General features: G+C 46.9%; 1 protein-coding gene across 1 annotated transcript; it reads left to right on the top strand.

The window, feature by feature from the left end:
• Window positions 1-23694: 23694 nt before the first annotated feature.
• RBM19 (RNA binding motif protein 19) lies at window positions 23695-125793 on the top strand. Its single transcript, XM_035098192.3, has 25 exons — window positions 23695-23913; window positions 25025-25207; window positions 25667-25798; window positions 25953-25994; window positions 27515-27731; window positions 31500-31798; window positions 33257-33337; window positions 34023-34101; window positions 34482-34553; window positions 34854-35054; window positions 35347-35477; window positions 35907-36028; window positions 40954-41050; window positions 42425-42535; window positions 42950-43150; window positions 44041-44158; window positions 49672-49817; window positions 50541-50601; window positions 53095-53174; window positions 53663-53718; window positions 55296-55412; window positions 95716-95821; window positions 100677-100797; window positions 112771-112886; window positions 125493-125793. Exons 1-24 carry the CDS (start codon window positions 23878-23880, stop codon window positions 112860-112862), a joined length of 2901 nt encoding a protein of 966 aa, XP_034954083.3. The 5' UTR covers window positions 23695-23877; the 3' UTR covers window positions 112863-112886; window positions 125493-125793.
• The last annotated feature ends 18386 nt before the right edge of the window (window positions 125794-144179 follow it).

Genomic DNA, 144179 nt, shown 5'->3' with positions numbered 1-144179 from the left:
TCTCCTTGGCTCAGCGGTCACATAACTCCAATAATCATAGCTGTCAAGTTCTCCCTTTTTTTAAAGGGAAATTCCCTTATGCTGAATAGGCTTCCTCGCGAGAAAAGGGAAAACTTGACAGCTACGCCAAGAATTCTCCAATGGAAATAGGGACGTCCTAAGGAGAAGCGGGGCATTCCGGGATCAAATCAGAAACCGGGACAGCTTCTGTAAATCCTGGACTGTCTCCCCAAAATAAGGATACTTGGAGGGTTTGCAGTGCAGAGAAAGCGGAATGCTGCTGAAACATGGCCCAGGTGAAACAGTTGTAGGAATAACCCTTAAGCCCCACAAATTTTAAAGGAATCTGTTTCCAAATGCCTGAAGTTGTAGCTGAACACTCATCGGGGAAAAACTTTAATTAATGCACCCAGACTCTGTTTCGGAACCCTTTGCTTCATGCCACAGCCTAGCCCTGTTGGCATTTGCCTGCCCCATCACTCAAACTAACTTGAGCCACAATATATAATGCATGGAAGGTTGCCAACTCAGCTATCATTAAAGCTCAGGGCTCTGGCGAGAACATAAACTCCTCAGGCTTCACTCCTGTGGTTTACTGTGATGTCACTAGAAGCCGCTCAAGATATTTATTTAAGGGGAATATATTCTCAGGAACCCCGGACTACAAAGCCATAAATCCATCAGTGCGGTGGTATCCTAACAAATGAGATGAAAATTGGTCCTTGATGTCGTCACACTCCTGAAATACGTTTGATGGTCCTAGGCAACAGTTTTCATCGTGTATAACGCCTTTTGTTTTTTGTTTCTTTAAAAACAAGATGCACTTATTCAGCTCATTCTACATTGTCCTGGGTTCTTCCTCTTCTGAAAGTTCAGTTTTTAATCAGGATAAGCAGAGAAGAAAGTTTTGGGTGTTTTTTGTTATATAGAGAGAATTTATTAGAGGGTTTTAAAAAAAAACATATTAAGCAATAAAATCCAAACTCTTTTATAGAAAGATAATAAAAGGCAATATGTCAAAAGAAAAGAAAAATATAGAAAAAGAAAATATAAAATGCAATGTTCATGATCCTCATAAAACACAGTTATATATCTATGTATAGCTCTCTATATTTTATCTCCATCTTCTTGGGATAAACAGAGAAGGAAGTTTTGGAAGGAAGTGTGATGGCTCCATTTTGCCCTTCTGGAATGGAGCAGATTCAGCTATCCAGTGTGAGAAAGAGACTGAGTATGAAGAGCCGGCCCTATCATTAGGCAGAGTGAGGTGTTCCATCTGACCATGGAAGGTGGGCATGGAAGGCCAGCCGTATGTATTGATTCCTTTACAGAGAGAGAGAGAGGAAGAGGGAGATGCCTGCTCGACAGTGTGCTATATGGAATTATTTTATCACTGAATGGAAGCTGACTTTGAAAGAGAAGCCATTCTCCACCCCATTGCCCTGAGGCATACACCCTGCATTCATGAAAATCAAGGACACTCCCAGAGCTAGTTCCAGAGGGTGGTAAACTTGGGCATTTGACAGGGCTCCAAGACCATCAAAAGCCCTGCTGCTCTGAAACAGCCAGCAACTTTGAACCAAGTCTCTGGAAAGACCAGATGCAGCCCAAGAGAATTTTCAATTTGCATTGCATACCCTCCAACATTTCACTGATGAAAATAGGGACGTCCTAGACCTATTCCATAAGAATCATCATAATCATTTTATTATTTATACCCCGCCCATCCGACTGGGTTGCCCCAGCCACTCTGGTTGGCTTTCAACATAGATAAAGGTATAGGGACCCCTGACCGTTAGGTCCAGTCGTGACTGACTCTGGGGTTGTGGCGCTCATCTCGCTTTACTGGCCGAGGGAGCCGGCGTACAGCATCCTGGTCATGTGGCCAGCATGACTAAGCCACTTCTGGCGAACCAGAGCAGCGCACGGGAATGCAGTTTACTTTCCCCCCAGAGCGGTACCTATTTATCTACTTGCACTTTGATGTGCTTTTGAACTGCTAGGTGGGCAGGAGCTGGGACCGAGCAACAGGAGCTCACCCCGTCATGGGGATTCGAACCGCCGACCTTCAGATCGGCAAGCCCTAGGCTCTGTGGTTTAGACCACAGTGCCACCCATTCCAACATAGATAAAAACCTAATAAAGCATTAAACATTTTTTTAAAAAACCTTCTGTATACAGGGCTGCCTTCAGATGTCTTCTGAAGGTTGAATAACTAGTTAACTCCGTTTCTCCCATGAAAATAGGGACCTCCTCAGGGAAAGCGGGGCATTCCAGGATCAAATCAGAAACCGGGATGGCTTCTGTAAATCTGGGACTGTCCCTGGAAAATAGGGACCCTTGGTGGGTCTGGCTTCGCCCAACACTTCTAGGTTTTTTGTGGGGATGGGACCCCACTGAAATTGTTGCACTGCAGCTCCCACTGATTTCTGGAGGTGGCATGGACATTCCAGAAGGGTAGTCAATATGAATGAAGAGCTTAGTCTGGCAACCCCCACCTCCACCCCCCAAAAGAGACTTCATTGCCACAGACGGTTTGCTGATCCTCCCTGGACTTCTGGATAAATAAATAAACAAGTAAGATGAGTAGTTTTTAGCAAAAGATTTGAAAGTCAAAGGAGGTTGTAGAAGGGTGTTAGTTAAGTTTATTTGGTATTAAGATTTAGTTAAGTGCCATTATTGTATAGAATTTTGAGATTTCCTAGTATAGAATTGTATTTGAAGACAAGTATAAGAGATGTATAGGGACCCAGGTGGCGCTGTGGTTAAACCACTGAGCCTAGGGCTTGCTGATCAGAAGGTCGGCGGTTCGAATCCCCACAACGGGGTGAGCTCCTGTTGCTTGGTCCCAGCTCCTGCCAAACTAGCAGTTCGGAAGCACGTCAAAATGCAAGTAGATAAATAGGAACCGCTACAGCGGGAAGGTAAACGGCGTTTCCATGTGCTGCTCTGGTTTGCCATAAGCGGCTTTGTCATGCTGGCCACATGACCTGGGAGCTATACGCCGGCTCCCTCGGCCAATAATGTGAGATGAGCGCGCAACCCCAGAGTCGGTCACGACTGGACCTAATGGTCAGGGGTCCCTTTACCTTTACCTATAAGAGATGTATAGTATTGATAAGTCATTAAGAGTGATAATAAGATTGTAAATGAAGATTTGGGGAAGTATTAAGGACGTAAGATAATGAAGCGTAGTTGGGAGGGAATGGAGGAAGTCAACTAAGGTTGGGTATATAAGATTGATTTGATATTTTCTTTTATTGTAATGTTGGTGTTCTGTTTTGTTATGTATATTCTGTGTTTCTTTTTCTGTTTTTTATGATATGTGTTTATTAAATCAATAAACATATATAATAAATAAATAAACAAACAAACAAAAAACCCACCGGCCGAGGGTGGGGCTGGGGCTGTTGGAAAGACTGGTAGCTCACTCATAATGAGCCAGAATGATAAAACACTTCGGGAGGAGATAAGCAACGGATGGTTATAATGCCATCCTCTCCATCCATCTTTAAATAACCCAAACCAGTTTGGGAGGATTTAAAAAAAAACCACAGCAGCATTGAGGTTAGACGCAAATTCCTCAAAGGCGATGGCTCCGCAGAAGAGAGAAGAGACAGATTGTCTCGCGAGAGATATGGTCATAGCCTGGACCTTTGAACCTCCCTTTGTGCAGAACTTTGATCAGTGATTGAAAGTGGGTCTCCTTGTTTTGGTCCTCCGGATCAATTTATTAAAGCTACAGGCGAAACAGAGGGGCAAGGACTGCACTGACGGTTCTGGCCTCCAGGAAGCCAAAAGGAAAGTAGGGAAACCAACACATTTGATGCAGATGGGCTCTGTTTGCATAGAGGTTCCCTGTCTGCGCTGCTGAAACAGATGCCGCCAATCGTCACAGCCCTTCACCTGAGATTTCTCCTGCTCAAACTTCCTGTTTGAAAGCTTAGAAAGCTACTGTCGGTCAGTCTGTGGGGAAACCTGAGCCCCGAGAGCCTAATGCGGCCCTCTGTCCTCCTCCATCTGGCCCTTAGGACTTTCCCCAGGCCACACACCCTTTCTACCACACACCCCTCGCTCAACCTCCCCTGTGTGTTTTTGCCCAGTTGAAATGGGTCTTTGAATTCCGATCATAGCTGTGGATAAACCATATGTTTAATATGCACCCACTCGACCAAATCCTGGGAACTGTAGTGCATTAAGGGTGCTGGGAATTGTAGTTCTGTGGGGGAAAAGGTAAACTACAGTTCCCAGGAGTCTTTTTCTTTTAAAGGTGAGGTGTGTGTTAAATGTGTAGTGTTTATGTAGCCAAAAATGGAATGGCAGGGAATGCAAGAGCACACCCAGAAATAAAGGTTAAAATTTACATGTGTTGAGTTAGCAGGTCTAACAAGGAGAATAAGAGAGCAAGAAGAACAGAGGTGCGGAATATTTTTGTCGAGTATATTGAAAAACAATGTAAGTTGAAAACGCTGGCAGTATTAAAGTAAATTCAATATTATAATACACATGCAACTGATGTAAGATAGGAAAATAGAATTAGATGGATATATCAAAATATGCAGGAATGGTGGATAAGTTAAATGAACCTTGGAAGGGGAGGGAGGGAAGTCAACAAATGTATGGTATAATAAAAGATGTCTAATTTGAAATGTAAAATTTTGAAGATTTAATAATAATTATATACAGTGGTACCTCGGTTTACGAACTTAATCCGTTTCAAAAGTCCGTTCTTAAACCGAAACCGTTCTTAAACCGAGGCGCGCTTTCCTTAATGAGGCCCTTCCGCCGTTCGGATTCCGTTCTTAGACCGAGGTAAAATTTGCAAACCGGGACACTACTTGCGGTTTTGTGAAGTTTGTAAACCGAATACCGTATAAGACGACTGGGCGTATAAGAAGACCCCCAACTTTTCAGTTAAAATATAGAGTTTGGGATATACTCGCTGTATAAGAAATACGACCCAGCGTATAAGACCACCCCCGACTTTTGAGAAGATTTTCCTGGGTTAAAAAGTAGTCTTATACGCAGGAATATACAGTACTTCGTAAACAGGGCTGTTACCACTGTATATATAATTTACGTGCGTTGCTCCACCCACTTTTGCCTCTGGCTCCACCCACCTCCATATCCTCCAACATTTCTCCAATGAAAATAGGGACATCCCATCCCATAATGATTATTTTACTATTTATACCCCACACATCTTAGTGGGTTGACCCAGCCACTCTGGGAAGCTTCCAACATACAGTCATACCTCGGTTTAAGTACACTTTGGTTTGAGTACTATTGGTTTAAGTACTCCACGGGCCCGTCTGGAACGGATTAATCCACTTTCCATTACAGTACAGTTGTACCTCGGGTTACGAACCGCTCGGGTTGCGAACAGTTCGGGTTACGAACTCCGCAAACCCGGAAGAGTTTTCGTCGCACGCGCATTCCGCGCATGCACAGAAGCGGTGCGCGCGCTTTGCGCATGCGCAAAAATGGTGCTCGGTTTGCGACCTTTTCGGATTACGAACAGCGACCCGGAACGGATCGTGTTCGTAACCCGAGGTACGACTGTACTTTCAATGGGAAAGTTCGCTTCAGGTTAAGTACGCTTCAGGTTGAGTACTCTGCGGACCTGTCTGGAACGGATTAATCCACTTTCCATTACCTTCAATGGGAAAGTTCGCTTCAGGTTAAGTCATACCTGCCAAGTTCCTCTCTGAAAAATAAGGGACCGAACTGAAAGTAGCATACCAGAAGTAACGCGGTGGCCATTTTGGAACTGGGCGGAGCATGCTCAGAAGTGACTTTTGATGCTGCTGTGCCCAGTTCCAAAATGGCCACCACACCAGAATAAACCGAGGGGAAACAAAAAAATGTGTTTTTTCGGCTGGGGACAGCTGGGAAAACGGGGGTTTCCTGGGGAAAACGGGAGACTTGGCAGCTATGGGTTAAGTACGCTTCAGGTTAAGTACAGAGTTCCGGAACCAATTGTGTACTTAAACCAAGGTACCACTGTATATAAAAACATAATTAGACATTAAACATTAAAAAAAACCTTCCCTATACAGGATTGCCTTCAGATGTCTCAGGGGTTGGATAACTCCATACCATCCAACATTTATTCAATGAAAATAGGGACCTCTTAAGGAAAAGCAGGACATTCCGGGATAAAATCAGAAACCGGGACGGCTTCTCTATATCAGGGATGTCCCTGGAAAATAGGAGCACTTGGAGTGTCTGCCCACCACTGGCACGTGGGCCATGGCAGGTTTCCCAGAAGGGAATGTGGCCCTCAGGCTGGAGAACACCCAGCATTCTTGGTGGAGACAATGCAGAGTTATATGGACCAATGGTCCTGCTAAATATAATAAGCTTAGTATTATGTTCCTAGACTGGGTACCAGTCTCTGAGGGAGACCAGCAGCAGAGATTCATCGCTCTCTTGTCCTACTTGTGGGATTCCCAGTGTGAAAAAAGGGGTGCTCAAGGATTTTGTCCCATGGTTTGTGCTTTCGTTTTCAACTCAGAAAAGCAGGAATAACAATGGAAACAGAGCCCAGCTGAAATCCCCCAGCCTGGCTACAATGAGGGTGATCAACATGGGAGAGTAATGTGAATTTCACCTTTGTACTGTAGGCTACATTTCAGCTGTGCACAAGCCAGACATTTCTGCGCTCGCTTGCTTGCTTGCGTGCGTGCGCGCATGCGTGCACACACACACACAGTTTCTACTTAGTACCGGTAATAGGCAAATTTGTCAATTTTGTTTTCTCCCAATTTCTCCTTTCCCAAACTCAAGTTCAACTTTTCACATTTCTTCATCAGCTTGTTTTTCTTTTTAAAAAAAGTCCTCCAGAAAATTCACCAGCTTTGTAGTGCAGATTTCCCCTAAGATAGGCATTTTTTAAACATGAAATATTCCATAAAACATTCCTTTTTGCGCTAACATAACGCATCTTTCTATGTTATTTTCAGTATTATTATTTTTTTGAAAAAAGAATGTTCTCATGAAAATTGATTTGAATTTTAGGGTGAATTTCTCCTAATATCCACAGTTCTCTTGCAATTATGCCTGTTACAACACATTTTTAAATGTTATTTTCATTCAGAGATGTATTTTGTAGCCAACTTTTATCCTGGGCTTTGCATTCTTTGGTAGTACATTCCTTGGCCAGAGAACCACATTGCAAAAAAGTGCAGATTTCAAAGGGTGTGTGTGTGTGTGTGTGTGTGTGTGTGTGTGTGTGTGTATTTTGGTTCCCTCATTGTTTTGGAAAAGGAGAATATGGTAAATTAAAGGCAAATGGGATTGAATTTATCTCCCTTCCGTACCTCTATCCTCCAACTACAGTCGCAAGAGGCATCACTTTCCATGCAGGCAAAGTCTACTTAATGGTAGGATTGTTTAAGTAAAAAATGGGTTGTCTTTGGACATTATTTAGGTCTGCCATACATCTGGAAATTCCCAGACATAGATGGAATATGGCAGTCATCCGGGTGGAAATTGCTGAAATATCTGGAAAAATCCGGACATATGGCAACCCATACCGGAAGTCTAGATTTTGGCAAATTTCCTTAAAAATAGCTCGAACTTTTTTGGGGGAGGAGATTTTCCCCCCACCCCCAAGCTCTACAACTTTGCCAAAAGAAGCTCAACAACTTTTGTGTCTGGATTTTCACTTTTTTTTTTACAATATGTCAACCCTATGAAAATCAAGTCCTATTAACTAGCCAAATTCCACCACTCTTTCCTCCAAGGGCGTACCCACCATGGGGCAAGTTAGGGCAGCTGCCCTACTCTAGAAGCAGGGCTGGTGGGCAGAGGCGGAGCACAGCCCGGCGGAGCGCGAGTTCGCCATTCCCACCGCGCCGCGCCGCACCCTCCCTCCAGCTCCCCGGCGCGCCCTCAGGCAAGGCCAAGCGCGGCGGGGAACCAGGGAGCGCGGCACAGTGGGCGGGAACTCCGAACTCGCGCTCCGCTGGGCTGGGCTCCGCCTCCGCCCACCAGCCCTGCTTCTAGGGAGGGGCACAGCCCGGCGGAGCGCGAGTTCACTGTTCCCGCCCACTTTGTGGCCCCTCCCCTTCCGTGCCTTGGCCCCTCCCCTTGCCCCCCCCTAGTTTTAATCCTGGGTACGCCCATGCTTTCCTCCCTTTTAAAAATTGACCTGCCAGTTTACCAGTGAAATTGGCGTACCCCAATATACCCACTCAAAAGCTTCAAACTGCAGAACTGTAAAAAAAAACACCCAAAACCCAGGTGCTGTATGACATTCATTCTGCATTTGTTAGAAAACAATCTTTTATTGTGGCATCTCCCACACTTTGGAACTCCCTGCCACTTGACCTCAGGCTGGTGCATTTGGTGTGCAGTTTCTGGCACCTGCTAAAAACATGCAGGCCTACCCAGATATGAAGTAAGTTGACAGGTGTTTTAATCTGCTTTTGGTTCATTGCTGCTTTTGATCATTTTTTGAACATTTTAAACCAGGCATATGCAACCTTGGCTCTCCAGATGTTTTGGTGATCCCTGACCACTGGCCCAGTTAGCTAGGGATCATGGGAGTTGTAGTTCCAAAATATCTGGAGAGCCAAGGTTGCCTATGCCTGTTTTAAATAGTGGGTTTAAACTATTTTGGGGATGTTAGTGGTGCTATGGTCCTCTTGAGTTTGCTGATCATCATAAGGTTTGAATCCATGCGTCAGATTGAGCTCCCGTTGCTTTGTCCCAGCTCCTGCCACCATCCTAGCAGTTCAAAAGCATACCAACATGAGTAGATAAATAGGTACCACTGCGGTGGGAAGGTAAACGGCGTTTCCGTGCACTCTGGTTTCTGTCACGGTGTCTTGTTGTGCCAAAAGCTGTTTAGTCATGCTGGCCACATGGCCCGGAAAGCTGTCTGTGGACAAATGCCGGCTCCTTTGGCCTGAAAGTGGAGATGAGGTCCGCACCCCTAAGTCGAATTTGACTGGACTTAACCACCCTAGGGTCTTTACCTTAACTACTTTTATGGATCATTTTGTTGTTTTCTTCTTTTTGGAAACTGCTTTGAGGGTCAAGCAGTATATACATTTCATGAAATAAATAAATAAATAAAATCCCAGATTGCAACAGAGCCCATAATTGATTAAGGCTCAGGAAGGGGGGGGGGAGAATAGAAACTGATTGGATTGTATATCCAATAAGGTCCTTCTCAGAGTAGGCCAATTGAAATTAATGTAACTCAGTTGGTCATGGGATGCAACCCAATGTCTTTGCAGGCCAATTTGAGGTAAGGAAATCAACTGAACAATTTCCTCATTTCAGCTTTATTATTATTATTATTAATTGGAGACAGAGAGAGAGGGAGGGAGGGAGGGAGGGAGGGAGGGAGAGAGAGAGAGAGAGAGAGAGAGAGAGAGAGAGAGAGAGAGAGACTAGCCACGAAAATGCTATACTGTACATCTGTCGACTCAGAAAGAAGTCCAAATGCATTGAGTAGCATTTACTCTCAAGTAAGCATGCATAGGGCGGCAGCCAAAAGGCATTGATAGAAAATGAATGAGAAATGATAATCCCATCCCATTTCCTTAACACTGCTGTCAACAACCACCTCGTATCAGGGGCCATCGCTAAGGCTGAAATCCTATATATGCTTACTTGGAAGTAAATTCTACCAAACTCTGTGGGACTTTGAGTTACGTGTGCGGGATCAGGCTGTTACGAACTCTGCCAAAATACGAATCTTCCCATTTCAAGGACTTTCACTGGAGCCCCGACTCCTCAGCTTCCGAAAACATGATCTTGCCTCCGAATGTTATATATATCCCTGGAAGGTCCCTTAAGATGGCTGCGTCTTAGACAACGCCATTGTTTCGAGAAAGTGGCCTCTGAACTTTTGTCCTGACATTGTTTTGATTCCCCCCCCTCCGCTCCCGCTGGCCAAAGATTTGGAATTCGCCATAAGAAAAAAATGGAAGCCAAATCTCAAGCTGGGTTTTGAAAGAGCCAGTTGTTTTGCTTCTCCTGGGCGCCGTGACCTGACCTGCTAATCTCTTTTTCTTCCCTTAAAGTTGTCTTCTAAATCTGAACATTAAAGGTGATTAGATACTGAAGGGACTTCTCATGCCATTAGTTAATGCTTCAAGAGTTTGCCCGGGTTCCAGGAAAGGAGCAGCCTAGTGGCAAGGTCAATACATCACCCTCCTCGACTACGCCTGCACATTCTCTAGATGATACGAGCCACCGTGGTCTGCCTCGGACCGGCTCGGAGATCGGAGGGGGTCTGGAGACGAGCTTAATTTAAAGATGAGCCGCCCTTGGGCAGCCAAAGGAAATGGCGTGTCAGCTACGTCAAAAATAGATACTGTTGCGCAGATATATGGAGGGAGAGATGGACGCTGCCAGGGTCATTAATTACCTAGATTGCCTTTAAATGTCAGAGCAAATCCTCACCCATTCCTTCTTCAAAACTTAAATCACCAAGAGAGACAAGGTCAGCCCAAGTAGGCTGGAAGCCTGTAAAAAACAAAAACAAAAAAGGAGCCAAAAAGCAAAAAAAAAGCCGTGATGTTGTGTATATGTGCAAATGCCCAGGGCTTGCACAGGGCTGGAACGAATTTGAGAACCTGAGAATTCTCCCTTGGGAATTTTGGAGTTTCGATATTCTCCTACTGTTCTCAGAAGAACTGACTAGGGTATCACCAAAAGGCCTTACACATTTAGGAGATATCCTGGTGAAGGGGAAGGGCTGTAGTGTGTGGTGGTTGGAGCGCATGCTTTTGTACGCAAAGGGCCCAGGTTAACTCCTAGGTGGGGCTAGGAAATATGGTCAAAATGGTCAATGGGCAGGAATGATGGGAGCTGCGATCTGACAATAGCCGGAGGGCCAGATTCCCCCACCCCACCCCCATTTCTGGTGCTGATAATTATGGGCTACGTGGATCATGGTAGGAAGCTGCCTTATTCTGAGACAAAACACTGGTCCTGTTTGTTCTACAGATTCCATATTTGAAAGAATGGGATAGCTGTATTACAATGGCATTTCAGATCTGAAAGTATTTGACGGCTGGCACATGTAGTAGCATGACTTTTTGATTGCATAGCTGGCATGCAATGGTGCTAGTATTTGGAAGCTGACATGAAATGGTGCTGAGTATCTGTCAGCATATGGCTGATGTCATGCAATGGTGCTTCACTGTCTCGGAAGTTTTGCATTAAGGATTCTTACTATTTGACTTGTGTAAGAGCTGGTATGTAATGACCTTTTGTATTTGATTGCAGACAGCTGGTAAGATTTCAAACAGAGATTTCAAATTCCTCTAGAGCAGGCATCCCCAAACTGCGGCCCTCCAGATGTTTTGGCCTACAACTCCCATGACCCCTAGCTAACAGGACCAGTGGTCAGGGATGATGGGAATTGTAGTCCAAAACATCTGGAGGGCCGAAGTTTGGGGATGCCTGCTCTAGAGTCACATTTAAATGCTGACCGAGGTACAATTTCACGTTTCAGTTTTCACATTCAAAACCTGAGTGCTAAAATGGGACATTGTGACGCCCGAAAGATATTTACAAAAATCTAAGAAATAACGATATCAATGAATTAACAATAATGTTGATTTCCTGTCCTTTAAGGGGGCTCCTTCCTAATTCACACCAGCAGTTTAAGGGATACAAAGATTATTTGTACATTTCTGATTAAAAATTCGAATGCTGTTTAATTTAATTCTAATTAAAAACATTTCAGCCACTTGAAGGTCTTCTCATTTCTCCAGCCAATTCATCTCTCCACCTTTCTGCAACAAAACCTACTTTAAAAAAAATCCTTATGAAAATCCACCAACATTTTAGTGCAAATTTATCCTAAAAAGAGGGTTTTTTTGTATGCAATTTGGACTAATGTACACATTTTTGTGCCAGCAATTTCCCCATACAGTATACAATTTGTTTGTTATTTTCACTAATATCTGATTTGTATACATATTTTCCCTAATTGAGTATATGCATTTTTGTAGATGTAGATTAGGGAACTGCATCACAATGTTTCAATAAGTGTGGATTTTGTAGGATGGTCACGTTTTGGTTCCCTATCGTTTCAGATAGTGTGAATTTGATAGATTCGGTACTGAATGCAAACAGAATAGAATTTCTCCCGCACCCCTGGTAAGAATACAATTTGCAGGTGGAAGGGCTTGTATGCTGCACTGGAGCCTCAGCTTCAGGATCTGTCCTTCCAGTGAGCACTCAGAGCTGGTTTCCTTAAGAATGGATAGGTTCCATCTTCTTGCAGTCCATGGGACTCTCAAGAGTCTCCTCCGGCACCATAATTCAAAAGCATCAATTCTTCGGCGATCAGCCTTCTTTATGGTCCAGCTCTCACTTCCTTACGTCACTACCGGAAAAATTGTAGCTATAACTATAAGGACCTTTGTTGGCAAGGTGATGTCTCTGCTTTTTAAGATGCTAGTTACAGGTAGGCAGCCGTGCTGGTCTGCCGTAGTCAAAACAAAAAATAAAATAAAAAAATCCCTTCCAGTAGCTTAGAGACCAACTGAGATGGTTGGACAGTGTTCTCAAAGCTATGAACATGAGTCTCACCAAACTGCGGGAGGCAGTGGAAGACAGGAGTGCCTGGCTTGCTCTGATCCATGGGGTCACGAAGAGTTGGACACGACTAAACAACTAAACAACAACAACAAAGTTTGTCATTGGTATGAGCTTTCGTGTGCATGCACACGAAAGCTCATACCAATGACAAACTTAGTTGGTCTCTAAGGTGCTACTGCAAGGAATTTTTTTATTTTTTAAGATGCTGTCTAGGTTTGTCATTGCTTTTCAGAATTGATAGGTTTGATCTTCTTGCAGTCCATGGGACTCTCAAGAGTCTCCTCCAGCACCATAATTCAAAAGCATCAATTCTTCGGCAATCAGCCTTCTTTATGGTCCAGCTCTCACTTCTGGGAAAACCATAGCTTTAACTGTACGGACCTTTGTAGGCAAGGTGATGTCTCTGCTTTTTAAGATGCTGTCTAGGTTTGTCATTGCTTTTCTCCCAAGAAGCAGGCGTCTTTTAATTTTGTGACTGCTGTCACCATCTGCAGTGATCATGGAACCCAAGAAAGTAAAATCTCTCACTGCCTCCATTTCTTCCCCTTCTATTTGCCAGGAGGTGATGGGACTTACAATCTGAAATTGACAACAGAATAAAATAGGGGAGGAGAGAAGAATGGGGAGGGGAATTGCTGATCTATGCACTTAATGCTTGGTTACAGTGAAGAATGAGGATTAAGAGGATAAGCAATTTAAAAAAAAAAAAACAGACGACATTTTAAATCCTCACCCTGAAAGTGAAACCCTGGAAGATTCAGGACAGATAAAGGAAATGCTCTTGTGCTCAGATCCTGCTTGCAGTTGGCCACTCTGAGAACAGGATGCTGGACTCAATGTTTGGGGCAGGGATTGCCTGATACCAGTAGGGATCTTATGTAAAATTTCTCAACCACGTGGCAGTGAAACTCACAGAGTGCACTACGAGATTGAACTCAGACAATAACACCAGTAGCTCATACCTAGCAAGGAACAACAATTGCACTGCTTTGTGTTGTTTTTTTTTTTATAAAAAAAACATTATCCACCTTAAAACCCAATTCAATTATTATGACTTCCGGTTTTGACCGCGGATCGCGATCGGGCTAAAAACGGGAGCTCCGCGGCCCCGATTTTTTCGCTGGAGAAACGGGGGGCTTGCAAGGCAAAGCAGCACCCCCAAGAAGGACTGGAAGGTGATTCCCGTCTGAGGTGTCGGTGGTTCCTAAAAGTTTCTCCCGAAAACCTTCACAGACTGTAGAAGGAGGGGAGAGAAGCTGGGCACTGCGACAGCGTGAGACCAGAGACCATAACCAGCAAGAGCCGCAACCCGACGCGATCGTGCACGGTAAAATTCCTTTTAATTAACCCTTTTAACAAAACACCCCCCGGGCGTGAGAGAGAGAGGCAACAAGGTGATTTAAAGAAATCTGAGAAGAGTCCCCCCCACTGAATTGGACTTAAAACCCGAGAAGATAAAGAGATAAGTGGGGTGTGGGAAGGATTACGATAAGACGGAGAGCGCAATGCAGAAGACGCCGCCGGGGTTTTAACTTATAATTGTCATACTGGGGACAAACTAAATTATAAAGAAGCAAGGAGCCGGCTGAACTCTGATTTGATTTGAAGTACATACACTACAGATAGAACGTGACTTTTTATTGTTGTAAGAACTGAGTTTGGAGGGGGTGAAAGAAAGATTTGTTTTGACTTCCTTTTGAGTGGCTGCCTCCTGGAAAACCTTTTATAAGCTACTTTTTAGAAGCAGTTGCAACTCTCTATATTAAAGAAACTTGAAATAAAATGGCGACGATCCTCTAAACAAGACCATGACTAAGCAGACAAGGACATAAAGAAATCAGAAGTGACGTAACCTGAGTGAGAAGACTTTAGAGAACACGCTGACCTGTGGAAATTTATAATAGACTATATCATAGTGACCTCTAGTGGTGACATAAATTTCAACTGACAAAATACTCACTTAAAAAAGACATTAAGCAAAGACACCACCGTGTGGATAAGAGAAACATAGCAGGACAATTTAATAAAATGGAAAATTTAGGAGGACAACATAATAAATTGGACAAGCCAACATGTAAGTCACCCAAACTGGATAAGCAAAAGAGGACAAACATAGGAAGCTCTAACCAGAGAAGGACCTCAACAGCAGACCACGAGCTGGATCTTAAAGAACTGATTCTAAGCCTTAAAAATGATATAGGAGAAATCAAACAAGACCTCAAAAACGATATAGGGAAGATCAGACAAGATTTAATAGAAATCAAAAAGGAAATGGGTGAAAGGATCAAGAATATGGAAGACAAAATGGAAAATTTGGAAGGAAAAATGGAGATTAATGAAAAGGACAAACAAGAGATTAAAGAACAAACAAATAGGACAGAAGAAAACACGAAGAAAGCAATGGAGCTGATCCAGGAGATACAAGACAAGAACCAAACAATGGAATCATCATTGAAAAATATATCGAAAGAAAGGAGAGAGGGGAAGAAAGAGACTGAAAAATTAAAGAAAGACCTGGAAGATCAGAAAGCAGCATTGGAAGCGTCACAAGATGCTCTCGCGATGATGCAGATGAAAATGAAGGAGAAGACTCTCAGATTTAGAAATATCCCAGAAACACCCAATGAAGAAATTGAAAAACAAATTGTAAGCGCGCTAGCAAAATGGTTAGACCTCGAAGAATTGGATGTCGAAACGCGAATAGAGGAAGCGTTTAGAGTTAATTCAAAAAAAGCGAAAGCAAATAATTGGCCAGGAGACTGTCTTGTGACGTTTACAAATATGTGGCTGAGAAATAAAATTTTAAAAATGAAAGGAAAAAAGAAATTAATTATGAATGAAACCGAGATATACATCATGAAAGAAATTCCACCTCGGCTGATCCACAAGAGGAAGAAATACCAGTTTCTAGCCAAACATCTAAAAGCAAAAAAAATAGCCTTCAAATGGGAATATCCAGAAGGAATAGCTTTTTCCTTTAAAGGAAGGTGGAGAAGATTTGACACTCAAGAAGCAGCGGATAGATTTTTTAGAACTTATTCTCAGGAACTGGGAGGAGATAAAGCAAAGATAATCAAAGATAAGATCCCCTTAAATGAAGAAAATTTGGAAGACTCCAGTGCAGATGAATTTGATGGTGAAATAGAAGACGGAGAGGTAGATGAAGAAGGAGAAGAAAATCAAGTGGAAACATGATTGACAATTGCAAATAAAACCTGATCTAGACTGCTAATGCTGTAAACTTCAACTGAGAGCCTGACCAGACAAGTCACTTCAAGAGAAATATTGATTAATGACTTTCCTTGAGCCTGCTTAGTCTAAATATTTGGTTGTTCTTCATTTTTTTTCCCTTTTTCTCTTTTTTTTCTCCTTCATTCCCCCCCTTCTCCTTTTTTTTCTCTTTTCTTATTTTTTTTTCTTTTTCCTTTCCCCTTTCCCCTTCCCCTCCCTTCCTTTTCCCTCCCTCATCCCTCCTTTCCCCTTTCCCTTATCCCTCCTTTCCCCCCTTTTTTCCTCCCCCCCTCTTTTTCTTTCTTTTTTTTCTTTTTTTTCTTTTTTTTTTCTCTCTAAATTTTATTTTAAGTCTAAATTGATTTATAATATCTAATAAATATGAATTTAAGAACAATTTCATGGAATGTAAATGGCCTGAATAATAAAAGGAAAAGGAACAGGGTGGGACACATATTAAGAAAACAGAATTGGGATGTGGTTTGTCTCCAAGAGACGCATATCAACAAAAAACATGTGAGAATTTTGAAAACGAGAAATTAGGATTAGAATTTGTTGCGGCAGACACAAAAAAGAAGAGAGGAGTCGTGATGTATATTAAAAATAAATGGAGTCCGGAATTAATCTGGACAGATAGAGAGGGAAGGAGTGTTATGGTCAAAACAACGATTGAAGGAGAACAATGGTTTTGGGTGGGGATTTATGCCCCCAACGGGAGCAAAACGGCCTTCTTGAAAAGTTTGGAGACCCAGTTAATGAATTACATGAGTGAAAAAATAATAGTAATGGGAGATATGAATGGAGTCGTTGATGTAGAATTAGATAAAAACGGAAGTTATAAAGGAAACAAGACAAAATTACCAAAAAAGTTTATGGATATTATGGAAAATTTAAACCTATTAGATGCATGGAGACACAAAAATCCCATCAAAAAAGAATACACACACATTTCGGCGCGCCACCAAACAGCTAGTAGATTAGATACCATATGGATTCCTAAAGAATTGGCATTAAAAATACATAAAGTAGAAATAAGACCCCAGACCCTCTCGGACCATAATCCAGTGACCCTCTCGTTAAAAAATGAACAAACACAAAAAAACTGGAGGCTTAACGTCTTCATGTTAAATAATAATAAGAACATTCAGGGGGCCAAGAAAGTTCTAAAGGATTACTTTGAGTTAAATCATAAGGATGAGGTGGACCCCCTAACGATATGGGACGCGGGCAAAGCCGTGATACGTGGCTATTTTATTTCATTAAGTGCAAAATTAAGGAAAGATAGAGAACAAAAAAAAGAAAAACTCCTACAGGAAATAAAATATAAAGAAAAAATATTTTATAAAAACCATAACAAGTCAGTGGAACAAGATCTTAAATTATTGAGATTGGAATTCGAAAAATTAATTGATACAGAAATGGAACAACAGATACAATTCTGGAGATACAAAAACTTCGAATGGGCCAATAAACCTAGTAAACTGCTGACGTGGCAAATTAAAAAAAGAAAAAATGAAAAAATGATTAATAGAATTCGATCGGAAGGAAAATATTATTATAAAACGGAGGAAATTATGAAAGTTTTTCAAAAGTTCTATGGAACACTATATCAAAAGGAAGAAATACCCACAGAACAGATTGATGAATTTTTAACAAAATACCATCTACCAAAGATCCCAACGGAAAAATTAAAAATATTAAATAAAGAAATAACGCCCCCAGAAGTTTTAGATGTAATTAAAAACATGAAGAAAGGGAAGGCCCCGGGCCCCGATGGGCTACCAACAGAATTCTATAGAGAATTACAGGATGAACTCGTAGCCCCTCTCACTGATTTAATGAACATAATTCTAAAAAAGGGAAGGACACCCCAAACCTGGAATGAAGCCCAGATAATATTAATTCCTAAAGCACAAGCAGAGACAGACAATCCAGGCAGCTACAGGCCAATCTCGCTATTAAATAGCGACTACAAAATTTTTGCAAAAATCCTGGCCAAAAGATTAAGCAACATCTTAGAGGATATAATACACAGAGACCAGGCGGGATTTATAAAAGGCAGATATGCAAAGGACAACATAAGGACCATCGTAAATATCCTGGAATGCCTCGAGAATCGAAGAGATAAACGAGCAGCTCTTCTCTCCATCGACGCTGAGAAGGCCTTCGACAGGGTCTCCTGGCCTTTTATGATTAAAACATTGGAAAATTTAAATTTAGGGGAGAAATTGGCGAATGCAATCAAAGCAATTTATAATATCCAAGAAGCAAAAATTTTAATAAATGGGAAAATATCAAGTAAAATAGATATTACGAGAGGCACCAGACAGGGGTGCCCCCTATCCCCCATTCTTTTCATAATCACGTTAGAAATTTTATTAAAAAATATTAGGGAAGAAGAAAATATTAAAGGAATATTAATTGGCAATAAAAAATTCAAAATTAAAGCATTCGCTGACGACATAATAATAATGACAGAGGACCCTGTCGAAGGCATTCCGGTCGCAATCGAAAAGATAAAAGAGTATGGACATTTAGCTGGCTTGAAAATTAATTACGAGAAGACCAGCATGCTAGTTAAAAATTTAGAAATGGATGAGAGAACAGCCCTCCAGGAAAATACAGGCCTGAAAATTGTTAAAAAGATCAAGTATCTGGGCATTCAAACTACTATAAAGGGGATTGACCTAATACAAGAAAATTATAAGACAATCTGGAAAAAAATTAAAAAAGATTTAGAAATTTGGGATAAATTAAAATTATCAATATTGGGGAGAATTTCTTTAGTGAAAATGTGCGTACTCTCGAGGATGAACCACTTATTTCAAAATCTTCCGTTATTAGGGCAAGGAAAAATTTTCAAAGAATGGAAAAAAGACCTCACTAAATTCATATGGAATGGGAAGCGCCCCAGAGTCAAATATAAGGTTATGATAGATCAGAGACAAAGGGGAGGATTTGGGATGCCAGATCTTGAAGCTTATCACGATGCGGCAGCGCTCTGGTGGATAAAAGAATGGATGGCTTTGAAAGATACCGATTTATTAGATCTAGAGGGATATGGGATGGCATTTGGGTGGCACCATTACTTGATGAAGGAGAAATTAGAAAAAAGGAGTACCTTCTTGTTAAATATCATTCGGAAATCCTTATATGCAGTTTGGCAAAAATATAAAAGATATTTTGAGCCCAAAATACCCTGGTGGATCTCTCCTCTAGAGATAGTTGCGGTCAAAAGGAAAAATATGGAAGTAAATTGGCCAACATATAAACATTTATTAGAAAATAAAAACGGAATTTGGCAATTAAAAGAATATACGGCAGTAAAAGGATATTTTAATACATGGCTACAATATTTTCAAGTGAATCAGAGATTTCAAATCGATAAAAAAATTGGCTTTGATAAAGAAATATCTAAATTAGAGGAGATTCTGTTGGTAAATAAAGACAAATATATAAAAAATCTGTATCAAATTATATTACAATGGAAAACCGAGGAAGAATTAACAAAAGATTATATGATTAAATGGAGCCAGGATTTAGGCAAGCCCATCTTAATGAAAGAATGGGAAAATCTGTGGAGGAGAGATTCAAATTTTTCGCCAAACTATGATATAAAAGAAAATATAATGAAAATGCAAAACAGATGGCACTTAACACCAGCTAAATTGGCTAAAATTTACCCAGAATCGAGTAACACCTGTTGGAGATGTAATCAGGAAATTGGAACCCACATACATATGTGGTGGAGTTGTAAACCAATTAAGGCTTTCTGGGAAATAATCTATAAGGAATTAAAGAAAATCTTGAGGTATCCAATTAAGAAGTGCCCCAAACTGCTCCTGTTAGGAATGGTGCCCGAAGATGTCAATCCCAGAGATAGATGCTGTATAAGCTATGCTGTAACTGCCGCAAGAGTGTTAATTGCAAAAAATTGGAAAACTGCTTCCGTCCCAACAAAAGAAGATTGGCAAAAGAAACTCTATAATTATTATATTCTGGCCACAAAACATGAAGAAGTTAAAGGAACGAAAGAGGATGTTTCAAAAAATAATTGGAAAGCATTTATAGATTATATCCAAACCAAGGTAGATAATTCAAGGCCTACCTCCATTGTTTAAAGGTTCTATTTTTTTCTCTCTCTCTTTTTAGAAATATGATGTGCTAATTGGAGCAGGATAAGAGAGTTTGAGTTAAGAAATTTGATAGATGAGAAGACATGAATTTATTGTAAATATTGAAATAAGGTATGTATATTAGAATAAAAAGGAAGACAAAGGGGATAAGTTCAGGCCAGGTTGTGAAGTCGCTGGGGAGGGGGTGGAAGTGGGAGGGGTGGTGGGTGGGAAAATAAGACAATTGCAACATTGTTATGCTTGTAATTTGTTTTTATTTTGTTGCTGATCTTGATTGATTGTATTTTGTTGTGATATAAAATAAAGTTTGTTTTATTTTATTTTTTTAAAAAAAAACCCAATTCAATTATAAGCCCTCTGGTTACTTTTTTTTTTTTTAAGTGTTTTCCCTGCTGTGTAAATATTAGTGCAATACAGTGGTACCTTGGTTCTCGAATGGCTTAGTTGTCGAACAAATTGGCTCCCGAACGCCACAAACTCGGAAGTAAGTTTGTGAACATTTTTTGGAAGTCGAACATCTGTTTTGGCTATTGGCATTGTTTCCGGGGCCAATCAGTCAATCAGAAGCCGCGCCTTGGTTTTTGAACGGTTTCGGGAGTCGAACGAACTTCCGGAACGGATTAAGTTTGAGAACCAAGGTACCACTGTACAGTATATCCTGTGTGTCCATGAGTTCCACTGTCAAACACGCCCTCTTTGAAAGAGATCATGCAGGAGGCTGTTGAGAGTTTTACGGTCTTGTGGTTTTGGGTCTTCCATCCTTGCATCCTTCTGCAGCTGTTATCAGCAACTTAGCCACAACCAATGTCCTGCAGCAATCAATTAGTGCCTTTAATCATCAGGGTTTGGAGGGAAGGGGGGAAACAGCTTCCTGTTCAATTTGACTGAATCAATATGTTCACCTTCAAAGCTTGGCAGAACATGAGGTTTTAAAACCAGAATACTGCCACCACCTGGAGACTGTGTGGAACAACAGCTTGCCAAAACCACCACAGGTTTATTGCTTCATCAACGGTGTCTCCGAAATTTTTTACACATCACTTGGGAAGACAGGCGAACTAATACCAGTGTACTGGAAGAAGCAAAGATCACCAGTGTTGAAGCAATGAATCTTCAACATCAACTTCGTTGGACTGGTCATGTTGTGTGGATGCCTGATGATCGTCTTCCAAAGCAACTACTCTATTCCGAACTTAAAAATGGAAAATGTAATGCTGGTAGTCAACAAAAGAGGTTTAAAGACTGTCTCAAGGCAAATCTAAAAAATGTAGTATAAACAGCAACAATTGGGAAACACTGGCCTGCGAGCGCTCCAATTGGAGAACAGCCTTTACCAAAAGTGTCATGGGCTTTGAAGACACTCAAACTCAGGACGCAAGGGAGAAACGTGCTAAGAGGAAGGCACGCTTGGCAAATCCACACCGTGATCAACTCCCGCCTGGAAACCAATGTCCCCACTGTGGAAGGACGTGTGGATCCAAAATTGGCCTCCACAGTCACTTATGGACTCATTGTTAAAACCGTGTTTATGGAAGACAATCTTACTTGGCTACGAGTGATTGCCAAAGAAGAAGAAGAAGAATGATTTGTTTATTGCTTTCATAACCAATTTTTTTCCTCCAAGGAGATCAAGATGGCGTACATGACTCTACCCGTCCTCATTTAATCTCCACAACAACCCTGCAAGGTAGTTCGGGCTGAGAGGCAGTGTCAGGCCCAAGGTCACCAAATGAGCTGAGTGTGGATTTGAACCTTGGTCTCCTAGTCTGACACTCTAACCGCCTGGCAAACAAGATCAGTAAAAATAACAATAAGAATAATCTAAATGGCAAACATTCGAGAATCAATTGTGCGGAAATAACAGAAATTGGAAAAGTGTGCTTAGTGAGCAGGATATATCTCTACAGCCATAAACAGTAGGTGATTTCTTACAAAATGAAGCTTTTCTTGACACAAAATTGGTTCCCTGAAGTATGTATATATTTGATTTTTTTTTATTCTCAGGTGGATTACACAGATTCAAAAATACATCAGGCAAGAAATCCCACTGATGGGTAAGGACGTACCCTATCATATATAATATTTTATTGCCCCCTGGTGGTAGAAATTAGTATCCTCAGCCAATCCCAAAGCACCTTACAACCATGTCCGTGACCTCTCCATCTGGTAATGTTATGTTGCTATTTATGTATGGAAATTCATAAATATGCTCTTCACCCACAAGTCTCAAAGATCACTAGATATCCGTAATACAACAGTACGACAATGCACAGGTGTACAAACATTTAAAGTGGGCTTTCAATACAGCACTAGACTCCTACCACTCAGTATGACTTTTCATTTGCTTACCAATTATTATTCTTATTAATTTATTTATAATATTTCTTTGTTGCCATTCACCCCTAGATCTCAGGACGGTTCACCAAAAAACCCCCACAATATTAAAAAAACCCCATCAAAATGCATTTAAAAAAACAAAAACAAAAAGTAACCAAAATAAAAAAATTCCTTCAGTAGCACCTTAAAGACCAACTAAGTTTATATTTTGGTATGAGCTTTCGTGTGCATGCACACTTCTTCAGATACACTAGAAACAGAAGTGTCAGACCCTATATATATATACAGAGGGTGGTGGGGGTGGGAGGAAGACCTTTCATTGCCTACAGACAGCCACCCAATCTTAAACAACTCCTCACCCACAATAATACAACCACCAGACTTAACATGGACACTGGTACCAGAGCCTGCAATAAACCCAGATGCCAACTTTGCTGCCACATACACCCGGACAACATCATTACTGGCCCCAACAACATCCAACATACCATCTCAGGACTATTTAATTGCTCATCTTCTAACATTGTGTATGCCATCAAATGCCAACGGTGACCTTCAGCTCTCTATATTGGACAAACAGGCCAAACCCTACGCCAAAGGATAAATGGACATAAATCTGACATCAGGAACCATAAGACTGAAAAACCAGTAGGAGAACACTTCAATCTCCCAGGACATTCTATACAAGATCTCAAAGCAGCTGTTTTATTACAGAGAAATTTCAGGAACAGACTGGAAAGGGAAGTTGCTGAATTGGAAATCATTACCAAGCTTAAAACCATGGAAGCACCTGGGATGAATAGAGACATCGGATTCTTATCTCATTATGCATGACCAAGCTTTCTTTAGCACCTCAGCCCAGGACTAATTGCAGCCATCAGCAGCCATTAACACCCATCTACAGGTTTACCACTCCCATCAGCCCATCTCCCATTCCCACCCACCCCCACCACCCTCTGTATATATATAGGGTCTGACACTTCTGTTTATAGTGTATCTGAAGAAGTGTGCATGCACACGAAAGCTCATACCAAAATATAAACTTAGTTGGTCTTTAAGGTGCTACTGAAGGAATTTTTTTATTTTGCTTCGACTCAGACCAACACGGCTACCTACCTGTAACAAAAAGTAACCAAGAATCTCTGCTCGCACAACGCATTTAAAAGGATATCAGTTGTTATATGTCTCTTCTGTTTTGATTGGTTTTTCCTCTATGATTGCAAAATAGGGAAGTCACTCTATTAGTCTATATGTCTATGGTCCCCTGGTCCTATTCCCGTGCGAGGATTTTCCCCGCAGAAACTCCACTCAGAACCGGAAGTGGCGACAAGGAGTCATTTTGCTCTGCATCCCCTTTGGGTGACTTCCGAATCTAGCCTCAGCTGCGAGAGCCGCTTTAACAGAGGAGCATTTCCTCCGCTGCGCATGCGCTTTAGTTGGGGGTGTGTGGAGCCTCTTGTCACGTGATCTCGAGCTACATCGCAACATGGCGGCGCCCAGGGAGCGGCGTGGCTGCCAGGAGTAATGTTGTTTCTTCCTTGAAGCGGTTCTCGCTGGATTCCGGTCCGGAAAGAGGGGAAGAAAACGCAGCTGTTTCAAGATGTCGCGACTTATCGTGAAGAACCTCCCGAACGGGGTGAGAGGCGGTGTACAGAAGGCAGTTTGGGCTGGTGTGGACGTAACTCGCGTGGGGTAAAGGGACTCTGGGCCAAGAGCATAACAGTCTGCTACTAGCCATAATGGCTGTGCTTTATTTCCAGTGTTAGAGGCATTATGCCCTCTGGTTACCAGCTGAGGGGATTCATAGGTGGGGAGAGTTGATCTTGGGCTCGAATCCTGCTTTCCCACAGCCATCTGGTTGCCCAGGGTGAGAACAGGATGCTGGAATAGATGGGCCATTGGTCTGATCTAGCGGGGATCTTATGTTTTTATGTGCTTAAGGCACAAATGTGAACACAGCAGCACTCCCCTCTGCTTGTGATTCCCAGCAACTGGTATCCAGAGGCATACTTCCCCTGGCAGTGGAATTAGCACTAGCACTAGCACTAGCCATTGGGGCTAGTATTTGTCTGAGCCTCTTATAAAGCCATCTGTGTTGGTGTCGATTGCTGCCTGTTGTGGGAGAGAATTTCATGGTTTACGCTGCAGGGATAAATTTCTTCTTCTTGAACGCTTCAGCATTCAGTTTTATTGGATGTCTAGCGTTATGGGAGATGGGGATGTTCTCTACATCATGCATAACCCTATACATCTCTATCGTGCTGCTTCCTCTTCACCTTTTCAAACTAAATAGCCCCAGGTGTCTGCCACTTCATTATAAAAACAGGCCTGATGGATCATACCAAAGATCTACCTAGCTCAACTTCCAGCCTTCCACAGTGGCTTGAAGACTCCTCCTGCCCGCAGACCGTCTGTTACAGGGATGGGGAGCCTGTGGTCCGCCAGATTGTTTTGGAATCCCAGCTCCCATTAGCCCCATTGCTAGGGATAAAGGGTCGCAGCTCAGTGGCAGAACATCTGTTTTGCTTCCAGAAGGTCTCAGGGTCAATCCCTGGTAGGGCTTGGAGAGACCCCAGTCTGTAATTCTGAAGAGCCACTACGAGTCAGTGTTGACAGTACTAAGGTAGGTGGAACAATGGTCAGACTCCTGTGATGGGAGCTATAGTCCTGCAAGACCTGAAGGGCCTCGGGTTCCCCGTTACCGACATCTTGTATTCTTAACGCTGCTTGAAATCTGTTTCCTCTAGATGAAGGAAGAGCGCTTCCGGAACCTCTTTGCTGCATTTGGCACGTTGACTGACTGCAGTTTGAAATTCACCAAGGATGGCAAATTCCGCAAATTTGGGTTTATTGGCTTTAAATCAGAAGAGGATGCCAATGTGGCCCTTGCCCATTTCAACAAAAGCTTCATAGACACAGCCAGAGTGACGGTGAGGTGTCTTTCAGATGCGCTATAATGTCAAGTAATGTTGCAGGATGTTGAAGATTTTTGTTTTTTTACCAGGTGGGGAGAAAGAGTCAGGATTGCTGTACACTACTCTGAACCTAGCTGCCTATCAGGAAGACAAAAAAAAATCCGGAGTGGGTTGTAGCCAACTAAGACGGCATTCACACAGCAGCTTATTCCATTTCCCTGTTGCTTCCTTGTCTATATTTGCACATGATTTACTTCCAGAAATGTAATGTAATATAGCACAAGTTTAGTGCTAATCTCTCTCTGATTTGCTTCCAGAAAACCCCCCACAGAAATTAGTACTAAACCTGCACTATATTCATGGAAGTTGCCTTTATGTTGTGTGGAAGTTCATATATATCATATTTACTCGAGTCTAATGTGCCATCGAATCACAAAGACCTCCACCATAACCATTTGTAATCACCTTTTGCAGGTTGAATTTTGTAAGTCTTTTGGGGACCCACAGAAACCCAGAGCCTGGAGCAAACACTCTGTCAAGCCCCCAGTGTTAAAGGAAGCTCCTGAAAAGTTTACAAAAAGTTCTGGTAATAAAGAAGCAAAACAAGTAAGATTTTTTATTATTATTATTCACTTTGTGAAAAATATCTTAAGGAAAGACCTCTGTCTTTTCTTTTCTTGAGACCTGACTGTCTGCAAATTGGTATTAAATGTCTCCTGTCATTTTAAAGCAACCATTAAAAAAACCCCATGTTTTTCAGGAGAAAAAGAAAAAGAAGAATCGACCGGGGGAGTTAAAGGAGGCAAGCATAAGCTATTTATTTATTGGCTGCATTTATATCCCACCTTTTTCTCAAAGGAGCTTAAGGTTGTGTACGTGGTTCTTCCTCATCTCACTTAATCCCCCCAAAACAAACCTGGGAGGTTGGTTGTGGGCTAAGAGACAGTGACTGGCAGAAGATCACCCAGTAAACTTCATGGCCGAGTGGGGATTTGAACCCTGGTCTGCCAGGTCCTAGTCTGACCAGATGTCACCGCCAACACCCCATAAAGCATGCTACATATGCAGCAGTAACTTGGAAATGCCAGGGGTGGAATTATCGAAGGATAAGAAAATACTGTTTATGTAAGTGACGACTGCAGCTAGAATACTATTTGCCCAGGGATGGAAAGAAGAAAGAGCCCCATTGAAAGAAGAATGGATAATGAAGATGATGGACTATGCGGAGATGACAAGGCTGACTGGGAAGATCAGGCACCAAGAGGATATAAAAATTAATAGAGAATGGCATAACTTTATAGAATATATTCTATACACTATAAAGATTTAAAAATGTTAGCAGGATTGACATAGCACTGTAACTTAAAACGACAAAGGATAAAAATGAAGTACAGTGGTACCTTGGTTTATGAACTTAATCCGTTCCGGAAGTCCGTTCTTAAACTGAAACAATTCTTAAACCGAGGCACGCTTTCCCTAATGAGGCCTCCCGCTGCTGGTGCCCTTCCACCGTTCAGATTCTGTTCTTAGACCGAGGTAAAGTTTGCAAACCGGGACTACTTCCGGTTTTGTGGAGTTCGTAAACCGAATCATTCGTAAGCAGGGCTGTTCTTAAACTGAGGTAAAGGTAAAGGGACCCCTGACCATTAGGTCCAGTCGCCGACAACTCTGGGGTTGCGGTGCTCATCTCGCTTTGCTGGCCAAGGGAGCCGGCGTACAGCTTCTGGGACATGTGGCCAGCATGACTAAGCTGCTTGTGGCAAACCAGAGCAGTGCACGGAAACGCCGTTTACCTTCCTGCTGGAGCGGTACCTATTTATTTACTTGCACTTTGTGCTTTCGAACTGCTAGGTTGGCAGGAGCAGGGACTGAGCAACGGGAGCTCACCCCGTCGGGGGGATTTGAACCGCTGGCCTTCTGATCAGCAAGCCCTAGGCTCTGTGGTTTAACCCACAGCGCCACCCGCGTCCCTTAAACTGAGGTACCATTGTATAATAATTTGGATAAAGGTAATTAGATGCAGTTTAAAAAGGAAGATAAATTTTGGAAGCCAAAGGAGGGGTGGGGGGAATTCTGGGGATTCAGGGAACGGTACGTAAAGGTACGGATATGAATTATGTTTTAATGTAAACGTGTGTGTGTGTGTGTGTGTGTGTGTAAAACTTGTTTTTGGGGGAAAAAAGATAGAGAAAATGCCAGGGGTGGAACCGGGGACCTTATGCACATGAAAGATGGACTCTGCTACAGTGTTGGGAAGTCCCTTCATGCCAGCTTTTGATGTTCTCTCTTGGTGACCCCTTTTCATCTCTCCCTCTTGGACAGCTGGAAGAAGAGGAGGCGTTTCAAGACTTCCTGGCAGTGCACAAGAAGCGGTCTCAGGCGGCCACCTGGTCCAACGATGCCAAAGTGAAGGAGCCCAAGAAGAGCAGAGCCAAGCAGACAGATGATTATCTGAACTTTGACTCTGACGGGTCGGAGAGCCTAAGCGAGAGGGAAGCTGAGAGTGGAGAGGAGGAACAAAAGGAGGGAATTACCCAAGGTAATTGGACATGGGGCTTGCTTGGAAGACTCTGCCCCTCACAAGTGGCTTTGCTCTGCAAGGAGACTCTAGCTCAGTGTTTCTCAAACTTGGGTCTCCAGCTTTTTTAAAACTACAATTCCCATCATCCCTGACCACTGGTTCTGCCAGCTAGGGATGATGGGAGTTGTAGTCCAAAAACAGCTGGCGACCCAAGTTTGGGAAACACCGGTCTACTTAGTATAGCAGAATAGCAGGGCTGTGCATGCATACCCACCCACTCCAAGCCTCACAGGGAAGGGGGTTGGGTCCTGAACCGCATTGAGCTGTGGTGTGCCCAGTTTAATTAGGGTTCAACACAGGGGGCGGCAAAGTTATGTGGCTTGGGCCGGTTCATGGTACCGCAGACGCCGCGGTGGGCCGGAGTATGCAGGCATGCGCAAATGCTATTTCTGGTGCGGAGGAGGCGTGCACAGCTTCCCATTGGCTGCAGGAGCTTCCTGCAGCCAATGGGAAGCTGGCCAGCATCACGGAAGGTGGTCCCCGGTCTCCTCCGCACCAGTTTAGTGCGGCACACAGGAACCGACCGACCGACCGGCGGGGGTCCATGGGCCAGTTAAACGACCCCCAGGGGCTGCTTGTGGCCCATGGGCCTTAGGTTGCCAACCCCTGGTTTAACACCTTAATTACCTGTAGGGTTTTTTTTGGGGGGGGAGGACTAGTGACCAGCGGGGCAGTGTCATTTCCTTGGTTTTTGCGATGCCACCTGAGTGCAGAATTGTCAGTTTGCATTTCTTAGTACAGAAAGTATTGATCTGATGAGTAGAGATCTTTCTTGTTTTGCTTAATTCCAGAGGGTTCTAGAAAGTTTTCTTTCTATGTGGAAGAAACAGGCAGAAGGCTCTAGTTTGGATTATTTCTTCTGGGAAGCGGAGTACAGTGGAACCTCGGGTTGGGAATGTGATCTGTGTGGGAGGCATGTTCGCAACCCGCAGCGCTGCGTCTGTGCAGGCGCGTGATGTGATTTGGCACTTATGCGCATGTGCGAGCGCAATTTAGTGCTTCTGTGCATGTGCGAGCGCCGAAACCTGGAAGTAACCCGTTCTGGTCTTCTGGGTTTGGCGCGTCCGTAACCCGAAAATGCGCAACCCGCAGCGATCGCAACCCGGGGGATGACTGTACAGCTGGTTTAAACTGGTTTTTTTATCCTTTCTGCCAAGGTCGTGCTGACTATTATAGTCAAGCCAGGAGGAGCCTGGGGTTTCTTATTTTCACTTTCTACTACTTTGTTTTAGTGTTCTGTTCTGTATGCTATAGTGTTAAGGTTTAGTCTTCTTAAGTTCTTGTAAGTTAGTTTAAGTTTTAACTCTGCTGCAGCTGGATTTCTTATGGACTGTGCCAGTCCTGAATGTATTGGATTTGTGACCATTGTGCTCATTTGCCTTCAGTAAGGTCTTTCATAGGGCAAGCTGCTTCATTTATTTTAATTCAGTATCTAATTGGTCCTATCCAATAATAGTCCTACTCAGAGGAAACCCATTGAGATTAATGGACATGACTAAGTTTGGCCCACTGATTTCGATGGGTCCACTCAGCTCGTGGATATAGTTTATACACTGATATCTTAAAAGGCTGCCCAGTAATGCTGATTTCTTGGTGGAGCCCATAAAACAGAAATGAAAATATATAACGGGTTGCATAGGCAACTTAAGATCTACTCAAAGTAGACCTGTTGAAATTAATAGGCCTAAGTCACCCATGTCCATTGTTTTCAATGGGTCTACTCATACTGCTGGTTGCAGCCCAATAAATATGTATGCACAATATATATGTATATTTACAAAGCAATAGAAAACATTTATTTAGTTAACCAATTTTATATCAATTTTTAATTTTTTTTAAACCCACATACCTCCAACTGTTTTATGTCACAACAATGTAAAATATTAATAAGGATATGTCAATAGAGTCAACATACTTTAATAACAAGTAGACACAAAAAAATTATCTAGATAAGAGCCGGCACATTTTTTAAACACATTTACGGACGTAATAAAATTACATGTCTAAACAGAAAGGTTTCCAGCAGGTGTTGAACACAATGCAGTGAAGGGGCTTGTGTAATATGAATGCAAAACGAATATTTATGATACAATGCAGCATAAAAGGCTTTCCTAACAGAAAGAAAGAAGGATGAAAACCAGATGATTCAAAAGTACTCATCTCACAGATGGACTTAACAGCACTGGAACACAATGGAATTTTATTGAATTAGTCCATTGATCCCATAAAAATAGAATAAACTATGTTTAAACTCTGCATGGAAGTAAAATATATTTAAAGCTAAATTAAAGGTAAAGGTACCCCCTGACCGTTAGGTCCAGTCGCGGACAACTCTGGGGTTGCGGCGCTCATCTCGCTCTATAGGCCGAGGAAGCCGGTGTTTGTCCACAGACAGCTTCTGGGTCATGTGGCCAGCATGACAAAGCCGCTTCTGGCGAACCAGAGCAGCGCATGGAAACGCCGTTTACCTTCCTGCTGGAGCAGTACCTATTTATCTACTTGCACACTTTGGCGTGCTTTCGAACTGCTAGGTGGGCAGGAGCTGGGACCGTACAACGGGAGCTCACCCCGTCACGGGGATTCGATCCGCCGACCTTCTGATCAGCAAGCTCTAGGCTCAGTGGTTTAGGCCACAGTGCCACCCGCGTCCCATAAAGCTAAATTATGTACACTTGTTAAAATTAGTTTGATTTTTTTTAAAAAAAGAAGACTGGGTGAATAAAATGTTTGGAAAAGACCACGGGAAGGTGCCAGGGCGGTCTAGGGAGAGCATTTAACAGCCATGGGGCCACCACTGAGGGGTCTCTTTTCCTTTGGGGCAATTCACCTCTGTTTTTGTGTGTTGGGGGGGCCCTTGTAGCAGGCTCTGGCACCGTCCACCATGTGCTGAGGCCCCTGACTGCTTCCTCCCAGTGGATTAGCAGACCTTTATAGGGGGGGGAAAGTTCTCCTCCTGCCACTATAGGCATTTACTAATACAGTGGTACCTCGCAAGACGAATTTAATTCGTTCCGCGAGTCAATTCGTTTTGCGAAAAATTTGTCTTGCGAATCGCGGTTTCCCATAGGAATGCATTGAGATTTCTTTTTTTTTTTGCCCATAGGAACACATTAATTAAATTTCAATGCATTCCTATGGGAAACCGTGATCTGCAAGACGAATTTTTCGCAAAACGAATTCGTCTTGCGATTCACCCATCAGATCACATTCGTCTTGCGAAAAATTAGTCTTGCAGGGCATTCGTCTTTCGAGGTACCACTGTAGTGAGACTTTCTCCCTCTATGGCCACCTTAACACCACACATTGAAAGTGTTCCTCTACCACTTTAAACAGACCAAAGAATTCCAGAAACTGCACTTTGTTTATAGGGTGTTAATAGTGGTCAGGGGACAGTTCCCTTCGGAGAGCTACAATTCTCAGAGTTCCCTGGGATATTGGGGTCCTCAGCTCTCAGCACCCTTAACTGTAATTCCTTAAGGGTGATGACAGTCGTTCGGAGAGGCTCTCTGTTACCCTCAAAGAGCTGCGGTTCCCAGAGTGGTTTAACAGTCCGTCCCTCTTCATAGGCAACTCTGGGAATTGTGGCTCTGGGAGGTGAATGGGGGTCTCCCTCTCTCTTTAAATCAGAATCCATCTTGGTCTGTGAGCAAGTCCTTTGCTTACCAGGTAGACTCCCTGAAAAGCACAGGAGGAGGTGACTCTCTGTTCCTTCCCCTTGTCCTGCAGGAAAAGAGAAAAGCGCCGAAGGCAAGATGGCGGCCAGGCAGGAGCTCTCTGACATGGACTACCTGAGGTCTAAAGTGGTGAAGGGCGATGGCTCCTTGCCTTCGTCTGGGGAGGAGAGCGAGGCCGAGGAGTCAGACAGCAGGGGCTTTGATGGAGGAGAAGAGGAGGCAGAGGACGAGAAGCCCAGCCAGAAGCAAGGCCGAGGTGCTGTCCTCGCAACAGGACCTAGGCTGGATGAAAAGATCAAGGGGCAGGGAAGTGTCACGAAGGGGAAGAAGAAACCGAAATCTGCATCCCAGGTAGGCCCCCAACCCAACCCTGGATGGCATTCTACTTATAGTGTAGACCCGTGTTTCCCAAACTTGGGTCTCCAGCTGTATTCGGACTACAATTCCCATCATCCCTGACCACTGGTCTTGCTAGTGAGGGGTGATGGGAGTTGTAGTCCAAAAACAGCTGGAGACCCAAGTTTGGGAAACACTGGTCTAAGGGAAGGGAACAGTTTTCAAGACGAGGGCCACATTCCGTTCTCAGCAAGCTTCTGGAGGCCACATAGCAGCAGTGGTCAGGGCCAGAGTCTAAAGAGGGAGGCAGAGTAATAAATGTAAATTTTATCTTTTGTACAGTAGGCTAGTTTCTGTTTCTTTGTTTATTACATTTGTACCCCGCTTTTCCTCCAAGGAACTCAAGGTGGCATACAAATTTTCTTCCTCTCTATTTTATCTTCACGACAACCCTGCAAGGCAGGTTAGGCTGAGTGGCAGCAACTGGCCCAAGGTCACCTAGTAAGCTTCATGGCTGAGTTGGGATTTGAACTGTGGCCTCCCAGGTCTTAGTCCACACTCACTTTTGATGTGCAAACCAGGCAGGTGTTAGGTATGTTGAATGCATTGTCTGACCTGATATTAGGCGTTTTGTGTTGTATTTCAGCACTAGTGTAATTCAGCCCTTTAAGTAAAGGGGCGCTAGCCGGGCGGGAACGGAGGGGAAGCCCTGGGGGGAGGCAAATGGCGAAAAGCCCCCGCCGCCAAGCCAGTCCCCGAGCCGAAGTGCGGCGCGGCAGGTGCTTTTCGCCGTTTGCCTCCGCCTTGGCTCCGGGAAGGCAAACGATGAAAAGCCCCTGCCGCGCCGCACTTCGGCTCGGGGACTGGCTTAGCGGCGGCGGGAAGAAGGGGAGGAATTCCTCCCCTTCTTCCCGCCACCGCCAAGCCAAAGCCGGCTTCCGTTGGCGCCCGCTGCCGCTTCGGCTTCCTCAGCGAAGGCAAGCAGGCAGACAGCCTGTCTGCTTGCCTTCGCCGAGGAAGCGCCGCCCCATGCCAGCGGTGTGCGGCAAGGCGGGGGGGGGGAGGAGTGCTTCTCTCCCCCGCCGCGCACCTCCGGCATGAGATGGGGCTTCAGAGACCGAAAGGTCAAAGCGGAGCGGCCGGGGTGGGGGGTGGGGAGAGCGTGAGTGCGTATGCGCGACGCCCGCTTGCTGCTGGTCGCCGGGGGGAGCAGCCGGGAGCGGCGGTTGGCGGCCGCAGGTAAACGGTAGGCAAAGGGGGGGGGGAGTGCGCACGCGAGTGTGCGTCCAGTCTCTGCATCCAATCCCTGTGTCCGTGGGGCACATGCGCAGTAGCGCGGACACAGGGACTGGACACAGAGACACAGGGAGTTTATTATATAGGATGCCTTGGCCTAGAGAGGTTATAAAGGAAGCACCAAAAAATACCTCTTTAGACTTTCGTTGACGACATGATGTGTCTTTCTTCGCACAGGCAAAAACTCCGGCCGGTGCAAATGAGCCCACCACTCCCTACACAGTGAAGCTGCGAGGCGCCCCGTTCAATGTCACAGAGGTAGGTGCCCTTTGCAGGAGCTTATCTAGGGCTCCATTCACTCCATTCATTTAAAGCACTGTGATACCACTTTAAACAGCCTTGACTTCTCCCAGAGAATCCTGGGAGCTTTAGTTTGCTAAATGTCTTAGGTCCAGGCTATCTGAGGGATTGCATTATCCCATGCAAACCTGCCTGAGCTCTGAGATCTTCGGGGAAGGCCTTTCTACCACCCTTATAGGTATGCTTGGTGGGGTTGCAGGAGAAGGGCCTTCTTGGTGTCTGCTCCCAGATTTTGGAACTCTCGCTAGAGAAGCCAGGCGGTTGTTTTAATTTTTGCAAGCTGCTTTGAGTCCTGGCCTGGGAAATATGTGAGATATAAATATAATAATGATGATGAAGTTGGGGGGCCCCTACTTCTCTCCCAGAGCTACAGTTCCCCACGTGGCTGAACAGTCCATTTTTCTTCACAAGAAACTCTGAGAATTGTAGTTCTGTGTGGGAAATAGGGACCTCCTAACAGCTCCCCTGGGACAGTGTTCTCGAAGCTACGAACATGAGTCTGACCAAACTGCGGGAGGCAGTGGAAGACAGGAGTGCCTGGCGTGCTATGGTCCATGGGGTCACGAAGAGTCGGACACGACTAAACGACTAAACAATAACAACAGCTCCCCTGTGAACTGACTTGAACTTCTACTCTCCTCAGCAAAACGTCAAGGAGTTTCTTGTGCCTCTCCGGCCAGTGGCGATCAGGATTGCAAGGAACGCCCACGGTAATAAGACAGGTAAGATTCATTTCATTTATTAAACTTACGAGTTGCTTGTCACCTGAAGGTCTCCAAGCACCGTAACAAGTGGCCTATGACGTGGGGCATTTATTTTGCGGCGAAGGCTCATCGCTCAGTGGCAGAGCGTCTGTCTGTCTTGCAGGTTCAATCTCAGGTTCAATCTCTTGCCATCTTCAGTTAGGACTGGGGAAGGACTCCAGTCTGCAACCCTGGAGAGCTGCTGCCAGTCAGTGTAGACAATGCTGAGCTAAATGGACCAATGGCCTGACTCGGTATAAGGCAGCTTCCTGTCCTGCCCCAACGTAAAATCTGCTCTTTGTAAGACCTGAATGAAACGTCATAACGTTCTTCCCTGTGTCTTTTCATCCCTCTCCCAGGTTATGTGTTTGTTGATTTTAACAGTGAGGAAGAGGTGCAGAAAGCATTGAAACGAAATCACGAATACATGGGTATGTACCCACGAGGAGGTTGAGTAGAGTCAATCTAGTTTCTGAATCTCTGGGTTTGCCAAAGATGCTGTTCTTCCTTGATACTCAGACACATGTCTAAAATTATAGTGTGTGAATGTCACAAACACATTACAAACTTGGGCACCATTTGGGTACTGTACAATATAATCAGAGCTTTGCAGATGACTTCGAACTTGTACCTAGGTTTGTTTATTTCCTCTTCCCTCTCATTCTGTTTTCCTTTTCTGCTGTGTCTTTTTATATTTATTTCTCCCCTCCCTCTGTGCTTTGTTTTCAAAGGTGGGCGGTACATCGAGGTGTTTCCTGAAGAGAGCGCTGGAAAGGCGAAACTCCCTTCAAAAGACCTGGCCCAGGTCTGGCAAAGGACGAAGAAGGATGATGAAGAGGAGGAAGACCTCTCCGAATCCGGGAGGCTCTTTGTGAGGAACCTTCCCTACTCCAGCACTGAAGAAGACTTGGAAGCAATCTTTTCCAAATACGGTAGGCCTTTGGCAGTTTAACAATCAATTGCTCTTCACAGGGAACTCTGAAATTCTAGCTCATTGAGGGAAATAGCAGGAGTCTCCTAGCAACTCTCAGCAGCCTTAGCAAACTACAGCCCCCAGAATTCTTGGGGGGGAAGCCACTGTTTTTTAAAAGTGATATCAAAGCACTTTAAATCTATGGTGCGATGGTTGCCTCAGCGCCGCTTTGTGGTCTTCTTAGGCCGCTGCGTCCTGCAGCCACAGAGGTTTCTTTATGGGAATGTGTGTTTGTTTCCCGTTCTCTCCAGGGCCCCTCTCTGAGATCCATTTCCCCATTGACAGTCTCACCAAGAAACCCAAAGGTTTTGCTTTCATCACCTACATGATCCCGGAACATGCCGTCAAGGCCTTTGCAGAAGTGGATGGGCAGGTTTTCCAGGTACAACTGATTTGGGACGGGCTGTCGCTTTGTGAGAAAACCCACTGGGTTTGCAGGCAGCAGGCTCCCAAGTTCCTCCACTTTTCTTTTTTAAGGATCAGGTTGCAAGACATGAGAAAGACCCAGCCTGGAACCACCTCAAAGCTCTGTGGTTTGAAGGGTAGCTCCTTTTGGTTTTGGTTCTGCCACTGGGTGCTGACCCATGCCGGGACCTTCTTGGTGTTGGCTCCCCCTTTATGAAACGCCTTCCCTGGTGAAGTGCTTCATTCAGTAGTCCTCATTTAAGAACATTCCTCTTCACCCAAGACATTTTATGGCTTGGAAGACATTGCTGAAGTGGAGGCCAGAGTTTGAGAAGGGTTTTTTCTTTTTTAAAGTGGTCTATTTTCATCCAGCATGGAGTTCCAGAGTTGCTACCTTTTCTCCTAGGGCCGGATGCTACACGTTCTGCCCTCCACTATTAAGAAAGAAGAAGGGGAGGACTCGGATGCTGCTGGGGCGTCTTCTTACAAGAAGCAAAAGGCATCCAAGGACAAAGCCAACAGTTCCAGGTTTGCCTAATTATTATTAATCTTACTGTGTATTTATTTCATTTATGAATCACTTCCCACGAGGCACCCTGAAGCAATTTACAAATTAATATCTATGAAACATACATAGGGGTGCAGGTGGCGCCGTGGTCTGAACTACTGAGTCTCTTGAGCTTGCGGATCAGAAGGTTGGCGGTTCGAATCCCCGCGACGGGGTGAGCTCCCATTGCTCTGCCCCAGCTCCTGCCAACCTAGCAGTTCGAAAGCATGCCAGTGCAAGTAGACAAAGGTATAAATGGCGTTTTCGTCATGGTGTTCCATTGTACCAGAAGCGGTTTAGTCCTGTTTCACCCCATGACCCCGAAGTCTGTCTGTGGACAAACGCTGGCTCCCTTGGCCCGAAAGCGAGATGAGCGCCGCAACCCCATAGTCGCCTTTGACTGGACATAACTGTCCAGGGGTCCTTTAAAAAGGTAAAGGGGCCCCTGACCATCAGGTCCAGTCGTGTCCGACTCTGGGGTTGCGGCGCTCATCTCGCTCTATAGGCCGAGGGAGCCGGCGTTTGTCCGCAGACAGCTTCCGGGTCATGTGGCCAGCATGACAAAGCTGCTTCTGGCGAACCAGAGCAGCGCACGGAAACACTGTTTACCTTCCCGCCGGAGCAGTCCCTATTTATCTACTTGCACTTTGATGTGCTTTCGAACTGCTAGGTGGGCAGGAGCTGGGACCGAGCAACGGGAGCTCACCCCATTGCAGGGATTCAAACCACCGACCTTCTGATCAGCAAGCCCTAGACTCTGTGGTTTAACCCACAGTGCCACCTGGGTCCACCAGGGGTCCTTTACCTTTACCTAAACCAGGCATTGGCAAACTCGGCCCTCCAGATATTTTTTTTTTTAAAGATTTTTATTATTTTTCAAATAAGGCATACACAAACAAGACATATAATATAACACTGTCCCTTCATTTTCCCTCCACACACCGGTCCACTTCTGCCACCAGTAGGACCCGTGTGCTTTAGGAAACAAAGGGGTCCAATTGTGAATTGAGTTCTGCTTCCCCCCTCCCTCCTCCCTCCATATCCCCCCCCTGCCACTGAGAGAACAGGGAGGAAGGGGTTATGGGGATCTGCATCCCCCAACTCTTTCATAATCATATTAATAAACCTAGAAGAAAGAGAAAGAAAAAAAGAAAAGAGAAAAAAAAACAAAAAAGAACAAAGGGAAAATTGGGAAGAGTTCAAACTTCCCAGTTCTTATTATTTTAACATCTTAATTGCGACTCCCTCGATAGTCTTCCTCATGGTTTTCCTAACAAATTCTGATTACTAGTGGCGAATTTTCCAACTCAGTTTCAAAACTTAATCTTATAATATTAACTCAATCCTCCTCCTTTTTCATGCTGCCCTCCCACAGGTCCCCTCCTGCCACGAGAGGTGCCTGCAGAGCACAGCACTTCCAAGGTTCCATTTCCTCCTCACCCATCTGAGCAGCCCCTGCCACTGAGTGCCTCAGAGTAAGGAGAGGGGGGCAGGCAGCTTTCTAACCAAACACCTCACTTAACCTACAATAATTTACAATAACTTAAAAATTCTCTCCAAGCCATTCTTATACTCCCTTAAGGAAACATAACTTTTTTCCCCCTTCTTATTTACATTCCATCTCCTCTCCCTAAGTCTTTTTCCCCCAATTGGTTCAGCGTTTCCATTGTCATGCCAAGATTTCGAAGACCGTCTTTCAGAAACCAAAACAATACCTTTTAACTAAAGTTTTTACCCCACACCCATTCTTTCCCAAATCCATCTCCAGGCCTTTGCCCCCCCCTGCCCCTGTCCTTCCCATCCCACAAAAACCCCACTCCACATTTTAACCCCTCCAGGATCTTCAATTCCATTAGACTTTAAGTCCCTTTGTCTCTCATCTTCTTGTTCTGCTTGTTTTTCTTCCTTTTGGAAATCATATTTTGCTTCATCCCGATATTTTGGGACTACAACTCCAATCATCCCTGGCCACTGGTCCTGTTAGCTAGGGATGATGGGAGTTGTAGTCCCAAAAACATTTGGAGGGCCGAGTTTGCCTGCGCTTGACCTAAACAGTCAAAAGAATTGCATACATAAAAACAATTTTATAAAAAGCAATTAGAAACATACAACATAAGGACATAACACAAGCCTGCTGGGTCAGGCCAGTGGCCCATCTAAGTGCAGCATGCTGTTCTCACAGTGGCCAGCCAAAGAGAAACCCACAAGCAGGATCTGAGCACAACAGCACTCTGCTCACCTGTGGTTCCCGGCAACTGCTATTCAGAGGCATAGTGCAGGCATCCCCAAACTTCGGCCCTCCAGATGTTTTGGACTACAATCCCCATCATCCCTGACCACTGGTCCTGTTAGCTAGGGATCATGGGAGTTGTAGGCCAAAACATCTGGAGGGCCGCAGTTTGGGGATGCCTGGCATAGTGCCTCTGACAGTAGATTCAGACCATAGCCGTCATGGCCAGGGCCAGATTTAAGTTTGATGAGGCCCTAAGCTACTGAAGGTGCAATGGGGGCCTTTATATGTCCAGCTGTCCTTTGCCAACAACAACAAATTGTCGCTGTTTTTTGTGTTGAATATATGCTACATGGTAATTTATGGACCTAATAGGTATCTAAAGCCATTTGCACATGCAGAGTGTAGGCACCCTATATATAGAAATGAGGAAACCAGTGATATTTTAGGGAGCAAGCTAGCAGGCGGGGCCCATTACTTACAGCATAGGAGCCTACACAACACAAAACACTGTTGCTGTATGTAGGTTTTATTTTATTTGTTTTTTATCTCATATTTTGGAAATGTACATCCAGGGTTTTTGGGGGGGCTCCAAGAGAGTGGGGCCCTAAGCCAGGGGTAGGCAACCTAAGGCCCATGGGCCAGATGCGGCCCAATTGCCTTCTCAATCCAGCCCAATTGCCTTCTCAATCATGTTTTTACATGAGTAGAATGTGCCCTTTTATTTAAAATACATCTCTGGGTTATTTGTGGGGCCTGCCTGGTGTTTTTACATGGGTAGAATGTGTCCTTTTATTTAAAATACATCTCTGGGTTATTTGTGGGGCCTGCCTGGTGTTTTTACATGGGTAGAATGTGCCCTTTTATTTAAAATACATCTCTGGGTTATTTGTGGGGCCTGCCTGGTGTTTTTACATGGGTAGAATGTGTCCTTTTATTTAAAATGCATCTCTGGGTTGTTTGTGGGGCATAGGAATTCGTTCATCCCCCCCTCCAAAAAAAATATATAGTCCGGCCCACCACATGGTTTGAGGGACGGTGGAGTGGCCCATGGCTGAAAAAGGTTGCTGACCCCTGCCCTAACCTATAGCTTGTTTAGCTTATATGTAAATCCGGCACCGGTCGTGGCTAGTAGCCGTCAGTAGCCTTGTCCGGCATGGATTTGTCCAATCCTCTTTGAAAGCCATTCAAGCTGGTGCTCATTGCTGCCTCCTGTGGCAGGGAGTTCCATAGTTTAATCACGCACTGCGTGAAGATGGCCTGAATCTTCCAGCATTCAGCTTCACCGCGTGTCCACAAGTTCTAGCGTTGCTTTTTTTTTTTAATAATTATTTTTATTAAGGATTTTCTTGGGTTACAAAGGTAGTGCAGTGTCTCATGCATCATTTTTACACATCAATTTTACTTGTTGAGACATTATGAGGAAGGGGGGAAAGAGGTGGGTGGGGTGGGGATTTGGGTGTGGTGGATTGCCGATGTTTCTGTTTTTCTTGATATGTGTAGGGGTTCGGCGTCAGCGTCTTTTGTGCAGGTTCTCTGTTGTTTGTTCGTGCTTCTTTGTTGGTGAGAGATGTCGGGATTTGTCTTAGGATGTGGTTGTTCATTTGTGGTTGGCTGTGATGATCTTTAGTTTCTTGTGTGAGCGGGGAGGGAGGGTGTTCTGATTAGGTTAGCCATATTGATTTGTATGCTGACGGTAAGTTTTTGTCGTTGTCTTGTTGGGCTGTATAAGTGATGAAAGGGAACCATACTGGGGTGAAGGTGTCTTCCTCTGTTTGTCCCCGTGTCAGTTTCATCTTACTGGTCAGTTTTTCCTAGTAGGGCCGTTTCCCATACAACTTGGTACCATTGGTCCATGCTTACTCCCGACAGGTCCCTCCAGTGTCTGGCTATAATGTTTCTGGTTGCTGACAATAGGTGGATTATAAGTTATTTGTGATCTGAGTGAGCGTTGTTATCTTGAAAGATATTTAGTAAAACCAATTCTGGTGTAATTTCTAGCACTTGCTTAGTTATCTTACAAATTTCTTGCATGGATGTCTTCCAGAATGATTGGATTTTAGGGCACTCCCACCACATGTGGAGATATGTGCCTGTGGAGGTGCATCCTCTCCAACATTTTGATGAGGTTCCTGAACATATTAGTGCTAGTTTTCGTGGAGTCAGGTACCATCTGTGGGTTAGTTTCAATGACGAAAACGGTGCATATGTAAAATTAGATTAGATTTATTTATTGTCATTGTGTAATTACAGTGAAATTGGATGCTATCCCATAAAAACAAAAACAAGAAACAAAACAAACACACACACATTTTTAGCCATACATGCACAGGCCTACACAACTCTTCAGGTCAATTATTTAGTTACAGTATTTAAGATGGATATAGCTTTTGGGTAGAAACTGTTTTTTAGTCTATTATTTGGTCTTGATTTAATTGTTCTGTATCTCTTGCCTGAAGGCAGTGGTACAAAAAGACTATATCCCAGATGAGATGGATCCTGTAAAATAGTTTTTACTTTTTTGAGGCAACGGGAACTGTATAGATCTTCCAAATCTGGGAGGGGATGACCAATAATCATTCCGGCTGTGGTTATGACCTTCTGTTCCAAGTCTGTCACAGACTGGGATAAATATTATTATTATTATTATTTTATTTTTTCTCCCCCCGAATATAGCTCTCATAACTGGAACACCCTCTTCATGGGGGTGAATGCGGTCGCCGATGCTGTTGCGCAGAAGTACAATGCAACGAAGAGCCAAGTGTTTGATCATGTAAGCCTTCTTTAAAAATCATTTTTAATTGTTTTTTATTTATAATTTTCAGATTTATACATTTCATTAATTTTACAATCCGGTTAACATTTCACAATTTGACTTCCTTCCCCCTCTTTCTGCGGTTCCTTCAATTTATTTTTTCATATCTTCTGCAAATTCGTTTAACTTGCTCATTTAATTATCTACTGTAAGTATATACTCTTATAAAACTGCAGGTTATCACAATAATCCTGCCAATGTTCTTATCTGTTTACAATTTATCTGTAAATATCCAATAAACGATTTCCATGCTTTTATGAAAAGTTTCTTATCTTGATTTCTTATTTTTCCGGTAACTTTTGCCATTTCTGCATATTCCATAAGTTTTTGTATCCATTCTTCCTTTGCTTGGACTTCTGCTTCTTTCCACTTTGGGGCGAGTAACATTCTTGCTGCTGTAGTAGCACACATGAATAATTTTCTATACAATTTCGGTAGTTCTGTCCCTATAATTCCCAAAAGAAAAGCTTCTGGTTTGTTTGTTTTTGAACATCCTTTTCAGCTAAGTTAACCCGTCTTTCAGCTAAGTTAATGGCAATATCCGTATCTATCTATGCATCTAAAATTCTCTCTTGGCAGGAGAACAAGGGTAGCATTGTGCCTACGTAGAATCGCAGAATTGTAGAGTTAGAAGAGGACCCCTGAGGGTCATCTAGTGCAACCCCCTGCAATGCACTTTGGAACTCCCTGCCTATTGACATCAGGCAGGTGTTATCACTGTATACTCATTTTGTCACCTGCTAAGAGCATTTTTGTTTAGTCAAAGCCTACCCAGACATCTAGAATGCTATTATTATTATTATTATTATTTATTATTATTTATACCCCGCCCATCTGGCTGGGTTTCCCCAACCACTCTGGGCAGCTTCCAACAAAATATTAAAATACAATGGCCTGTTAACCATTAAAAGCTTCCCTAAACAGGGCTGCCTTCAGATGTCTTCTAAAAGTCTGGTTGATGTTTTTCTCTTTGACATCTGGTGGGAGGCCATTCCACAGGGCGGGTGCCACTACTGAGAAGGCCCTCTGCCTGGTTCCCTGTTGCTTTGCTTCTCGCAACCAGGGAACCGCCAGAAGGCCCTCAGTACTGGACCTCAGTGTCCGGGCAGAACGATGGGGGTGGAGATTTTCCTTCAGGTATACTGGACCAAGACCGTTTAGGGCTTTAAATATGCTGATACATATTTAGTTCATTGATGGTTTTAATTCTTTTGGATGTTGCAATTGTTTTTGTCTTCTTGTAGATTGCTTTGAGGTTTTTTTATTAAAAAAAATCTGGTGGTGTATATAAATTTTATGAAATAAAAAAATTATATTATTGTCTCATGGCAGGAAGGCAAGGGGAGCGTGGCCGTGAGAGTGGCTCTGGGGGAAACAGAGCTTGTTCAGAAGGTCCGACAGTTCCTGCTGGACAACGGCGTCCGTCTGGATTCCTTCAGCCAGGTAAATGCCATGTGCTCCCAGGAGAGGAACTTCCAAGTGTACTTTCTACTGAGTCAGACCATTGGTTCATCTAGATCAATATTGTGTACACGGACTGGCAGCAGCTGTCCAGGGTTTCAAGCAGGGAGTTTACCCCAGTCAGAATTGCCCGTCTACTGGGATTTACCTCCCTGTAAATGTGCATAGGCTTTGCAATCTTAAGTCACTGGCTCATTATTGACCACACTGGCTGGCATCAGATGTCCACGAGTTCTGACTCGATGAGAGAGGGAGGAAAACTTTTCTCTATCCGCTTTTGTAAACTTCTGTTGTGTTGCCTCTTAACTTGCCTTTTCTGCAGCCTAAAAAGTCCCAAACGTTGCAAAAGCTTCCTTCGTAGGGCAGTCACGATCTTCCCTCTTCTTCTTCTTCCAGGCTGCTGGTGAGCGGAGCAAGACCGTGATTCTGGTGAAGAACCTGCCTGCTGGAACAGAGGCGGACGAAATAGAGAAGGCCTTCGGGGCGCACGGAAGCCTTGGTCGGGTGCTGCTCCCCGAAGGAGGGGTGACAGCCATTGTGGAGTTCCTGGAGCCCACCGAAGCTAAGCGGGCGTACATGAAATTGGCTTACTCGAAGGTGAGGATGTGCGGTGTAGTGGTTAGAGTGCTGGGCTAGGCCCTGGGAGACCACAGTTCAGATCCTTTGCTCAGCCATGAAGCCCGCGGTGGGTGACCCTTGGACCACAGTCACCGCCTCTCAGCCTAGCCTACCTCACAGGGCTGTTGTTTGCAGATTAAATGAGGAGGGCTGGTGTGTGTGTGTTTGGAGAGCCATGCATACCACCTTTTGCTCCTTGTCGAAAAAGGTGTGAGTAAATAAATGAATAAATGTGCAGAGCTTGGGCTCAGCCAAGGTGGCTGCCCACCTCCCAAGTAGCTTCATGGAACAATATGTACCTGCAGGGCTATTTCCGTGGAGCTCTGACTTTTAACTCCATCCCTGACTACATTTAATTTAATTTAATTTAATTTTGTTTGCTTACTTATTTATATCTGTTATATCAATTAACTGAGCAATCAGAGAACACCTACGTAGACATTTGTCCTGGAAAACACATACCGCTGTCCGATAATTCTTAGTTGGGAGATGGAGTGGGTTAGATTATGAGAAAAATAAATCTTAAAAAAATATTATAATAACTGTTTGGGATGAATCTGAGAGCCAGTGTGGTGCAGTGGTTAAGAGTGTCGGACTAGGACCTGGGAGACCGGGGTTCAAACCCCCCACGTGGCCATTAAGGTGACCTTGGGCCTCACAGCCTAACCTACCTCACAGGGTTGTTGTGACGGAAATATGGAGAGGGGTGTGCCATGTCGAGCTCCTTGGAGGAAAGGTGGGATATACGGAAACAGAAACTGAAATAACAATTTTCAAGCCCGGATGCTAGGAAGTTTGAAGCAGCGGCTTCTCCTTTCTGCTGTTTGCACTAATGGCAATTTTTCTCCTTTTCTCCCCACACCACTCAGTTCCAGAATATCCCCCTGTACCTAGAATGGGCGCCTATGGGAGTCTTCTCTGGTCCTGCAAAGAGAGAACCTGAGATTCCAGGAGGTGAGAAGGAAGGAGACGGACAGCCTGGAACTGGTATGCACTGTCTGTTTTTAATGTATGTGTGGGAGTTTGTTTTTAAAATCTGAAGGCAGTCCTGTTTAGGGAAGCTTTTAATGTTTAACAGACCATTGTATTTTAATATTTTGTTGGAAGCCGCCCAGAGTGGCTGGGGAAACCCAGCCAGATGGGCGGGGTATAAATAATATATTATTATTATTATTATTATTATTATTATTATTATTATTATTAATTTATTACAGTGGTACCTCAGGTTAAGTACTTACAGTCATACCTCGGTTTAAGTACGCCTCGGTTTGAGTATTTTCAGTTTAAGTACTCCGCGGACCCGTCTGGAACGGATTAATCCACTTTCCATTACTTTCCATGGGAAAGTTCGCTTCAGGTTAAGTACGGACTTCCAGAACCAATTACACTCATATCTCGGGTTAAGAACGCTTCAGGTTGAGTACGCCGTGGACCCGTCTGGAACGGATTAATCCACTTTCCATTACTTTCAATGGGAAAGTTTGCTTCAGGTTAAGTTCGCTTCAGTTTAAGTACTCCACGGACCGTCTGGAACGGATTAATCCACTTTCCATTACTTTCAATGGGAAAGTTCGCTTCAGGTTAAGTACGCTTCAGTTTAAGTACTCCACGGACCGTCTGGAACGGATTAATCCACTTTCCATTACTTTGAATGGGAAAGTTCGCTTCAGGTTAAGTACGCTTCAGGTTAAGTACAGACTTCCGGAACCAATTGTGTTTGTAAACCGAGGTACCACTGTAATTGGTTCTGGAAGTCCGTACTTAACCTGAAGCGTACTTAATCTGAAGTGAACTTTCCCATTGAAAGTAATGGTAAGTGGATTAATCCGTTCCAGACGATGAAAAACACCCCCTAAAACAGCAATTTAACACAAATTTTACTGTCAAATGAGACCATTGATCCATAAAATGAAGGCAATAATCAATGTACAGTGGTACCTCAGGTTAAGTCCTTAATTGGTTCTGGAAGTCCGTACTTAACCTGAAGCGAACTTTCCCACTGAAAGTAATGGAAAGTGGATTAATCCGTTTCAGGCGGGTCCGCGGAGTACTTAACTTGAGAGTACTCAACCTGAAGCGTACTTAACCCGAGGTATGACTGTATTATTATTATTATTAATATTATTGGTTTGCCTCCAGACCCCCACTTCCCACTTGCTCTGTGGCTGGTCACCTTTTCCCACCTGAAGAAATTGCAGGCTGGAATCCTGCAGCACTCTCCTTCTAGAGAGGGAGAGGGAATTCTAAAAGATGCTTTGCCCAAGCTCCTCAGGGTCCAACCCTGCAGCTTTAAATGAATGTACGGAACATGTAATGCAATCATCATCTGAGGCCCTTCTTCTTATGGAAGACTGAAAAGGGACAACACAAGAACGAGCTCCCCGGGGAGACTTGTGGACGCCTTCATTACATATCATTAGGCGTCAGGCCTAATTACCCTATTTTTCCGTCTATAAAAGGGCCCCATATTTTGGGGGGACTCAGATTTAAGAAAATCCACCCTCAGCACTATCCGTGTATAAGGCGCCCCCTAATTTTGGACATTAATTTTTAGGGGAAAAAACCTAGTGTTATACGGAAAAATACGGTATGCAGGTGAAACTCGGAAAATTAGAATATCGTCGAAAAGTGGATTTATTTCAGTAATGCAACTTACTATTTTTTATTTTAATTTTTTCAAATGCTTTCTTTTGGAAATTCCACAGTAATAAAACAAATAGTTACAATAATACAAAAATAAACATTGCTATTACATTTAATTAATTCCATTCCATTTATAATTGACCTGCCTAATGACAAATAATAATTAATTACAACAAAAAAGGCTTGACATATTTTGCTTTGCATGTCATGCATCTATCTCATATATTGGTTTCACCTTTTAAGTTCCATTACTGAAATAAATGCACTTTTCAACGATATTCTTATTTTCCGAGTTTCAGCTGTGTTCCTCTCCACAGGCCTATGGCTTACCAAAGCCTTTTAAATTTGTGGGTTTGGGGGTGTGGTATTGTTTTTGTTTGTTACTATGTTACGTATTTTTGTGTTTTTATATGGAAACCGCCCTGTGATCCTCGGATGAAGGGCAGTGAAGAAGTTTAATAAATGAAATTAAAAAATGCTGCCGATAGGGCCTAACCTAGGCCCATTATTTTCGGTGTGAATTTGGTCGGGTACAACCCAGGCTCATTGACCACCTCCTGGGTGACTCTGCCAGAGAGGGCAGAAGGAGCAGCAAATCTGTGGTCGGCAGGCCCTGTTTGTGTGTTAAAAGTACTTCTTCACGCAGCACGTAATTAAACTGTGGAACTCCCTGCCACAGGATGCCCCAACTTGGATGGCTTAAGAAGGAGGATTAGACAAATTTGTGTAGGAGAGTGCTGCTAGCCATGAGGGCGATGCTCTGCCTCCTTGGTCGGAGGCAGCGATGCTTCTGAATACCAGTTGCTAGAAGCAGGGATCTCTTCCTTCTTATGATTTTAATTTCCATCCCTGCTGCAGATGCCCTGTTTTCGGCAACGTGACCCTCCTCTGTTTTCATTTATCAACTTTCGCTCTGCCCCCCCCAATATTAAAAACATCCCATCTCCTGCTTGTATGTGCTCTTTCCCAAAGGAGAAGGGAGGCACAGAGGCAAAGCCACACGTCCTTTCCACACGCTGGCCCCCGGCAAGCAAATTCCCCTTTCCCCACACCCAGGACCCTCACCTCTAGATAAAGGGCTTTTAGCACCACGGCCCTCAGAAATCTGCTCGCGGCCGATAAGGGTCTCCGCTTCCAGCCTCTGGCACCCGGGGGACAGTGGCAGTAAATTCCTCCGTCTGATTACAAAAGAACTCTGCGAGGCTGACTTCGTTTTGTTATTATTGTGGAAACGGTAGATGGTGTGTGTGGGGGGGGGGTCCTTCATTCCCCATGGCTCTAATTGGTTTCTTTTCCAGAGAATCAACAAAGTGAATGTCTATGTTTGCTAATTCGCTGCCTCCCTAGGGTCCCCCCCCCATTTAGAAAAGGCCTGTAATAGGATTTTTTTGCCTGGCTTTAAACAAGGGGGGACTCCCCCCCCCCAAACTGAGGGCTGCATTTCCTTCTGGGAGACCTCCTGGGGGCCACATTCCAGCAGTGGGCGGGGCCAGAATCAAAAGTGGGTGGAGCAACAAAGGGAACCCCCCCCCAACTAGTTTGTGCAGTAGGCTTGTATCTACGTAGCTGCATACTCTTCAAGCATTATCAAAGGTCAGGGACAAATTTCCTGTTGGGATTTGAATAGATTCTAGGAGAGAATATATTTATTAGATATTTATTATATATATATTATATATTTATTATATATATATTTATTAGATATCTAATATATTTATTAGATATTATCCTTCCTTCCTCATGTTTGTGAGATCAGCAGAGTACCATCCCTTTTGCAGCTTAAAAGGAAGCTTAGATAGGCTAGTTTTAGCCTTTTAGTAATCCAGGATGCTTTAAGGCAGACTGGATTCTCCTGGTATTCCCCCCCCCCTTCCTTCCCCACAAAACAATATTCACATAAAGAGTGTTGCAACAGGTGAAAATAACATTTACCAACTCAGAATATTTGCTGACGAATAAGAACTGCTGCTTTGTTCAGGTTCGTTTACAAAAACATGCTTTAGTCTTGTTTGAGAGAGATGGAGCCTGAGCTCCAATGCAGATGTTTTCACATTTCTGGCTTGGTGAAAAGAGACGAGAAAGAGATTGTGCCCAGGCAGGTAGGAAGCTACATACAGTGGTACCTTGACATCCGAATGACTCGACTTCCGAAGTCGGCAAACCCGGAAGATTTATCGCTGCGCGCGTGCTCTGCACATGCGCAGAAGCGCAAAATCGCGCTTCCCGCATGCGCAGAACAAGTGCTTCGACAACCGAAGACTTCGACTTACGAAGAGTGCTGCGGAACAGATCATCTTCGTAAGCCGAGGTACCACTGTATAGTTATGCCCTCCCACTGTTAGGGCACGGTGGGAGTGTCTTTCACAAAGTTCTCTCTAGCAAACTTGCAGGAAAACTCTGTGAGCATCAGCTCCTACCGTGTGCCTATCTAGCAAGACATGCATCGTTGGTTTGACTGCGTTTTTAAATATCTCGCATCTTGCCGTGTGTGTGCTGGGTCTGAGGTTCCTCGCTTTGGGGCTAAACACACAGAGAAGGGCCCTGCAAATGTTCAGCCTGGATGCATCAGGTCAGAAGTGTGTAGAGCGGGCTTCTTGAGCCTTACACCCCCAGACGTTGTTTCCGGCCAGCATAGTCCAGTGGTCAAGGATGCTGGGAAGTGTAGTTCAGAAATATCTGGAGGACTGAAGGCCAAATATGGCTGCTGCAGAGGAAGAAGGGTTGTCGTGGTCCCCTTGCCCCCAGTGTGCTTCTCTACCTCGCTCCAAAAAGTTTGTGGGGCTTCCCCCGTACTTGACCTGGAAGCAGCAATTAGTGCACAATTGCTGACAGGAGTGAGACACTGTCAGCATATTGCAGACCTGCCCTGGTTGCCAGTTTGCTACTGGGCCAAGTTCAAGGTGTTACTATTAGTATATAAACCTCTTAACAACTCGGGGGCAGTTTACCTTTGGGATCTCTTCTGTCTGAAGAGCTGGCATTGTACCAGGAGCAACATGACGCCCATTCCACATTTGTAAGAAATCAGTATTTCACCAACACTTTGGAACTCCCTGCCTCTTGAAATCAGGCCGGCGCCTTCCCTGTGCTCCTTTTTGCAACCGCTTAAAATGTTTTTGTTTAGACCAGGCATCCCCAAACTTCGGCCCTCCAGATGTTTTGGACTACAATTCCCATCATCCCTGACCACTGGCCCTGTTAGCTAGGGATCATGGGAGTTGTAGGCCAAAACACCTGGAGGGCCGCAGTTTGGGGATGCCTGGTTTAGACCAACCTATCCAGACATGTAGTTACATGTGTTTTAATCCACTTAGCCTTGATTTTAACCACCACCACCACCCCTCCCCGGTTTTAGATAGTTTTGAAAACAACAACTGATAATTTCATTTTTCTTCTTCCTCTTGCAAACCGCTTTGAGCGTTTTCTTTTTGCAAATCAAGTGGGGTGTGTGTATTTTATTAAAGAAATAAAATAAATAAATGCTTCCTCCAACAGTGGAGGCAGAAGACTGCCACCCTTGTCTAGTAGCAGCACCCTGTCTAGTCTTACCCTCCACAAATGTGTCTCATCCTCTTCCAAGCCTCCAAGCTGGGGGCCGTCACAACGTCACATGGGAACAAATTCCGCAATTGTGGCGTGCGGAATCCTCTTTGACATTCAGGAGTGTCGTTGCTCAGTTGTGCCACCTGCCTGTTTTGAGTCCCTGAAAAAGTGGGCAAACTGCAGTGCTGACTAACCACCGGGTTGAAAGCTTGTTATAATGTCCCCACTTTTTAGGGGAGGGGGGGAATCCAAGCTCAATCTGAGTGACTGCCTGCTGGGTGGTGATGGCTGTGATCCTGCCTGATATTTTGCAGGTGATTGTGGAAGCCAAGGAGCTCAGACGCAGCCAGTGGAAGCCGAAATAGAGGAGGACGAAGAAGAAGAAGAGGAAAGCATTCCTGGGTGCACACTCTTCATAAAGAACCTCAACTTTGTCACTACAGAGGAGACTCTACAAGAGGTGCGTGTCTGATGGCTTGAGCATAGCTGCCAAGTACCCCGCGGAGAAATCCGAGATCGGCAGCTGCGCAACAGCTGCGGAGACGCAACTTCCGGTGTCGCTTTGCCCATCTATGGGTACCAGAAAATGGCCGGCGCCAGAAGTCGCGTCTATGCATGTCCAGAAGTGCGTAGACGCAACTTCTGGTGTTGGCGTCAGCCATTTTCGGTGCCCATAGATGGGCAAAGCGACACTGGAAGTTGCGTCTACGCACTTCCGGACATGCGTAGATGCGACTTTTCGGCGCCGGCCATTTTCTGGTGCCCATAGATGGGCAAAGCGGCACCAGAAAAATGGCCGCCGACAGGAACAAAAATAAGGGAAATTAACGGGAGAGAAGCTGGAACGGGAGACCTCCGGAAACGGTAAGGAAAAATGGGGGTTTCCCGGGAAATACGGGGTACTTGGCAGCTATGGGCTTGAGTGCATTATGTTTCTTCCCCGGGCCTCTGGCCTCTTACTTTGCATTCACACGACAGTCTCTTCTGTTTTCGTGCAGTTTTCCTAACTGTTAGTTGTCTGCATTATATCTGAGCTTTTTTTTTTACGTGAAGGAAAAGCCGCTTCCAGAAATATACTGGAATGTGGCGTAAGTTTAGCATTTGTTTCTGGGTGGTTTGCAAATTGTTATTTTTTTCCCCTTTCTGGGGTTAAACTAAGAAGTGCACAACTTTTCCTTTCCAGGTCTTTTCCAAGGTGGGAGCCGTGAAGAGTTGCGCCATCTCAAAGAAGAAAGATAAAGCTGGTATGTCCTCTTGTCCGATTAATTAGCCCTTGGTATTCTGTCACCCTCTAGGTGTGCTTTGGACTACAACTCCCATCACCCCCCTTGCAAAGATGAGCTAGGTGGGACTGGTGGGAGTTGTAGTCCAAAATGGCTATGTTGGCTGGGACCTAGTGGGAGCTGAGGTACAAAATGGCTCTGCTGGGAGGGGCTGGTGGCGGCTGTAGTCCAGGTTGTCATAAACCGCTCTAGGGTGCGTTCCCCCCCCCTTTTGGTGAAAAAAAAACAGGTGCTGGAACTCATATCTTGGTCAAAGGATTGCTATAGGAGGATGGAGGCCATGAGCAGCAGAAAAAGGGGCAACATTATTTGGTACCAGCAAGTACTGCCACAAAAAGCACCGACTTATTTTATTTATAATTTTAGGGGGGGGGGAATACATTTTGTTGTGTCATAAGAATCTTATTACAGCAGTTTGCATCAATATAAAAACATAAAACAATACAGTCATACTTTGGAAGTCGAACGGAATCCGTTCCGGAAGTCCGTTCGACTTCCAAAACATTTGGAAATGAAGGTGCGGCTTCCAATTGGTTGCAGGAAGCTGATGCTGTTTATTACAGTGGTACCTCTACTTACGAATTTAATGCGTTCCGAACGCACATTCGTAAGTAGAAAAAAATTGTAAGTCGAATCCCATAGGAATGCGTTGGGAGAAAAAATGCGTAAGTCGAAGCAACCCTATCTAAAAATTTGTAAGTAGAATAAATCCTATCTAAACCGCATCCAAGATGGCGGACGGAGCTCCGTTCGTAAGTAGAAACATTCGTAAGTGGAGTTATTCGTAGGTAGAGGTACCACTGTATTAGCATTTCAGTGTGTATATATGGCCCTTCATCCTGAAGGAGCCAAAGACAGCAAAGAAACCAAGAATGAAACATTCTTTAAGGTGAAATTAAAAATCTAGAAATGGTTAAAAGTGCTATAAAGACACTGGTCCACAGGATTGCCAGGAACAAGATATTTGAGCTGTCAAATGCCTTGGTAAACAGGGATGTTTTTGAGATTCTTCCTGAAAGTCAACAGTGAGGGAGAAAGATGCACTTTGCCAGGGAGGGCATTGCACAAAGCAACCCCACCCAACCCCAGTGGCAGTACAACCAGCAGTACAGTGGAACCTCGGTTTACGAACACCTCGGTTTACGAATTTTCGGTTTACGAACCATCATAAACCGGAAGTGTAAACCGAGGTTTCCGAGGCCTGGGCCGCAGCTGCGGAGGTGCTCCGATGCCTTCGCGAGCACGGAGCGATGCAAGCGCGCCCAGAGGGTGCCAGCTGCTTTCCCCTCCTGCTCCCGACGCCGCTCCCCGACCCCCGAATCACCTCCGCCACCACCGAGCCCACCCGCCCGCCTGCCCGCCCTGCTTGGAGTTGATCCGGTGTGCCTGGCTGCCGCCTCCTTCGCCGACCCTGGCGCTCGCCTCCTACATGCCCACCTTGCTCAGTCCCCCGGCGGCAAGGGAAGAAGAAAAAAAGAGCGCGTAGGGCCTTTACTTTTAACTGCCGGGCTTATTTATTGGGGGGGGGTGTTCATACCTCGGGCGCCCGATCAGCCTGCTGCTGGCCCGAAGCAGCTCCCGCCGGCAGAAGCTGTGGCCTTCGAAGGAAGCACTTTCTTCTTCAGGGCGCTGCGGTTCGTTTAAAAGTGCTGCCGGGAACTGCACCTCCGCAAGGGGATAAAGCGCAGAGCCTGGGATTCTTTCGAGGGAGAAACGAAACGGCAGAGGCTGTAGGAATCCGGCTCATTTGGATCCCCTCAGGAGTTACCGGGAGCACGTTTAAACGAACCGCTGGGGCAGCTGCTGCTGTGGGCAAGAGGCAGCCTGCTGCCGGGCTGCTGCCGGTCAGGGAAAGTCATGTCTGGGGCTGAGGTCTTCCCGGCAAGGCCAGGATCTCGCGCCGCTCTCACCCGTTGGGGCGGCTGCTGCTGCTGTGCTGAGGTGGCGGCGCGGCTTGACGCCTGGCGGACCCAGGGCTCTCCCGCCAGCAGCAGCATGGCAAAGAGCAAGGGGATCGGGGCTGGCAGGAGCCGCATCCTGGCGCACAGCTCGGCGGTGGCAGCAGCAGCCCGGCCAGGACGCAGGCTGATTGGGCGCGCCGTGGCCGGCGGGGCGGCTCTTTAAGCAGCTTGAGGCGGGCTGGGCAGCTGCTGCTGCTGCTGGGGGCAAGAGGCAGCCTGCTGCCGGGCTGCTGCCAGTCAGGGAAAGTCATGTCCGGGGCTGAGGTCTTCCCGGCAGGGCCAGGATCTCGCGCCGCTCTCACCCGCTGGCCACATGACCCGGAAGCTGTACGCCGGCTCCCTCGGCCAATAATGTGAGATGAGCGTGCAACCCCAGAGTCGGTCACGACTGGACCTAATGGTCAGGGGTCCATTTACCTTTACCTTTATACCTGGTAGGTAATGTTTTCTCTCCCCTCCAGCGCCCCCAACACCTTTTGCGCTTCTTTTCCAGGAGCGCTCCTTTCCATGGGATTTGGATTTGTGGAATACAAGAAGCCAGAGCATGCTCAGAAAGCCCTCAAACAGCTGCAGGTAATGCCGATTGCCTCTTTCTCTTCCACATGCAGAGAGTAGAGGGCTGTAGCTTGTTAAAGAGTGCCTGCTTGGGGTGCAGAAGGTCTCGAGTTCAATTCTTGGCCCCTCCAGTTTAAAAGGGACCAGGCAGCAGGTGGCAAGAAAGGACCGTTCTCTGCCTGAGAATGCTGCTGCCAGTCAGAGTAGACAGTACTGGAGTAGATGGACAAATGATCTGACCTGGTGTAAGGCTGCTTCCTAAGTTGGGGAAGGGCCATAGTGCAGTGGTAGATCATCTGCCTTGCATGCAGAAAATCCCAGGTTCAATCCCTGGTCTCTCTAGATAGGGCCCTTGCCTTGAAACCCTGGAGGGCCACTGCCAGTCAGTGTAGACAATACTGAACGAGATGGACCAGTGGTCTGATTCTAGATATAAGGTGGCTTTCGGTGTCTTATACTTGGAGGTCTCTTGAATTTCCCCCTTAGCAGTCTTTGCTTTCTTACAGGGTTGCTCTGTGGATGGTCATCAGCTGGAAGTGAAGATCTCCGAAAGAGCTGTCAAGTAAGTTCCTGGCTTGGGAGTTGCACCTAGAATCGAACCCCAAGGGTCATCCAGTCCAACCCCCTGCAATGCAGGAATCCAAACATGCTCCTGGCCTTGTCCAAACTAAGACTTCTGCTTTAAAAACAAAAACAAACCCCCCAATTTTATTGAAGTAAATTGAACAAATCAATACAATAAACATAATAGAGGTGCAACCCCCCCCCCTCGCAGTGCAGTATATCCTGGAGAGACTTAATTTCACATTGCACTATGGAGAGGGAGTCCTCTCTCTGTGTGTGTTTGTTGTATATGAGATCAAACCCCACCAAACAGCATCTCCCCCCCCCCCCAGGTCTTGTAGGCCTTTTATGTTGTTTTTTCAGCTAGTGCTGAACTCGCCAGAGTGGTGCATGCTCTGGTTATCTCCCGCTTGGACTACTGCAATATGCTGTACATGGGGCTACCTTTGAGGGTGACCCAGAAACTACAACTAATCCAGAATGCAGCAACTAGACTGGTGGCTGGGAGCGGCTGCCAAGACCACATAACACCGGTCTTGAAAGATCTACATTGGCTCCCAGTACGTTTCTGAGCACAATTAAAAGTATTGGTGCTGACCTCTAAAGCCCTAAACGGCCTCAGCTCAGTATACCTGAAGGAGCGTCTCCACCCCCATCGTTCAGCCCGGACCCTGAGGTCCAGCTCCAATGGTTCCCTCCCTTCGAAAAGTGAGGTTACAGGGAACCGGGCAGAGGACCTTCTCGGTAGTGGCACCCTCCTTGTGGAATGTCCTTCCATCCGATATCAAGGAAATAAACAACTGTCTGACTTTTAGAAGACATCTGAAGGCAACCCTGTATATGGAAGTTTTTAATGTTTGATTTTTTATTGTGTTTTTAATATTCTTTTGGGAGCCACCCAGAATGGCTGGGGAAACCCAACCAGATGGGCGGGGTATAATTTTTTAAAAATTATTATTATTGTTGTTGTTTTTATTATTATTATTATTATTATTATTCCACATATTTTTATACCAACATGAAAGCTGCAAGTCCAGTAAGGTTTTTGCGTTTGTGGGTAGTTGAGGTTCTGGCAGCCGCCAGCATCCATATCAGGAGTTCCCAAGAGCCGAAACCTTTCAGTGGATTCTCCTACAGTGGTACCTCTGGTTAAGAACTTAATTCGTTCTGGAGGTCCGTTCTTCACCTGAAACTGTTCTTAACCTGAGATACCACTTTAGCTAATGAAGCCTCCTGCTGCCGCTGCGTGATTTCTGTCCTCATCCTGAAGCAAAGTTCTTAACCCGAGGTACTATTTCTGGGTTAGCGGAGTCTGTAACCTGAAGCATCTGTAACCTGAGGTACCATTGTATTTGATAGACATGTGGAGTTGGGCATCTTTTGCCAGCTGGCTTTGGCATGTACCCTATGCTGCCGCTTCACCCCAGGGTGGTGATCTGGGCTGGAGCAAAGCTGTACATCCTTGCACCCCGAGGAAAATTAGCAGTGCCGACATTGACCAAAGCTCGTGTTAGTTAGGGAGAAGGCAGATCCTGGGGGGTGATGAGCTCACCCCTGTCTCTTTTGATCCACCAGGTCAGCTGCGGTCTCGGCCCGGAAGAAGCAAACAGGCAAGAAGCAAAAGAGTTCCAAGATCTTGGTGCGTAATATCCCCTTCCAGGCAACCGTGAAAGAAATCCGAGAGCTTTTCAGGTAAGGAGGTATTTCTCTTAGCCACATTCAATGTCCCCGTGTCTTGGAAGTGCAACTGTAGGGATTGGTTAATTCTGTTGGTGTTAAAGTCAACTAGCACAGAGCGGGGCAAGTGCAGGTGTTGCTTAGCAATCAATCAGCGGCATGATCCTCACATAGTGTGCTCTGATTGGCTGCGTAGTCCTGAGGGAGTTTTGTCTTTATATGTTTCATTGAATGTATTCCTGCTATGAACAAGGCCTGGAGTGAGACAGACTTACACCCCTGCCTTCTTCTTTCCCCCTCAAGTTATATGCTGTTCTTGTTCAGTTGGCTCAGTACAGTGCTATCACGAACTTCTTTCCTCTCTCCGGACTCCCGCCTGTGTTCTTTCACTGGCTTTTGCGGCACCCTGGACTAGCAAAGGGCACGAGCTTTGGCTTTCGTTAGCCAAGTTGAACTGGCTGAAAACAAAGGGGGGTTGCCTTTCACGGGGTGGTGGGGTGGGTGTGATCTACAGCAGCCTGTTGTGGAATCAAGTTCAGGGTCCCTACCCGCTACGATATCTTCAATGATACGCCGTTCCACCTCTGCACCCCCTGGCTTTCTGTCGCTCCCTTACAACAGTCTGGAAGAGACCCCGTTGCTGGGTTGGAAAAGAGAGGCCCCCCTCCCCCTGCCACCCATCTGACGTCCTTGGGAGCTGCTGCCGATCAGTGTTGACAATATTGAGGGAGATGGACCCATTGGCCTAATTCGGGGCATCTCGATTATGCCTTTCTGGAACTGAGCAGGGAGGAGGATGGGGACAAAGCTAGCATTAGATGGCTCTGCCATCGGTCATTGCTTCTGGGTCCACCTCCCTGCCTGCTGCCCCACCAGTCCCAGTGGGCACCAGCTGCCGCAGGTTGTGATTCCTGCGTTGCAAGGGGGTTCGGCTGGATGACCTCTGGGGGACCCCTCCCAACTCGTAACAAGCCTGCCGTTCTATGCTTTTTATATCCCTGTGAATAAAAGGGTTGTGTGGGTACCAACTGCTCTTCCTTTGCCGGACCGCCAGGGGGCACTCTTAGCCTTTGCTGGAGAGGAGAGCTCAAGCTCTCCCTGGAAGGCTTTTTGCTAGGCATTGATAGCTGCCCTTGGAGGTTAAAGGCTCTGGTCAGGTGGAGGTGGGAGAAAGCAAGGTTTGTGTGTCTGCAGAAGCCGGCGTCTGTTGCCTTAACCTGCATCCTTAGAAATGGTTGTTGGCCTGGGCCAGGGATGCACCCCCTGCGTTGATGCTGCGAATGGCTGGAGAGACATTTACTCTGCTCTGTGGACACTCGCTATTTTTTCTATTTCTTTTGAAGGAAACTCTCATTTCCCCACCAGGATTTGCAAGCTTACAAATTAGCAGTTTGGGGGGGGGGGCGAGATGGCAGAGGGAGAGGGAGCACACAGCGGACAGAGGATTTCGCTTCCCAGCTCGGAGCGAAAAGGGTGCCCCTCTCCTCAAAGGCCACAAGCATGGCTCAGAGCATCTCGGCGGACCAAAAACGCATGTGCCGTTTTCTCACCCTCCAGAGCATCTTTTAATTTTTTTAGTTTTAGGTTGCTGTTCCTGTGCTGACGGTGTGTAAATGCTGAAGACTTAGAATTCACCCAATGGCTTGGTTTTGATTTTGATTTTCTTCGTGGACCTCTGAGTGCATGCTTAAAATACAAAGACCAGCGCCCCTCGCCCCACTGCCTCAGTCTTCTTGTCTCAGCAGATGTGAAACCCAAGGAAATTCAGGACTGATATCAAATCTCTCTCTCTCCTGTATTTCCTAGAGGGCGACTATTTCTCTGTCTCTTTTGCAATGACTGCTGCATTTTGAACTGAGTGAGGGCCGAAGGACTGGTGATGGCTGCTGTGCCCTTTGACTGCTCTGCCTGCTCTGAAAGACGGGGGAGAAGGCTCCCCTGCGCAATGAGCCGAGAGGGGCATTGGCAGAGTCCTTCCCTTTTGCATGACAGTGACATATACCCATCCCTTTTTTGCTTTGAATGTCTGCTTGTGGCCAGGAGTTAGCAGTAGTCTTGCAGAGTGTGTGTGTGTGTGTGTGAGAGAGAGAGAGAGAGAGAGAGAGAGAGAGAGGAAAAAAAAACATTGGGACTGGGGAATGAGGGGTTAAAGCGCTTGACCAGTGTCCCATTTTAGAAGAACCAGGGGGTGTTGGCTGCTTCCTTGCTTGCTCCCCTGGCTAACCACCAGTTAGTCTGACTAGGTTCACGGCGTGCAAAAAAGGGCTCCTCTGAGCATGTGCAGAGTGCCTTTCCCTCCCCCCACCGAGTAAGGGACAGCCAAAGGCAAGAGAGCAAAGTTGGCAGGAGCAGAAGCTTCATTCAGTCCCCATCCCACGTTTAGAACCTTGGGACTCAGCACGATTCTAGTGCAGGCCTAGTATAGAGAGAAATGAATGAGGCAGGAAAATGTAGTCCTTGGGGCCAGAGGTTATTTTAGGAGCCAGGGAGGAAAGCCACTAGGGTGTTGGGGGGGGTCATGGTTCAATGTCAGGGCACTTTCTCTGCACGTAGACCCCAGTTCAGTTCCTGGCATCTTCAGGGTAAAGGATCAGGTATCAGGTGACAGGAAAAGACCCTTCTCTGCCTGAAACTCTGGAGAGCCCCTGCCAGTCAGAATTATCAATGCCCGGCTTGATTGACAAGTGCTTTGACCTGATTTAAAGAACAAAGGAGGTTCTCCAGGTGCTTTAAATGGTTTATTATGAGCCCAAAGCATTTTTAGGTGGGGCGTGGGGTGGGGAAATCATTTATCAGCATACAAACAACATAAAGGAAGGGGAAGGATATTTGGTTCGAAATACAATAGAGCGAAACTTGGAAAATGCAGTGCGTTGAAGGAGGAAGGTGGAAGAATGGCGCTCTTTCTCGCTTCATCTTTCAGCTCTATGCGCTTTTCAAGGCTCAGGTTAACTCTTCCGGGTGAGGCTCTTGCTCAGATCTGTACAAAAGTGAATGCTGTGGGCGTTTTCTCTCTTTTCTGTCTCAGGGGGTGGGGTCCGCGTGTGTGTGTGTGTGTGTGTGTGTGTGTGTGTGTGTGTACAGGAGTGGGTGAGAGAAGTGACCAGAGTGGGTGGCACCCCCGTGGCATCATCTCAAAAATCCAACTGTGCCCATTGACCTAAAATGCGGATGACGGCTGGTGCGAGGGCTCTGAATGGATGGAGCAGCATGGGATGTTTGGGGACCCTCCTGCGTGCCACACCCTCCCCCCTTGAAACTTCACGCATTGAGCTTGTAGGTCTGCCGGACAACGCTACCCATGTTCAGCTGAATGGGCTTGGAAATCACCCCTTTAATCGGGAACCCTGAAAACTTGGGAGAGGACGAGACAGGAAAAGGGCCATTGTAGCTCAGTGTTAGAGCATCTGCTTCGCATGCAGAGGATCCCAGGCTCCACCCCTAATGACATCTCTCGATACGGCTCGGAGAGATCCCTGGCCTGAAACCTTGGAACGCCACTTCCCATCAGTGTAGACCAGGCATCCCCAAACTTCGGCCCTCCAGATGTTTTGGACTACAATTCCTACCACCCCTGACCACTGGTCCTGTTAGCTAAGGAGCATGGGAGTTGTAGGCCAAAACATCTGGAGTGCCGCAATTTGGGGACGCCTGGTGTAGACACTGCTAACCTAGATGGAGCAATGATGGTCTAGCTTGATATAACGCAGGGGTCGGCACCCTCAGGCCCGTGGGCCAGATGCGGCCCAATCGCCTTCTCACTCCGGCCCACGGACGGTCCGGGAATCAGCATGTTTTTACATAAGTAAAATGTGTCCTTTTATTTAAAATGCATCTCTGGGTTATTTATGGGGCCTGCCTGGTGTTTTTACATGAGTAGAATGTGTGCTTTTATTTAAAATGCACATCTGGGTTATTTGTGCGGCATCTGAATTCGTTCATCCCCCCTCCCCCCAAAAAACAAATATATGGTTGTCTGGCCCACCAAATGGTCTGAGGGATGGTGGACCGGCCAACGGCTGAAAAAGATTGCTGACCCCTGATATAAGGCAACTTCCTATACAGTATTCTCATGGTGAGAGCATGTGCGAAGTTTGTATGGGACCTAGCCACAGCAACCCCGGGAATCTCACTCCCATTATCCTGGGTTTCTGTTGGTATTGGGGGGGAGGGGAACCAGGTTTTCTTTTGCTTGTGCATGGCTCCAGGTAATATCAGCTGGTACTTTATTCTGCTTTTATTTGCTTATTTGGAGTTTTAAGGATTTGCAAAATTTCTGACTCTTGTGAAAACCTCTGCCTTTTGCTGTTATTAAGCGCTGCGTGTGCAGTCTGTGATTGCTGGCTTTCATACTGCATTTCGATTCTATGGTCTGTGTCTTTTGTTACCTAATTGCGTTCTTAACTTCTGCTGAAATACACCCAGAGATCTTTTTTTGTCATTGGACAGCATCTAAGTCTCTTAAACAAATAATTGCTCAGCTGTGTTTGGCGGTTTAGGTAGCCGTAGCTTAGACCAATGTTGCTTTGCTTAAGATATCGAAACGCTTATTGTTATTTATTTATTAAAATGCTCGAAGGCCGCTGTTCATCAGAAAAGAAATCTCAGCGATTACAACAGAGGTATATCTATACCATTAAAAACCACGTAAACATTTAAAAATCAGGTATCGAGTAACTGTTTCATACAGATGTTTTCTGAACTGCCCATGCATAAGCTTGGTGATAGAAAAGCTTTCAGCAGGAGTTTAAAGACTAAAGCAGAAAATCTGTTGGCAGAGTATTCCACAGGACTGGCTTATAATCTCAGTGATCGAGTTGACATGTAATGGTTAAGACGATCCCTATGGTATCCTGGACCTAAGTTGTTCAGGCTTTGTATTAACACAAGACCTCGAACCTGTATTGGTGGTAGATGGGCAGCCCGTGCAAATATTCTGGCAATGGGGTCAGCCATGTGCCCCATCAGCTGTCTGGCCACCAGGTTCTGCATCAGCTGTAGCTTCCAAACCAGGCCCAAGGGCAGCCCATTGCAGTAGCAGGCCCTCCAAGTGTCCCTATTTTTCAGGCACAGTCCCAGATTTACAGAAGCCGTCCCAGTTTCTGATTTGATCCCGGAATGTCCCGCTTTTCCTTAGGACGTCTCTATTTTCATTGGAGAAATGTTGGAGGTTATGGAGTTATCTGACCCCCGAGCCATCCGAAGGAAGCCCTGTATAGGGAAAGGGTTTTAAAAAAACGTTTTACAGTGGTACCTCGGTTTATGAACACAATTGGTTCCGAAAGTCTGTTCATAAACTGAAGCGTTCATAAACTGAAGCGAACTTTCCCATTGAAAGTAATGGAAAGTGAATTAATCCGTTCCAGATGGGTCCGCGGCGTTCGTAAACCAAAAATTTGTAAACCGAGGTGTTCATAAACCGAGGTTCCACTGTATTATGTTTTTACAGTGGTGCCTCGCAAGATGAAATTAATTCGTTCTGCGAGTCATTTTGTATTGCAAAATTTTCGTCTTGCGGTTTTTCAATGTAAACAAATCAAAGCAAAAAAAAAAAAACCAGTCTTGCGAAGCACAGCCATAGAAAAATTTGTCTTGAGAGTCAACAAAAAGATCGCAAAATGCTTTCGTCTTGCGAGTTTTTCGTTGCACGAGGCATTCGTCTTGTATATATGTTGGAAGCTGCCCAGAGTGGCTGGGGCACCCCAGTAAGCTGTGTGGGGTATAAATAGTAAAATCACCATTATGCAATGGGGCGTCCCTATTTCCATTGGAGAAATGTTGGAGGGTATGCAGTAGTCCAGCCTCACGGTTATGTTGACATTTGCAGGTGTGGAAGTCGGTCTGCTGGACTAATGTCTTGCCTCGTTAATGGACTGGATGAGAGCCAGTAAAGTGAAGCTCAATCCAGATAAGGCTGCAGCACTGTTAGTGGGCAGTTCCCTTCATCATCAGGTGGCTGAAACGTAATCTGCTTTTAATAATAATGATATTAATAATTTTATTATTCGTATCCTGCCCATCTGATTGGGTTGCCCCAGCCACTCTGGGCAGCTTCCAATGTATGGTATATAAAAACACAATAAAACTTTAAACATTAAAAACTTCCTGATACAGGGGTGCCTTCAGATGTCATCTAAAGCTTGTATAGTTTCTTATCTCCTTGACATCTGATGGGTGGATGTTCCGCAGGGTGGGTGCCACCACCGAGAAGGCCCTCACTGCCTGGTTCCCTGTAACCTCACTTCTTGCAATGAGGGAACCGCCAGATGGCCCTCGGAGCTGGATCTCAGTGTCTTGGCTGCTAATAATAATAATAATGATGATGATATATTTTTATTTATACCCCGCCCTTCCCAGTCGAAACCGGGCTCAGGGCGGCTGACACCAGTAAAATTGCAATAAGACATAAAAAAGAAAAACCATTAGTTAAAATACAGATTAAAATACAATTTACATTTAAAGTTTTAAATGCAGCCTCATTTTTTAAAAGGCCCAACTCAAAAACCATAAGGGAGGAAAACATAGGGGTCAGACTGAGTCCAGGCCAAAGGCCAGGCGGAACAGCTCCGTCCTGCAGGCCCTGTGAAAAGATGTCAAATCCCGCAAGGCCCTAGTCTCCTGTGAGAGAGCGTTCCACCAAGTTGGGGCCAATACTGAAAAGGCCCTGGCCCTAGTTGAGCACAATCTAACCACCTTATGGCTCGGGATCTCCAACGTGTTGTTATTTGTGGACCTTAAGTTCCTCCGCGGGGCATACCAGGAGAGGCGGTCCCGTAGGTACGAGGGTCCTAAGCCGCATAGGGCTTTAAAGGTCAAAACCAGCACCTTAAATCTGATCCTGTACTTCACCGGGAGCCAGTGCAGCTGGGTGAATATGGTCCCGCGGCAGCGACCCCGTAAGGAGCCTCGCCGCGGCATTCTGCACCCGCTGGAGTTTCTGGGTCAGCTTCAAGGGCAGCCCCTCGCAAAGCGAGTTACAATAATCAAGCCTGGAGGTGACTGTCGCATGGATCACTGTGGCCAGATCAGGGCGAGAGAGGTAAGGGACTTGCATGTCCTCTGAAGGAGCGGGTGCATAACTTGGGGCTAGATCCGTTGCTGTCGCTCGAGGCTCAGCTGGCCTCTGTGGCCCAGCTGCACCCCTTTCTGGACAGGGATAGCCTAACTTCTGTCATCTATGCCTTGCTAATCTCTAGGTTAGATTGCCGCAATGCGAAATGCATGGGGCTGCCACTGAAGACAGTTTGGAAACTTCAGCTGGTGCAGAAATTCAGCGGCTAGGCTGCTCACAGGGGCAAGGCACTTTGAGAATATAACGCCAAACCTGGTCTGACTGCACTGGCTGCCAGCTAGTGTCCCCCCCCCTCTTTTTTGTTCCATGCACAGGGGAGCCCAGACCCACAGATAACAGCCTCGCTCCAGAGAACAAGGAGTCTTGCTGTCAGTTGTTTGTGCCGGGCGGCTCCTTCACTCTGGGCTTTAGAGCAAAGACATATATATTCCAGAAGAGCATCTAAACAAAACTCAGCAGTGGCTTCGGTTTCCCCCCCCTGCAAAAACACACGCACGCTGAAATGAACACTTCTTAGAAGTAGTTTTTCTCCTCCTGCGGTGACTGCAATTGAAATGGCAGTGGGCAAAGGATTTTTCTAGCTGGCAGGAGAATTGAAAACTCTCCCTGGTAGTTTTAGGTGCAAATGCAGGTAGACGGTGGCTGAGTTCTTAAAATGCCAAATATATGTTTGTTTGTTGGGTGTGTGTGTGTGTGTGTGTCTTCAGCCAAGCTCTGAGACAGCTGGCACCAGCTGGTCCCATTCTGGCACGGACAGACCAAAGTCGAAAGAATCAGAGGCAGGTGATGTTGTCAAAGGTAGGCTGGCAATCAGGTTCCCAATCAGCAAGGGAAGGCGAGGGAAGGGTGGTCGAAGAAAGTAAGAAGAGGGTTCTGGATTAGGCCAGTGGGCCCATGTAGACCCACACCCTATTCTCACAGTGGCCAGCCATGGGAAAACCTGCAAGCAGGACCTGACACAAGAGCCCTCTCCCTCCCCTCCTGCAGTTTCCAGCAACCAGTTTCCAGGTGCATCACTGCTATCGTTCATGGCGGCAGAGCACAGCCATCGCGGCCCCTGATACCCCTCTCCTCCATGAATTTGTCCAATCCTCTTTTAAAGCCATCCAAGTTGGCGGCCGTCGCTGCCTCCTGCGGAAGCGAGTTCCATAGTTTTACTAAGAGCTGCATGAAAAGGTCCTTTCTTTTATCTGCCCTGAATCTTCTGCTTTGCATGCAACTCCAGGCATCTCCTAGGTTAGGGTTGGGAAGAGCTCCTGCCTGAGAGTCCTGGGAGCTGCTGCTAGTTACTGTAATTATTATTTATTTATTCATTTATTTATTTAAAGGTAAAGGGACCCCTGACCATTAGGTCCGGTCGTGACCGACTCTGTGGTTACGGCGCTCATCTTGTGTTATTGGCCGAGGGAGCCGGCGTATAGCTTCCGGGTCATGTGGCCAGCATGACAAAGCCGCTTCTGGCGAACCAGAGCAGCACACGAAAACGCTGTTTACCTTCCCGCTGTAGTGGTACCTATTTATCTACTTGCACTTTGATGTGCTTTTGAACTGCTAGGTTGGCAGGAGCTGGGACCAAGCAACGGGAGCTCACCCCGTTGCGGGGATTCGAACTGCCGGCCTTCTGATCGGCAAGCCCTAGGCTCTGTGGTTTATCCCACAGCGCTACCCATGTCCCTACATTTATTTATTTATTTATTTATTTATTTATTTATTTATTTATTTATACATACCCTGTCCATCTGGCTGGGTTTCCCCAGCCACTCTGGGCAGCTCTCAACCGAATGTTAAAAACACAATACAGCATTAAACATTAAAAACTTCCCTAAACAGTTCTGCCTTCGGATGTCTTTTAAAAGTAAGATAGTTGCTTATTTCCTTGACATCTGATGGGAGGGCGTTCCACAGGGAGAGCGCCACTACTGAGAAGGCCCTCTGCCTGGTTCCCTGTAACCTCACTTTTCACAGTGAGGGAACCGCCAGAAGGCCCTTGGAGCTGGACCTCAGTGTCCGGGCTGAACAATGCGGGTGGAGACGCTCCTTCAGGACCAAGGCCGTTTATGGCCTTAAAGGTCAGCACCAACACTTTGAATTGTGCTCGGAAACGTACTGGGAGCCAATGTAGGTCTTTCAAGACCGGTGTTATGTGATCTCGGCCGCTCCCAGTCACCAGTCTGGAGAGGATCGCACAAATTTGCAGAGGTCTGAGCTTCATTGGGTGTCTAGGAGTTCTAGTGTCATGAGAAAGGGAGAAAAACCTTTCTCTGTCAACTTTCTCTACGCCCTTCACAATTTTATAAACTTCTGTCACGTTGCCTCTTGGCTCTCCTTTTCTCTAAACTAAAAACACCGCGACATCGTTCATTTGCTCATCGTCTTTTCTCTGCGGATGGTGGTGCTGGCTGTTCCATAGGCAGTGGGCAGGTGAGCAGGCAGTGGAGACAACAGAAGGAAGAGAGGGTAGGTTCACTCGGAAGGAGAAGAGACCCACAGGTAGAGAGCGTCTTGCCCAATGGCCCCCCAACTCCCAACAACAACCTGGGACCGTCTGCGATGCTCCCCACAAATTGCCCAAACTTGGCGGTGTTCATGCCGTGGCCCTGCTAGAGAGCTGCCGCAGTGCAAGGGTTAAAAAAGGCGAACGGAGGAAACAAGGTATTTCAGACTCTCATTATTCACTGCCAGCTTCCCCCAAAATGGTATTAATTTCGTGCTGTCACGCAGGACTGCATCGTGTCTGTTCCAGTGGAGCCTAGCAGGGGCTGGGTGGGGAAGGTGCCCTGCCAAATGGATGGTTTTTTCTTTTTTTTCTTTCTTTTCTTTCTTGAAGCTTTGGCTTTTAAAAGGGGGGTGGGATTATTTATTTTGCTTCTTCTCCATCCTGAGTACCTTTAATCTGGGAAGCTGGTGGGATTGGGTGCCTTGTGTTGCACCCCCCCCCCAAGCTACACAACTGGTTACTCCAAAAGTTCGTGGTAGGTTGAAGGGAAGGCGGATCCTCTTGAGAAATTAGGTGCTGTTGTCTTTTATTTGCATTTAACCTCCTACACCAAGGTAACACCCAGCTCCATATATTTATCTGAGAGGAGTGAGAAGCCCCGTGGGTTCCCAATGGGCTAAAGCGCTGTGGGCCCCCTGTTTTTCAAAAGCCAAGCCATGGACCCCCTACTTTTCAAAATTTTGATGTGGTAGTTTTTGTTATGTTCCGTGAATGGTGCCACGGACCCGCTGGGTGATTATACGCAGACCCCCTGTGGTTTGTGGACCAGCACTTGGGAACCACTGATGTAGGAGACTATAACACCCGCCCTCATAAGTTGCTATGTATAATGATTTAATAATAATTTATTATTTATACCCCGCCCATTTGGCCGGGTCTCCCCCGCCACTCTGGGCGGCTTCCAATACGCATCAAAATACATTAAAATATCACAGACTAAAAACTTCCCTAAACAGGGCTGCCTTTAGGTATTTTCTAAATGTCAGGTAGTTGTTTATCTCTCTGACCTCTTCTGGGAGGGCGTTCCACAGGGCGGGTGCCACTACCGAGAAGGCCCTCTGCCTGGTTCCCTGTAGCTTTGCTTCTTGCAGTGAGGGAACCGCCAGAAGGCCCTCGGCGCTGGACCTCATTGTCCGGGCTGAACGATGGGGGTGGAGATGCTCCTTCAGGTATACAGGACCGAGGCTGTTTAGGGCTTTAAAGGTCAGCGCCAACACTTTGAATTGTGCTCGGAAACATACTGGGAGCCAATGTAGATCTCTCAGGACCGGTGTTATGTGGTCCCGGCGGCCGCTCCCAGTCACCAATCTGGCTGCCGCATTCTGGATTAATTGCAGTTTCTGGGTCACCTTCAAAGGTAGCCCCACGTAGAGCGCATTGCAGTAGTCCAAGCGGGAGATAACCAGAGCATGCACTACTCTGGTGAGACAGTCTGCGGGCAGGTAGGGTCTCAGCCTGCGTACCAGATGGAGCTGGTAGGCAGCCGCCCTGGACACAGAATTAACCTGCGCCTCCATGGACAGCTGAGAGTCCAAAATGACTCCCAGGCTGCGCACCTGGTCCTTCAGGGGCACAGTTGCCCCATTCAGGACCAGGGAGTCCCCCACACCCGCCCGCCCCCTGTCCCCCAAAAACAGTACTTCTGTCTTGTCAGGATTCAACCTCAATCTGTTAACTGCCATCCATCCTCCAACTGCCTCCAGGCACTCACACATGGCCTTTCTACCCCTTAAAAACCACCAGTTGTAGCCTGCAATTTTACCTATGTTTCCATGAGGACTAGAACCAGGCCTGCATTGCTGTATGGAGAATGAGTAATCAGCATAGTGCTCTCTGGATGTGGGACTTCAACTCTAATCATCTTTGACTGTTGGCCATGCTGGCTGAGGCTGATGGGAACTTGAAGCTGCCATTGTATTGACTAGCCCTGGGGTAGAGAAAGACCAGTCTGATTTCCCTACCTCTTCTGCATGCATTTATACATGTTCTTGTCGCTAAGTATTTACTGGGTTGCCCTATGTTTTGGCTACAGGTAGGACATAAAATCTTCTTTCCTTTATGTAAACAAAAACTTCCTGTATGAATAAAACAAGCATATTAAGGAGAAGAAAACAAGCATATCAAGGAGAAGATTAAACCTTTTCCTATATCTGTGTTTGTACTTTATATATGCTAGCTGACAGTACTTCCTGGCATTGCTCAGGAATTCTTAGAAACCAAAAAAACACTGAGATTTATAGGTGGACAATTCTTTGTATAGCTTCTTAATAGAGTTGGGCGATATATCTTCCAAAACTGTTTTGAAGTTCGTATCTTGATATCTGTTTCATATTTTTTGACGTGGCAATATATTGCGAATCATGATGTGTCGTCCAAAACCAGTTTCAAGTCCATATCATGATATTGGTTTCATAATTTTTGACCTGGCAGTATATTGTGAATCATGATGTGTGCATGCTATGCAAAAATCGCAATGTGGGAGAAATTGTGAAGCCAGACAATGCCTCTACATAGCTCCATCCTTATTTCAGACATTGTGATCTATTGGTATATCATGATGTTTAGCTGATGATATATTGCTATATTGAAAACCAGATATCGCCCAGCCCTACTTCTTAATGCTGGGGGGACGATGACACCTATTTTCATTCTAAGGCTGTTGGGTATGGTATACAATCCTGCCAAATTTTGTTAAAAGCATTGGAATTTTGAAAGGTTCGGGTCTGCCATCTTGATTCAAAATGGCGTCCAATTTGTAGCCGAATGTAGAGGATAACCTGCTCCTCAATCTCAGGAACCATCATGCCGAATTTTGTTACAATATCATTATGAGTTGTCTGAATGCATAGGAATCAGATGGACAGACAAAGAAACTTCAAAATCTATGGATGGTGATAGAGGTGGATGATTGAGGAGGATGTTGTAGATGATAGACATGAATAAGATCAGCTTTGAATTTGACCCAGAGAAGCTTAATGTTAGAATATTCAGGATAGGCGAAAGCAAGTTTGTCACACACTGCATAGTTGAACTATGGAACTCTCTTCCACAAGAGGTGGTGATGACAGCTAAGACAAACCTAGACAGCATCTTAAAAAGCAGAGACATCACCTTGCTGACAAAGGTCCGTATAGTTAAAGCTATGGTTTTCCCAGTAGTGATGTATGGAAGTGAGACCTGGACCATAAAGAAGGTTGATCACCGAAGAATTGATGCTTTTGAATTATGGTGCTGGAGGAAACTCTTGAGAGTCCCATGGACTGCAAGAAGATCAAACTTATCCATTCAGAAGGAAACCAGCCCTGAGTGCTCACTGGAAGGACATATCCTGAAGCTGAGGCTCCAACACTTTGGCCACCTCATGAGAAGAGAAGACTCCCTGGAGAAGACCCTGATGCTGGGAAAATGGAGGGCACAAGGAGAAGGGGACGACAGAGGACGAGATGATTGGACAGTGTTCTCGAAGCTACCAACATGAGTTTGACCGAACTGCGGGAGGCAGTGGAAGACAGGAGTGCCTGGCATGCTCTGGTCCATGGGGTCACGAAGAGTTGGACGCGACTAAACAACAACAGCCACAATGGCTGTGTTTTACCTTCCCTGACCAAGCCAGTGTGCTTCTGAAGACCAGCTGCTGGTCTTCAACAGTGGGAGAGAACTTTTGCCCCACCCTCACCACCTGCTTGTGGGTTTCCCTTTGGGGCACCTGGTTGGCCGCTGCGAGAGACCAAGTTGCTGGACTAAATAGTCCTTTGGTCTGAGCTAGGAGGGCTGCTCTGGGCGTCTTACGGACTGGATTTGTCCACAACAAATCTCAGAATCCAGGCTCATTTGGTAAGCCACGACCTCTCAAAACTTCCCCCACCGGCATAACAGAAACAAGAGTTGATCTCTTCTGCAGGGATGTTTGGAGCATCGACACAACGTCGTCAACTATCTCCCTGTGGCGGCCACCACTCTTCCTCAACCCGGTACCCCTTTGTGTTTGTGTGGCCCCCTTCCACCGACGATTAAGTGTTTATGCCACATCTTTAACATTTGCTTGGATATTTCCTATTTCTCCTTAAGCTCCTCAAAAAAAAGGGGGGAGGTGAGCAGCTACATCCCCACACCTTTCCCCATGCCCCCTTGTTTTGTATCTCATTTTCGCACTATCATCGAGCTCTCCCCCCTCCTTCCCCAGCTCCTGTTTGCAAGGCTGTTTTGACAGCTTCTGTCAGTAAAGTGCAGCTGGCTGCCATCACCTCTTATTGGCTGCAGACACCTCTGGCATCATGCTGAATATGATTAAAATCTGATTAATGGCGGAGGGGAGGAGGCAAAGTAGGTCTCCCCACCCCACCCCCAACCAGCTCCTCGCAACACCGCCATCTTAAACTGTCTCAATGGCCACTAGGGCTGTTTGTATTTCGTCAAGCGCTGGGGCCCAGAGAAGAAATAAAACAGTAGGATGTGTGCTAATGGCCCCTGGATAGTCTTTTCACATCATTGCTTTTGGGGTGGCGGAGTTGAGACTCTGCTCGGTATAGCCAACATGGCGGAATACAAGTCCCAGTGTTCCTAGCCAGCATGGACAGTGAAGCTACAATAAAACATTAAACATTCAAAAGCTTCCCTATACAGTGATCCCTCGACTTACGAACTTAATCCGTTCCGAATGCACATTTGTAGGTCGAAAAGTTCGGAAGTCGAAATGCGGCTTCCCATAGGGGGGGGGGGAATCGGAAAAATTTGTGTCGGAAAAACCGCATGTAAAAATTTGTAAGTTGAAAAAACCACATTGAAAGCCACCAACGGTTTCCGTTTGGATGTAGAAAAATTCGTAAGCGTGTGGCCATTTGTCCGTTCATAAGTCGAAACCTACGGATGTCGAGTAATTCGTAAGTCGAGGGACCACTGTATAGGACTACCTTCAGTTGTCTTCTAAAGGTTATATACAGTGGTGCCTCGCTAGACGAATTTAATTCGTTCCACGGGTCTTTTCTTATAATGAAAAATTCATCTAGCGAATCCCATAGGAATGCATTGAAAATTTTTGGAATTTTTTTTTGCCCATAGGAACGCATTAATTGAATTCCAATGCATTCCTATGGGAAACCGTGATTCGCTAGACGAATTTTTCATAAAACGAATTCGTCTAGCGAGGCAACCTCCGCTCGAAAAATCCTTTCGTTAAGCGGAAATTTCGTTAAGCAGGGCATTCGTTAAGCGAGGCACCACTGTAGTTACTCATCTCCTTGACATATGACATTCTAACAGAGCGGGTGCCACTACTGAGAAGGCCCTCTGCCTGGTTCCCTGTAGCTTCACTTCCTGCAGTGAGGGAACCACAGGAAGGCCCTCAGAGCTGGACCTCAGTGTCCGGGCTGAATGATGGGGGTGGAGACGCTCCTTCAGGTATACTGGGCCGAGGCTGTTTAGTGCTTTAAAGGTCAGCACCAACACTTTGAATTGTGCTCGGAAACATACTTGGAGCCAATGTAGGTCTTTCAAGACCGGTGTTATGTGGTCTCGGCAGCCGCTCCCAGTCACCAGTCTAGCTGCCTCATCCTGGATTAGTTGTAGTTTCCGAGTCACCTTCAAAGGTAGCCCCACGTAGAGTGCATGGATTCGTCTAATCCTCCTGGATCAGTCCAAAGGCCTATCTACCCCAGATCCCTGTTCTCACAGTGGCCAAGCAGATACCTATTCATTTTTAAAAAATCAGTGTGGTTTGCAACAGCCTTGCATAAAGCCATACAAGTTTTAAGATCAGAAACCAGCTGTTATGGAAAGAAGTATTCTTATTTGCCTGCATAAATAAGCCTGACGCCATAGCAAAGTTTTTTAGCTGCCTTTTGAAAGTTGAAGGCGCCTGCTGAATCTCTATTGAGTATTCCACAGGATTGGGCCAATGGCAATAAAGGCTCGGTTTCTTGTTGCCATCAAATGAGTCTCGCTAACTCGGGGAACGGCCAACGATGTTCCTACAGATGATCTTGGTGATCGAGCTGGGATCTAAGGGTACAAATGGTCCCTACGGTGCCCCAGACCTAAGTTGTTCAGGGCTTTGTAAATTAATGCAGATTAATTGCAGAAAAGTCAAAATTAATAGCTCCTATATAAAGACACAAGGAAAGGCGTTTTAGTACCATATTATAAAAACAGTAGAATAATGTAGAGTGCATTAAAAAACAGATCTGTCAACTAACAATTTGATAGATCATTCTAACATCTGTATTATTCTATAACTGGTTCCTTTTCTTTTATTTGTTAAGAAGGTTACAGTCAATGTACTTGGCACTGTTTAGGAATTCTAGGAAACGACAGAATCAGTGCAGTTTTGAAGGTTCGATTCGCCATCTTGATTCGAAATGGCGCCCAGTTGTATTGCACAACATAGACGGAAACCTCCTTTCTCTCAGGATTTTGTTATATAATCAGTGGCGTTTTGAAAGTTTCGGTCTGTCATCTTGATTTAAAACGGCACCCAGTTGTATGGAAACATTAGGGCAGGGGTCTCCAAACTAAGGCCCGGGGGCCGGATGCGGCCCAATCGCCTTCTAAATCCGGCCCGCGGACAGTCTGGAAATCAGCATGTTTTTACATGAGTAGAATATGTCCTTTTATTTACAATGATTCTCTGGGTTTTTTGTGGGGCCTGCCTGGTGTTTTTACATGAGTAGAATGTGTCCTTTTATTTAAAATGCATCTCTGGGTTATTTGTGGGGCATAGGAATTTGTTCATATTTTTTTTCAAAATATAGTCTGGCCCCCCACAAGGTCTGAGGGACAGTGGACCGGCCCCCAGCTGCAAAAGTTTGCTGACCCCAGCATTAGGGGGGAAAGCCTGTTCCTTGATCTTAGGAACTGCCACAGCAGATTTGGCTATGATATCTTGAGAGCTGTCCAAAAGCAGAGCAAACAACTTTCCAAAATATGTAGTAGTAGACGTTACTCGGAAAACCCCATTAAGAACGATTGCCTCCGTGGCAGATGAGCTAACGACAGAGAATTTTTTCCATTTCTCTTCTAAGGTTTGTGCCAGATCTTTCTGGCCGCGGTTCACTTTTCTGTGCCCATTTCCCTGCCTTTGAAGCCCTGAAGGAGAGAGTGAGAGCAACCTCTTCCTTTTCTTTTGGAGAATTATTTCGCATTCCAAGATCTTGCCATTTTTTTTTTAATGGAAATGCTTAATGAGAATCCCCACAACCTTAGTGGATTTGCATTTATTTGATCTTCTGTGCACGTTTTCCTTATTCTCCTCATTAAAATAATTAATCTAGCCAAAGTCGTTTCCTAGAATTATACAAAGTAAAGTTCTTCCAAGTCTACTTAGTTTAAAGAAAAAAAGAAAGAAAGCATCCTTTAATTTTTGATAAGGACACCACCCTCCTGGATTCATTCTCTTGCATTTTGGTCACTCTACAGTTTGACCCCCCCATGTGGCCACCTGGCTTCTGTAAAAGTCTTCTCCAGTTTCAGTGAACAAATTGGGTGTGGGTGGGTGTAAGTAACCTGTTGCATTGCATCTGAACAATTACTCACTGCTGAAATGCCCCAGAAACAGCTCCTGGGTAGTAACATGGGTAGGCAAACGAAGGCCCGCGGGCTGGATCAGACCCAATTGCCTTCTGGATCCGGCCCGCGGACGGTCCGGGAATCGCTGCATGGATCGTTAGCACGCACGTTCTTTCCCTCTCCCTCACGTGGCGGCGGTGGCGCCTCCTCCCTCCCTCCCTCCCTCCCTCCTGGCTTCTCCCCGCCCTGCCTAGAGGAGGAAGGGGGCTGGGCTTTGTTGGTGCCAGCAGCAGTAGCGCTTGAGCGGCCCTATTTCAAGCAGCCCCGCTCTGGAGCCCTTTCATTGTCCCGCCGCCAGCCCCTGCCACTCGCAAGACACAGGTAAGCAGCCACCAGGGCTCGTGGTGTTCTTGCATCATTACCCCCCCCAAAAAAAATCCCGCCCCCCCACAAGGTCTGAGGGACAGTGGACCGGCCCCCCTGCTGAAAAAAGTTTGCTGATCCCTGATTTAGTACGATGACTTCCAAACTGTATTCCAGAGTGAGTTATTTAATTAAATATGAGCTCCAGTTGCCCACCCAGAGGCGAGGAGCCTATGATTCCTGCATTTGCAGGACGTTGGACTACATTACTTCCACCTCTAAAGCTCTTCCATCCTTGTCATGGCAGGGGGGGGGGTCGTGGCTCCTACACCCCTGGATTCCAGCATCCTAACCCACATCCCAGCTGCAGGACTAAGTGGTCCCAGCTCAATATCCACGGGCAGCTTCCATGCCTTTGCCACTTTATGCAGCATGGCACAGGCCACCACCCGCCGGGACAACCTCCTTGGCCATGGTGGGGGGCCTACCTTCTGGCTGGCTCCCCCGCCCTGGGAGCCCTTGCCAATGTGTAGCGCATTGCCATCAATCTTACAGCAGCCCCCTTCCACGATTCCTGAAGACCCCTCCGATGATGGTTGATGGAGGGGATGGCAAAGGTGAGGACGGTGCCACCAGCTGTGTTGATGGTGTCATGGTTGACAGTTCAAGTTGGTGACATGGAGGGGCCTGTCCCCCCTCCCCGCCCAATCTGGGTCATGGAAGTAGGGCCCAATTCAGGTTTGAATCGCCTGTTTGTACTCTTAACAATGCCTTCATTTCTCTGGTGATTAACTACGGAGCCTCCAAAATCTACCCCTTTCCTTAGAGATGGGCACAGGGGCGGAGGGAGGAGAGTCTTGTGCTAGCAGGACAACTGAGATCCCTTGGGCAACACCACCCAGCAGCAACCACCCCTACCCATTCACCCACCTCCTCCTTGGTTAAATTATTCCGTGGGAGCCGCTCTGGAGTGCTAAATTACTGTGACAGTTGTAGCATCGCAGACGTACCTGTCTCTGCCTGTCATTCTCCGCTCCAGCTGCGTCTGAGAAGCTGTCAAGAAGTAATCATTCGGGGAGTGGGCTGTTGGAGAGGGTGGCGGGCAGGCAGGCAGGCAGGGGCTGGCCAGGAGCTGAGACAATGCAGCACGGATTCCAATTTTGAGAAAATTGGCCCAGGTTATTAAGTCTTAGGAAGCTGCCTTATATTGAATTTGAGCATTGGTCCATCTTATCTATTTTGACATTGTCTTCACCAAGCGTGGGGGACTTTCTGTCCCTCCAGATGTTGCTGAACTACAACTCCCATCATCCCTAACAAGCAACCAGGGGTGATGGGAGTTGTTTTTGAGCAGGCATAGGCAAACTCAGCCCTCCAGGTGTTTTGGGACTACAACTCCCATCATCCTTGGCCACTGGTCCGCTTAGCTAGGGATGATGGGAGTTGTAGTCCCGAAACATCTGGAGGGTTGAGTTTGCCTATGCCTGTTGTTCAGCAACATCCAGTGGGCCAAAGCTTCCCCATATAGTGGTCCAGGGTTGCCGGGGGCGGGCGGGTGGTGATTGTGGAAGACCCACCACTATTTCTGCAGCAGAGTCCCTGTATCCAGCATTCCAGAGCCACCCAATCAGCATGAAAGGGGAAGATTTCTTTGCCACTGAGAAGAAACCTTCTCACCCTTCATGCTGATTGGAGCCAATCAGAGTGAAAGGAAGAGAGCCAGCCGCTGAGGATGGGCTCCTAGGGCCACTCTGGGGTAGGTATGCTCCAAAGCTAAGCCATATGGGGCACTGAAAGCACAAGGTGTTCAGTGCCAAGAGAAAGGGGTGCAAGTTTTGTTATGTACAATGGGTCTTCAAGGAAAGAACAGCCTACCGTATTTTTCGCCCCATAGGACGCACCTGACCATAGGACGCACCCTTTTCTTTTATTAAGAGTAGGAAAACAAGAAAAAAAATATTTTGCTTTCTTGAATTGTCCTAGGCATAGCAGCCAACGCCTAGAGGCCTAGGTGCCTTTGCGCCCCCCCCTTTAAATATTTGAGGAAGCTTCTTTTGCAAAGGGAGAAAGCTCCATTTTTTTGAGGATCAGTTCAAAGTTGTGCAGCTTTTTTTGCAAATGAAAAAAGGCCCGTGGGGGGGGGGTCAGCTAACAGTTGTGCATCTTTTTTGCACAGGGGGAAAGCTCCATTTTTGAGGATCAGCTCAAGTTGTTGAGCTTACCTTGCAAAGGGAAAAAATCCTGTTTTATGGGGTTCAACTCACAGTTCTGCAGCTTCTCTAGGAAAGGAAAGAGACACATTTCTACAGTTTCCAAACAGATACTGGGGAAACAAGCAGCCTCTCTTTGCAGACAACAATTGAGGCCTGAGCAAGGGGCCTGGGCGGGGCGGAGCGGGAGCTAGCTCCCTTATCTCCCTCCCTGATCTCTTGCAATCAGCTGCTGAGCGGGTCCTTTCAACACTCTTTCCCTCTTGTTAGCCTTTAGCTCTTTCTAAAAAAATTAAAAAAACATGATCTGCCTTTAGCCCCGGGCAATTCGGCTCCAGGGACCATGCACTCACTCCATAAGACGCACAGACATTCCCTCTTACTTTTTAGTAGGAAAAAAGTGCGTCTTATGGAGCGAAAAATACGGTAAGTTACTCTGAAAGCAGATATTGGAGCACTCTAAATCATTTCCCTAGGTACACGTTCCAGAAAATAGTAGATCTAGCTGAAAGGCAACACATGGAGATCTGTACAAGCATCCCATTCATGTGCAATTACGTTTATGTGAGTCACTGTGAAATAAATTGGCTTTCCCTTTCTTGGGACTGCTGCCTGGAAGTTGCTTGGGGGTGCTGCCCAAATGAGGGAAGGTGGCACAGGGTGGGAGGTGCCTTTCCCCCGCCTCTGCTGCACGTCTATATGCCATTCCTGGCACCCCTCGCTATTAAAGTGGGATGCTCCCCACTTTACACGATTTCACTTCTGCCTGCGGTGGCCCCAGAACATTGCAATGCATCCTTAAATACTATTATTCTATAACCATAAGATTGCCGTATAATATTAGAATGTGACCATTGCAAGCGTACCACTGCATTTCTGTCCCCATGCCTGCTCTGCAGTGATGGGCAGCTGTTCTCTGGGCTTTCAGGCAGGAGGCTTCTAAAGCAACCTGGAGAGGCTGGGGGTTGAACCTAAAGCCTTTGGTGTGCAATGCAGATGCTCTACCACGTAGCTCTTGCCCTTCCCTAAACAAGCATCAAAGCACACAATTCACACTGTGAGCTGCCAATGGATTGCAAGGGGGCTAGCAATCTCAGACCTGGTCTAACAATTGCACCCAACCCAACCCAACCCAACCCATGCCCTCCAGTTGCCCACATTCCCAGAGCAACACCTACACCTGCCTTTGACTCCTTACCCATACACTAGATCAGTGTTTCCCAACCTTGTGCCTCCAGCTGTTTTTGGACTACAACTCCCATCATCCCTAGCTAGCAAGACCAGTGGTCAGGAATGATGGGAATTGTAGTCACAAAACATCTGGAGGCACAAGGTTGGGAAACACTGCACTAGATCAGCTGTTGAATCGCAGTCCCCTCCCCTCCCCAGGATAACTGTCCCTCTGAAGTATGGATGGTCCGTCAGTGAAATGCGTGACATGTGGGGAGATTTGAACCTAGGTTCTCCCCAGTCTCGGTCGGACTGGCTCTCAGCTGATGACTGGCAGCTGCCTATGTGTGAACTGGCTCCACCAGAGAGACATCACACTTTCGCTCAGGAGAGGCAGTGTGACAGCTTTGCCAGTGGTGGTGGATCTGCGATTACACATTCACATATGCATGTCATCACTTGGTGTGTGTGTGTGTGTGTGTGTGTGTGTGTGTGTTCTTTCTGCAACACCACCTCAGATCTGCGTTCCCATTTCTGTTATCCCCCCTTTCCCCATCCACAGGTTCTCGTGCTACCTCTCTGTAATGCTGCAGAATTAGCTACTGCAGAACTGCAAAAGGGTTGCAGCTCAGAGGTATTTAAACAGGCTCTACTAGGTCAGGCCAATGGCCCATCTATTCCAGCATCCTGTTCTCACAGTGGCCAACCAGATGCTCGTGGTGACGCCTCAAGCAGGACATCATGAGCGCAAGAGCACTTTCCTCTCCTCCAGCAACTGGTATTCAGAAGCACTACTGTCTCCCAAGCACGGATGCCGAGCTTAGCATTCCCATCGTGGCTAGTTAAGCCATTGATAGCCTTATCCTCTGTGAATTTGTCCAGTCCTCCTTGAAAGCCATTGGAGGAAGTCATGCTTCGGAATAACCAATTGCTAGAAACCGCAGTCAGGAAGAATCACTCTTGTGGCTCGGGTCCTTCTCGCGTGCTTCCCACTGTGGTTGGCCACTGTGAGAACAGGGTGCTGGAGTAGATGGGCCACTGGCCTGAACCAGCAGATTTTAACCCAGATTCGGACATTTGCTATGAACAAACACACATACACTCACCCCACCCCCAATAATAAGAACACAATAAAATCGCTCCTGCATCAGCCCAAAGGCCTGTCTAGCTCAACATTCCGTTCTCATTGCTAGGGCTGGGCGATATTAGCTCTTCAACATTGCGATGTATCACCAGCCAAACATCGCAATATACAGTGGTGCCTCGCAAGACGAAATTAATTCATTCCGTGAGTCGTTTTGTATTGCGAAAATTTCGTCTCGCGGTTTTCCAATGTAAACAAAGCAAAGCAGAAAATATGCAAAAAAAATCGTCTTGCAAAGCACGGCCATAGAAAAATTCGTCTTGCGAGTCAACAAAAAGATGGCAAAACGCTTTCTCATCTTGTGAGTTTTTCGTTGCGCGAGGCATTCGTCTTGCAAGGTACCACTGTAGTGATATGCCGTGATGTTGAAAAGCGGAGGGAGGAACAAGCAGTGTTGGCCACCCGGCCTCAGTTCCCTCCACCACCAGCGTCCGACACAGGAAGGAAGGAGGCAACAGAGGAGGCAATGTACAGAAAAGCCTCACCCACAATATACCTCTGGGTGAGGGCGCCATTGCGCTCTGGCCCTCAAACCGATCATCAGGCCTACTTATCACTGCCGCTTGTATGCTCTCTCTCTCTCTCTCTCTCTCTCTCTCTCTCTCACGCACACACACACACACACACACACAGAGCCTACCTCACAGAGTTGTTGTGAAGATATAACGGTGGGGAGTGCTGTCTTATTTTGGGGAGAAATATCTAAATGTGATGAATAAGGACAGAATCATTTGGTCTGGGGCTTGAATTGAAGACTAGAGAGTAGCTCCTCTCTCTTTCTCCGATGTCACCTGCTTTCTTAGCAGCATGTTAAAAAAAAGAAAAGAAAAAACTTGTCGGCAAAAAGTGTCATTTTTCGTTTCCTGCCACCCCTGGCAACTGGTCCCATTAACTAATCCAACTGATTGTTCATATTCCCGGTAGGTTGAAAAGAGACCCGAATCTACACTTCATTTGCAAGACCCTCTGCTGAGTGTGCCGCTAATGACCGTTCTAATTATGATATCTCACGGCTGCCTTTTTTTTGGTTATTTTATTCAGAGGCTGCCCGATCCTTGCTTGCCTTGTGACACCTCGGCAGTTTCGGAGAATGTGTGTTGCAGGATGAATGAAAAAACGGGTCGAAAGTGGGAGGGAGGCAGAAACAGAGGGTTCTACCAGAGGGGGGGATTTTTAAAGGCAGCACTCATGCTAAGCGTGCCACTTTTTCTCTTCCCCCATCACCCCCGTGGTGGCTGTGGTGGTGGTAGGGGCTGTTGATTTCATTCACAGAGAGAGGAATAGAGGGAGAAAAGAGAAAGGCTGCTTTATACCATAACCGTCTCTAAAATGGATGAATGAGTCTCTGCCACGATGTGTGCCTGAAAAGTGACTAACTAAAACAAATAAATGGTTTATTAAAGAGTTTCTAAATACAGTAGATATAGGCAGAGATAAAGGTATCTCGAGAGAAAGAAAAAACCCACATTACCAGATGAAGCAATAAAACCTCCAAAAAGCAAAAACACGGCCACACACTTTGAAAACATCTTAAGTCTCAGGTGCTTGGCCACCAAGCTTTTGCAAACAGCCCAGTCGAAGAGGCGTGATTGCTTCTGTTCCCCTTCTGAGTAGAAGCAATGGGGCGTTAGGATGGCGGCTGCAAGGGGCAGGGCCTTCTTAATGGTGGCTCTGTATTTGTGAAACTCCCTCCTCAGAGCTACACTCGACTCCCTCCTTGTTTTCTTTCAGCTGTGGTTTGAAGATTTTCAAGAAGCAAATCTGCTTTTCATTCATTTGTGTTGCTGTATGTCAGAGGTGGGGAACCTCAGCCCCGAGGGCCAAATGGATCTCTCTGGGTTTCCATATCTGGCCCACGGGACTCTCCTTGGGCCACACCCCTTGTCAGAACCTTCTCCATACTCTCCCAGATTTTTTGCCTGGCTGGGACGCATTCTTAAACCCCAGTGGTGTGACTCTCTTGCTTGCCGTTATGGGAGTATAGAAGGCTGTGTGTAGAAACTGGCCTGCTGTACAAAGGTAACATTTTCATCCATTGCTCTGGCCACTTTTGCCTCTGGCCACCCCAACCATGTGGCTCTGGAAGTCTTCCTAGATGGCATAGCTGCCAAGTACCCCGTTTCCCCCGGGAAACCCCCTTTTTGCTTACCTTTTCCTGGCGGTCCCCCGTATCACTTCGTCTCCCTTTATTCTCCCTTATATTCTCCTGCCGGCGGCCTTTCCCCCCCTGATTTGCCCATCTATGGGCACCGAAAATGGCCGGCGCCGGCTTCGAAAGTCGTGTCTACGCATGTCCGGAAGTGTGTAGACACTACTTCCGGTGTCGACGGTGGCCATTTTTGGTGCCCATAGATGGGCAGAGTGACACCGGAAGTTGCGTCTACGCACTTCCGGACATGCATAGATGCGACTTTCGAAGCCGGCGGCGGCCATTTTTGGTGCCCATAGATGGGCAAAGTGACACCGGAAGTTGCGTCTACACAACTTCTGGTGTCACGCGGCTGCTGGTCCTGAATTCTGCAGTCCGGGACTTGGCAGGTATGCCTAGATGGGAATGTGGCCCTTGGGCTGGAAAAGCTTCACCACCACTCCTGTAAATTGTTTTCATTAAGTGTGAGTTAGCATTTTGTAATGGTTTGCTTTGATTCTGTTTGCTTGTTTTAATGGTGAATTTTTGATGTTTGCCTCAAAATGTTTAAATACTGCTCGCCACGCTGGGAAGATGTTTGCACTTTGAAGGTGGCTGAGAAGTTCCTTAAACTAATCATGAAAGAGCTGAGAGCATTTTTTTTTTTTGGCAAAGAGCAGAACTGGAGAAGGTTTAGAATTATAGAATGGTAGAGTTGGAAGGGACCCTGAGGATTATCTAGTCCATGGGTAGGGAAACTAAGGCCCGGGGGCCGGATCCTGCCCAATCGCCTTCTAAATCCAACCCACGGACGGTCTTTAAAATGCATCTCTGGGTTATTTGTGGGGCATAGGAATTTGATCATTCTTTTTCTTCAAAATATAGTCCAGCCCCCCACAAGGTCTGAGGGACAGTGGACCAGCTGAAAAAGTTTGCTAACCCCTGATATTAGTTCAACCCCCTGCAATGCAAGAATATGCCGCTGTCTCTTTTGGGGATCGAACCTGCAACTTTGGCGTTATCAACGCCATGTTTTTACCAAGTGACACAGAAGCTCTTCTAACAAGGGAGGCAGCTACAGGTAACTCCCATCTGCCCCAGCCAACATGGCACATCAGGGATGATGGGAGTTGGGGTCCAACAACAGATCAAGGGACAAGTGGGCATGAATCCCCTTCTCTGAGGCTGAAAGGTTTAAATAGTTTGTGCCATTTTAAGAAACTGAATTACATTTATTTAAAGCATTGTTAACTCTGAAGCTTCATTAGCAAGACAGTCCCTCCCCTCAGGTTGGCAGAAGAGGAAAACGGGTTTGGAGGGAGGAGGAAAAAAAGTAAGCATGGGCACTAATTCTTAGGTGCAAGGTTCTTGTATAACCAGCCGGAACAGAAACATTTCAAAGAGAGGAGGAGGCCAGTGTTGGAAACTGAGATATGAAAGCTAGGAGCTAAATGGCACAGCAAACCTAGGTTATGGGCGCAACAGCGGAATGTCTAGGCGCGCTTTTTAAATACTGTAACAAGAATATGAAGCTGAAAATGAACGAACTGCAGCTAAAATATTATGTTCATTTTTAACATGATCTAGTCATTCCCATGCCAGCCCCCCTAATATTCTTAAGAGGGTCTCTTCTCCAGTCTTCAGAGAGTAGCTGGAAGTGGGGAGGCAGAAAAAGGTCCTCCTTTCTTTCCACTTTGCAGTTTTAATCTGAAATCTTAGGCGCAGTACTGCGCCCAGAGCTCAGAAATTGCTCATGCTAATGAAATTCCCTGTCGCAAAATGCGCCTAGAACAATGGGAGTTTCAAACACTGGAGGAACCGAAATGGTGCTGGTTTCTCTGTCTAGAATCTTGTTACTGCCAGTGCTGCAGCTTGGTGGAATGGGGTGGGTGGGAATTCTGAGAGCAGAAAAGCATTAAAGGATTTGCAAAATAACCACGCACCTAGAATGCACAGATTTTATTTATTCAATACACTTTCATCCTGGATTCATTGGCAATATGCAGTGTGCAAGCTGGGTGGATTTAGATAACTTAAATTCCCCAATTCTTCAGAGTTCTGCTATTTTCTGACACGACAACACTTTGTTTAAATTTTTAAAGGGATATCTTGCAAACCAGTGAGGTTGTTGTTGTTGTTGTTGTTGTTGTTGTTGTTGTTGTTGTTGTTGTTGTTGTTGTTGTTGCTGCTGCTGCTGCTGCTGTTCCATGCCTTTTTCCAAGGCAGCTGTTTGAGAACTGCTTCACAAAGGCTTGTTCCTTCCAGTTTGAGGTTAAACCACAGAGCCTAGGGCTTGCTAATCAGAAGGTCGGCGGTTCGAATCCCTTCAACGGGGTGAGCTCCCGTTGCTCGGTCCCAGCTCCTGCCAACCTAGCAGTTCGAAAGCACATCAAAGTGCAAGTAGATAAATAGGGACCGCTCCGACGGGAGGGTAAACGGCGTTTCTGTGCGCTGCTCTGGTTTGCCAGAAGCAGCTTTGTCATGCTGGCCACATGACCCGGAAGCTGTCTGCGGACAAATGCCGGCTCCCTCGGCCTATAGAGCGAGATGAGCGCCGCAACCCCAGAGTCGGACACGACTGGACCTGATGGTCAGGGGCCCCTTTACCTTTAAGCAGACTGTGCTGATCCACATTCCAGAATATCTTCTCAGTGATAAGGACTAGCATCTTGGCTTTTTTTGTATTTTGTTTTAAATTAAATGTTGAAATTCTTTTTTTTAAATGTTTTATTAGTTGAATATAAGAACAACATATAATCAAATACAAGCAATCAAACACAGCCCCCCCCCAAAAAAACACAGCCCCAACTACGTCCAGGAAAGTTGAGATTCTTGAAAGGCTACACTCAGTGCATTTTAATAGCACTTCCTCCAGTTCATTCCTGCATCCTCTCTCCAGTAGAACTGGTAGCATCTGTAACATTTCAGGAGTAGAGTCATCTTACACTCAAACCCACACCAGGAAAACCCAGTCATAACCACTGTGAAATCCAGCCACTTTCTGAGAAGGGCTGTAGCCCAGTGATAAGGCATCAGCTTTGCATGCCAAAGGTCCTGGGTTCAGTCTCCAGCATCTCCATGCAGGATGGAAAGAGACCCCCTCCCTGGAAACCCTGGAGAGCTGCCAGTCAGTGTAGACAATACTGAACCACATAGACCACAGGCCCAACTCAATATAAGGCAGCTTCCTATGTTAGTAGTTGCAGGTGGATGAGAGTTGCATGTTCATCATAAACCACTGTGCATCCTTCCATCCCATCAATCAATCAATCAATCAATCAATCAATCAATCAATCAGAGAAGGCTTCTGCTGTGGATTTCAGTGGACTTAGATCAGGCATAGGCAAACTCGGCCCTCCAGATGTTTTGGGACTACAACTCCCGTCATCCCTAGCTAACAGGATTGGTGGTCAGGGATGATGGGAATTGTAGTCCCAAGACATCTGGAGGGCCGAATTTGCCTAGGCCTGACTTAGATGTACTATATAACCATGCATGGCATGGAGAGAACAGATAGAGAAAGGTTTTTCTCCCTCTCTCGCAACATGAGAACTCGTGGGCATCCACTGAAGCCAAACGCTGGAAGATTAAAGACTCTGTGCCTTGTTAAACTGCGGAACTCCCTTCCGCAGGAGTCAGTGATGGCCATCAGCCTGGCTGACTTTAAAAGAGGATGGGAGAAATTCACGAAGGACAAGGCTATCGACGGCTTCTGGCCATGATGGGCAACGCTCTGCCCCTACAATTGGGCAGCAGTGCTTCTGAATCCCGGTTTCTGCTTGAGGTCTCCCCTCCAGGCATCTGGCTCTAGCCCCTGTGAGAACAGGCTGCTGGGCTAAGATGGGCCCCTGGCCTGATCCAGTAGCCTCTTCTTCGGTTCTTATGTCTGGCTATGTCGAAAAGCTTCCGCTCCTTCCTCCTGCAGACGGGGAACAGGCTTGCTGTAGCGTGTCAGGAGGTATATTCCCACCCTTTCCTTTTTGCACATCATTCATTCATTATTTTCCCCATCTGAGGTTACCAAGGAGACGTTATTGATGACCGTGATCATAGTAATATGGGGAAGTGGGGGGGGGGGGAGAGAAATGGTTCAGACCATTTCCCCTTGAATTTGCTGCCCAGATCCCTGCAATAATGAGAGAGGAGGGCTGCCTTTTTTTAGGGGGTTCCCCCTCCCCTCCTCCTTCCTTTCTCCTCCACCTACAGATATTTCCTGCTCTGATGCTGGAGAAAGAGTGTTTAAATTAGCTCTCAATGTCCACCTCTGGCTGCCTGCATCCTTGTAATGATTTCATTAGCTTGAATTATCCACGTTATTTTCTTGTAATGGGATTAGCTGAACTGGAGTCATCTGAAGAGCGAAGGGTGGGGTGGCAGGGGGAGGGGAGGGGGCCTTTGGGGGGGTAGGGGTGGGGAGAGAGAGCATTTTCTGCCTTGCAGGTTTCATTTAACCGTCTTACGCCACGGGGCTGGTACTGACCGTGGATGGGAACCTTGGCAGAAAAAAAAAAAGCTCGCCCTATTGGGCGGAACGCTCATTCCTTCCTTCTGAGAAGAAAGGGATGAGATAGGATGGAGAAAAGCAGCTATTATCCCTCTCTAATCGTCCAATTGGTGCAAAGCAGAGATGTTTAAAGATAGTTTGCAGGGGGGCGGGTGGTGCTGTTTTGCGGTGGTTAAAAAAACCGAGAGAGATTTTGTGGCAATGGGATGCATTTTGCAGAGATGAAGCCCATCTTCACCCCCACGCCAGGGACAGGGAGTGGGGGTGGGGGGGCTGCAGGATTGCAAATCACAGCTCATCCAGGCCCACAAAGCCTCTGCCAGCCGTAGAACTGAAACTTGCTTTTCCCCTGGGCTTTGTTTGAAATAAAGAAGTGTTTTCTTTTCGTTTCGTTTTTTTTAAAGCCAGCATTTAATTCTCAGCATCGCCACACTATGTTTATTTTTCTCCCTTCTTGAAAACTAACATTAACACTGCGTTTCTGCTCAAATCCCTCCGATCTCACAGGCCTCTAAAACAGAGACGTAGCGCGGTCTCAGGATCTTGCTGCCCGGGCTACGTCTGAACAAATTTCATGTAGACATCAGCTCCGTGTGAATAACCTATGGGATGTGCAGGGGGGCTTATATTAACTTGAGCTTACAATTCATGTATCGAGAGTATCTGTAATATAAATGGGTGGCGAGTTTGGGGGGGGGGTTGTCACTTAGTATTATTCATTTATTATTCATTATTTTTATTTCCATATTTTATTTTGTTAAATCTGCAAACGAACAAATGGTAGAGTTGGAAGGGACCCCAAGGGTCATCTAGCCCAGCCCTCTGCAATGCAGGAATCTTTGGCCCAATATGGGGCTCAAACCCACAACCCTTAGATGAAGAGTCTCATGCCCTGCCGACGGAGCTATCCCTGCAGGAATGAATGAGTGAGTGAGTGAGTGAATAAATAAGTAAATAGAATATGGCTGCTGGTGGTTAGATTTTAAGTGGTTTGGAAATGCTTTTGTTTTTTTGTTTGTTGCATTTATATCCCACTTTTTCCAACAAAGAGCTCGATGTGGAGTACATGCTTATCTCCCCCCCAAAAAGTTCGTCCTCACAACAACCCTGTGAGGTAGGTTAGGCTGAGAGGAAATAACTGGCCCAATTTCACCTACCCGGTGAGCTTCATGGCTGAGTTGGTATTCGAACCCTGGTCTCCCAGGTCCTAGTCCAGGACTCTAACCACTATGCCACACTGGATTTTAAAGTGGCAACTTGCAGCTGCCCTGCCACTGCCTTCAGGGAAGTCCATGGCTGGTTTGGGAGGGTGTGATTGAGGAGGGAGCCTATTCCCAAGGCAGCTCTCACCATCCTTTGCTAAGCTTGAAGACACACACACACAAACGATTTGAATGGGCTGCTTCTTCCTGTTGCGGAAAAAAATCAGCTTGTTCTTCTGTACCACATCGGAGGAGAACGCTTTGCAAATAATCAGGTTAATAATAAAGATTTATGGAGGGGAGCGCTTTATGTCGTCGGAATGTGTTTGTTCTTTTCATTTCTGGTTTTTTGTTTTTACTTGTGAAGTCCCATGCATGCTGTTGTGAACGCAAAATGTGCCACGGAGACTGGGGGGGTGGGCAGGTTGGGGAAGTGGAATTGCTGAGCAAATCTGTTCCAATGGCTCGTTTGCCATCTGTGACTCCTGGATTGCCTTTTAAATCCTCCAGAGCTGGCTGGAAACTTTCTTTCCCCTCCCTGGCTCCATCCTGGCGTTCTTGCTTTGGATTGTTTCTTTGGAAGATGGCAGATGCAGGAGAAGGGAGATCGGAGAACAAGGCGCAGCCACGGCAGCCGTGAAGCTGTGGGGTATATGAGAGAGAGAGAGAGAAGGTTAAGGACAGCAAAAAGAAAAGTATTTCTTCATGCCAGCGCATAGTTTAAACTCTGCCACTCCCACAGGAGGCAGTGATGGCCACTGACTTGGGTGGTTTTAAGAGAAGGTTGGACATATCCATGTATTTTGGGTTTAAAGGTAAAGGTGCCCCTGACCATCAGGTCCAGTCGTGTCCGACTCTGGGGTTGCAGCGCTCACCTCGCTCTATAGGCCGAGGGAGCCGGCGTTTGTCCGCAGACAGCTTCCGGGTCATGTGGCCAGCATGACAAAGCTGCTTCTGGCGAACCAGAGCAGCGCATGGAAATGCCGTTTACCTTCCTGCCGGAGCGGTCCCTATTTATCTACTTGCACTTTGATGTGCTTTCGAACTGCTAGGTGGGCATTTTGGGTTTATGGACCACAATAAAGCTGTGTGGTTGGACGTATCCATAGAGGAAGAGGCCATATCAGCTACTAGTCCTGATGCCCATTCTCTTCCTTCACAGCTGGAGGCAGTGACCGCCTCTGAATTACCAGTTCCTGCAAAGTGCAGGGTGGGTGATAGTGCTCTGGAACTCAGGTCCCATTTGTGTGTTTCCCATTGGGGCATCTAGTTGGCCACTGTAAGAACAGGATGCTGGAATAGATGGGTCATTGGCCTGATCTAGCAGTTATTCCTATGTACGTTTTTAAATACCCGTTTGGTGTTTTGTTTTGTTTTTAAAAAAGGTAATTTTGTGTGTGCACGCTTGTAAATCACTCTTGAGGCTTTATTGCAGTCAAGTGCAATTTTGTTAAATAAATGCATGCATTTGCAGGACTGGGTGAGCAACCCACCCTGCAGATTTCATTCCCCCCCCCCCCCAATTTTGCTTTGCACACCGCCTTTCTATATTCTATACCATACACAGGGCGGTTTAGAAGCTGAAGAAACAGCAAAATAGACAGCAAAAGATCACATACCCCAAAACAATCTGATCTAATGCAAAAAATAAAAAAGTTGCAATAAAAACATAGCTTTAACAACAACAACTTATATCAAATACAGTGGAACCTCGGTTTATGAACACCTCGGTTTATTAATTTTCGGTTAACGAATGCCGCGGACCCATCTGGAACGGATTCATTCACTTTCCATTACTTTCAATGGGAAAGTTTGCTTCAGTTTATGAACGCTTCAGGTTGAGTACTCTGCGGACCCGTCTGGAACGGATTAATCCACTTTCCATTACTTTCGGTGGGAAAGTTCGCTTCAGTTTATGAACGCTTCAGTTTATGAACAGACTTCCGGAACCAACTGTGTTCATAAACCGAGGTACCACTGTAAACAGCTTACATAAAATAAATAAATAAAACAACTTGGATCGAATCAACAACTTATATCAAATAAACAACTCATATCAAATAAAGAAACATTCAGTAATCCATTAGAATATAAAAGCAAACAGTAAAATTAAATATCAACAAATAATTGTAATTAAACAGTTTACGCCTAACAGTTAGAATAAAGAATTACAAGTCACAATAATGGCAAGTCACAATTCATAAAATACCACAAAGCATACAAAACCATGTAAAAGGGTCAACTTGAGAAACAGGGACACACAACTTATAAAATTATTTTTTAAAAAATAACCCCTGTACTCCTCTGTTCCCAGCTGCTCCTGCTTTCCTCAAAGTCACGGTCTAGGAAAGGCTCCTAGGCCTGGAGGGTGGGGCAAGGCAGGTGGAAGAAGCCATGGTGGCCAGCACAAAATCTCGCCCCCCCCTCAGATCCACTTGCCTGTCAGAAAAAAAGAAGAAGAAAGAAACCATTCTGGGCTAGCTAGGCCCGAGGGCCTTCTCTTGCATAACGCAGCTTAGTTGTTGTGCCTCTCACAATGCATATTGGATAATGCCTATTAATAGGTATGTGTCGGAGGTGCAGAAGAGCCTTGGGTCCAGGGGTCAAATGTGACCCTCCATGGCTCTCTGTTCTGGTCTTCAGGCCACACCTCTTTTGCCTTTGGCCACACCCCCTTTTGCCCCTAGCAAGCAGCACCCTAGTAGCTTGCCCTCTAAGGCAGGCATCCCCAAACTTCGGGCCTCCAGATGTTTTGGACTACAATTCCCATCATCCCTGACCACTGGTCCTGTTTGCTAGGGATCATGGGAGTTGTAGGCCAAAACATCTGGAGGGCCGCAGTTTGGGGATGCCTGCTCTAAGGAACACATCCCTCAGACTGGAAGAGGTTCCCCCACACCTCCCCAGTGCAGATTAAATCCTTGGAGGTTGTTGTATTCTTTTATTTTTTATTTTTAGAATTAATCTTTATTGAAATTCAAAACAAAACATAGAAATAAACAACACACATTCATAACATAAATAAAATCAATTAATACAAAAGCCAGCAAATACATATATATAACCGCTATCTCTCGACACCTATCAAATCATATCATATTTCCCCCTACTTTTAGCATATCTTAACATGAATTACATAAATCAAGTAAATCAAATCATACAATTTCTTGTAACATCTTAAATCCAACACTCACTCCTCTCTCTTAAATAGACTTCCACTTGTCATCATCCCGGGTTATTTGATTCTCATACATCACTACTGCAATCCCAATTTCCCTTCATGTTATTACTGTACGCAATATTTCCTCGTTAAACTCCTATACAATTTTTATTTTTTTAAATCACTACGGAACATTAGAAGTAGATCCAAGACGTCAGTGATGGACATTGCTTTTTCATGTAATCGCCAAATTTCCCCCAACTCTGATAGAACCTCTGGTTGTTGTATTCTTCTAAGTATTTATTAAATTTATAGTAAGAAATAAGTAATAAATTAAATTTATTAATAAATAAATAAATTATTCGCACATTTTGTTTATTTGTTTATTGCATTCATACCCCGCATTTTTCCTCCCAAGGAGCTCAAGACGGCGTACGTGGCTCCCTCTCCTCCAATCCGCACGACAACCCTGCGAGGGTAGGTTTGGCTGAGTGGCAGGGACTGGCCCAAGGTCACACCCAGCGAGCTTCTGTGCTCGGGATTCGAACCTTGGTTCTAGTCCGACACTCTCGCCACCGCACCACACTGCATCTCTGTTGCCAGGGTTGTTGTGGTGCATGCCGCTTGAATGCATTGAGTAGCATGCGCAGTGCTAGGAGACTTTAACAGATTACTGTCCAGCCTTGCGCATGCGCACACACGGAGAGACACACACACACTGTATCCAAGCGCACCCCCTCCCTATTGCCACCTCCGCGCATCTGCATACAAACGGGATTGTGCACATTTTAGCTGCCAGAGCTCAAGAGGCCCATAATTATTCCTGGGTTCCATCTGGGGGGGGGGAGGCTCCCACCCCCCACCCCCGTGCACACCCTTTCTACTCATGTGCGCACAGAGCCCAACCCCAATCCCAAAACAAATTAGGAACGTGAGAACTCTTCTTGTTGATCAAAACATAAATTATTCTTCACAGGCAGGGCACATTGTGCTCTGGAGAGGGTAATTGGTGCCTCCTCCCACTCCTCAAAAGGTGAACATCGTAATTGGAAAAGAGAGGTGTTAGTGGCTCGCTTGGGCTTGGAGAGGAAGGGGGGCATTAAAGCACCCCCCTCCCCTCCGTTTTTTCGCAGCTTGGGGATGTCAATGGCCATGTTATGGATTCTAATTATCAACACAGTGGGGGAGGGAGGGGGGTGTCCCTGGACAAGGAGTCCTTGGTTGCCCCATTGTTCCCCCTGGCTCGCTGCAAGAAAGCCTGCTGGAATCTTCTCCCCTTGCTGTGCCTTCCTAGAAAACAGCTGATTTCCGAAAACCACCCCCCTTCCTTCTCTCCCTCCCTCCCTCCCCCCCTCCCCATATATACTTTTGGGTTATAACTGCAGCCTTATTCTCACTGAGGTCATCAACTCGGGTGAGGACTGTACCGCTTCAAATTGGAAGCAGGAGCTGTCATGATTTGAACACTCTTCTGTTCAAAGAAGGAAAAATCCCTTGCATCTAGACGAGTAGAATATTGGGCAAGAGGATGCTGTTTTTAACTAACCCAAACCCGGGGTTAGTTTTATAACTATGGTTTAGGGCAATGTGGCTCAAACTTACAGGAATTGTGTACTCCTTTTGAGAGTTTATAGCAGGCATCCCCAAACTGTGGCCCTCCAGATCTTTTGGCCTACAACTCCCATGATCCCTAGCTGACAGGACCAGTGGTCAAGGATGATGGGAATTGTAGTCCAAAACATCTGGAGGGCCCTAAGTTTGCGGATGCCTGGTTTATAGTCTTTCTGGTGTACTCCCTTCTCAGGTGAAGACAATTTGCGCATAGTTTTATAGCACTATCTTGTCTTTGTATTGTTTGTTGGCAGCTTGAAAACCCTCAAAAAACCCAGGATGAAGAAAAATAAAACAAATTCTGCCATGTGCCCATTAAATCCCTTTGGCGGAAACCATCGTTTAGAAGCTGTCTTTGTTTTACTAACCTAAATCATAAGTTTGAGGCTTACCACAATCTACCGGGTACATCTGGGTTCGGATGTCACCGAAAGTCGGAAGTGAAAGCTTACAATCTTTGTGGCCGTGGCAGAGGAGAATTGACAGCACGTCAGGATGAGGCCTCTCTGTTTTGCTTCCAGAGATTAGTGTGGCTACATTCTTGGATGTAGACCTGAAAGGGCTTGATTCAGACAAACAGTGGCATGCCTAGGGGTTGGCAAAACTTGCCCCCACCGGGGGATGCGGACCCTTGTGTGTGTTTGTGCACACACACAAATAGCCTATCAGATTGTGGGATGTATGACATATGCTTGTGGTGATGCGCTGCTGCTATCTTTGCGAGATCAAAGGCAGGAGAAGCTTCCTGTCATTCTCACACTGCGGCACAAAGTAAAGTGAATTTTTGGGGGGAGGTGTCCCCAAAATACAGCTCCTTGCCCAAGGGTCTAAGGGACCCCAGGTCCTTTCCCTGCAGGCAAAGTTTAGCAAGAGCCACCAGTGTTTGGGTCCAGGTTCTTAACCTCACCAGCTTCATTGTAGAGTGGTTCAGACAAGAAACAACAGCCCTTCCTTGTAAGGAGGGGTGGGGGACCGCAGGAAGCCATGCTGGCTACCCCCTCCATTGTGGCTCACAGCATCTATACTCTCCTCCACAATGTTTAGCTGACGTATGAAGAAACTTTGCTTCTGCATCACTGCATACGTGGGGTCGTTTCACACGCTGGTCAAATACCCCCATGAGTGACTTACGAGCCCTTGATACGGGGCAGAAAAAGGGGACCGGTTCTTTATATGATGCAGAATTAGCTTTTGGAACTCACCGCCCCAAGATGGGCTGATGACTGCTGGCTTAAATGTATTTGCTTCTGTGTTACTTATTTAACAAAATTTATATACTGCTTAGTTGTATTAATACCTCAAAGCCGTTTACAAAAAAAAGGTATTAAAATTTATTTTTATTTTACTTATTTATTTCGTGGAATTATAGAATGGTAGAGTTGGAAGGGACCCTGAGGATCATCTAGTCCAACCCCCTGCCATGCAGGAATGCATCTGCCCCATATGGGAATCAAGCCTGCAACCTTGGCGTTATCGGCACCACGCTCTAACCAACTGTATACGTATATATCCTAGCTTTTCTTCTTCCAGGAAGTCCAGGTGGCATACATGGTCCTCCGCGCTTTCTCATCAGTTATTCTTCACAACAGCCCTGTGAGGACGTTGATTAGGCTGAGAGACAGTGAATGGCCCAAGGTCACTCAATGAGCTTCATGGGCAGAGTACAGATTTGAACCCTGGTCTCCCAGGTCCTAGTCCAAAATGCTTAAGCACTAGTCGTACCTTCATTTTCAAATCTAATCCGTTCCAGGAGTCCGTTCGACTCCTGAAACAGTTCGAAAACCAAACCTTATTTCAGCTTTAAGCTCCTAGACAGACAAAGACAAGAACAATACATGGACAAATTGGATTAAGAATTACTAACAATAAAAGACTTAATAGGTATACAAAACTAAATATAAATATTATTGGAAGCCACGCCTGACATTCGGCTTCTGAAAATCACTTCCGGTTTTTGATCGTTTGGGAGCCGAAATGTTTGAGTTCAAAGGCGTTCGGCGTCCAAAGTTCCACTGTATACTGTACTGGCCCTTATCAGTTAAAAAAAACACACAGTTAAATACAGATACAGTACGTAAAAAACATTCAAAGGGTAATGAAAAAAATCCGTAAACTAAAAAGAGAGAGATTAAAACATATGTAAACATTCTCTGTGACTGGTAGACCGGCAAGACAAATGTTTTAAATCAGTGCCAAAAAGGAGTGTCAACAGGCAGGGAGTTCCGACGGGTCGGTGCTGCCACACTCGAAGATGGCTTCAGAGGCAGATCATAGGAAAATGGGGGTGAAAGATCTATCAAGGGCTCCGAAGTCAATCATGCACTGTGCTTCCATGCCGGCAGAATGCCCGAAGGGGTGTTGTAGGAGTCGCAACTTTGCAGCCAACAATGACCCGCTTAACAACAAAGGCCCTCGGCTTCTTGTTTACTTCCTTCCTTCCCTGACTCCTGGAAGATTACGCACAAGGTTCCCGCTGCTTTAGCCTCCCGACAGCGCCGCTGATTCTCCGAGGCCGCGGCTGCCTCTCCCTTCTTGTTTTAGTTTGTTTTGTGTTTCCCTTAATGCTGCTTTCAAAGAAAAAGGGAGAGGGAGAGGGAGGGAGGGGGGCAGGGAGAAGGGGGGAAGGCTCTGAGGAGGAGGGAGACGTGCGGATTCATTTTGAGGCTTCATAATGCCCTACTTACACACGGCACATCCCGAGGAAATTCGGCAGATGGATGCCTGGTCATGCTGGCGGTGCAGCAGGTTAACTCCCCGGATTTAGCTTCTATCATTTCACGAGAGCGTTTACGGCACTTTACCGCGTTTATTCCCAGCCGGTGCACTGGCCCAGCCAACTGCCGCCCCCCCCCCCGAACCCCGCCCCGCTAGCGTGGAGATTGCTGGAGAAAAATACCCCCCCCTTTCTTATTCTGGAGCCCATGCATTAAATATTAATTGTTTCCAATTTGTGCATAGGTGTTGAGAAGCAGACCTGGCAAAGAAGCGACTAGTTTTTTGGCAGCGGGAGGGGGGGAGGATGGGGGACAGACATCACAGTGGAATTTCTAGGTGGGGCAGGAGAGCAGTTAAAATCTATGGGGCAGGTAGGCTGCTGCCCCTCCTCCCCGGCACCATATGCACACACTGGGCTCTATTTATGCATGTATACCTTGCCTTTCGCCCAAGTTGGGACTCGAGGCGGCACCCAGCATTTACATTATAAAATGCAAAGCAATAAAAACTAACCAGTTCAAAACAATAGAATCATAGAGTTGGAAGAGACCACAAGGGCCATCCAGTCCAACCCCCTGCCAAGCAGGAAACACCATCAAAGCATTCCTGACATATGGCTGTCAAGCCTCTGCTTAAAGACCTCCAAAGAGGGAGACTCCACCACACTTCTTGGCAGCAAATTCCACTGCCGAACAGCTCTTACTGTCAGGAAGTTCTTCCTAATGTTTAGGTGGAATCTTCTTTCTTGTAGTTTGAATCCATTGCTCCGTGTCCGCTTCTCTGGAGCAGCAGAAAACAACCTTTCTCCCTCCTCCTCTGTATGACATCCTTTTATATATTTGAACATGGCTATCATATCACCCCTTAACCTTCTCTTCTCCAGGCTAAACATACCCAGTTCCCTAAGCCGTTCCTCATAAGGCATCGTTTCCAGGCCTTTGACCATTCTGGTTGCCCTCCTCTGGACACGTTCCAGCTTGTCAGCATCCTTCTTGAACTGTGGTGCCCAGAACTGGACACAGTATTCCAGGTGAGGTCTGACCAGAGCAGAATACAGTGGTACTATTACTTCCCTTGATCTAGATGCTATACTCCTATTGATGCAGCTCAGAATTGCATTGGCCTTTTTAGCTGCTGCATCACACTGTTGACTCATGTCAAGTTTGTGGTCTACCAGGACTCCTAGATCCTTTTCACATGTACTGCTCTCAAGCCAGGTGCCACCCATCCTGTATTTGTGCCTTTCATTTCATTTTATTTTTGCCCAAGTGTAGTACTTTACATTTCTCCCTGTTAAAATTCATCTTGTTTGCTTTGGCCCAGTTGTCTAATCTGTTAGGGCAGGGGTTTTCAAACAGTGTGCTGTGGCACCCTGGGGTGCCGTGAATGATGGTCAGGGGTGCTGCGGGCAACACTGGCCTCTGTCCCTCTTTCCTTCTCTCCCTCCTCTGATGCCCTCTCAAGTCTCTGCCTCCCAAAGGCTTGCACAGCTGTTTGTTGCAGCAGCCCTGGCTACAAGCTCCATGTGTGAATGGTGCCCCTGGGGCTGGCCAGGGGGTGCTGGTTGCCAGGAGCTGAGGCAGCATCAGAGTAAGCAAGCAAGCGGGCGAGGGAGCCCAGCCAGTCCACCAGTCTTTGCTGTTGGGAATGGACAGACAAGTGGGAGGCCGGGCGGGCAGGCGCTGCGCTGGCCTTTCTTGTGCTTGCTGTGTGCAAGGCCTGTCTGGGAGCTGAGTGCTCGTTGCTGAAGGGGAATTTTTCCTCGAAGAAGGCCCAGCTGCGCCCGTTGTTGCCACTGCTGCCTCCCAAAGTAAGGTGTTGGCCACATGTTCACCTTTGGTCAGTCTCCGGTGGGCCACCAAAGCCGGGGGCATCCTCTTCCAAGGCCCCTGTGGGGCAGTGTGATGAGGCACCTCTCTTTGGGGCAGGGGCTGGAAGCTCAGGGACCAGGGACGGCTGCAGCAGCTGCCTGGAGGACTCCCAAGGAGAGGGGAGAAGAGAGGAGGCTGAGGGAGCGCTCTGCAAGGGAGGGTGTTCAAAAAAGGGTGAGAGGCTGACAGTTCTGCAGGCAAGGGGTGACATAACTGGGCTCCTGAGCCCCACAGGGGTGCTGAAGGAAGAATGTAGATGGTCAAAGGGGCCGTGGATTCAAAAAGGTTGTGATAGGGCTTGATAGGTCTACACTCCTAAGAGAGAACTCGCTTCCCTACAAAGTGGGGCTGGGGGGGTCGATTCAAAAAGGTCGATTCAAGTCGATTCAAAAAGGTTGGGTTGGGCTTTATAGGTCTACACTCCTAAGAGAGAACTCGCTTCCCTACAAAGTGGAGCTGGGGGTGTATGTCTTTTTTCAGCCTGTGGGTCACATATCCAACATTCATCCACTGTAAGGAAGGCACTTGCTCTAGCAGTTGGGTGGGTTGTGTCCATGCATTAGAATCATAGAATTGTAGAGTTGGAAGTGACTTCAAGAGTCATCTAATCCAACCATCTCCGATGCAGAAATCACAGCTCAAGAATCACAGACAGGCCACCATCCAGTCCATGTTTAGAAACCTCTGGTAAAGGAGAGCCCCCCCCCGCCCCCCACCTTTCGAGGGAGTCAGTTTCGCTGTCTAACTGCTCTTACCATTAGAAAGTCCTTCCTAACGTTTCACAGGAATCTCTGGATGCCAGGAGGGCGGCGACGGCGGAAAGCAAAACGTCACTAAGAGAAGGATCTGAAATACTTTCCTTCAAGCTTGAATTTGTTTTGTTCTGTATGGTTTTATCTGATGTTTCAGTGTGTTGTAAACTGCTTTGAGATTTGTTCTTTGAAATGTGATACGGTATAGAAATGATAATCACAACAACAACACTGCAAAAAAGGTGCCTGGACACCTAGGTTTGGTGTTTAGATTATCTTGAGTTTCCAACACTGCCTATGAGCATGTGCTGAAAGGGAGGTAACCCCCCCCCCTTTTATGGTCTTGATTATTTGTTGCTTTTGATTTATTTATTTATTGTTCCTGTTCTCTCCCTTGCTCCCCAATCCCCTGCCTTTAGTACCTTTGGAGAACTGAAAACCGTTCGCCTGCCGAAGAAAATGGCTGGAACAGGAACGCACCGTGGTTTCGGTTTCGTGGACTTCCTCACAAAGCAGGACGCTAAGGTGAGCAATGAGAAGCGCTCCCGGTCTGTGGCTGATGTTGGGGTGAGATTCAGTCACGTGCCGGCAAATCCTACCTGTGCATTTAAAGCGGATTTGGCGCTCTTGCGGGACAATTAAGGAAGGTAACGGGGAAATTCCCTAGAAAGTGTGGGGGGTCACACTTGTTTGGGCACAGCGTTGCCTAACTTCCCCTGCAAACGAATCAGGCCCAAAGCCAGGGTCGCCTAATCCACCTCCCAATGAATCGGAGCGAATTACTTCCGATAAGCAGTTTGTTACAGGGGAGAAGACTATGGGTGGCTAGCCATGATGACTTTGTTCTCTCTCCATTGATGGAGGCAGCATGCCTCTGAGTACCAGTGCTGGGAGTCAAAAGTGGGGAGAGGTTCTCCTGCACACAGGTGCTGCTTGGGGGCATCCCGTTGGGGTATCACATGGGTTGGCAAACTAAGGCCCACGGGCCAGATGAGGCACAATTGCCTTCTGGATCCGGCCTGCGGACGGCCCAGGAATCACCGTGTGGATCGCGGGCGTCCTTTCCCTCTGCTCCCTCTCCCTCACACAGCGGTGCCGGTAGCGCCTCCTCCCTCCCTCCTCCTGGCTTCTCCCCGCCCTGCCTAGAGGAGGAAGGGGGCTGGGCTTTGTTGGTGACAGCAGCAGCAGCAGCAGCAGCAGAATCCAATAAAAACTACTCAGTTTAATTAATTCAACAAAACAGATGAACATGAGCCAGCAATACCAGCCTTTTAAAAGTCTGATAGTCATTTACACCTCTAGGCTCCCCCTGCTGCCCCCTTGCCTCTTTTTTTTAAAAGAAATTAATATTTTATTAAAAGAATTTCAGTTATAGAGAATAAAGTGATGAAAGAAAAATAAATAAGAGAAGAAAGTTTAAAAAATACATTAAGAAAGAAAGATGTAGTATAATACACCAAATAGAATCGGTTACATTTACATACATTGTTGTATAGAAATATAAATACAGCCGTACCTCGGCTCCCGAACGCCTTGGGAGTTGAACGTTCCAGCTCCTGAATGATCGAAAACTGGAAGTGAGTGTTCTGGTTTTTGAACGTTCTTTTGGAAGCCGAAGTCTGATGGGGCTTCTGCGGCTTCCGATTGGCTCCAGGAGCTTCTTGCAGCCAATCAGAAACCATGCTTTGGAAGTTGAATGTTTTGGAAGTCGAATGGACTTCCAGAACGGATTTTGTTCGACTTCCGAGGTATGACTGTAATATTATTGTCCTAATATGTGTATGATTGATAATAACCTACTATATTCTGTATAAACTCGTTCCAAATGTCTGAACAAAGTCTACATCTATAAGCAACCTGTTCATATGTTGTGCTGCCCCCTTGCCAGTTTTTTTTTTATATACTGGGAGTAGATCTCATTCTCTTGAGAGTCGGACGGGCCTGATCTAAAACATCTGGAGGGCACTACTTTGGCTACCCCAGGAAAAGATATCAATATGGGATCTGTTTCGGCATCATTTTTGCAAAGCATTCCTCTTTTCCCTGGCCCTAGTCTGTGTGGCTGCCCAGAGCGGAGGCCTGGCGCTGGCAGTATTAAAAACTCAGCTGCTCCGAAGGACCAAGAAACCGCCCTTTTAGGAGTGAGGCACAGACCTCTCCCAGCAGCAGCAGCAGCAGCAGGAGGAGCTCAGCTGGCACTGCAGGGAACGTCCTCCACCCCAGCACTGATGAGCCTTTGTTTTTTAGGAAGAATGGGAAATCTATCAACAGCCTAATGTTGTCTGCCTTTTGTGTCCTGCTAATGGTCTTTGCCTCCAGGCTCTTTGGGCCGAGCATTTAATAGGGCAACGGGGAGCTGAGAGGCAGAGTGGCCCTGTCCCCCAAATTAAGAGCATTTAGATCTGGTGAGCTGTTGTCCCCCTGGGAGGTGAACTCGGGCGGCCTGCTTCCTTGATCTATGGCAGCTCTGGAACCCGGACAGTTGCCTCCCTCCCTCCCTCCTTGCATCTGTGAGCTACATGTACAGTCATGCCAACAAGACCCCCAAGGTGTGTGGGATTTAAGCCCCAGTGCAGACAGAACAGGCTGACAGGTGGAGATTTGCTTGTACACCCATGTTTACGGATGCTTTGTATATTGCATTTTTAAAAATAAAACGTGCAGCACAAAGAGTAAGCCAGATATTTGAAGCTGGGCACTGCATGTAGATTGACTCCCGATACATGTGCACATTAAGGAAAGGACAATTTCCCCCTCCCTCAGGAACAGAAATTCATTTTTTAATATTTATTTATTTGGTGTTTGTTTTTTTATATACAAAGTTTGACATTATTCAATTCCCTTTCAATATAATAATTTCTTACATTTTGGCTTCCCTCTCTGTGATGTTCCTGTTGCATTCCTTTCTCTGCTGCCACAACGGCCATTTATTCTCCATTGTATTATAGCTTGTATTAAAATCATTTATTAATTCTCCTTCCCTTGCCTATTATTCAAATATCCTGCTCGCGATTTCATTTCATTTCTGTAGTTCTTTTCTCAAATAGTCTGAAGAGAATCTCCTCTCTTCAACAAAGTTCTCATCCTCTTGATCTCTTATTTTTGCTGTCAACTTTGCCATCTTCGCCCGGTTCATTAACTTTAAAATCCATTCTTCTTTCATTGAGACTTCTTTCCACTTCTGCACATACAGAATTCTGGTTATGGTAGGAGCATACCTAAAGATTTTTTTGGAATCTCTGCCCCTATAATCCCCAGAAGAAATGCTTCAAGCCTCTTGGGAATGACTATTTTAAACATCTTTTTAAATTCATCATGTATCATTTCCCAGAAGTCTGTCGCCTTTCTGCAAGTAGGGATGGAAATTCAGAGGCATCACGAAGCTCTGTTTAGCTCTTGCTCTCGCTAAATATGGAGTCGCACATATTATTATTTCACCCAGTGAGCTTCGTGGCTGAGCGGGGATTTGAACCCTGCTCCCCCTGGTCCTAGTCCAACATGCTAACCATTACACCACCACTGGTGCAATATAGTTCCAAGAGCATTCCTACCACCTGTTCTTAAGGCTGCGAAACGCTGAATGGAAGCTGGTAGGGCTTTGGAACTGACATGACACTCCACCTGGGTGAGACCTCGAAAATCTGGTGGCACCCAGCTGTCGAGGCTTCATGTGCATGCAGGTTTGTGCAACACAACCTCGCGCGCTCTCTCTCTCGCACGCGGCGCTGGGAAGTGTGAAATTAAAAAGTACAAATTAATAGATGAGAGCCTACAATTAGAGCCACAGTTGCTTGCCAGGGCCGGGACGACGGTGGTTTCTGCCAACATAAACAGCTATTGCATCTCCCCGCAGCTGGCTCCTCCTCCTTCTCTTCTCTCCCTCCACCCCACAGCGGTGTTTATTTAAGCCAACACATTGCGCTGCTAATTGGGTAACATTTCGGTGTGAAAATCGGCATTTAAAAACACGCACACAACAGCAGCAGCAAATAAAAACAACCGCAAGCTTGCGGCATTGCAAGGAATGTCAACCGGAGGAGAAGGTAACCTTAAGCAAAAGGGGGGAAAAGTACCCCCATTCTCCGGAAGAGGACACAGCTAGTGTCAAGCAAAGGCACCCTTTCCAATGCCCAGGGAAGGCCTACAGTTCCCATTTCCAAGAAAGGCCTCCTCCCTCGAGCCCCAGCTGGCTCCTTTTCTGCCTACCTACAGTGAGCGTTGTCTGCAAGAAGCGACCCAAACCACCCCATCACTTCTGTGATAAACTCTGCCATCTTCCTGATGACACAATGCCAGGCCTGGCCGCCTCTGAGATGGATGTTCCACCGGCAGCTCTCCCATCAAAGGCTCTTCCACCCTAGGGCTCGGGAGAACTTCCAGCACATCAAGTGCGGCAGAAAAGCAGGAGTTCTCTCTGCCCAAGGAAGGGGCAGGGCCAAAGCTCAGTGGTAGAGCACCTGCCTTGTGTTCCAGAAGTCCCTGGTGACATCTCCAGGTAGGGCTGGGAATGTCCCCAGTCTGAAACACTGGAGAGCTGCTGCCAGTCAGTGTAGACACTACTAAGCTAGATGGTCCAAGGCAGTTCCTTATGCTGTCCACAAGGATGAGGTGTATCCTAGTGAGAGGGCCATAGCTCAGTGGTTATAATAGTAGTAATAATAATAATTATTATTATTTATTACTTATACCCCCACCCATCTGGCTGGGTTTCCCCAGCCACTCTGGGCGGCTTCCAACAAAACAGTAGACTACAATAATCTATTAAACATTAAAAGCTTCCCTAAACAGGGCTGCCTTCAGATGTGTCCTGGTTAGAACAGGCATAGGCAAACTCAGCCCTCCAGATGTTTTGGGACTACAATTCCTATCATCCCTGACCACCGGTCCTGTTAGCTAGGGATGATGGGAGTTGTAGTCCCAAAACATCTGGAGGGCCGAGCTTGCCTATGCCTGGGTTAGAACATCTGCTTTGCATGCAGAAGATCCCAGGTTCAGTCCAAGGCCTCGCTAGGTAGAGCTGGGAGAGACCCCTGTCTGAAACCCCAGAGAGCCACTGTCACTCAATGCAGACCGTGTACATATACTTTTGGGGAAAGGTGCTATCAGAAAACGCCCTTTTAGGGGGGGAGGGAATGCACCTCTTTCCCCCCTTTATCTTTCACATGGCTCAATTTGTGATGGACCTTGTCTCTCCGAAAACGCTCCTTTACCAGGAAGCCCAGCTGAACCAATTCGGTTCCCCTACCGAGGAAACTTGGTGCACACCGGGGCTCCACCGACCTCTGCATTTGTGGGGAGGGCAGAACGAGAGAGGTGAGGCGGTGACAACTTTTCTTTAAAAGAAGCTGAACAGCGTACTTCCTGCTTCCTTTTTCCACAGAGAGCTTTCAACGCCCTCTGCCACAGCACTCATTTGTACGGCCGGAGGCTGGTCTTGGAATGGGCTGACTCGGAGGAAACAGTGGAGGCCCTGAGGCGGAAAACGGCAGAGCATTTTCACGGTACCGTAGCACATATGTACTATTTCAGTTGTCATTTCTGTTGATTTTGTTTCCACTGGTTATGATGATGATGATGATTTAGTGGAATTTGTATACCGCTTTTTTTGTAGCCTGCAAGCCATTGTCTGTCAGGGCCGAGCTGTGGCAATAGATTGTTGCACCTAGAATAATGAAATCACAGAATTGTAGAATTGGAAGAAAACCATGGGGGTCATCCGGTCCAGCCCTCTGCACCTCTGCAATGCAGGGATTATTATTATTATTATTATTATTATTATTATTTATTTGTACCCTGCCTATCTGGCTGAGTCTTTCCAGCCACTCTGGGCGGCTCCCAATCGAGTGTTAAAACAATACAGCATTAAATATTAAAAATCACCCAACCTCAGTTTGAAAATCTCCAATGACGGAGAGTCTACCACCTTCTGAGGCCGGCTGTTCCACTGTTGAACAGTTCTTACTGTCAGACAGTTCTTCCTAGTGTATTGTCGGAATTGCCTTTCTAGTAACTTGATTTGGGGCCCTACCTCCTGGAGCAACAGAAAACAAGCTTGCTGCATCTTCCAAGGGATACACCTTCAGATATTTGAAAGCTGCTTATCATATCACCTTTCAAGTCTTCTCTTCTCCAGGCTAAACATACCCAGCTCCCTCGACTGTTCTTCATAGGGAATGGTTCTTCTCTCAACTTGTTCAAGCTTTGCCCCAGCCCTATTGCCCTTTTGCCACAGCTCGAATTAGGTTGTGCACGTGGATATTTATTTGGGGAATGGCTGCAGCTTGGTGGTCCTAGGTTCAATCCCCAGCATCTTCATTTAAGGAGTGACCCCCGAAACCAGGCAGACAGAGCTGCTACCGGACAGTGCAGCTAGATGGACCAAGGGTATGACTCAGTATAACCCCAGAGAGTTGCTGCTAGTCAGTGTGGGCCGTTGACCAAGATGGGCTGATGGCCTGATTCAGTATAAGGCAGCCTCCTACATTCCTGTCTCAGGCGTCGAGTACAGTCGTACCTTCGCTCCTGAACGCCCTGGAACTCAGACGTTTTGGCTCCCAAATGCCGCACACCCGGAAGTGATTGTTCCAGTTTGCGAACATTCTTTTGGAAGCTGAACGTCGGACGGGGCCTCCGTGGCTTCTGATTGGCTGTAGGAGCTTCTGCAGCCAACCAGAATCCACAATTTGGTTTTCAAACTTTTTGGAAGTCGAATGGACTTCCGGAACCGATTCTGTTTGACTTCTAAGGTACGACTGTATTTGTAGCAGATAGGTCCCATTCATCTCAAGAAGGCTTCTCCCCCATCTCATCCCATCCCCACAACAACCCTGTGAGGTAGGTTATGCTGAGAGAGGCAGGGACTGGGTCAAGGTCCCACCCAGCGAGCTTCTTGGCCGAGTGGGGATTCGAACCCTTGCCTCTCCCAGATCCTAGTCCAACACTCGTAACCACTACACCAGCAAGGTCTTCCTTCCCTTCCCAAACCTGGATTCACAAAGCCCCGCATAGCTCCCTCCAGTTAGCCGCTGTTTCTGCTGTTCTGCCTCTGTTGACGGGGATGCGGCAATCCCACTGAAGGGAGAAGGCTCCTCTGAGGAGCAGTGGATTAGTCTCTTTGGATCAGAGTCCCCGCATTGACAGGGCCAGAGACGGAAACTGCTGTCCAACGCAGCTATCGACAAGCATTGACAGGTGCAAATGTACTGGTTGGCAAATATTAGTGTAAGGCTCTCATTCTCCATCCCCCCCCCAACCTAGCACAGGGAATAAGACGTAGATCAATGGTCTTCCTTTGGCTCAATCTCCCCCTGCCCACCTTGCACTTCTTGGAAAAGAGCTGATGTCAAGCCCCTTGCTTGTCTGGAGGGAGGATACAGAGAGGCCTTCGCTGAAACCACAAAGATAACCTTTTGTGTTTGTTGCCCCGCCCACTTTTGTCTCTGGCCCCACCCACCACCAACACATGGCCCTTGGGAGTTTGCCCAAAGGGGAATGTGGTCATCAGGATGAAAAAGGGATCCACGCATGCTGTTGTAAACGTTGGGGCCCCACCACTGTGGAGTTGAGGTTGAGTGAATCTGCACAAGATCAAAGAAGGTGTTGATACGGAATCAGGATCTTGGGTAGATGAGGCCTGGGGGGGGGGGCAACTCAGAATCAATCTATCTATTGAACCTCTGCCCTGTGGGTCAGCTTTGGCTCACCACGCCTCTCTATATGGCCCCAAAAGCTCCCCCCCCCAAAACCACACATTGCATACACAATTCCTGCGGAAAGCAGGCTAGAATTCTCTGTTCACGAGATGGCAAGTGGAGGAATCAATCCTGTTTGTTTCAGGTACACGAGCAAGTTCCCTGCAACAAACTCACCAGCGCACTTGTACCTTGCAGAAAGCAGGATTGAACTACCTGCACACCAGCTGATGGGCAGAGAGCTCGATCCTGCTTAGTCGCTATCTTCCTTCCACCCTGCTAGCCCTACAGGCTGACTTTGACAGGTAGTTTGGACAATCCTTTCCAACACCTGATGTCATTACAATTGGGCAACATCCTCCACCATACCTGAAGACAGCAGACCGGCTTAGGGTGGACAGGCCAACCCATGCATGGTAGCCAGAGTTCTGCTCTCTGACACCGCGCCACCACTCCCTGCCCACCCCGACCCCCCAGCATATCGTACCTGAGGCAGCCACCTCACTTATCCTAACGCAGGAGTGGGGAGCATTTAGCCCTCCATATGAATGGCCATTTCTGTCGGCCTATGGCCAGCGATGTTGGGCATTGTAGTTCAGCAACATTTGATGGGCCAAACGTCCCCCACTAATGTTCCCCCCAATGGTAGGGCCGGCCTTAAGGTATGCATAGAGCAACAGAAGCAAACCCCCGCACACTACGGAGTGCAAAATGCATTTCTGAAACTAGTGCTTTTAATTTCGAAAGGCAGGAAACAAGTCACCCCTTTCCTGATGAGGTTTTACACATTTGCAAACAACTGATTGTATGCATCGCCTTTCCCCCCTCCGCCAAAACCTAGACTACGATTTATTTTTATTTCTTGTGTCTGTCCCTCACTTCTCCAAGCCAGCAAAGAGGGAACATGCTTCTGGGGATGTGTTTGTTGGGGGGGGGGTTGGGGGGGAGAGAAAGATGCTGGCAGAAAAGCCAAGTGCAAGCGGGGGCAGAAAGCGAACGCTGCTAGCTGTGTGCTATTCATCCAGAGGGCATTTCAAACAGCAGGCCCGCAGCAGAGAGAGGCTTTCAGCCCCCATTTCCCGGCTGCAGTACCTAGAAACCCGTTGGACAGAGCATAATGGTGCCGGAGGTATCTGCTCTAAAAATCTTTGTTTGCTGTTCTCTCGGGTCGGAGGAAATGGGTTTTAGTATTTGGCTACATGCTCCTCTCTGCCTTTCCTCTCCGACCCCCTCCTTCCATCGCCGGTCCCTTTTGTTGCTGGCAGACCACTCCATGCAGAAGGTCAGTGCACTTATCCACTCACCTTGGACGCTGCGACCTCTGCAGCTGGCAGCGTGCCACTTGTCCCTGAAGGGCTGGCTCTTGTGGGCAAAAAGGGAGCCAGCCCCGATCTGCTTTCCTTGAGGCTGAAGATTGTCTTTTACTGGGGCAGGCAGCGCATAGCCAGGGTCTCTGGAACCATAGCTATTTCCCCAGGGTTTATCTGGGATGAGGGGTTTCTGTCCCTGCCCCCCACCCACCCAAGGGTCATGTTTTCTCGCAGGTGGCTTTCTGGGGTCCACGTGCCAGCAGTGGCTGTGGCAAAAAGCAGATGTGACCCATCTCCACCCCGGGACGCAAAAGGCATCATCACAGTCCAAGGATCATAATAATAATAATAACATTGAAGGTGAACGGGGTGGGGTGGGGGATGATCAGAGGATGTAGACCAGGCATCCCCAAACTTAGGCCCTCCAGATGTTTTGGACTACACTTCCCATCATCTCTGACCACTGGTCCTGTTAGCTAGGGATCATGGAAGTTGTAGGCCAAAACATCTGGAGGGCCGCAGTTTGGGGATGCCTGATGTAGACCCTCAAGAGGGGGATTGTGCCCCCGGGGACCTCCTTGGCAACCTCAACTTCAGAACAGCCGTTATAGTTTTCTTCTGTCTTTCCAACGGACTTGATATATATCCTAACTGTGCTATTTGTATATGTGGTTATCCTGTAAAAACTCGACTCCTTTTCCTTGGCTGACTTTCCCAGTGCCTTTTCTGCAACTTTGAAGCTCTCTCCATTCCGCCATCCAGCATCCCCCCCCCCTCTATTAATTTGCTTTGGATTGTCTTTTAAATGCTTTTTCGTTTGCCCAGGCTTTCCCCTGCCCCCAAGGTGCTGAATCTGGTCATTGAAGCTGTGCTCCCGTGCTCAGCAGTTTGGGGCTTTGTGTTTTATCCACTGCTTATAATGATGTGGCAATCAATATTTTTGAACTGCTGGTTTTAGTTTTGTACGCCACTTAAAACGTTTTTCTTTCATACTAAAGCAGGGTATATATTCTTAAACAAAACACTGGCAAATCCTTACATGCATGACTTTTCTCGATTGCGAGGGCTGCTGGTGCGAGACACACCTTCAGTTGCTGTCCTCCTGAGCCGTACCTGTCTGTCACTGAAGTTGGTGCCAAGTTCCTCTCATTGTGTTGCAGGCACTGGCTTCAGTGTCTCTTACTCTTGCTTTGGAGCACCATGTGGCTAATACCCCAGAGGACAGGATCACACTTCAAAATGACCTTAACAGATTAGACAACTGGGCCAAAGCAAACAAGATGAATTTTAACAAGGAGAAATGTAAGGTACTACACTTGGGCAAAAAAAATGAAAGGCACAAATACAGGATGGAAGACACCTGGCTTGAGAGCAGTACATGTGAAAAGGATCTAGGAGTCTTGGTAGACCACAGACTTGACATGAGTCAGCAGTGTGATGCAGCAGCTAAAAAAGCCAATGCAATTCTGGGCTGAATCAATAGGAGTATAGCGTCTAGATCTAGGGAAGTAATAGTACCACTGTATTCTGCTCTGGTCAGACCTCACCTGGAGTACTGTGTCCAGTTCTGGGCACCACAGTTCAAGAAGGATACTGACAAGCTGGAACGTGTCCAGAGGAGGGCAACCAAAATGGTCAAAGGCCTGGAAACAATGCCTTATGAGGAACAGCTTAGGGAGCTGGGTATGTTTAGCCTGGAGAAGAGAAGGTTAAGGGGTGATATGATAGCCATGTTCAAATATATAAAAGGATGTCATATGGAGGAGGGAGAAAGGTTGTTTTCTGCTGCTCCAGAGAAGCGGATACGGAGCAATGGATTCAAACTTCAAGAAAGAAGATTCCACCTAAACATTAGGAAGAACTTCCTGACAGTAAGAGCTGTTCGGCAGTGGAATTTGCTACCAAGGAGTGTGGTGGAGTCTCCTTCTTTGAAGGTCTTTAAGCAGAGGCTTAACAGGCATGTCAAGAATGCTTTGATGGTGTTTCCTGCTTGGCAGGGGGTTGGACTGGATGGCCCTTGTGGTCTCTTCCAACTCTATGATTCTATGTGTCCCCCCACGCTTTCTAAACGTGACGTCCCCAAGTACCTTTCATTGGCCTCGCTGGCGTAACCTGACTTCTGTTGAACGTTGGCATTGCAAGAGCTCAGTTTGCTGCGTCTCCTCGGCCTCCTGCATGGGAACATTGCTTTCTTCATCTATTTATTGCATTTATAACCCACCTTTTCTCCAAAGAGCTCAAGGTGGTGTGTGTGGTCCTCTCCCCCCCCCCCATTTAATCACCACAACAACCCTGTGAGGCAGGTTGCGCTGAGAGCCAATGGCTGATGGCAGTGGTCACCCAGTAAGCTTCAGAACCTGAGCAACACAATTTCAATTCCCAGTAGCTGGTATTTGGAGACATCTTACCTCTGACACAGAACGTAGCCATTGTACCTAGTGATCCCGGACAGCCTTAACGTCCATATTCTGGATTTGCAAGGCCTCTCAAGAGCACTGCTGTCCCTTCCAAAACCGAGCAAGGCTTCCTCCAAAGCCGGGGCCTCACCAGTTCCTTCTGCTTCCAAGCTGAGCAGCCAGCTTCCTTCGTGACTGCCTGGATTTTTCTCTCTCCGCTTGCGAGCTCCGTGCTGGGTTGCCGCTTGCGAGACATTTTAGTGCCGAGCATGGCAGCCGCCAGCTCCTGTGGCCCTCCGCTCTTCCTCCCCACCCCCCACCCCCTTTAATCGGAGGCTTGTTTTGGAAATATTTCCGAGTGAGTCAGTAATAATCCTGTGCACACTTTCCCCCCTCTCGGGAGCCGCGGTTCGTGCGGAGGAGGTGCCCGCTCCCAATCCCGCTAAATTACTATTGACTTGTGTTCCGTGCGCTCCACAAACATTTCACTCAGCCGTCACCAGCAGGGCCGGCGGTCTCCTGCCAGGGGTAACTTGGGAGGCCAGCTGCGCGAGGCCAAGCATCCTGCTCTTCCCCATCGATCAAAGAATTAAACTGACAGGAGGGGAAATTTTCAGGCCCGGCTGAGGCTTGGGATGGAGGGTGGGAAGCGAGCACGCCTTGGACGGAGGGGGGCGGGACGAATCACAAATGGAAAGCTTGGGAGGTCGCGGGGGTCCAGGATGAGGGGAGGCGGGGGGGGGGTCTCCGTTTCATATGTCAGGCGCTGAAATGATGCGAGCGGATTTAGCCAGAAGTGCTTCATGCAAGCCTAGTTGTGTTGTTTCTTTTCTCTCCCCCCCCACCCTCCCAATTTGTATTAAATTCTTTCGGCATATAGCAACATCATACAGATAAACAACGCTTTTTCTGAAAGAAAAAAAGGTGGGGGAACTCACCAAAAAGTTAGTTTATTGCGGGCCCAGTCAAAGTGCTGCAGCCCCCCCCCCCCCACCAGGCAGTGGTTAAATGTAAGATGTGATTAATAAATGTAAGCAGACAATGATCTGGAGTAGCAACGGTGACAACTTTATTGATTACACATATAGGTGGATTTTCGGTTGAGGCATTGGGTGTATCTCCGTTCCAGCACACCCAGACAAGAAATATATATATATATATATATATATATATATATATATATATATATATATATATATATATATATATTTAAGTAAGGGAACTCAGCTAAAAAACAAGCAAACCCACCCTGAAGATAAATAACCCTAACCCAGAAGCCGGTGTTTAGCCAATGCATGCAAAATAACAATCAAATAGCACAAGTTCTTATCCTGGATCATGGGTATAGGAAAGTGATAGATGGTTATCCAGAAAGTTTTGTAACTTGCGGTGGGTCCCCTGTTTTCATTTTTCGCCGTGTACATAATGAACCTGTGCCATTCAATTGCAAAAGGGTCTTCGTGCAGAACGGCATACACCCCTCCTCTGAAATCTTTGCACAAAGAGTGGTTAAGAAACTTCTTTTTTTAAACGTGATTGATTTGTTTAACAACAGCAAAAAGCGCAAAACAAGAGAAAGAAAGCAAATAATCGAAAAATTAAGCCATAAAGCAGTGGTTTTCAGCCAGTGTGCCATGGCACCCTGAGGTGCCGTTAGGGGTGCCGCGGGCAATACTGGCCCCTGCCTCTCTTTCCTTCTCTCCCTCCTCTGATGCCCACTTGCATCTCTCCCTCCCAAGGGCTTGCAAAACTGTTTGTTGCAGCAGCTCTGGCTACAAGCTCCCTGGGTGAATGGTGCCTCTGGGACTGGCCAGGGAGGGCTTCCTAGGCCCCTGTGGGGCAGTGTGAGGAGGCACCTCTCTTTGGGGCGGAAGGGGACAGCTTAGAGACCAGGGGCAGCAACTGTGGCTGCCCAGAGGGCTTCCAAGGAGAGGGGAGAGGAGGCTGAGGGAACACTCCACAAGGGAGGGTGTTTGAAAAAGGGCGAGAGCCTGCCAGCTCTGCAGGCAAGGGGTGACATAACTGGGCTCCTGAGCGCTTGGGACTTTCTAGTTTAGAGACAAGGCAAGTAAAAGGACACATGTGAAGTTTATAAATTGATGCATGGCACAGAGGGAGTGGGTATAGAGACAGGTTTTTTTCTCATAATGCTAGAAATCGTGGTTGTCCCATGAAGCTGAATGTCGGGAGAATCAGGACAGATAGAACAAAAGGACTTCTTCATGCAGCTCATAGTTAAGCTATGGAAGAGGCAGTGATGGCCACCAACTTGGATGGCTTAAAGGTAAAGGTAAAGGGACCCCTGACCATTAGGTCCAGTCGTGACCGACTCTGGGGTTGCGCGCTCATCTCGCATTATTGGCCGAGGGAGCCGGCGTATAGCTTCCAGGTCATGTGGCCAGCACGACAAAGCCGCTTCTGGCAAACCAGAGCAGCACATGGAAACGCCGTTTACCTTCCTGCCGGAGTGGTCCCTATTTATCTACTTGCATTTTGACGTGCTTTCGAACTGCTAGGTTGGCAGGAAGAGGCAGTGATGGCCACCAACTTGGATGGCTTAGGAATAGACAAATGCATTGAGGACAAGGCTACGAGCCACAATGGCTATGTTCTGCCTCTACTGGCAGAGGCTCTAGGCCGAGAATCTCAGGTGGGCAGAGTGCTATTGGACTCTCATCGAACTTGCAGGTTTTCTCCAAGCATCTGATGTTGGCCACTGTGAGAACAGGATGTTGGACTAGAACATCCACCCGCCTAGCCCCCCCCCCCCCATCAGATTTTTATTTTTAGTGAGAGTGAGTTACCAAATCCATAGAGACAAGACGTTACTTTTACCTCCTTTAAAAAATAATAATGCATGCAGCCAAATCGTAATCTTGTCCCAGCCTCGAAACAGGTGTGGGCACCTGTCTCCAAATGACGCCTTCCGTGGCTCTCAGCTCTGACACTTGGACAAAGCTACGTCAAGTCGTCGGTGGGATAGGAAGGGCTCCTGTCACTCTCCCCACCCGCCGCCTCTTCCATCTCCCGCAACGTTCGTTAAAAAGTACAAGAGCAGAAGTACAACTTGGTCCTGGCATTCTGTCAAGGAATTAATTGGAAAAATAAAAAAAAAATCATTAGATGGGGGGGGGGGGACTCCAGAAATGCAAAATTGTTCGGTCGAGGACGGAGCAGGGGAAAGCACGGCTTTTGTCAGGTTAATTTCTCCCGTATTGATGTTTTGTGACATTTACTTGTTGTTTATCTTCGGAAGCAGCTGTAATGCTAAAAGAAAATGCAGCAGCTTGTCCTATGTGTTTATTTTACACCCTCTCCCCGAGTCCTGCAAGTACATTTTATTTGTTTGTTTGAGATGGGTGTTTTGATGGCTGAGATCGGGCTTTGAACAGCTGTTCCCCACATGGAGAGCTGCTTTCTAAAATTGCGGAGAAAGTGCAGAAAAGGGGGGGGGCGTGTTTTGCAAGGAATGTTCACAGTGAGCCTCTGCTGTTTACTTGATCCTTCTTTGAGTTTTGAAAATAGTAAAGGAGATATCTGTATAAAACCGTATATATGGGTGTGTGTTTTCCCCTGTACTCCTCTGCCGACTGCTAAGAGTTTCTTCTTTCCCTAGGCCCTGTGAGAAGATTTCCCCAAAAAGAAGCCTGTTTGCCACCTCTTGCATGCTCTGTCCACCTTCCATGACTGACCCTTCCCCTGCAGAAGTTAAACCAAACTTAGTTTGGTGAAGGAGTGGGGAGCCTTGGTTTTCCCCTATTCTGCCCACCAGCACCCAGGATTGGTTGAAATGGTGTGAGGTCACGGAATGCTGATGAACAGTCTCCAGGGGAAGGGCCAGTCATGGAATGTGGGCAAAGCATGCAGGGAGGAGGCGGCTCTCAAAGTCTAGAGCAGTGGTGTCCAAACTTTTTCCAAAGAGGACCAGATTTAATGAAGTGAAGGGCCATGTTGGCTGACCAAAGGGCCGGCCTTTTTTAGGATTGAAGTTGTTGAGCTTTTTTATAATTTTACCCCGAAGTTCTTGAGTTGTTGAGGCCGGATTACGCCCCCCCCCCAACAGACTTTGGACATGCCTGGTCTAGAGGAAGCCTGAACTAACCCCTTTCCAGCCCCAAGAAAGAAAGCGGAAAGCCTGGAAACGATGCCTTATGAGGGACGGCTGGGTATGTTTAGCCTGGAGAAGAGAAGGTTAAGGGGTGATATGATAGTCATGTTCAAATATATAAAAGGAGGTCATATAGAGGAGGGAGAAAGGTTGTTTTCTGCTGCTCCAGAGAAGCGGACACGGAGCAATGGATTCAAGCTACAGGAAAGAAGATTCCACCTAAACATTAGGAAGAACTTCCTGACCCACTGGTCCTTCCCATCATCCCTGACCCACTGGTCCTGTTAGCTAGGGATCATGGGAGTTGTAGGCCAAAACATCTGGAGGGCCACAGTTTGGGGATGCCTGCTCTAAGGTGTTGTTAGAGAGGAGGGGTAAAGAAAAATCTTCTGAAAAACAAAAGGAAATGGAGACGGGGTGAGCAGAGGAAAGCGGGGGTAAAAGGCAAGAAAGCCAGAGGCGTCACAGTGAGGCAAGAGGTGCTAAGAGGGTTATTATTTATTCATTCATTTATTTATTTCTACCCCGTCCATCTGGCTAGGTTTCCCCACTCACTCTGGGAGGCTTCCAACAAAAGATTGAAAATACATTAAAAACATCAGCCGTTAAAAACTTCCCTAAACAGGGCTAAACAGGGAAATCCGGGTGCGGTGCTGCAGCGGAATTGCACGTGCAAACAAATGGAGAGCCTGCTGGATCAGGCCAGTGGCCCATCTAGTCCAGCATCTTGTTCTCACAGTAGCCAACCAGATACCTGTAGCAAGCAGGGCCCCCAAGCCCAAGAGCCCTCTCCCCTCCTGCGGTCTGGTCTCCAGCAGCTGGCATTCAGAAGCATTTGCTGCCTCCAACAGGGCATAGCCATCAGAGTCGGGGGGGGGGGGGGAAGCAGAGTGCAGCTCTGAACGCCACCATCTCTGCAGGCTAAGCTCTCTGCCCTCGTGGCCTGTTTGCAAGCTCCCGCGTGGCACTTGGTGGGCAGGGCGCCAGCTAGGTGGGCCTCTGGCCTAACCCCACGGGGACCTTCCTTACACCCTTAGCTGCAGCCGCTTTGCCTTGCCCTTCCGCAGCCCCAGAGGTGGCCATGTTTGGGCTGCGGCGGCAGCATCTGTTACTGCCTGGAGGGTATTTTCTGATTGCTGGCTGGAGCAGCCTTGCAGAGAGAGCCGCGGCAGGAGGGGACCGGGATCGGTGACCCTTCTGCCTCAGATCCTGCCATGTTACCGACACCACCCTCACCTGAATCGGTGTGGGGGGGGGAAATGGGAAGCTGCTTCCTCTCCCACATTTAGAGCCGCAGCCTCGCTCACTTGCCAGGGGTTTCCCTACATCTGCACACCAGCTCCCCATTCTTCCCACCACTGCCACCACCGCGCTCTCATTATGCCGCGGCAGGTTCGGTTTCCAGCGGTCTTTGTGCAGTGGCATCGCCTTGCTGCCCTTGCGGAGGAGAAGCCATGGCCGAGAGCTTTGTTGGGGGAATGCTCTGGTCAGCGACCGAAATAAATTGGTTCATTTATTCATATTGGGGGAGGGAAAGACATGGAAAACAACCATGTGTGCTCTTCTGGAGACTCTTGCTAGAAAATCCATAGACTATAAAACACAGAAAATGTTGGGGTTAGGACCAGTTAGCACATCATGACCTCCTCAATGAATAAAAAGTTCCAGAGGTCCCATGTTACATACATAACATCCATAACAGATGTGGGGATCATCGCAAGGAGAATATTCTGGTGGATTGTGCCCATCAGGAAGGGCTAAAGCTTGTTGGCAGGAAGCTGTCTTCTACTGAGCCTGGCGATTGACCCACCGAACTTTGTGTTGCCAGAGAACAAGGTTTCGAGTGGGGCACATTCCCAGTCCTACCTGGAATGTCTCCATGCCGATTGGCTGCTGGGAGCACGAAGCGACAGCTGCCTGCTTCCCCCTCAACACAACCTCAACTTTTCCTCGCTTGGCCCTTTTGCAGATTCCCCGACCGCGAAGAGAAAGAAGCGATCAGCTGTTCTGGAAGAAATTCTGGAGAAGCTGGAGGATGAAGGGGGCGAGGAAAGCAGCTAATGCCACTGGCCACAAAACTATGAGGTAAGGGAAGGTATCTCTCCCTTCCTTCCTTCCTTCCTTCCTTCCTTCCTTCCTTCCTTCCTTCCTTCCTTCCTTCCTTCCTTCCTTCCTTCCTTCCTTCCTCCCTCCCTCCCTCCCTCCCTCCCTCCCTCCCTCCCTCCCTCCCTCCCTCCCTCCCTCCCACAATAGCCAGAGCCTAGTCCCCCCCCATATCCTTCTCCCCGTTGAGTTAAAAAAATAAGGTGATTACAGTGGTACCTTGGTTCTCAACAACTTGGAACCCAAACACTGCAAACTCGGAAGTAAGTATTCCAGTTTGCGAACCTTTTCGGAAGCCAAATGTGCTCCGTTTTGAGTGCCACACTTCTGTATTGAGTGCCACACTTACATTTTGAGTGTTACGCTGAGGTCTGTCTGTTTCTGCTATTTATTTTGCGTTTTTTTTGTTTTTGCTGCTCTTTTTTTGTTTGTTTTTGTGACTGTGTGGAACCCAATTCAGCTACTGATTGATTTATTTATTGTGTGACTGCAGTACATTGTTTATTGGTTTTGGAACGCTTTGGTTTTGGAATGGACTTCTGGAACGGATAAAGTTTGAGAACCAAGTTACCACTGTACTGAGATTAAGGAAGAGGAGGAGGAAGATAACAGCCTTGAGACCTCCGAAACCGCCCTGAGACCTCTAGGTATAGGGTGGTATATAAATACAAAAAATAATAAGCCTGCTCCCAGGACTGGTTGCAGTTAAGAAGGCAGGCAAGTGGGGGATGGTTGAGGACAGTCCGAACGTGGTGGGGCATTGTCCAGTTTTTCCCTAGTGGGCCAAGTTCCTCTGATCAACAGTTGAAGAAAGCAGCAGAAACCATTCCTTCTCTCTAAAACTAAGGGCCTGGATTCTGGAAGTCATGTTTGCTGTTTTCCCTCATGCCCCCACCCCACCCTGGGGGGGACTGCAAAGTTGGGTGAGCGCTGTCCTCCTCTACCATATTTAGATGTCTTAATTTATAACATCTTAGCTCTGGGGTCAGCAAACTTTTGCAGCTGGGGGCCGGTCCACTGTCCCTCAGACCTTGTGGGGGGCCGGACTATATTTTGAAAAAAATATATGAACAAATTCCTATGCCCCACAAATAACCCAGAGATGCATTTTAAATAAAAGGACACATTCTACTCATGTAAAAACACCAGGCAGGCCCCACAAAAAACCCAGAGATGCATTGTAAATAAAAGGACATATTCTACTCATGTAAAAACATGCTGATTTCCAGACTGTCCGCGGGCCGGATTTAGAAGGCGATTGGGCCACATCCGGCCCCCGGGCCTTAGTTTGGAGACCCCTGTCTTAGCTGTTTTAGGTTGATTTTGCTTTTGAATTGTGTGCCTGTTTGCCTCATTGGGGCGGAAGGGCAGGGTGTAAATTTAATAAATATCGAACATAAGAAGCGCTTGGTGGATCAGGCCAGCAGCCCATCAAGTCCACCATCCTGTTCTCACAGTGGCCAACCAGATGCCTTTTATGGGAAGCCAGCAAGCAGGATCCGAGCACAAAAGCCCTCTCCCCTCCTGTGGTTTCCAGCACCTGGCATTCAGAAGCATCGCTGCCGCCAACGGTGGAGGCAGACCACAGCCCTGTAAAGCGATGGCTGTTACTGCCTCCTGCGGGAGCGAGTTCCGCAGATTAACTGTGACATGCATGAAGAAGTCCTTTTTCCTGTCCCAAATCTTGCCATTTCATCCTGGTCTGCTGCAGAACCATGTCATGTGGGCAAGCATGGGCGTAGCCAGGATATATGATAGGGGAGGGCGGGACTTTGGTGGGGGGCAGAACCGAGCTATCTGCGACTCGGTTGGTCAGTTAGTTAAGTATATTTATTGATTTACTTGATTTGTTCCCCCCCCCAAAAAATGTATTATTTTGTAACAAACAAAGACACAAAAGCATAAACATACAAAAAATACAAAAGACAAAAAATACCGAATACAAAATACAAAAAATACAAGATACAAAATACAAAAATAACAAAGAAAAATAAAAATAAAAAAATTCCAAAACTTCAACTTATATCTATTCAAATATCGGTGACTTCCTCAAATCCCTTCCAACAGCGTTACATTCTAAATCCTCTTTAGTAATTTCTAAATCTTATTCTTATACCTTATATACCATATAACAATTCTTATTCTAATCTTATCTTATATCCTAACACAACATCTCACACTTACTCTTTATTTAAATCTACTTCTCAATATCAATACTTATCTAAACATTTTTTATTTCTACAACCTCCCTGTACCTCCTAAACTTCTCTTAATTCTATCCAATAATATGTTTATTTCTTATTTTTTTTCCAATCTTCTTCCACCGCTTCTTCCCTCTGGTCTCCTGGTTAGCTCTGCCAGCTCCATTAATTCTATCATCTTCTTCTGCCATTCATCTATCATTGGTAATTCTTCTTTCTTCCAATTCTTGGCTAATAATATGCTTGCTGCTGTTGTGGCATACAGAAAAAAATGTAACATCTTTCTTGGGTATTTCCCCTCTAACTATCCCAAGTAAGAAGGCTTCTGGTTTCTTAACCAAGGTGTTTTTCAACACTTTTTTCAATTCAGTATAAATCTTTGATTTACTTGATTTTTGGGGGGGGGGGGGAGCTACGCCCATGTGGGCAAGCCTCATTATCTGGGCCACTGATTGGGCTCATGGTTGAAAGGCATGCCTTCATTCACTGAAGCATCCTCGCAGCCCAGAAGGCAATGTTTTGCTCTCAGATCTTTGGCCACCCCAGACATTCCCCAAGCCTTCCCTTGGTCTGCTGCTGCTGCTGCTGCCATTGAGCGCTGGTCCTCATCGAGAATGACTGCTGCCCTCCCTCCCCTCTCTTCCACCCCGCGCCCTGAATCCAAGCTGCGCTCTCCAAAGGAAGATGTCAGAGTCAGAGGCATCCAGAGGCACCCTGAAATTAAGAGCTCTTCCAGAGGCCCTGTGCTTATTCCAGAAGCGCAGTGGGGAGGTGGCTGCGATTTAACCTGGTGAGGATTAGCCGGCAGCTTCCCTTTCATCACGAGAGCCCCCCGATGCCTCCCACCAAGGAGGCAGATGTATTTGAGAGGCAATTGTTGGCCAGATGGAGCCCTGAGCCGCCACTCGAGAGGCTTCCCCGCCGCCGAGGGGTCTCAAAAAAAAAAGCCCAGTAATCTGCCGGGGGAAAGGGTGAGTTGCGGCCGCCCCACTGCTTGTCCCATCAGCAAGAGTGCCGCTCAGCAATAGGCCAGGAGCAGGAGGGAGGGAGGGAGGGCACATGCTCTCAGGTAATGCGGGTGGTGGCTGGGGGGCTTCTCACACCATTGCAGGTTGTCTGCGACCATCTTCCACGCAGATCAGTGATGGCACCTCTGCGGCTCAAAGGGGGAGAGGTGGGGAAAGAATCCGGGGCGGAAAGGAACCATCGCAGAGGGAGAGATGCCTTGACGGCAGCCAGAGAATGCAGGAGGCGGAAGCAGCGATGCTTCTGAACGCAACTTGCTGGAAACCACAGGAGGGGAGAGGGCTCTTGTGCTCAGGTCCAGCAACAAGCGTCTGGTTGGCCACTGTGAGAAGAGGATGCCGGACTAGATGGGCCATTGGCCTGATCCAGCAAAGCTCTTCTTATGTACTTATGGATGGGGTGACCCAGGCTGATCCAACACTCACTTACCAACATGCATTATGATCCTTAACCTTCCTGTTTCTTAAGGACAGCGTTTGCTCGCTTCTCAACGAAGCCTGCTTTGTTTGCCGAGTATATGTAAAAGATCTTTTCCTTCCCCAAACCGCTGGGCTATTTGTTTCCACTTCTGGGGACAAAATGTTCCCTAGTTTTAAAACAGCAACAACCCACGTGTGCTCACAGCCATTTCTGTACATCAGTAAAGGTAAAGGGACCCCTGACCATTAGGTCCAGTCGGGGACGACTCTGGGGTTACGGCGCTCACCTCGCTTTACTGGCCAAGGGAGCCAGCGTACAGCTTCCGGGTCATGTGGCCAGCATGACCAAGCCGCTTCTGGTGAACCAGAGCAGTGCACGGAAACGCCGTTTACCTTCCCACCGGAGCAGTACCTATTTATCTACTTGCACTTTGATGTGCTTTCGAACTGCTAGGTTGGCAGGAGCTGGGACCAAACAATGGGAGCTCACCCTGTCATAGGGATTCGAACCGCCGACCTTCTGATCGACAAGCCCTAGGCTCTGTGGTTTAACCCACAGCGCCACCCGCGTCCCTTCTGTACATCAGTAGGCACTGCTAAATTTGCATCACACTGAATTTCAAGAGAAAACACCAGAGAAAGTTGAGTCACAAGCCTCTGGCCCTTGTAAGCCGTGGAGATGATTGGTCCATTTGGGCTACTGGACCACTATTCCACCAAGCTCAGTCTCAAGAACATCTCAAGGAGAGCCCTGCTGGATCAGGTCCATCTAGCCCAGCATCCACTTCTCACCGTGGCCAACCAGATGCTCCTGGGAAACCCGCAAACAGTACCTGAGCACAAGAACAATTCTCCCCTCCAGAAACCGGTATTTAGAAGCATTGGATGCAGAATGTGCCCATCCTGGCTAGTAGTCTGCTCTCAGACAGCCCCCACCTGCCTGCCTTCTTACTTCCAACCAGTCCAGGAGGTGTATAATTCAGCAGGGAGGAGGAGGAGGATGGGGACAAAACTAGAATTTCATTCCCTGTGCCTGTCATTGGCTCTGGCGCCACCTACTGTTGACCTCCCTCCCTCTGGGTTTACACCAGGAGCAGCCAACATGGTGTCTTCCAAGTGTCATTGGTCTCCAGCTCCCATCGGTCAAGGATGATAGGAGCTGGAGTCATCCGGGGGGGACCACGGTGGCTACCTCTGGTCAACACGCTGAAGATTGACTTCTGGTGTTGGTGGCAATTCTTCACTGAGAATCACGTACTGAAATGAATGCACCCCTTAGGGCTGGGCGATATGTCAATAGATAGTTCAAAACCAGTTTCAAGTCCATATCGTGATACTTGTTTCATAATTTTTGACCTGGCAGTACAATGTGAATCGTGGTGTGTGTGTGTGTTGCAAAAATCACATTGTGGCAAAAACCATGAAGCCAGCCAATGACTCTACATAGCTCCATCCTTATTTCAGACATCATGATATACAATGGTACCTCAGTTTACAAACTTAGTCCATTCCGGAAGTCAGTTCTTAAACCAAAGCCCTTCTTAAACCAAGGCACGCTTTCCCTAATGAGGCCACCAGTGCCCTTGCACCGTTCGGCTTCCATTCGTACACCGAGGTAAAGTTCACTAACCGGAACATTACTTCCAGTTTTGCAGAGTTCGTATACCGAATAGTAAACAGGGCTGTTCTTAAACCGAGGTAGCACTATATCAGTATAGCGCAATGTTCAGCTTGTGATATATCGCAATGTTGAAAACCAGATATCGCCTAGCCCTAGCTCCCATATAAATGACAAGAGTGGAGAGGGGTCTGTTAGTGACCCGGAGAGCAGTTCAAATTCCCTCTTGGCCACGAAGCTCCCTAGGGGACCTTGGGGTAGCCTAACCTACCTCACAGGCTTGTTGTGGGGATTAAATGAGGGGGGGGAGAGAACCATGTACGCTACCTTGGAGATACAAATGCAGTCAACCCATCTAGGACTGAGTTGGCTCTGCCTGTCATTGGCTCTGGCGCCACCTACTGCTGCCCTCCCACCCCACCACTCTCAACTGCAAGTGATGCTCACGGATAATAGCGAGCGAGACGGACACCCCTAACAAGCATGCAGCAAAAGTGTTCAGCCACAGGCAGCTTGTATCTCCCCTCCCCATACCGTCTTCCATAGCGGGGTGGATTCCTCCCCCCCCACAAGCTGCCTCCCCTGCAGTACCAAGGCAAAGGATTAGCGCAGGCAGAGCAGGTAGGCTTTCGCGTACAGAGGCGAGCTTGGTTTCAACATCTAATTCAATTTGTTCTGCTGAGATTGAAATATGAAATGCTTGCCAGTCAGATGTTCAAAGGCACCAGAGGTTGGGAGGGGGGAGGGGGGAGGCGGCGGCGAGGAGGGAGGGGTTGAAGAGAACAGAGAGTGCTTTCTGAAGTTTGCATTTTTATGAAAATCAATTTAACCGTTTGATTTCCCCCTCCCCACCCACAACACGCGATCAGGTTTGTTTTTGTTTCCACCCCCACCCCACCCCTTTTCCAGCCTTGGTGAAGACTTTTAATATCTCAAACAACACACACACCCCACCATAATGATGTTTATCTCCTTTCAGCAGGGGTTTGTTTGGGACTTTTAAAAAAGTGTTTTGTCCTAATAATGTTACGAGTATAAAAGGAATCTCTTCTGATGGACATTTGCACACACAGCCGCAAGGACCACTTGTTGACAGTTTCTCCGTCAAAAGGAGACTCTGGCCTCGGTGATGAGTTTTGGGGGCGGCGCGCGAGGGGAGGGGGGGTTAAATAAATAAATAAATGCTCCCCTCCCCTTCCTCCTCCCCTGAAATATTCTAATCACACTGAATTTAGTGTTGGGGGAGGGAATTGCAAGTTAATTCATTCATTACACTAGAGTGAGTGAAACTTCAATCTTAATTAAGAGTTTTAAGTAGTAGAGCGCTGGCTGTTTGGCTGTTTTTCTTCTTGTATTGAAGATAACACTGAGGCAGTGCAGGTTGTAGTAGTAGTAGTAGTAGTAGTAGTAGTAGTAGTAGTAGTAGTAGTAGTAATTCACTTTTATCTATCTGGAAGGCTGGATTTTATACTACAGTTGGCTTGTTTGTTTCAATGATTGTTGTTGCTGTTGTTGTTAATTACTTGAAAGAGAAGAGTTATTGCTACGTTCAGAAGAGATATCTGGAGAGCTAAAGGTTCCCCACACCTGCTTTAGACAATCCAGAATAAAGGAGCTTTTAAGACTTATATCTGCCTGCCGTTAACGGACCTCTGGAGTTATTAAAAAACCCTCCCTCCTGTTTTCAGTGTGACGAGCAGGAAGGTAAAACATAACGGAAGATGGATAATAATAATAATTTCATTATTTATATGCCGCCCATCTGACTGGGTTGCCCCAGCCACTCTGGGCGGCTTCCAGCAAAACATAAAAGCACCATGAAACACCAGACATTAAAAACTTTCCTCCACAGGGCTGCCTTCCGATGTCTGGGTTCCAGAGGTGGGAAAGATGTGGCGGACGTCGAGGAGTTAACTTTTTTTGTTCGTCAGCCAGGGAAGAACTCGTGATTATCGGCTGGTGGCAGTTGCTGATTAGGGGCAATATCGTTGCAGTCCAAAGCATATCCAGTGCACAACTGGGCTGCCTAACTTTGCTGAAGTTTCTGAACCACCTTCAGATGGTCTTTAATCCCATGGTGCCTGGTGCAGAGAAAGTGGATGGGGCAAAGATTACAGGTGAAACTCGGAAAATTAGAATATCGTCGAAAAGTGCACTTATTTCAGTAATGCAACTTATAAGGTGAAACCAATATATAATACAGTCGTACCTTGGTAGTCAAATGGAATCCGTTCCGGAAGTCCGTTCAGCTTCCAAAATGTTCAGAAACAAAAGCACGGCTTCTGATTGGCTGCAGGAAGCTCCTGCAGCCAGTTGGAAGCTGCGGAACCCGCACCAGACGTTAGGGTTCCAAAGAATGTTCGCAAACCAGAACGCCCACTTCTGGGTTCGGGATCCAAGTTACGACTGTAATAGGCCTGAGGACCCCCTTCCTGGTATTTGAAAAGTTAACACCAACACCTTGACTCGAAAAATCAGATGGCAGGCGCAGCACGGATCATACACAACCTCTGCGATGGGAGTCTGAGATGCCTCAGGTGGTCCTCTTGAGGATGGCCATGTCTTAGATTGTCCTTTCAAAAATAAAAGGACGGGGAGCGGGAAGTTTAAACAAGGGGCCGTGTTAATTGGATTACAGGCCAGCTGCCTGTGCTTCCTACAGGGAGGCATCAGGTGCACAGACACAGTACTGTACCTTCCATTTCCAAACCTCGGGTTATATATCCAGGAAGCTCCTTTGCCCTTGCTGCCAAGTTAGGAGCAAACGTGCATTTTGCCGTGCCGCTTCCCTTTACATTTGGGGGTGGGGGTTAAAATCCACGTGTTTCTCAGTGCTGGAGGGGCACCCATATGGTTTAACACACACACACCCAATTTGGGGCTGCAGGGAAGAAGCCATCCTCCCTTGCGCCCCGGAGAACGAGCGGCACTTCTGCCTCCCTGTTTCCCCCCCTCCAAGCATATTCATTCGGGAGAGGGAGAAATGGCGTAGCAGGGAGCTGAGATTTCAGATTTATCCATTCATGAATAATAATCAGGCTGAGCAATTCACAGTAAATGGGTATCCAAATTGGCTAATAAGGAAGGCTTTCACCTCAAACTGGAGCTGGGCGAGAGACCGAGAATATCAACAGACGTTGGCTGTGGCATGTGTGTGTACGGCGATGTGACCTGAATCAGTGAAATATGCAAACCAGGGCCAGGGTGCCAGCAAAATAATAGGCATCTCTGTTAGCAGACGGAGGAGAGAGCAAGGCTGGCAGGCTGACAGCTTAGCAGCCTTGGCGGGGGCTTCCCATTTGGCGCCTGGGGCCCTGGTTAACTTCTTCCTGGCTCTCTCCGCTGCCTGCTCAGCTGAGTCACAGCAACGTCCGCTCTCTCAGAATCACAGAACTGTAGAGGTGGAAGGTACCTCCAAGGCTCATCTTGTCCAACCCCCTGCAGTAGCAGCAGGAATTGCAACTGATAAAAATCCCCAACCGATGGCCGCCCAGCCTTGGTTTAAAAGCCTCTGATGAAGGAGAGCCTGCCACCTTCTGAGGTGCAGGTAATACTGACCTGGATAGGCCAATGGCCTGACTCAGTATAAGGTTGTTTTTGTTGTTTTTGTTTAGTCATTTAGTCATGTCCAACTCTTCGTGACCCCATGGACCAGAGCACACCAGGCACTCCTGTCTTCCATTGCCTCCCACAGTTTGGTCAAATTCATGTCCGTAGCTTTGAAAACACTGTCCAACCATCTCATCCTCTGTGGTCCCCTTCTCCTTGTGCCCTCCATCTTTCCCAGCATCAGGGTCTTTTTCAGGGAGTCTTCTTTTCTCATGAGGTGGCCAAAGAATTGAAGCCTCAGCTTCAGGATCTGTCCTTCCAGCGAGCACTCAGGGCTGATTTCCTTAAGAATGGATAGCCATGGGACTCTCAAGAGTCTTCTCCAGCACCATAATTCAAAAGCATCAATTCTTCGGCGATCAGCCTTCTTTATGGTCCAGCTTTCACTTTCATACATCACTACTGGGAAAACCATAACTTTAACTATACAGACCTTTGTTGGCAAGGTGATGTCTCTGCTTTTTAAGATTCCTGTGTCTATAAAGGGGTGGGCCATCGCTCAGTGGCAGAGCATCTGCTTTGCATGCAGGAGGTCCCAGGTTCAATCCCCGGTGCCTCCAGTTTGGTCTAGGAGAGTCCCCCTGCCTGGCAGCGGCTCTGTCAATGCAGACAGCACTGAGCTTGATGCACCAATGGGGTCTGACTCAGTTGTTGTTGGCATCTATCTATCTTGAGAGACAATGGAGTGCGCCTCTAGGTGAAGTCAAGCCACTGCGTTTGCAGTACCCAAGTGACCTACAAACTACAAGATGATTCAAACTACAAGAAATAATATTCCACCTAAACATTAGGAAGAACTTCCTGACAGTAAGAGCTGTTCGACAGTGGAATTTGCTGCCAAGGAGTGTGGTGGAGTCTCCTTCTTTGGAGGTCTTTAAGCAGAGGCTTGACAGCCATATGTCAAGAATGCTTTGATGGTGTTTCCTGCTTGGCCAGGGGTTTGAACTGGATGGCCCTTGTGGTCTCTTCCAACTCTATGATTCTATGATTCTATGACCTGCCACAAGCCTGGGCAGCGTGTATGGAGGTCCTGGGTTGCCCAGAGGACAAGACCCCCCCCCCCACTCGGCCTTGCAGAGCAAGACGATTGGCACCAGCCTGGCTGCAAGAGTTGCTGGAAGGAGGCGTACAAGGCACCATCCAACCGTCTTAGGGACTGCCCTCCGGATTTGTGACTCTGTATGAGGCAGTTTTCTGTGTCCCCGGACCACAGTGCTTGATGTCCCAGTGCATGAATTGAGACTAGAACCGATTTCTCCATCACCATTTGAAGCAGGTGGGATCAATTCAAGTCCAGGACCAGTGTGCTTACAAGTAGGCATCCGGTGAAACGAATCAACGTTGGTTTGTGGCAGAAGGTGGGGGAGCCTTTTGCTCTCCAGATGTTGCAAGACTTTCCATCAGCCTCAGCCAGGAACACCAGGAACAAGGGGTTGTGGTGGTTGGAGCTCCAAAACATCTGGAAGGCCACAGTGTTCCCTATCCCCCTGACTTAAGGCAAGGATAAGGAACCTCTCTAGGTGTTGCTGGATCCCAACTCTCATCAATTCCAGCCAGCATGCTCAGCAATCTCAGACAGTGGGAAGAGTCCCAGACCAGAGGAAGAGGCAAGCATAGGCGCCACACCTTGGCATTAAGTGGGAAACTTGGCATTAAGTGGGAATGCACTCCTCATGGACAAGCTATCCTCAGTTTATCTTGGCTATACTTTTTTAAAAAAGAAAAGAAGAAAACTCAAAGATTGAGCTCGTGGGTAGAGAACCTCTCTCCCCAGATATGTTGCAGAACTACACCTTCCATCATCCATGACCATTGGCAGTTTCAAAAACAGTCTTCAAAGGCAGCCCCACACAGAGCACATTGCAGTAGTCTAGTCTGGATGCCCAAGAATGTAAGACTGTGTTGTGGCACCAGTGATGCTGTTGGATCACAGCTCCCACCATCTCTGGCCATTGGTCATGCTGGCTGGGGCTGATGGGAGTTGGGAGTCCAACAATGCCTGGTGGGTCAGAAATTTCCAATCCCTGCTTTAGTGGAAGAGCCTGCTGGATCAGGCCAACATCCCATCTCATCCAGCATCCTGTTCTCACTGTGGACAACCAGGTGCCCCTATGGGAAGCCTTTTATTTGCTTATTTATTGCATTCGGAGCCATTCTGCCTCTGACAGCGGGGGCTAAACACAGCCATCATGGGCAGCAGCCATTGTTAGCCCTACCCTGCCCCCCCCATGAACTCGCCCTAATCCTCTCCCAAGTTGGTGTCCCTCTTGTGGGAGCGAATCCCTGCAGAATATGCGTGCACGCATCGTTGGTACATGTTGACAGGGAATTTGCACACTCTCCTTCTGGAGGCGCTGGGTATAAATAAATGAATTAAGTCTGAGAGAGGAAGGAGAAGCCTCTGCATTTGCATGCAGGCCTCTGAGATTATTCGGGGAGGAGGCAGATTGGAGGGGAGAGGGTGACTAAAGGGCTGGGAGCCTTGGACTTAGTTGGAATTCAGCCGCCAGAGCTTTGCCTCTCCCTCTGATGGCTGAGCGTGATTGACACTTACAAATTACCCAGCCAAAAGTGTCGAGTCTTTGACCCCTCGGTAACATCTTCGGCAAGCTTGAGATTTGCCAGCATTTTGTCATCTAATTACTACAAATCCCTTGAAAATTCACTGGCTGGTGAATTTTTAATGCGGGCGCCGTTTTCAGCGTGATGCATTGCCCAGATGGGATTGCGTCCCCCTCTTTCCTTCTTTACTTTCTTCCCTCCCCAAGCTCTTCAGTTCTAGCTGGGTGGGGAGGGGGGAAGAGTTGTGGGGTGGTGGGCTCTGCCGGATGCCATTGCGGAGCTGCTTCGCCACTGCCAATGGCCCTCAAAGCAATTATTTCACATCTATGGTTTGCAGGCACCTAGATCTGCATCTGCGGAACTGCTTTCTCTCTGTCTGTCCGTACCTTCTCAGCTGCAGTGTGCTTCAGAGGCGACAGGTGCCCGTCGAGTCCGGTGGGGCGGAACGTGGGGAGCCCACGCCGTAGGCGGAGCCAACAAATTCCAGCTTCGTCTCCATCCTCCTCCTTACAAGGGGCAGCACTAAAGCCACATTCGTGCCATACAATTGGGGAAACGGGGGGGGGGGTGTCAAGGATGCTGAGTTGTTGGAAGACCCCTCTTCCTCTCCCAGAGCCACAGTTCCCAGAGTTCCCTGGGAAGAGGGATAGAGGCTTAAGGGTGCTTGTTACGTGACCCCTTAACAGTCCGGCTTAACCTTCATTCCCTGTTCCCAGAGAATTCTGGGTAGCATAGTTCTGGAAGGGGAATGGTGGTAGGGAGGTCTCCTAACAACTTTCAGCACCCTGGACAGCTCCCAAGATTCTGTGGAGGGAGCCATGATTGTTCAAAGTGGTATTGCACTGCTTTAAACATTTGGTGTGAAGGTGGCCTAAGACGGAAGAGCAGGAAGCAAGCAGTGCCACCCCTTGGAATAGCTGTAAATAAGAAGGCAGGCAAGGTGGGGCTGGCAGAGGGCAGTGTGAAATTGGAAGGGAAGCGCCCCCACTTGCCAAAACGAACCAGCCGCCTCTGTGCTATCGGGTCGGCATGTCCTAATTTCATGAGCTTCCTCAGGTCCTTCCCTGGTGCTCAAATTCTGCTGGGCAGAATGCCCCCTTTCAAGGATCAAGCCACCCACGTAACACTCTGTATCTTTTCTCTCCCCCGCCAGCCACAGCTCAGAACTGAGTCACGCCCGAGAGAACAACGGGGGATCTGTCCGTGAACCCCAAAGAGGAGAGTCCTTTGAACAAGCAGCTTCGAAGCGGTGGCACTCATCACTTTCATTCGTCCGCCATTTCCTGGCTAGGAAAAGCAACACCTCGGCCTGATGAAGCAAAAGGGAAAAAAAGCTATCAGCAGTTCAGTTTTTGCCCTTCCTTAATAACTTTTTTAGTTTTAAAAGAGAGAAAATGTGTACATAACTTATTTCTAAGGAACATGTCCTAATATAAAACAATCTGTCCTTTGTTCCCACTGCCTGGTTTTTCTGTCTTACTCCCAACTAGTGTTCACTATTCCATTATTTGGCCCTCTCTCCAGTTTCCCAGTATCTGCAGCCAGGGATGTAAGAGCAGAAATAGGGATCCTGGTAGGGTTCGAAGCAACAGAGTTGTGCGGGGCACCAGAATAAATAAAAACATTAAGAAGAGCCTCCTGGATCAGGCCAATGGCCCATCTAGTCCAGCATCCTGTTCTCTTGCGGTGTCCAACCAGATGTCTGTTGGTAACCCACAAGCCAGACCTGAGCACAAGAGCTCTCTCCCCTCCTGTGGTTTCCAGCAAGTTGTGTTCAGAAGCATTTTACTATATCCAACTGTGGAGGCAGAGCATAGCCATCCAGGCTAGTAGCCATCGACAGCCTTCTCCTCCATGAATCTCTCCAGTCCTCTTTTAAAGGCATCTACTGCTGGCCATCACTGTATCCTGTGGGAGGGAGTTCCACAGTTTAGCTATGTGCTGCGTGAAGAAATTGCTCCAACATTCATCTTCATGGAATATCTACAAGTCCTAGCATTAGGAGAGAAAGAAAGGAAACTTTTCTCCATCCACTTTTCCCATAGCATGCATACTTTTATTACTGTCTAACCATGTCACCTCTCCCTTGCTTTTTCTCTGAACTCAAAAGTCTCAAATGCTGCAATCTTCCATCATGGACAGTCTCCCTGCAGAAGAGTCCAAAATGGGAGACGGGTCCAGCTGGAGAAATTCACCCAAAGATAAGCAAGACAAGCTGTCCTGGATGATGCCAGTGGCTCACTCAGTATCCTGTTTCTGCATTTCCCAAGCGTCCGCCTTTGGAAAGCACACACACAATATTAGAGTGATTTGACAGTCTGTCCCTCTTGCCAGGGAACTCTGGAAATGGTGCCTCTGTTAGGGGGTATATGGGTCTCCTAACAGCTCTCAAGAATCCCTCACCAACTACAGCTCCCAGGATGCTCTGGGGGAATCTGTGACTATGGGATAAGAGAGCTGTAAATGTCTGGTGCTGATGCAGGTGTGGAGAACTGTTGGCTCTGGACGTTGCGGAACTACAACTCCCAGAAACCCCTTAGCAAGCATGGCGGGCCACAACATCCGGAGGGCAAAACATTCCACCACCATCTGCAATAACAGGAGCCCATGTGGTGTAGTGGTTAGAGTGCTGGACTAGGACTTGGGAGACCGGGGTTCAAACCCCACTTGGGCATGAAGCTCAGTGGGCGTCCTTGGGCCAGTCGCCTTCTCTCAGCCTAACCTACCCCACAGGGTTGTGGTGAGGATAAAAGGAGGAGGAGGAGAATTGTGTGCACCACCTTGGGATATAATCATCATCATCTGATAGGAACAAAAACGGACAGCTTAGCTCATCCCTCCTGGAAGCTGGCTGTGGCTTCTTGGCTGTGGTCCAGCTGCAATGGGTGCCCTTCACTCCTTGCGGTGTGGGGAGGAGAGGCTGCTCCCCATTTGATAGCGCTCTTTGAGCCACCGAGGGGCTGGGAGAGGAGAGGCGTTTGAGCATCCGCTTGGCCGTCTTTCGAATCCAGTTACTGCATCCAGAAGCGTGAAATCGGCAGCTCTCACTGGGCCCCACCAGAGACAGCTGCATCTCATTCCCACCTCTGCCTTGTGGAGCCAGTGGGGGATTTTCTCCTTGAAAGATTCGCTCCCTCCCCTCCTTTTTTTTTTTTATAAAAAAAAGAAGAAGCGGGGGATGGTTTGCCACTGCTCTGTCTTGCACAGGCTTGTCCAGGCAGCTCTTGCGGCCCTGAGAATTAAGCGAGGAGGAGATAATTTCCTCGGGAGGTGTGAATTTTCATTGTCGGCTTCCTGGCTGGGGAAAGGAGGAGCCGGAGGAGGGAGGCATCTTACAAGGAGTGGAGAGGGAGATCCAGCCAGGACGGTTGTCGGGAGTCCTTATGCAGCCTGCTTTGAAAAGGGCAGAGATGTCCGGCACCAAGAATGGAATTGCCATGGGTCCCAAAGATTCATAGGACAAAAGTGGGGGAGCTTCCGGCTTTCCAGATATTGCAGAACTACAAGTCCCATCAGCCAAAGCTGACGGGAGTTGTAATTAAACATGGGAACATAAGAGGAGCCTGCTGGATCAGGCCAGTGGCCCATCAAGCCCATTCAGCTGTCGTCCTGAGCAGGCCGCAGATGCTGGTGAGGCTTCCTTGTTGATGGACCACTCATTCACCCCGTTGCCTTTGATCAGTGGCTGCTAGTCACGATGGCTGTGTGCTACCTCCACTGCCAGAATCACCAATGCTTCTGAATCCCAGTTGCTGGAAACCTCAGAGGAGGGGAGAGAAGCTCTTGCACTCGGGTCCTGCTTGTGGGGCTTCCCATTGGGGCATCTGGTTGGCCGCTGGGAGAACAGGATGCTGGACTAGATGGGCCATTGGCCTGATCCAACTGCCAGGTCGTACAATGATAGAATTCTAGAGTTGGAAAGGGGCCAATGCAGACATCTTTTGCCCAGTGTGGGGCTCAAAACCATGACCCTTGGTTCAGCAGGGCCCTCTCTACCCTCCATCAGAGTTCAATGGCACATTCCACCCAAGCAAAAGAAGGGATGTTGAGTGTGATCTGAGGGGGTTCCCAAGGGCCAAAGAGATAGAATCATAGAATCGTAGAGTTGGAAGAGACCACAAGGGCCATCCAGTCCAACCCCCTGCCAAGCAAGAAACACCATCAAAGCATTCCTGACAGATGGCTGTCAAGCCTCTGCTAAAAGACCTCCAAAGAAGGAGACTCCACCACACTCCTTGGCAGCAAGTTCCACTGTCGAACAGCTCTTACTGTCAGGAAGTTCTTGCTAATGTTTAGGTGGAATCTTCTTTCTTGTAGCTTGAATCCATTGCTCCGTGTCCGCTTCTCTGGAGCAGCAGAAAACAACCTTTCTCCCTCTTCTATATGACAACCTTTTATATATTTGAACATGGCTATCATATCACCCCTTAACCTTCTCTTCTCCAGGCTAAACATCTGAAGTGCCACATTGCTCCCCAGCTCTGAGTCTCGCCATCCGTGCCTTAATGATTTCATTCCTTTATTCCTCCCCAGCCCCCTACTTGAGATCTATTTTTATTTCATTGTCTTTATCACATGTATGTACCGCCTTCTTGCCCAGGGAACTCGAGGTGCCATACATGGTTCTCCACCCCATTTCATAGAATCATAAAATTGTAGAGCTGGAAGGGATCCCCAAGGGTCATCTAGTCCAACCCCCTGCAATGCAGGAATCTCAGCTATAGTATCCATGAAAGGTGCCCCCTCCAACCTCTGCTTGAAAACCTCCAAGGAAGGATAGCCCACAACCTCCTGTGGGAGACCGTTCCCCTCTGACTTACTGTCAGAGCTGTTTATCCTCATAACAACCTTGTGGGGTTGGTTAGGCTGAGAGGACGTGACTGGTGCAAGGTCACCCAGTGGGGATTTGAACCCTGGTTTCCCAGCTCATAGTCCGACACACTCACCCAGGCTTCCTCAACCTCTGCCCTCCAGATGTTTTGAGACTACAATTCCCATCATCCCTGACCACTGGTCCTGCTAGCTAGGGATCATGGGAGTTGTAGGCAAAAACATCTGGAGGGCCGAGGTTGAGGAAGCCTGCACTAACCGCTACACCACACTGCCTCTGGGCTGATCTAAGTATTGATAGCGCAAGAGATGTCTGATCGGGGTGCATGCGGATCTCGCTACTCCCACGCCAGGCAGGACTTTGCCACAGCTGTCTCCATCACTCCATAAAAAGTCTTCAGCTTGCTGCCACTGCAGTGAGATGCAGAGGTAATTAGTGCTGCTTTCTACAGTGAGTAAAACCCAAATGTCAAACAATGCCAGAGCTATTAAGTCCTTTACAAAAAAAAAAGAGAAAAAGTAAGCGGCATATATGAGGTGGAATGGTTGTGTCTGCTGCCTTCTTATTGGAGTTCCCTGTGGCAACAGGAAGAGGTGATAATTTAGAGTTGGCCGAGCAATGGGACATTAACAGGAGACTATGGAGCAGCCACTTCCTAGGAAGGTCTAGCAGTATTCTCTCTCGCCACCAGAGGGTGCCATTTCTGTTCCTCTTCCTTAGCTAGAAATTGGAGGGGGTTGTTCCCCTTGCAGTTCTTCCCAGCGATTTGGAGTACCCTTGGGGGGGGGGGCAAGTTTACCCCAGCAGCCGGGATAGATTCTGCTTGTGTGTTGTTGTTGTTTTGTCCATCAGGGATGAGCCTTCAGGCACAGGGGAGCCAGGAGCTGTGCCACGGAGAATCAGAGCCAAGAGGCAAAGGAAAGAGCAGTGCTTTATTTCCGGGGGGGGGGGATGCAGACCCCTAAACATTTCGTGAATCTAAGTTTGGCCTAGTATTTCAATATGAGTAGGAAAATGAGAGCACCCCTAAACATTTTTCTTTAGAAAAAAAGCACTGGATACAAGCACCATCGTAAAATCCCACTAAAACACAACAGGGTAAATAAAAATAATAATCAAAAATCAGGAAGCTCAGGATGGTGCCTTGACCGAGGGAAAACACTGGAGCAAAAATCGCTAGCGCTAATAATCTGTGGATCATGAGTTTACACAGGAGCTGCTTTCTACTGAGTCAGTCCCGTTGAGGATGCCTTGGGTTCATGGCGAGGGAGTGAGAACGCAGAATGAATCTATGGAATGAAAGGCAAAGATCTCCTCCACCCCCCACCCCCGCTCTCTGGCGAGGCGACCTTTTGCAAAGTTCAGGCTGAATACTAACAGGGCAAAGCCCCGGTGTGGTTTCATCAACAGTCACACGCTCGGACCCAATCCCTATGTAAGTTGTATTCCAGTAGCAAGCTCTGCCTTCCCTGAAAGGTGCCTCTCCAACAGTCTCCTAATACTACGGAACAGGGGAAACTGGTCACACCGAAGCTCCTGAAAATCTGAGTCATAGGGTAGCAGTACTCATATCATGGATGCTTTAGTTGAGATTCCTGCGTTGCAGAGGGCTGGACTAGATGACCTGTGGGGTCCCTTCCAACTCTACAATTCTATGAGCTGCCATCTATACTGACTGAGCAGTAGTACTCGGGTTTCAAATAGAGAAGATTGCCTGCACTACCAGAAGATTGCAGGGATTGAATCTGGGACCTTCTGTATTATTTACGATGATTACATTTATATGCCACCTTTCCTCCAAGGTGCTCAAGTTGGTACACACAATTCTCATTTTATCCTCACAACAACCCTGCGAGGTAGGTTAGGCTGAGAGACAGCGACTGGACTGGGCCATGCCCCTCCAGTTGTTGCAAAATCGACTGGAGGATGGTTTGAAACGTAATCAGTCCTGTAGCAGACAGAGGGCTGTAGCCTAAGTTATGCTCAGAAGTAGTTGTTGTAGGCATCCACCTGCCTCAAGAGACAATGGAGTGCACCTCCAGGGGTGAAGCCAGACCGCTGCATTAGCAGCACCAAACTGACCTCCCCGAGGCACAAGCCTGGGCAGTGTGCATGGAGGTCCTGGGCTTCTCCAATGACAATGCTCCCGCTGTCGGCCTCACTGATTTGGTCCAAAGGAAAGCAGAGCAAGACATTTGGCACCAGCTTGGCTGCAGGAGTTGCTGGAAGGAGACACACAAGGCGCCATCCAATTTTGGCCAATGGATTGAAATCAATGGGCCGAAATTAATCCTCTCTGTCAATTTCAATGGGTCTGCTTCAGAGGCAGCCCGTGGTTAACACTTTCAAATTCACTTTTCTCTGCAGTTAAGACGACCTGACCTTCCACGAATCCACCATCACCCCATAGGTTATTCATTTTACTGCTTTAGGTTGATGTTCATCTTTTGACCAACAAACCGCTTTCGTTTCTGGGCAGAGGAGATACCCAGGCCTCCCTGGAGTTCCTGAGGATTGAACCCGGGACCTTCTGCATGCAGAGCAGATGCTCTGCCACTGAGCTAGGGCTCGTCCCACAATTTGATATTTGAATTGATCTTAGTACATAAAAACCAAGCCAGCGAGTTGGATTGGTCTTTGGAAACAGCATTGGCAGAAGGGGAAGGAAGGAAGGAAGGAAGGAGGCAGAAGGCAGAAACAGAGGGAGGGAGAGGAAGGAAGGAAGGAAGGAAGGAAGGAAGGAAGGAAGGAAGGAGGGAGGGAGGGAGGGAGGGAGGGAGGGAGGGAGGGAGGGAGGGAGGGAGGGAGGGAGGGAGGAAGGAAGGAAGGAAGGAAGGAAGGAAGGAAGGAAGGAAGGAAGGAAGGAAGGAAGGAAGGAAGGAAGGAAAACAGCCCAGTTTGGGTGGCCACATATGAAGAGAAATAAGAAATTGGATGAGGAAGAGGAGGGGGGAAGTGAAGACAATGGATTCCTGGCAGAAAAGAGAGCTGCAATCTAACAATGCCCCTCCTTCCCAGATCCAAGGCCAACGTTTAGCCTGTGGCACAATCCATGCATGCACCTGGACACCCCAAAGATGCTCAGGGATTGCATGTCCCTTCCATCAAAAGGGCCCAGACAGTCTTCAATATTTCCTCGCTACACTCTCCCCCCACCCCACCCTTTTCTTTTTTGCTTTTCTTTCCTGGCAGGAAGGGCCGAGGCTGCCGCCTCCTCCAGGCCCACCGGCTCCGAGGAGGGCGATTTACAGCTGCCGTATCCCGACTTTATGGAGAGAGCCTTGGGGCACATCCTTGCGCCATCACTCATGCCTGCCTCCGCCAAGCCACAGCTGCTGCCATGGCAACGGGGCGAGTGGCTGGACCCCTCAGATGATGAGTTGCCTCTCTTTTTCCCCCTTCTCTTTTTCTCAGCTCAGGTAGCTGCGAACCACCACAGATGAGCAGCATGTGAGGAGGGGGCCACGGAGGGTGTGGGTGTGTGTAACCGTCTCACATCTAAGCTCCAATGTCACTCCACACACACACACAGCTGCAGCAAGACCAGCCACCTTAGCTGAGCCAGAGGCAACTTACAGTCACCTCCATCACATCGGCTGCCCAAGAGGAAACCTCGGAAGCTGCTTTTTACTGAGCCTAGCCCTTGGTCCATCTAGACTAGCAGTGTTTACACTGACAGGGAGTGGTTTCAGGCAGGGAGTCTCTCACAGCCCTACCTGGGGACTGAACCTGGGACTCTCTGCACACAAAGCTCTGATACGGATATGCCAAAATAATGCAAGATTCCAGCCCTCATTGTTCCGAACAAAAGGTTGATTGAAAAGGGAGCAAAAAGAAGCTGGCTTATCCCAAGGAAGACCCTTAGTCCATCGAGCTCAATATTGCCTACACTGACTGGCAGATGCTCTCCAGGGTTTCAGGCAGGAGTCCCAGCCCTACCTGGAGATGCTGGGGATTTGAACCTGGGACCTTCTGCACATAGAAGCTCTCCAGTCCTCCGTTTAAGATATAGGAAGCTAACCTTATACCATATACTATATACCAGTGGTTCCCAATTGGTGGTCCATGGCACTATTCACATAAGCAAAACTACCATAGAAATGTCAATACGTAGTTTCAAAAGCCTTGGCTTTTGAAGAACCACTGCCTGGTGCATTTCCTAGAGTGGTTTAACAGTCGATCCATCTTCCCAGCCAACTCTGGGAATCGTAGCTCTATGAGAGGAATAAGAGAATCACCTAAAAATGCTTAGCAAACCGCAGCACCCAGAATTCTTTGGGGGAAGCAGCTGAGACTGAAGTGGCATCACAGCGCTTTCAATGCATGGCGTGAATGTGGCCTTAAAAGTTTTCTACCTGTATGGAGGTTTCATTGGCAATGGCTGCTGGCCATCAATATTTCATCCTCACCTGGATTTGCATCAAAAATAATGGATGTGATGAGCCGGGGTTAGCAAAACCGGCCCCTGCTGCGGGCGCACGCCAAAGGGAGGCGGGGCGCCAAAATCACCTATGGAGTGTGTGACACAGGACTGTGCGACAAACCAACACTGCTGCCTCAACAGGATCAGAGCCATGTGGACTCAGCCGCAAATGTTTGAAGTGTGTTTTAAGTGCAATATACAATGTGACACTAGATGGCGATGGTGAGCCTTATGGAAAATTCAACGTATTTTTTTAAAAAGCGGTTTGAAAAAAAAGCATTTTCAGAACATTTTTTATATGCATGTAGGTTCCACTGCAAAAGAAACTTCATGTCCTCCTTGTACTGTGACACCAAGGTGTGTGAGTTTTTCCCGCCCTTCCTCCTCCCCTCCCCTTGGGTTGTGTAAAATGTAGGAATTTCTAATGTGTATATTCAAGTAAAGTGATTGGGGGGGGGATGCAGATACATCTTGCTAAAGGGTGCGAGGGACCCTAGGTAAAAGGTAAAAGGGATATATATATATATATATATATATATATATATATATATATAACCTGGACGGTTAAGTCCAGTCAAAGGCGACTATGGGGTTGTGGCACTTATCTCACTTCAGGCCGAGGGAGCCGGTGTTTGCCCACAGACAGCTCTCCGGGTCATGTGGCCAACAGGACTAAACTGCTTTTGGTGCAATGGAACACCGTGATGGAAACCAGAGCACATGGAAACGCTGTTTACCTTCCCGCCGCAACGGTACCTATTTATCTACTTGCACTGGCATGCTTTCGAACTGCTAGGTTGGCAGGAGCTGAGACAGAGCAACAGGAGCTCACCCCGTCGTGGGGATTCAAACTGCCGACCTTCGGATCAGCAAGCCCAAGGGGCTCAGTGGTTTAAGACCACAGCGCTATCTGTGTCCTAGGTACACTTCTGCTAAGTAGAACATAGCTGTTTATCTGTCTATCCATCCACCCAATCAAACCCACAAGCTCCATCCTCTGTGCTATCAGTTCTGTTATTCCTAAAACAGCTGGGGGCAATTACTCCTCATCAAGCCATTTGAACTTGACATGGGTTTCTTTTTCACATCTGGAGGGCACTGTCCGCTTCAAAATTATTCACGAGGTGAAGGGGTTTGTCCTAGTCTCCCCAGGGAGGACCTGCGCACAATCACAAGGCAGCTTACTATCTCTGACTATCTGGGTGGTTTCAATGGGCACCTCATAATTTGCAGGGTGGTCAGCAAATTATTTATATCATAAAAGGGATACATCGCTTGACTGCAGAAAACAAACCTCAAAGTGGTTTACACACACACACACACACACACACACACACACACACACACGAGTCGTACCTTGGAAGTTGAATGGAATCCGTTCCGGAAGTTCGTTTGACTTCCTAAAAGTTCAAAAACCAAAGCGCAACTTCTGATTGGCTGCTGGAAGCTCCTGCAGCCAATCGGAAGCCGCAGAAGCCCCATCAGACATTCGGCTTCCAAAAATAGTTTGCAAACCAGAACACTTACTTCCGTGTTTGCGGCGTTCGGGAGCCGAAATGTTTGAGACCTAAGCTGTTTGAAAACCAAAGTACGACTGTACCTGAGAAAAATGAGTAATAATGAAAAGTTAAAATGGCAATAGACTAAAAACAGATTAAAACTCGCATCAGTTTTGTAAACATCTGGGTAGTCTTGTCTAAAGAAGGAGGCTTTGCGCAGGCACCAAAAAGAATATGGTGAAGGTGTCTGCCTGGCGTCAACAAGCAAGGAGTTCCAAAGTTGTAAGTGTTGCCATACCAAAAGATGATGTTGTGTGGGACCTGTAACCTGATTGAAGTGGGCAAGGTGATCTTGCAGGTAAACTGGTCTCACAATGTTGAGAGCTTTACATAATAATACCGGTAGTAACACCTTGAGCTCATCCTGGTAGCAAAACAACGACCATTGCAGTTCTCTGAGCTCAGGTGTAATAGCTGACAAGGTTCCAAGTTGTTAAGGGTTTTAATAGGGAGACATTTAAGGATATGTCGCACGGGCAGCCCTAATCTAGCCAGCCTCTCTCACGTGCAGCGGGGGATCCTGCCCCAGTTACAGTGTCAAAGTAAGATGCAGCGGCCAAGCTGGTTGGCTTTTGCACATGGAAACAGGAGGGAGGGGATATATTGACCTTTGCCTCAGGCAGCAAAACGTGTTGGGCTGGTCCTGGTTATTTGACTAAGATACTTCTGAGATCCAAAATTAGTTGCTTTGCAAGTCAAACTTAGTATGGCCATACCTCTGGAAATTGAGTCTTAACTTTGACCCAACAAACTTTATTGTTTGCATAATTCAAACCAAGATTGATCAGAAGTTCATTAGTTTGTTATTTATTCACAACAAACTCATAAATTTGTGGCTAGTAGCCACTGATAGCCTCCAATAAATTGCCGAATCCTCTTTTAAAGCCATCCAAGTTGGTGGCCATCACAGCCCCATGTGGAAGGGAGTTCCACGGTTTCACTATAGGCTGCGTGTATAAATACTTTGGGGGAAGTCTCTTGCCCAAAACCCCGGAGAGCTGCTGCCAGTCTGTGTGAGCTGAACTGGGTGGACTGATACTCTGACTCAGTATAAAGTAACCAGCTGTATTCTTAGGTTAGCACAGTGATGGGCAACCTTTTGAGCTTGGTGTGTCAAAATTCGCCAAAAACCGAGCATAACCCAGGTGCTGTCCGGGATTTTAGGCAGGTGATATTCCCAGCCCCACCTGCAGATGTTGGGGATTGAACCTGTGAATCTTCTGCATTGAAGATTCTCCAACCACCAAGCTAAGGCCCTTCCCCACTAAAATACGAAACCCTTCTTCTTTCAGAAACTGCCCCCCTGTGCCCGGCCCACCTGGAAGACATCCTCGTAAGCAGCCAGGAATCTGGAGTGTGACAGGGACCAAGCAGCCCCTCTCGTTGGACTTTTAACAAGCAGACGAGAAAAGGAGACCAATCAATCATATTTAAACAAAAGCCTCTCCAGCCCAAGGGTCTTTTTAAAAGCTGCTTATTTAATTAAAAGTCCCATTTTCCATATTTATGGCTCTTGATTCAGTTAAATATTAACCGCCTGGGCCAGGGTGGGTTTATTCTTTGCAGAGAAGGTTCATTACAGGCGTGCACATTCATCAGAGAGAGAGCCCACCCACTCTGACTTGGCAGTGCCAGTCTGCGAGTGGACGTGTTCCCTTCTAATGTGCCCAGGCGCACACAGGTGCCAGGCAGGAACCAAAAGCATTGGGGGATTTTAAGGGGGCATATGTTGCCTTTAGTGCCCACACTCCTTTGGCAAAAAGATTCTCAGGGAGGCTTCACACACACACACACACACACACACACACCAGTGCATAGAAGGGCCCTGCCTTTAGGGCCAACATTTAAAAGCACATGGCACACAAGGAAAAGGAAAGAGGAGGGAGGAGGAAAGGGCTGCCAATGAAGGAGCTGGATATCAAGGGCAACCAAAGAACAGGGGGTTTGCCCAGAATCCAGGCATCCTATTTACTAGGGATAGGGATCTCCCAGTTTTTAGTTTCCTTCAGCAGCTCATTTCCCCACATTTAACTTGACTTCACCACATTTCCAAAGGAGTTTACATTTTTTAAAAAACATATAAACACAGTCCTTTTGAGAGAAAAAAACCACCAGCATTTTAGTGTTCACTGTGCTGAATACAGACCTTTTTTGTATGTGGCTTCTGCCTAATACACACTTTGCAGAATTGCAAAGCGGTTTTCCCAATGCAATGAATTTTTGCATGTCGTTTTTTTCACAAACGCATGCCTTTTTACGCACACTTTTGTACCCATGCAGCTTTGCACACATTACTTAGCTGGAGAACTTCCTTGCAGAATTTGGAGAAAGGCAACTTTTGAAGGTGGGCTGCGGTTTTGCTTTGTTCTGGAATGTGCAAAACAGGCAGGCTTGCCTTTGAATGCAATCCGGATCTTGAGAGAGTCTTTACACCTCTTTTGTTGATCACCAGCATTATGCTTTCCATTTTTAAAGTTCGGAATAGAGTAGTTGCTTTGGAAGACGATAATCAGGCATCCGAACAACATGACCAGTCCAACAAAGTTGATCTTTAACGCCCCATCCGCACTATGCATCCAAAGCAGTATCGTGACACTTTAAACATGGCTTCTCCCCAAACAAGCCTGGGAACTGTAGTTTGGCAAGGGTGCTGGGAGTTGTGAGGAGCCCCCTGTTCCCCTCACAGTGCTACAATTCCCAGAGTGGTTTAACAATCAATCCCTCTTCCCAGGAAACGATGGGAATTTTACCTCTGTGATGGGAATGGGGAGTGTGTGTGTCTGCTAACAACTGTCAGCACGCTTAACGAACTAAGTCTCCCAGAATCCTTTGGGGGAAGCCATGACTGTTAAAGTGATACCATAGCACTTTAAATGCAAGCTGTGAATGTGGCCATAGACCTCCTGGTCATAGGACCCTGAAGACTGGTATTATTATGATTATTTTGCAGGCGTAGCCTGAAACATGTCATTGAAGCAATAATAATGCCTCAGTGGTGAATTCAAGCCGGGCTTGCTGCACAGTCTTCTGCCATGCTTCCTCAGTGTTACCACATTCTTGCTGTCTGGAGCCACACCCTGGTGCCCCAGTGAAACAAGAGAAGGACAGTGTTGCATAGTGGTTAGGCGTGTCAGGCTATGACCTAGGAGACCAGGGGTCAAATCCCTGCTCAGCCACAAAACTCACCGCGTGGCCTTAGGCTAGTCACAGTCTCTCACTCTAAGCCAGGCACCCCCAAACTGCGGCCCTCCAGATGTTTTGGCCTACAACTCCCGTGATCCCCAGCTAACAGGACCAGTGGCCAGGGATGATGGGAATTGTAGTCCAAAACATCTGGAGGGCCGAAGTTTGGGGATGCCTGCTCTAAGCTTACCTCGCAGGGTCGTCGTAAGGATTAAAAAGGGGAGGAAGAGGAGAGCTTGAGGAGAGCTCCCTGGGCAACTTGGAGGAATGGCAGGATATCAATGTCAACAATATAATAATTGGAACATTCGCGGTGTTAAAATGTTACCGGATTTCAGCAAGAAGCAATGGAGTGTGCAAAACTTTTGCAGGCACCAGCGGTGTTGAAAGCAGGTTCGTGTGTTGAAAGCAGGTTCGTGTGTGACTGCCGTGAGCACAAAGCAACACAAATGAAGGACATCTGGAGGGACCTCAGTACAGCAAGTTGAACTGTATTTCTATTTCTATTTAAATTTGGGGGAGTTTTTTCTAAATTTGCATTTAGGGGGGAAAAATAGCACATGCAAATCTGTGCATTCTTCTTTGGTGAAGCATAGGTGGGCACCCACTGCTGGTTCACTGATGTACCGGTAGGAGGGACAAAATGCAGAGGGCATTTTGCTCTGGGCTCCCTCAAACCAAAGGAGAGTCCCATGCAATGAGGTGTCAGACTAAATCAAAACGAAGGACTGACTGGTCTTTCTCCTAGACCAGACTGGTCTTTTGCTCTGAGGTCTTTCTCCTATACGGAGACTACTCTTTTGCAAATTTAAAGCACAATCCACACACACTCAAAAAACCCTGGGAACTGTAGTTTACCCCTCACGGAGCTACAATTGCTCTCTCTTTCGAAACGGATATTTAAAAGCGCCATGTGAGAGGCCTGCGGCAGGCACCTTACTCCTATATCCCCAAATTTCTCTCGGGTCTCATAGCCGTAGGTGACAGGAACTACAGTAGGTCTAGAACCTGTAGCCTTTCGTCCCCGTCCCCCCAAAACCAGCCCAATTCCAGGGAGATTTGCAGGAACAACTGTGCTTTTGCTATCATCGCTGGCGCATGCACAGACGAAATCCATGTCTCATTTTCATATCTAGTGAAATGAAATGACACCAGACCACACAGTCAAGCCCCAAAGGGGAGAAGGGTGTGTGTGTGTGTGTGTGTGTGTGTGTGTGTGTGTGTGTGTGTGTGTGTTGAAAAGGAGGGGTGATGATGGAAGCAGAGCAGGTAATGAAATAGAGCTGGTAATTTTCTCCTGGGATGCAGGGTTTGGAAGAGGGGGGGGGGGTGGATTGGTGCGGGGAGGAGTTCGGGGGGGGGGAGGAGACAGTGAAAACCACAGGGATGGTGGAGAGGAGGAGAGAGACACCAGGTTATCAGAGAAGTGTGAAGACAATAATGCAATCTGACATTTCTGAAATGAGACCCCCTGGTTGCCCTGGCAACAGCTCACGTGGGAGCCGTTCCCAGGAGACGGCTGCGAGATGTACTATAAATGATGTTTGATTAGAATTTAAATCATTTAGGTGGAGAGAAGATAGGCCTTTTGTCAGCAAGGGGGCCTTTGGGGGGGAGGGGGGGTCAGCTGCTCAAGCAGCTGGACTCAAGTGTATTAGCCCGGGCATGTGTAACGCCGAGGAAGGGGTGAAGGGTCGCCCGGCAGGTTGATTACTTTTGGCCTGCCTTGCCTGCCATTTCCAGCGACTTCTCCATTCCGGGCGATGGTTCCATCTGGGACTATGGCGGGGGAGAGGCTGTGAATATCTTGGGGTGAAGGACTGTGAGCCCATACATGGGAATGCATGATCGCACGAAGGGCCTGCGAGATCAGGCCAACGGCCCAGCGTCCTGCTCTCGCGGTGGCCAGCCCCATGCACGCTCGAGCGAGACCTTGTGGGTTGCCCTGCCTGTACCCTCCTAGAATGTCTCTACATGAGAAGATTCCTCCTGGATCCAAGCAATGGTCCATCTATTCCAGCATCCTCTTCTCACAGTGGCCTAACTGATGCTCAAGAGCTCCCCCCCCCCCAGGTATTCCCCTGAATACCAGCGACTGGTATTCAGAAGCATTGCTGCCTCCGACCGTGGCTTTTATATGTGTTGGGCGACTTCCAACACACATAAAAACATAATACAGTGGTACCTCTGGTTACAAACTTAATTCTTTCCAGAGGTCCGTTCTTAACCTGAAACCGTTCTTAACCTAAGGTACCACTTTAGCTAATGGGGCCTCCCGCTGCCGGCGTGCTGCCGCTGCACGATTTTCTGTTCTCATCCTGAGGTAAAGTTACTCTCATTTTGACTCAAGAAAATCACTGCTTTATAGTTCAAATCGGGGGAAATAAATACAGTAAATGGACAAAAGTACAAAGATTCACAAAATGTTTGGGGTATGCGCGCCCCTGCGTCAAATCAGAAACTGGGACGGCTTCTGTAAATCCAGGACTGTCCCTGGAAAATAGGGACACTTGGTGGGTCTGCATAATGGACAACAAAGGTGTTGTCCAGCTGTGGGTTTTGGAGTTTAAACCTCTTTGTGGGGGGTGTCAAATCAAACCATGTTCCAGATTCGAAGGTAGTCTAAACCATTAGACTTGAACCATTTCAGACCAAGGACCCGCCTTCAACCCAGCTATGTATTTGGGGACCCATTCCTTAATCTTTTGCCCTATACAGTGGAACCTTGGCTGTTGAACATTATCCGTTCTGGAAGATCATTCGACTTCCGAAACGTTTGACAACCGAGGCGCAATGGGTGGTCGGCAAAGTCCATTGAGAAAATGGAGAAACACGCCTCGGAAGCCGTTCGACTTCCAAGTCGCGTTTGAAAATGGAAGCATTTGGGTTCTGAATCGTTTGGCTTCCGAGACACTCAAAAACCGAGGTTCCACTGTATCTGCTTGGTGGTAATGCTCCTGTTGTGACCCACCTTGGATCAGGCCGTGACCCAGGAGAGGATTCTGACCTACTAGTTGAAGGCCAGTGGTCTAAACTAGCAGACTTCCACTGGAGCCTCTTTCACCGATCCACCAGGACACACAATCCAAACAGTGGAACCGAGAGCTGAACACTGGAGGTTTATTGTTTGCTAGCCAAGGACCCAGTTTCTTGATGATGTGACAAACAAACCCAAAAATCTGAACTTCAGGGACATATATTTACCCACAGCACCAAAAGCAGGTTGAGAAATGAGCAGAAAAAAGATGAGAAGTTTGTCGAAATGGCCCGATTAATGTTTGATTTTTCGAATGAAGTTTCGCACCAGCAGAAACGACACATAAGGTTTCTCCACATTCTCAGTTTCAATTCTCCTATGAGTGATGTTTGTTTGTTTGTTTGTCTTTCAAAATATGACATATGAAATTTTAAATGCCTCTCAAAATATTTCCTTATCCCTCATCCGGATTTTTTTTTTAAATTAACTTCCTAAACTTTAGAGTTTTTTTTAAACAGATGTTGCCACCTGCCAGGGATTATTTAGCTGTGACTCCTGCATTGCAGGGAATTAGACTAGATCAGGCATCCCCAAACTGCGGCCCTCCAGATGTTTTGGCCTACAACTCCCATGATCCCTAGCTAACAGGACCAGTGCTCAGGGATGATGGGGATTGTAGTCCAAAACATCTGGAGGGCCGAAGTTTGGGGATGCCTGGACTAGATGGCTCTTTGGGGTTCCCTTCCAACTTTATGACTCTTTGATTCCAAGTTTTGCTCTTGTAATTTATCTTGGTGAGATTTAAGGCAACAATATTTAACATATTCAGTTGCACAAGATTCAGTTCTTTTCCTAAAACTGTTTAAACCCAATGACACCTATAACAGGAATATCAAAAACTTTCAGAGAAAGAATGTGTTCTATACAGCGTCAGTTTCTCTGCAAACGCATCCAAATAAGATCTTTCGTTTGAGATTTTTGTCATTCAGATGTATTCGAAGTATAAAAGCATCCTTCGGGCAAAAACGGACCTGCAAAATTTCCCCCCACGGAAATAAAAAATCTTCTGATCCTTCTTACCTGTCACCTTCATCTCTGGTTTCCTTTACTGTAGACATTTGGATTGCAAGCTCCTCAGAGCAAAGACCCACACTTTCTGTTGTTGGTGATGTTTCCCTCTCTCTCTCTCTCTCTCTCTCTCTCTCTGTGTGTGTGTGTGTGTGTGTGTGTGTGTGTGTGTGTGTGTGTGTGATGAAGTCAATGAAGTCAAGCTTTTAGGGTGGCAGCTTCCAACACTTTTGAACTCCCTGCCTATAGACATCAGGCAGGCACCTTCACTGTACTCTTTTTGGCACCTGAGCGGCAGGAATGTTGTAACAGTTTTTAACTCATGTTCATGAAAGGGTTAACCTGAGCCTTGAGCTCAAGTAACCAGTGGATTGGACTTAGCAGGCTTCCAGCTTTGCTTCCTCCCTTTCTCTCTCTCTGAGCTTCCTCAAAGAAGCTGGAGCTGCAGCGTGGCTCCCGGCTGCAGAGAAAAAGCAAGTGAATGAATCTCTCTAAAATGATACTTTTGCTGCCCGCATTTGCAACGACCGCATGATTCTTTGTTTGTCAGTCACTTGGAACTCTTTTTCTTATTTTACGGCCAACAGATGGAGATTTGGTTGCTGTAGCTTCTGAAACTTTTGGAAGTAAAAATGTTCACCTATTTACAAAGCTAAGTGCCTGTGATTTATTCTAACCTGAATGTTTTGGTGTGGAATGTTTGTTTAAAGGTGGACGAAGGCAGATGAAAATCTAAACAAGTTTTAATGTGCTTGGAGTTATTGCCGTTGGGCTAACTCTGCTATGAGCAAGTAAGAATCTCTTCCAAACATCTCTCTCTCTCTCTCTCTCTCTCTCCCCCCCCCCCCAACAGAAAGCACTTCTTCAAACCACAAATATTTAAACTATTGAACTTCCACAGGAGGGAGTGATGGTCACCAACTTGAATGACTTTAAAAGAGGATTGGACAAATTCATGGAGGAGAAGACCACGAGTTGCTCAAAGCCACGATGGCTATGCTCCACCCTCCACAGCTGGAAGCAACTATGCTTCTGAATACCAATTGCTGGAAACCACAGGAGAAGAGAGTGTTCTTGTGCTCAAATTCTGCTTACTGGTTTCCTGTTAAGGACAGCTGCTTGGCCACTGTGAGAACAGGCTGCTGGTCTAAGTGGATCATTGGCCTGATCTAGGAGGCTGTTCTTCTGTTCTTTTTTTTTTTAGGCAAGCCTCTCCAAATATTTTAGCCTGAATTTCAGTTCATGGTTGATTTTTAAAAATTTAAATTGAATGTTTCAAAAAGTTGTTCATCACTGTTATTACTGATAAGTTCGTCGTTTTACAATCAAGCAGAATATAAAATTCAGGAAATTAAAATAAATATTTCACATATGGAACACTGGATGATGTACACAGGGGGTCCCAAGTTTGCACACACCCCCTCCAAACACACCCCAAAATCTCAAAACCACCGGATTTCTCGCCGCTTAGAATCAACAAGGCTGTTTGTTTTTGTTATCAAATTTATTTATTTGTAAAATATTTATAGACCACCATTGTACAACAATATTTCACAAATACATTGTTGTTGTTTTTGGTATTGAGAGACAATTGAGTGCACCTCTAGGGTGAAGTCAAACTGCTGGAGAATCACAGCGCCTGCTGTGGCTGCAGAGACCGTTAAACTCGTCACTGCTGCCTCCTGTATTGTTTTTCCTGCATTAGCAGCACTGAAGTGACCTCTCCACAGCATAGCTGCCAAGTTTTCACTTTTCTCGCGAGGAAGCCTATTCAGCATAAGGGAAAATCCCTGTAAAAA

The sequence above is a fragment of the Zootoca vivipara genome, chromosome 16 (assembly GCF_965207765.1).
Source record: "Zootoca vivipara chromosome 16, rZooViv2.hap1.1, whole genome shotgun sequence".
Taxonomy (NCBI): domain Eukaryota; kingdom Metazoa; phylum Chordata; class Lepidosauria; order Squamata; family Lacertidae; genus Zootoca; species Zootoca vivipara.
Note: the sequence above shows the minus strand (reverse complement) of the source record. Positions and strands in the feature narration are given on the sequence as shown.

What these genes read in the sequence shown, in the direction of transcription:
- RBM19 (XM_035098192.3), top strand. Translation starts at nt 23,878, where the DNA reads ATGTCGCGACTTATCGTGAAGAACCTCCCGAACGGG. An exon ending in CGCCCACGGTAATAAGACAG is followed by an intron (nt 34,102 to 34,481) that starts GTAAGATTCATT and finishes TCCCTCTCCCAG; the next exon opens with GTTATGTGTTTGTTGATTTT. An exon ending in CAGAGGAGACTCTACAAGAG is followed by an intron (nt 49,818 to 50,540) that starts GTGCGTGTCTGA and finishes TTTCCTTTCCAG; the next exon opens with GTCTTTTCCAAGGTGGGAGC.